The sequence below is a fragment of the Oncorhynchus mykiss genome, chromosome 9 (genome assembly GCF_013265735.2).
Source record: "Oncorhynchus mykiss isolate Arlee chromosome 9, USDA_OmykA_1.1, whole genome shotgun sequence".
In the NCBI taxonomy this organism is placed as follows: Eukaryota; Metazoa; Chordata; class Actinopteri; order Salmoniformes; family Salmonidae; genus Oncorhynchus; species Oncorhynchus mykiss.
Genome location: NC_048573.1, coordinates 14,673,434 through 14,817,612, shown reverse-complemented (window position 1 = coordinate 14,817,612; position 144,179 = coordinate 14,673,434). Strand labels below are relative to the sequence as shown.

General features: G+C 41.9%; 6 protein-coding genes across 9 annotated transcripts in view; 2 read left to right on the top strand and 4 right to left on the bottom strand.

The window, feature by feature from the left end:
• Window positions 1-1,318, bottom strand: part of LOC110531580 — an 8,950-nt gene extending 7,632 nt beyond the window's left edge. For all 3 annotated transcript variants that reach the window (XM_021614847.2, XM_021614848.2, XM_036987393.1), the window contains exon 1: window positions 1,082-1,318. In XM_021614847.2, coding sequence (XP_021470522.2) covers window positions 1,082-1,148 — 67 coding nt within the window. In that variant the 5' untranslated portion in view covers window positions 1,149-1,318. The remainder of the gene's footprint in view (window positions 1-1,081) is intronic.
• Window positions 1,319-14,400: 13,082 nt separating this feature from the next.
• On the top strand, window positions 14,401-24,937 carry LOC110531581 (asialoglycoprotein receptor 2). Its single transcript, XM_021614849.2, has 9 exons — window positions 14,401-14,635; window positions 16,475-16,561; window positions 17,119-17,265; window positions 18,051-18,119; window positions 18,387-18,449; window positions 20,199-20,282; window positions 20,601-20,767; window positions 21,962-22,095; window positions 23,076-24,937. Exons 1-9 carry the CDS (start codon window positions 14,548-14,550, stop codon window positions 23,254-23,256), a joined length of 1,020 nt encoding a protein of 339 aa, XP_021470524.2. The 5' UTR covers window positions 14,401-14,547; the 3' UTR covers window positions 23,257-24,937.
• Window positions 24,938-54,109: 29,172 nt separating this feature from the next.
• LOC110531582 lies at window positions 54,110-60,750 on the bottom strand. Its single transcript, XM_021614851.2, has 5 exons — window positions 60,593-60,750; window positions 60,155-60,451; window positions 58,294-58,554; window positions 57,918-58,075; window positions 54,110-54,653 (listed from the first exon to the last, which is right to left on the bottom strand). Exons 1-5 carry the CDS (start codon window positions 60,639-60,641, stop codon window positions 54,246-54,248), a joined length of 1,173 nt encoding a protein of 390 aa, XP_021470526.2. The 5' UTR covers window positions 60,642-60,750; the 3' UTR covers window positions 54,110-54,245.
• Window positions 60,751-77,167: 16,417 nt separating this feature from the next.
• LOC110532934 (ATP-sensitive inward rectifier potassium channel 10) lies at window positions 77,168-101,162 on the bottom strand. Its single transcript, XM_036987394.1, has 7 exons — window positions 100,564-101,162; window positions 93,681-93,938; window positions 93,306-93,533; window positions 92,477-92,688; window positions 90,279-90,410; window positions 89,912-90,089; window positions 77,168-79,161 (listed from the first exon to the last, which is right to left on the bottom strand). The coding sequence occupies exons 2-7, from the start codon at window positions 93,796-93,798 to the stop codon at window positions 78,737-78,739; spliced, it is 1,293 nt and encodes a 430-aa protein (XP_036843289.1). The 5' UTR covers window positions 93,799-93,938; window positions 100,564-101,162; the 3' UTR covers window positions 77,168-78,736.
• Window positions 101,163-125,245: 24,083 nt separating this feature from the next.
• LOC110531584 (purine nucleoside phosphorylase) lies at window positions 125,246-129,679 on the top strand. Its single transcript, XM_021614853.2, has 6 exons — window positions 125,246-125,573; window positions 127,071-127,240; window positions 127,448-127,551; window positions 127,916-128,091; window positions 128,199-128,389; window positions 128,539-129,679. The coding sequence occupies exons 1-6, from the start codon at window positions 125,551-125,553 to the stop codon at window positions 128,754-128,756; spliced, it is 882 nt and encodes a 293-aa protein (XP_021470528.2). The 5' UTR covers window positions 125,246-125,550; the 3' UTR covers window positions 128,757-129,679.
• Window positions 129,680-129,881: 202 nt separating this feature from the next.
• Window positions 129,882-144,179, bottom strand: part of LOC110531583 (calpain-1 catalytic subunit) — a 38,429-nt gene continuing 24,131 nt past the window's right edge. For both annotated transcript variants that reach the window (XM_036987391.1, XM_036987392.1), the window contains exons 9-22: window positions 137,889-137,963; window positions 137,526-137,686; window positions 137,039-137,199; window positions 136,870-136,881; window positions 135,716-135,927; window positions 135,552-135,591; window positions 134,388-134,453; window positions 134,243-134,300; window positions 133,902-133,966; window positions 133,638-133,706; window positions 133,390-133,468; window positions 131,619-131,735; window positions 131,346-131,404; window positions 129,882-131,016 (exon numbers count right to left, since the gene is read on the bottom strand). In XM_036987391.1, coding sequence (XP_036843286.1) covers window positions 130,990-131,016; window positions 131,346-131,404; window positions 131,619-131,735; window positions 133,390-133,468; window positions 133,638-133,706; window positions 133,902-133,966; window positions 134,243-134,300; window positions 134,388-134,453; window positions 135,552-135,591; window positions 135,716-135,927; window positions 136,870-136,881; window positions 137,039-137,199; window positions 137,526-137,686; window positions 137,889-137,963 — 1,201 coding nt within the window. In that variant the 3' untranslated portion in view covers window positions 129,882-130,989. The remainder of the gene's footprint in view (window positions 131,017-131,345; window positions 131,405-131,618; window positions 131,736-133,389; window positions 133,469-133,637; window positions 133,707-133,901; window positions 133,967-134,242; window positions 134,301-134,387; window positions 134,454-135,551; window positions 135,592-135,715; window positions 135,928-136,869; window positions 136,882-137,038; window positions 137,200-137,525; window positions 137,687-137,888; window positions 137,964-144,179) is intronic.

Sequence of the window (144,179 nt, the reverse complement as noted above, 5' to 3'; positions counted from 1 at the left end):
AAGGATGGACGCCACTGTGTTCTTGGGGACCTTCAATGCTGCAGATATGTTTTGGTACCCTTCCCCAGATCAGTGCCTCAACACACTCCTGTCTCGGAGGTATATAGACAATTCCTTCAACTTCATGGCTTGGTTTTTACTCTGACATGCACTGTCAACTGTGGGACCTTATATAGACAGGTGTGTGGTTTTCCAAAGCATGTCAAATCAATTGAATTTACCACAGGTGAACTCCAATCAAGTTGTAGAAATATCTCAAGGATGATCAATGGAAACAGGATGCACCTGAGTTCAATTTCAAGTCTCATAGCAAAGGGTCTGAAAACACATGTACATTAGGTATTTATGTTTTTTAGAATAAGGCTGTAATGTAACAACATTTGGAAAAAGTCAAGGGGTCTGAATACTTTCCCAATGCACTGTACACATGGGAAATGGGGATTATTACATGGCAGTCTACAACCATATACTGCATTATAAATTGTTATTAATAAGATGCAGAAGGTTTGATTGGCCTGCAGGGGGAAGTTTACAATCATATATTGTTAAACAAGAAATAACTCTGTCATGAAGTAAGAAATAAAATATCTGTACTTGTCCTTGTCTTATTATTTACCTATTTTTTTGTTGTTGTAAGTGACAACTTATAAACAATAATTGGATACAATCCAGTATCGCCTTTAATTAAACGAATCACATGCATCTAGCACAGGATCATAAGATCTTGCTTTCTGGAAGCACTGCAAGAGCTGCTGACCCAACCACACCAATGACACTCATCAAATATATGTGAGTGTGTTTCATTAAAAACATGCAGCATCAATATACGGTATCACACACCACGAAAAAACGAACAAGAAGTTAGAGAGAGCTAACGGTATTCCTAACTTTGTCATGCAAGTATCACTTTAACACACAATCACTGATGACTAGTCATACTACAGTACATTCAACACACCATGTAAAAACCAACAAAGAAGTTAATTGTTTAACTGTATTCCTGACATTATCATGCAAGCAAGCACATTTAATAGATACAAAACATGAGCAGGAGAAAGTAAATAATCCACACAAAACGTACCATGGTGGAGGATAGAGAGTAGGAGTATTCCCTGTTTGGAGAAGCAGGAGAGGGGACCACCAGACATCTCTGTTAGGAGTTGTAAGTCTGTTTTCTCTATGACTGACAAGTAGCTTGCTAGACTCACCAAAACACACAGAGAAGAGAGATTAGAGAAGATATTTATTTTGATGAGGCAGGTAGCTAGTAGAAGGGGGCCTTTGTCGTGTTAGTTGAAGGGCGGCTTTGTATGTTAGCTGAAAAGGAAGTCACACTCTATAGTCATTCTCTGAAAATCCCCTTTCACTCAGCTTGAGAGTTAGACCAAGAGGAGTGGGTGTGTTGTCGTGGTAATTTCCTGTATTACTAAACATTGAGAGAGCAAACCACACACAAGTCAGAGTTATATTATAAAGTCCATCTTTAATTATATGAGCTTCACCATAGCCCTGTGACTCTCAGATCAGTTCAGTGTCTATAAATGAATTATCTGAGAGTGTTTACAAAATGGCAACTGAGATCTTTTATAGCAAAGATCCACCCCCTAGTCGACATGACAAACCACAGATAATAGGAATTTCACAAAGTGCCTTTTACTTGAAAGAGGAGTATCCCATAGCCAGATAGCATTAGCTATAAATTATCGTTCCGTTTGGTCTCCTAAACTAAGTTCTTATCTCGTTCTTGGTACAACATACTACCAAACCATTACCTCATCCAATGGCATATATCAATTGTCAATTCTAGATACTCCCATCTCAAATACACCTCCTCCTGGACAAGATCAAAAATGACAGTGAGCCTCTTAGGTCATATACTAGGTCAAAATAAGGGCAACATCAGAGGGGACATACAATAGTTCCAGACACTGCCATAGTCTTCCACCAAATGGGAAAAGTAGGGAGTGACTAGCACACAGACATTGTGGAGCCAAGAGATAATTGATTCCCTCTCAAACATCCCTTCATGTGGTTTAAAAGATACATTCACATATGAAGACAAGCCTGACCTCTCCCCTCTCCGGGGCCCAAGTGACTTTTCCCACATAAGCATACTTATGAAAATTGATAAAACATCTTATTTATCAATGCTACCTAACTAATTCTGATTCAGCCACGACAGTGTTTGGGGTCTGTTACTGTGCTGATCAGGCTGATGGTATCAGAACTCTGTGTGTGTGAATTTGCATGTAGGTGTTGCATGCCTGCAGAAGAGTTTGCATGAGTTATCTTCGATGCTCATTGCTCAGTGTGGCTGAGGTACATGAAAAACCCGCCCACTTGTGCGTTTTCAGGAGGAAATGGGTCCTAACTTACTGACAAAGTCCCCCTTATTTTTAATACATTTGCAAACATTCTAAAAACCTAATTTTTCTTTGTCATAATGCGGTATTTTGTGAAGATTAATGAGGAAAAAAATATATTTAATCCATTTCAGAATAAGGCTGTAATTTAACAACGTGGAAAAGGGAATACCTTCCAAATCCACTGTATATATTTAGGCTATTAGAACAAGGCATATGCCATCATTGTAGGCCTTCTGCCTCTGCCCAGATGAATACTAGGCTTTGATGGCAATAGCTGTTAGAGCTCACTTTGCTGTGTATGAGCCCTGGTTAGAGCCCCTGTTGCAGCTTTAACTTTCTTCAGTTACATTGGTGGCAGCATTGGATCCACGTCCAGCTCACGTCTAGTTATGTGGTCTAGTGGTGGGAAGCATTATTTTGTTCCACTTTGAGTTGGGTGTAATTCCATTGATACTTCTAGTGAACAATGGATAAGCAACAATGAGCATGACAGACAGACTTAGTCACTCCAGCTGTGATCAAAGTTGCCTGAAGCTGAATGGAAAGTGCTAAGCGCTGACCAGTTATTCAGTAGAAAATCCTCTGTGACTGTCTAATTTAAATAAGTTGACTTACCAGTGTTGACCCAAAACAAACACATTCTACACATTTACAAACTACCTGTTTAAAGTGTTATTACAACCATGTTGTTAGCTTGTTACTGAAGCTTATATATCTGATAACCCGACAACATCCACATCATATGGATAGACAAATGATGGAAGTGTGTTATGAAGCAACAAACAAAAAAACTATCATTTTTTTGGATGCAAACCAGAATTATGAGTCACTGTTGATCCATCCTGTTCTGATTTGATGTGATGTAGGATTTTCTATGAACGAAATGGTGTAACATACATGAAAAAGTGGAGACTTGTACTCAATGCATGTAAGAAAATTGTGTAATGTAAGCTCCACGGAATATGAAATGCGTTATGAAGAAAATCGCGTAGGCCGAATGTTGACTACAAAAGAAGGGCCTTCCTTACTACAAGTGCACCAGAATCCCAAAGTTAAGTGAAAACAACCATAAAAAACAGTATTGGCATTAATAAAATAAAAAATAACGCAAGGATACTATTATATTACAATTATATCGGTGTGTTAACACGTTTGTTTTTGTGGGACACAAAAAAAAAGCAGTGTAGAACACCATTGCCCATCATGCATTGATCTAATAACTTTCAAAAGACTGTTCCGAAGTTTGCCCCCCAACAAAAGTTTTTTCCTACAAATGAATTTGCACGAAAATATGTGTCTTTTTCTACGAATTACAATACTACACAAAAACCTGACAAATACAGTTTTTTTTACTCCAATCTGGCAACCCTCATAAAATATTAAGCGAAAACAAGCATAGAAAACAGTATTGATATTAATAATGAAACATTTAAAAACATAAGTCTACTATTATAAGTATTTTGGTGACAACCTGGTTGATTAACAATATTGGGTTGTTAACACATTTGTTTTTTAATATAAATTAATATGGGACACAAAAAAAGGCAGTGTAGAACATAATTTTCCAAAATGCATTGCTCCCAAAACTTTCGAAAGACTGTTCCGAAGATTGTCCCACAAAAAAATGTATTTTTCTATGAATCAAGTCGCACAAAATTTATTTTCACACGAATTGCGCCACACAAAAATGCACAAAAACACATCTGCTGAAATACTTTTAGTACATATTTGCACTAATTTAGTGTGCGATTGTGTTGGATATAAACACAGACACAGAAATCCCCTAACAGGAACAGTGGCCTTACCAACGATGAAGGGACACTGTCATTAATCACGGTGACCTCGTCTGTAGGATGATGAGGCTATTAGCAAGACCTGGTCAGGTAATTTATACATGGAATGTAACACAATAATAATATTGATACTATTTCCATGTAGATACCACACCCAATCTTATGAGTCTGACCTTGCGTTTGTTGGTTCCACTTCTCTGGGCATCGTTATTTACTTAACAAATGAGGAATGTTCAAAATGTGCACTTATAAATCATAACAATTTTAATCAAAATACAGCTGTAGACAGAAGTCAAAGATCAAACATACAACTGATGTCTCTCCTGAGTTCTGCAAAATAGGAAAAGTCCAAGTTGCTTTTAATATGCTTGCAGTCAACCCCTAGTGATGTAACTGCCTACGTCAAAACATTCTACACATGAAACCAAGACCATGCACATACAGTTTTACAAACTTGCAGGAGAGACAATAGTTTGTGTTTTCTAAGGACTCAGCAATAATCTTCCATTCTCCTAGTTGCTTTATAGTGGTATGTCTGACTAGTATTTTATCTCTTTCACTCCCCTGCAGGGTTCTGTGTCTATGAATCTCTTTTAGCCTTGAGGCGCTTTCTCACCCTGTTTTGACTGCAATAACTCACATCTCTCAGACTGGTTCTTAAAAGACGCAAAGACTATAAATGAACTGGGGAACAATATTAAACCTTATAATGAATATGTATATTGCTAATCTGTAGTCCAGGACCCTAGAAATGTAGTAGGGGAGGGGTCAAATAGCCCTTCCCCTTCTATTAATATAACATAAGCATAATCAATTATTATAATACATCAAACATTTGGTGCAGCCCCTATCATGACCCCAAGTTGACCCCATCATGTTCTTGGAAGACCCCTTTGCAATCATAGGCGTGCATGTCCACATTTCAAAATTAAAAAACACAAGGCATTTGTGTGTGATGGTTTTTAGAACAACAGTAGTTTAATGTTAAAGTATAGTGTGAGGTCCTTTAATTGCCATGATGGCACCACTATAGCAGCCATGGATGATCGCGCCCATAATTTTTTATTTGTTTTATTTTTACATATAATCATATTTAGTTGTTTTTTAACGGTCCAATGTCACTGATTTTATCTTAATACCAAATAATTTATGGGTAACAATTAAGTACCTTATAGTTTCTTAGCAAAGAGTGATTTCCCAAGCAACAATGTTGGTAGGACTGACTGTTAGTCGTCTGAGTGGGGAGGGTGAAACTAAATTGGTGATGTCACCAGGTAGGCCATAACGTCATACCACCAAAACAGGCTCAAATATCAGGCAGTCCTTTCAAACATCTAACACTAAAAGGGTATTATCATTTTCACAATTTCACAGTATTAGTCCAACCTCATAGGGTGGATATACAGTAATAACACGTACTGTATATATAAATATCACAGGAAATCACGTTTTCGAGTGCGCTGGGCCTTCAAGTAATTTCGTATTGCAATTTTTCTATCAGTTTTTTGTTTTTTGATTGCTTTTTCAGAATCCGTGAATAATAATTTAATTTTAAGTTCGACTGTGCCAGTTTTTTGGCTTACTAGCTAGCTTGGAGACTTTTGAGTTGTATGGATTAGAAAGCCACAACACTGGTTTGGAGAGAAGCAGAAGAAGTGAGAGGACTGCATGAGGAGATGGCTGGGACTAGTGGATAAGCTACTCTGACTGCTAATGTTATTCTTCTAGTGCCTTTATGGCAGCAAAATAGCATCACCCAAGTGGGAGTTACATAGAGTTAGTGGAGAGGAGTGGCTAGTCAGCTAAGCTAACTAACACCAGCCCAGATCACGGAGGACATGAGGGGACAGCATGGTGCCCTGCTGAGGCTACAGACACTGACTGTCTTTCTATTCTGACCGGCTCCCTCCTCTGCTCATAGAATCATTAGACAATCAAATCTGCTTCCCTGATCATTCATCATCTCTTCCAGTTCCATTACTCTCACAATTTATAGATGTGTTGATGTTTTTTGTTTGTTTGTACTTTTGTAACTCAGTTTTTAGCTGCTATTTATTGCAATAAAATATATAAATGAATCTAGGGCAACAGCTAGCCTCGTGGTTAGGAGCAACCAAAATGTTGCTGGTTTGAATCCCCGAACTGAATAAGTGAAAAAATGTGTCTGTACCTCAAGGCATGTAACCCTAATTGCTCGTGTAAATCCCTCAGGATAAGAGCATCTGCTAAATTACTCAAATTTAAAAAGCAACAAACACTTTAAATAGGTACAGCATACTTTGATATCAGAGCATTAGTTCCATAAGTTTAATACAGGTGTAGGATCTTAATTTGATCACACTGTATTAAAGAGGATTCTAGAATTTTAGACTTGATTTTCCCTAACTACCAATGTAACAAGCCCTACAAAAATGTCCATTATACACATTATACATTACACACACAATAGTTCAGATTCCCTTTTGCTGCAGGATTACTTTCCTTCTGTGATCAAATTGGTCAAATTAAGATCCTACACATGCACAACTGTCAATAGCATATGGCTATTAGTCTTACAGGGGGCTGTGTGTGGCTTCACCTTAGAATAGACTGAATCTACCTCTGGTGGGGTTGTTGTTTCTGTAGTCGGATAAACATCAGCATAATATAGTAGTCATATCCAGAATAATATCCATGTCACGTTCGTCGTATTGATGAGACCAAGGTGATATGAATACATACTTCTTTTAATAAAGAAAGAACAAAACGACCGTGACGCTATATAAACCGATTGCTGACAGGCAATTACACAGAGACAATAACCCACAAAACCAAAATGGAAAATGGCAACCTAAATAGGATCCCAATCAGAGACAACGATAAACAGCTGTCTGATTGGGAACCAATTCAGGCCACCATAGACCTATAAACCTAGACTAACAAACACCCCTAGATATACAAAAACCCTAGACAGGAAAAAAAACACCTAGACAATATAAAAATAAACCAACCACCCTCGTCACACCCTGCCCTAACCAAAATAATAAAGAAATCAAAAGATAACTACGGTCAGGGTATGACAGTACCCCCCCACCCCCCCCCCCCCAAAAGGTGCGGATGCCTTTTATAGTTAAGAAAACAGTGCATGCTTAGTGGTGGGCTATGTTAAAAGATGGGAGAAGTGACATGCCTCAATGATAAGAACTCGCAGGAGGATGGTTAACTGGCGCTGCCTAGCAACCATCAAGGGGTTTACAGAAAGTAGTCATACCCCTTCACTTATTCCACATTTTGCTGTGTTATCTTCAAAATGGATTTTATTTATTTTTTCTCACCCATCTACACCCATCTCACCCATCTACAGTACCCCATAATGACAAAGTGAAAATATGTTTTTCGAAATGTTTACACAGTTAATGAAAAAGAAATACAGAAATATCTCATTTACATAAATATTCGCACCCTTGAGGCAATTTTTTTTTTGAATTACGTTTTACTTTCTAGGTAAATACCTAATAGTTTCCACACCTGGATTATGCACCTGGATTGTTGTTAGACAACCATTTGAAGGTCTTGCCATAGATTTCTAAGTAGATTTATGTAAAAACTGTTACTCGGCCACTCAGGAACATTCACTGTCTTCTTGGTAAGCAACTTAAGTGTAGATTAGCATTGTATTTTAGGTTATTGTCCTACTGAAAGGTGAATTAATCTCTGGAAAGCAGACTGAACCAGGTTTTTCTCTAGGATTTAGCCTGTGCTTAGCTCCATTCCGTTTCTTTTTTATCCTGAAAAACTCCCAGTCATTATTAACATGTTAAGGATACCCATAACATTTTTATTTTATTTTTTTATTTCACCTTTATTTAACCAGGTAGGCTAGTTGAGAACAAGTTTTCATTTACAACTGCGACCTAGCCAAGATAAAGCAAAGCAGTTCCACACATACAACAACACAGTTACACATGGAATAAACAAACATATAATCAATAATACAGTAGAAAAATCGATAATCAGCATGTGCTGTATAGGAGGTAGGAAAACATGATTCAGCCACCACTATGCTTGGAAATATGGAGAGTGGTACTCAGTAATGTGGACAAAAAGTCAATTGCTTTGCCACATGTTTTACAGTATTACTTTAGTGCCTTGTTGCAAATAGGATGCATGTTTTGGAATATTTTTTATTCCGTACAGGCTTTCTTCTTTTCACTTTGTCACTTAGGTTAGTATTGTGGAGTAACAACAATGTTGTTGATCCATCCTGAGTTTTCTCCTGTCACAGCCATTAAACTCTGTAACTGTTTTAAAGTCACCATTGGTCTCATGGTGAAATCCCTGAGCAGTTATCTTCCTGTATGGCAACTGAGACAGTAAGGAAGCTTGTGTCTTTGTAGTGACTGGGTGTATAGATACACCATCCAAAGTGTAATTAGTAGCTTCACCATGCTCAAAGGGATATTCAATGTCTGCTTTTTTTTACCCATCTACCAATAGGTACCCTTCTTTGCTAGGCATTGGAAAACCTCCCTTACAGATAATTGCATGTATCAGAACTCAGGATAAGACCGAGATGCAGACAGTTACAGTCACAGATGTTTATTGGCCATGAACAGGGGTTAGGCAAAAGACAGGTCAAAGGCAGGCAGAGGTCTGTAATCCAGGGCAGAATCAATAAGGTACAGAACAGCAGGCAGGCTCGGGGTCTGGACAGGCAGAGGTTGTTAAATGGGTTAGAGTCAGGCAGGTACAGAACAGCAGGCAGGCTCGGGGTCTGGACAGGCAGAGGTTGTTAAACGGGTCAGAGTCAGGCAGGTACAGAACGGCAGGCAGGCTCGTGGTCTGGACAGGCAGAGGTTGTTAAATGGGTCAGAGTCAGGCAGGTACAGAACGGCAGGCAGGCTCGGGGTCAGGGCAGGCAGAGGTTGTTAAATGGGTCAGAGTCAGGCAGGTACAGAACAGCAGGCAGGCTTGGGGTCTGGACAGGCAGAGGTTGTTAAATGGGTCAGAGTCAGGCAGGTACAGAACGGCAGGCAGGCTCGGGGTCTGGGCAGGCAGAATGGTCGTAACTGGGGAAACTAGGAAACAGAACTTGAGAAATCAGGTAGACGGGTAAACACGCTGGAAAGACCTGGCAAGTGAAGACGAACTGGCAACAGACAAACAGAGAAACATGGGGATAATGAGGAAGATGGGCAACACCTGGAGAGGGGTGGAGACAAGCACAAAGACAGGTGAAACAGATCAGGGCGTGACAGTATGTGTGGGTTACAGAGAGGAGGTAGACATTAAAAGTCATTGATAAGCACATTTACGCCATTGTTTATTTAGGCTTGCAATAAAAAAGGGGTTGAATACTTATTGGCATATATATAAGACACTTATAAGACATTTCAGATTTCATTTTTATTAATTTGTAAATCTTTAGAAAAACGTAATTTCACTTTGGCATTTTAAGGATTGTGTGTAGGCCAATGACAAAAAATACCAATTTAATCCATTTTAAATTCAGGCTGTAACACAACAAAATGTGGATAAAGTCAAGGGGTGTGAGCTGCTCTCATTTGTTGACTTCTGTAACCGTAAAAGCCTTAGTTTCATGTATGTTAACATTAGAAGCCTACCCCCTAAGTTTGTTTTACTCACTGCTTTAGCACACTCTGCTAACCCGGATGTCTTAGCCGTGTCTGAATCGTGGCTTAGGAAAACCACCAAAAACCTTGAAAACTCCATTGCTAACTATAACATTTTCCGCCAAGATAGAACTGCCAAATGGGGGAGGTGTTGCGATCTACTGCAAAGATAGCCTGCAGAGTTCTGTATTACTATCCAAGTCTGTACCCAAACAATTCTAGCTTCTACTTCTAAAAATGCACCTTTCCAGAAACAAGTCTCTCACTGTTGCCGCTTGCTATAGACGTACTTCTGCCCCCAGCTGTGCCCTCGATACCATATGTGAATTGATTGCCCCCATCTATCTTCTGAGCTCGTGCTACTAGGTGACCTAAACTGGGATATGCTTAACACCCCGGCCATCCTACAATCCAAGCTTGATGCCCTCAATCTCACACAAATTATCAATGAACCTACCAGGTACAACTCAAAATCTGTAAACATGGGCACCCTCAAAGATGTCATCCTAACTAACTTGCGCTCCAAATACACCTCTGCTGTTTTCAATCAAGATCTCAGTGATCACTGCCTCATTGCCTACATCTGTAATGGGTCTGCGACCAAACGACCATACCTCATCGCTGTCAAGCGCTCCCTAAAACACTTCTGCGAGCAGGCCTTTCTAATTGACCTGGCCGGTGTATCCTGGAATGACATTGACCTCATCCCTTCAGTAGATGATGCCTGGCTATTCTTTAAAAGTGCCTTCCTCACCATCGTAAATAAGCATGCCCCATTCAAAAAATGTAGAACTAGGAATAGATATAGTCCTTGGTTCACTCCAGACCTGTCTGCCCTTGACCAGCACAAAAACATCCTGTGGTGTTCTGCATTAGCATCGAATAGCCCCTGTGATATGCAACTTTTCAGGGAAGTTAGGAACAAATATACAAAGGCAGTTAGGATAGCTAAGGCTAGCTTTTTCAAACAGAAATTGGCATCCTATAGTACTAACTCAAAAAAGTTCTGGGACACTGTAAAGTCCATGGAGAATAAGAGCACCTCCTCCCAGCTGCCCACTGCTCCGAGACTAGGAAACACTGTCACCACCGATAAATCCACTATAATTGAGAATTTCAATAAGCATTTCTCTACGGCTGGCCATGCTTTCCACCTGGCTACTCCTACCCCGGTCAACTGCCCGGCACCCTCCACAGCAACCCGTCAAAGCCCCCACCATTTCTCCTTCACTCAAATCCAGATAGCTGATGTTCTGAAAGAGCTGCAAAATCTGGACCCCTACAAATCATCCGGGCTAGACAATCTGGACCCTCTCTTTCTAAAATTATCTGCCAAAATTCTTGCAGCCCCTATTACTAGCCTGTTCAACCTCTCTTTCGTATCGTCTGAGATTCCCAAAGATTGGAAAGCTGCCGCGGTCATCTTACTCTTCAAAGGGGGAGACACTCTAGACCCAAACTGCTACAGACCTATATCTACCCTAGCCTGTCTTTCTAAGGTCTTCGAAAGCCAAGTTAACAAACAGATTACCGACCATTTCGAATCCCACCGTACCTTCTCCACTATGCAATCTGGTTTCAGAGCTGGTCATGGGTGCACCTCAGCCACGCTCAAGGTCCTAAACGACATCATAACCGCCATCGATATGAGACATTACTGTGCAGCCATATTCATCGACCTGGCCAAGGCTTTCGACTCTGTCAATCATCACATTCTTATTGGCAGACTCGACAGCCTTGGTTTCTCAAATGATTGCCTTGCCTGGTTTACCAACTACTTCTCTGATAGAAATCAGTGTGTCAAATCGGAGGGCCTGTTGTCCGGACCTCTGGCAGTCTCTATGGGGGTGCCACAGGGTTCCATCCTCGGCCCGACTCTCTTCTCTGTATACATCAATGATATTGCTCTTGCTGCTGGTGAGTCTCTAGTCTCCTCTACGCAGACGACACCATTCTGTATACTTCTGTCCCTTCTTTGGAAACTGTGTTAACAACCCTCCAGACGAGCTTCAATGCCATACAACTCTCTTTCCTTGGCCTCCAACTGCTCTTAAATGCAGGGAAAACTAAATGCATGCTATTCAACCGATCCCTGCCCACACCTGCTAACCCGTCCAGCATCACTACTCTGGACGGTTTCTAACTTAGAATATGTGGACAACTACAAATACCTAGGTGTCTGGTTAGACTGTAAACTCTCCTTCCAGACTCACATTAAACATCTCCAATCCAAAAATAAATCTAGAATTGGCTTCCTATATCGCAACAAAGCATCCTTCACTCATGCTGCCATAACTCACAGTTCTATGTGAATGTGGTCGGGTTGCCCAAAAAGTTACATATTGCAGCTTTAAGGAGTGGCTCTCCCATAGACACGTGATCACCCGACATTGTATTTGCTCATGTTTATGTTCTATACGGTTTAAGAAAAGAGAAATTAAGTATTGATTTTCAGAAGTTTATATTGTATTGTTCTGTGCTTCAACTTCAAATAATATTTTTGCAGGAATCTCCTTGCGAATGATTTTGCCGAAGATTGTATCACCCCCGGGCTGGGCAACCTGAGCTTTTGCTATTGTTCAATGTGATTGCAGCTGGGTCTGATCTGATCTGTATATGAAGCACAAAAAAGGAGCGAGTGAGATATCTCGCTTGTTCTTAAGTTTCTGCTTCTAAATCAAATCAAATCAAATCAAATCAAATTTTTATTTGTCACATACACATGGTTAGCAGATGTTAATGCGAGTGTAGCGAAATGCTTGTGCTTCTAGTTCCGACAATGCAGTAATAACAAGTAATCTAACTAACAATTCCAAAACTACTGTCTTGTACACAGTGTAAGGGGATAAAGAATATGTACATAAGGATATATGAATGAGTGATGGTACAGAGCAGCATAGGCAAGATACAGTAGATGGTATCGAGTACAGTATGTACAAATGAGATGAGTATGTAAACAAAGTGGCATAGTTTAAAGTGGCTAGTGATACATGTATTACATAAGGATACAGTCGGTGATATAGAGTACAGTATATACGTATGCATATGAGATGAATAATGTAGGGTAAGTAACATTATATAAGGTAGCATTGTTTAAAGTGGCTAGTGATCTATTTACGTCATTTCCCATCAATTCCCATTATTAAAGTGGCTGGAGTTGAGTCAGTGTCAGTGTGTTGGCAGCAGCCACTCAGTGTTAGTGGTGGCTGTTTAACAGTCTGATGGCCTTGAGATAGAAGCTGTTTTTCAGTCTCTCGGTCCCAGCTTTGATGCACCTGTACTGACCACGCCTTCTGGATGATAGCGGGGTGAACAGGCAGTGGCTCGGGTGGTTGATGTCCTTGATGATCTTTATGGCCTTCCTGTGACATCGGGTGGTGTAGGTGTCCTGGAGGGCAGGTAGTTTGCCCCCGGTGATGCGTTGTGCAGACCTCACTACCCTCTGTTAGTGAGGTTCTACCACTGTTCTACCACTGTTGATGATGTACATAATTATTGTAAATAATGGGACTGATGAGACACCTAGTGGAATGTAGGGGATTGGATGTACACTACAGTATACACAGACAGTATCATATCAGTGTAATGTGGACAACTGATGACAGTATATTTTCAGTTAGATGGTTCTAGAGCTCAACATGTCTTCTCCATGTAACACATCACAGTTCTTTCATCTGACAACAGTAAGATGACATTGGTGCACTGACAGGCATCTCTCTTTTTGTTGAGTCATGCTAGAATAACACAGTGGGAAACAGTAATATTTGTAAAATATATTGTAGGACATGCTTGGTAGTAGTAGTAGTAGTGGTAGTGGTGGCGGTGGTGGTGGTATTGGTGGTAGTAGCAGTAGTAGTAGTAGAAGTAATTTCGTTTGTCAGACACATAGGTTCATAGTTGGTCATTTTAAAACCTTGAAAGAGGATCAAATGACATAATACCTCATCTGAATACACCTCACCACATCATTTACCTGCCTTGGACAACAGGCTGCAGAGACAGTATGTAAATATGAGAATAGTGTCACTGTCACCAGTTATACAAAAAGATTTACAGAAAACAACCGTTGTTTCCACAGCTGTCAGTATGGAGTTCCAAGAGAGCCCTCAAAAAGAGTCAAATTGAAAGGAGCTGTCATTATGAAATGATTATTGTAACACATAATTTGATGATATCTGATGTTCTATGATATATTAGGATTATAGAAATAATGTATTATCTGCTGGCTTTCTTTAACGATCTATCATGAATTAAACTTATCTGAAAGATGACATTTTATATCGCTATATACTTACAGCTAGCTAGAATCCTACCTACAGTAAATTCCACAGGCCATGTTTGTATGAGTATGACAAGCCAACTGTCTTGGAACTGCCATTAGAAATGATATCAGTAATACAGATCAATGACAGGGTTGCTAGTTTACAACATACTCAAATGACGTTCTAGTTTATCACATATTCAAATGAAGCCCAGCGGTAAATAGGAACTGAATATGAGTTTTTTACTGCACCTCCCTACCCCACTGCAGTTCCTCATCATTCCCCTGGGTCGTGTGAGTGTGTGTGCGGGCATTCGTGCGTACATGTTTGTGTGTGTGTGTCTGAATGTTATTTGCATAACATCCTGTGTATTCCATAACAGTTGTTGTTGTGCACTGCCAGTGTGTGTGTGGTTGAGTGTGTGAGTGTTTGTGGGATTTAAATGAGTGAGTGTGTGTGATGAGGGCCTTCTTCCTCTTCTGGTCCCCACTCTGAAAGAGAACTTAGAGCTGTGATGATGTCTGGTGAAATCATCTACTCCGATGTTACATTCACTCGGCATCAGAACCAAGATACTGGAGCAGAAAGTGCAGTTTCTAATGGTGAGTTCTCTCTCATTTATATCGCTTTATTCGTTTTCAACATTTCATCACATTGGGGGACGAGGGTGGAGATGTCATAATTCAACAAGGAGTTAGTAACAGAAGAAGGCTGTATAGACTTGTTAACTGGTTATAATTATAGTGATGATGATTTACTGTATGGTTGTGTCATGAACATTAACTGTGTAAACCCAGGGGCTATAGGTTGGGATCAACATGAACTTTTCTGAAGTGTTTTTGTAATTGTACTTATTAATATGAATTAGTACTATATGTTTAACATGTGGTAGTGTATGAGTCACTGGGCATCTATTTTAGAATGTACTATAGCATAGTTATATATAGTGCAATGTTTGTGTTTTATTTATGACTTTCAGACACGTTCATTTCCTTTTGAATACATTCCACACGGCCTCAACAATGGTTCTCCACAGACAATCCTATTTTGAAGGATATGTACAGTATTTGTGCAATATAAAGGGCATGAGAATATGACAGTTCCATCTAAATGAGTTTTCACACTCTGGACGTATCTGTTGGATTTCACACTGTCAACCATCTTCCAGACAGACAGACAGACAGACAGACAGACAGACAGACAGACAGACAGACAGACAGAGAGTATCAACCTGTAACATTTGGTAACATTTGGTTTATGGCCTAAAGTGTTTCCTCATTTCTCATAACAATATGTCAGCTTTTCTTCAGATATGTTGAATTAGAATATTAGAATATTAGACATTGTATAGTTTGGTTAGTGACCCTAACAGTTAATAAAGTGATTTGCATGTTGGGACTGTCAAGGGACTGTAACTTATTTCAAAGGAAATAATGCGGAGATAGTGGTTTGTTAAAGAAGAACTAGAGTGATATCTTTCTAATATAATGTTCTAATAGTGAATTGTAAGAGAGGTACTAGAATGGTATATTTCTAAAATAATATTGAGATAGCGGATTGTGAGAGCGGAATGAGTACGGTATAGAATAGAATGCTGAGATCGTTGATTGAGAGAGAACAGTGAACAGTGGTTAGAGTTGATTGTGAAAGGGGAACACTGCATTTCTAATAGAATGTTGAAATAGTAAATTGTGAGAGAGGAACTAGAATGGTACAATTCTAATAGAATGTTGAGATAGTGGATTGTGAGAGAGGAACTAGGTACAATTCTTTTTTTTTTTTTTTTTGAATTTTACCCCTTTTTCTCCCCAATTTCGTAGTATCCAATTGTGTAGTAGCTACTATCTTGTCTCATCGCTACAACTCCCGTACGGGCTCAGGAGAGACGAAGGTTGAAAGTCATGCGTCCTCCGATACACAACCAACCAAGCCGCTGCTTCTTTAACACAGCGCACATCCAACCCGGAAGCCAGCCGCACCAATGCGCCGGAGGAAACACCGTGCACCTGGCCACCTTGGCTAGCGTACACTGCGCCCAGCCCGCCACAAGAGTCGCTGGTGCGCGATGAGACAAGCCCTCCCTAACCCGGGCAACGCTAGGCCAATTGTGCTTCGCCCCACGGACCTCCCGGTCGCGGCCGGTTACGACAGAGCCTGGGCGCGAACCCAGGACTCTGATGGCACAGCAGTACAGCGCCCTTAACCACTGCGCCACCCGGGAGGCCCTAGAATGGTACAATTCTAATAGAATGTTGAGATAGTGAATTGTGAGAGAGGAACTAGAATGGTACAATTCTAATAGGTGGTAATCACCATGGGGTTGGTTTTAGGGAAACAATATAATCACGCATGGGGTGCAATATGTATAATATGTATGAGAATGTGTATAAAATAAGTGAAAAAAATGATCTCTTTCTTCATCTCTCTCTCTGTAACCATAGGAGTAGCCGAACGTGAAGAGGATATCACATACTCTGAGGTTAAAAGACCGGGAGGTAGAGCTAGTGAGCAGAAGGATCCTGGGAAAGGTGAGATGTATTTGTGTTACAGTTAGCTAAGGGTTACATTAAGTACCCCTTAATTAACTCTAATTTTCAGAGTAAATAACTCACAGACACCAGAGAAACTTTAACCAAGTTTAATTCTTCCCAAAGGGTCGTTACAGCTGTAATTCAGACAAGTCACACAAGTATATATACTCCACTTTGGACACTCCTCCTTCTCTCCAATCCTTACATCTTATGGTTCCACGGGAAGAGGGTACTAGGATAATAAACCCTTATTACTTCCTTCAGGGGATCTGACCTGACCTCCTGACCTCAACTCCTCCTTCGCCTAATACACAGATGTCCATCCGCTTCCCCTATAGCAATCCAGTGGTCTCCTCCCGTCCACCCAACACATTCCAAAGCCTTCTGTCTTTCTGCAGAGACCCACCACCTCCTGACATAAAACCCAGTCTCTTCCATTTCGTATTCACTATGCGTCTGATCTATCATGTCTTTAATGTCTCAATGTTCAATGTTTACCCCGAATATAACAAACCTTATGACCTTTTAATCTCTGACACCCACTCCTTTTACAGGAAGGGACCATGGCAATAGTGACCCCACTCCCCCAGTGGGGTCAAAGGCTACAATCCCTGAGGGAGGGTATGGGAGAGTTCCCGTGGTGACCCTGATGTGTCTCTGTGTTCTACTGCTGGGCCTGGCGATCACTCTGGGAATCCTCTGTGAGTATATAACCATTATACGGAACCCTGACCCTTTTACACTACTGAACCCTTTTACACTACTGAACCTTTTACACTGATGAACCCTTTTACACTACTGAACCCTTTTATTCTACTGAACCATTTTACACTACTGAACCCCTTTACACTACTGAACCCTTTCACACTTCTGAACCCTTGTACACTACTGAACCCTTTTACACTACTGAACCCTTTTACACTAGTGAACCCTTTTACACAACTGAACCCTTTTACACTAGTGAACCCTTTTACACTACTGAACCCTTTTACACTAGTGAACCCTTTTACACAACTGAACCCTTTTACACTAGTGAACCCTTTTACACTACCGAACCATTTTACACTTCTGAACCCTTTTACACTACTGAACCCTTTTACACTGCTGAACCCTTTAACATTACTGAACCCTTTTACACTACTGAGCCCTTTTACACAACTGAACCCTTTTACACTACTGAACCCTTTTACACTACTGAACCCTTTTACACTACTGAACCCTTTAACATTACTGAACCCTTTTACACAACGGAACCCTTTTACACTACTGAACCCTTTTACACAACTGAACCCTTTTACACTACTGAGCTGAGCTGGACTAGTTATGCATCCACCATAGTTGCTGGCCTGGAACTCTGCTGAAAATGACAATGTGCAAAGAAAATATCCAAGCCAACCCAGACCAGTACATTTCAGATTGGTAAGATAGTGACAAACACAAGAGAAAAACCACAACCCTCCATCGTGTCTTATTGTCTCTGTTCCAGATGCTTCCAACATGACTAGTCTTCAAGCTGAGGGGGCTCGCTTTGCCCAGATGAAAGAGAATCTAACAGGTGATTCCCATGATCAACCCCTTATATAAATGTTTGAGAGAATCCTTCATATGAATCATTAAGATGCAATTTGTCAATGGGGGACTGGCTCAGATTAAAATACCGCCATTTCACTGTAATATATAAAGAAAATATTGTTTCACTTGAATAGGTCTATTGTTAGATAATAGATCATTCTTGTTTGTACAAGGTTTACTTTCTTACTGTATGGTTAGATATGTAAATAAATTCATGTTATTCCTCCACATGATGTGCTTTTAATAACAGGGAAACTGCATGAACTGCAAGACAGCTATAAGAGACTACAGAATGAGACCCACAACGTAACAAGTAGGTAGTCTAGAACAGGACTCAACTGACCTGCCACAACACTCCTATTAATATCATATATTCATTCAGTATTCATGTGAAGTTTAAAAGTGGAAGTTGAACCCAATTTAACTCAAGCTTCTCATTTCAGTACAAAGTTCCATGTTATCAAGGTCAGGATTACATTTACAGCAGTATTGCTTCCCAAAAACATGTTATTTGAATATTGTATATGCTACCATTGTAATGTCTATTAGGAAGCAGAGGCCCTAATGGAAACCTAGTCATATAAGTGTGGTGAAGTGCTACCATTGTAATGTATATGAGGAAGCAGAGGCCCTAATGGAAACCTAGTCATATCAGTGTGGGGAAGTGTATTGGAAAGTCATTTTGTGTAAGGACCGACGCTGGAGACGAGAAGCAGGTACGGGGAGTTGACATTTAATTAGGAACAGACAAAGAGCAAGACAGAAACAGCAACAAATGACAATCAATGCAGCAGCGGGGGAACAGAGATGGGGAACTGACAAATATAGGGGAGGTAATAAACAGGTGATTGAGTCCAGGTGAGTCCAATAATACGTTGATGCGCGTAATGGGCAAAGGCAGGTGTGCGTACTGATGGTGGCAGGAGTGCGTAATGCTGGGGAGCCTGGCGCCTTCGAGCGCCAGGGTGGGGGAGCGGGAGCAGGCGTGACAATTTCGTACTTCAAATGTTTTGTTCGTCAAATATATACCTTTGTATTACGGCCTTATTTCAACAGTTGTTTTATAATGAAGGTAAATATGTGTAAAAAATACATGTATATATTTTGATTTGATTAACACTTTTTTGTTACGACATGATTTCATATGTGTTTTTTCATAGTTTTAATTTCTTTACTATTATTCTACAATGTAGAAAATTTTAAAAATGAAAGATAAACCCTTGAATGAGTAGGTGTGTCCAAACTTTTGACTGGTACTGTGCATATTTTAAATAATATATACACTACCGTTCAAACGTTTGGCGTTACTTAGAAAAAAATGTGTCTATTATTAACATAACCTCAAATTGATCAGAAATACAGTGTAGACATTGTTAATGTTGTAAATGACTATTGTAGCTGGAAACTACAGATTTTTTTATGGAATATCTACATTGGCGTACAGAGGCCCATTATCAGCAACCATCACTCCTGTGTTCCAATGGCACGTTGTGTTAGATAGTCCAAGTTTACAATTTAAAAGGATAATTGATCATTAGAAAACCCTTTTGCAATTATGTTAGCACAGATGAAAACTATTCAACTGGAGCATCGGCCTTTGTGGGTTCGATTACAGGCTCAAAATGGCCAGAAACAAAACCCTTTCCTCTGAAACTCGTCAGTCTATTCTTGTTCAGAGAAATGAAGGCCATGCGAGAAATTGCCAAGAAACGGAAGATCTCTTACAACGCTGTGTATTACTCCCTTCACAGAACAGCGCAAACTGATTCTAACCAGAATAGAAAGAGGAGTGGGAGGCCCCGGTGCCCAACTGAGCACGAGGACAAGTACATTAGAGTGTCTAGTTTGAGAAACAGACACCACACAAGTCCTCAACTGGCAGCTTCATTAAATAGTACCCTCAAACACCAGTCTCAAGGTCAACAGTGAAGAGGCGACTCCGGGATGCTGGCCTTCTAGGCAGAGTTGCAAAGAAAAAGCCATATCTCAGACTGGCCAATAAAAAGAAAAGATTAAGATAGGAAAAATCTTCTAATAAGATATCAATCTATTTTGTTCTCAGTCCAGAGAGACCTGTTATCCTCAGAGCTACAAGACTGTAATGCCAACCTTACTAGGGTCAAAGATCTCCTGGCAACCATCCAAGGTTAGTTCTATCCTCCTCCCATGCATGAGAGTACTAAAGTGGATGCCTCATGAACAGTTATAATATACTGCCATATATTGTAGTTCTGAATATTATACTGTATTATATTGTACTTATATTATTATGCTGTATTTACTGGATATACATATAAGTATAGGACATACTATAGTACTGAATATTATAGTGTATTATACTGTATATCCTGGATATACATATAAATATAGTATATACTGTAGTACTGTAAGTCATCAAATACAAATCGCATCTCATTGTCTCTTGTCTTCTTGTGTGTTCTTGTCTCTCCTCTCTCTTTTACAGGGAATCAGAAGAGATGTAATACCAGTCAGCTGTGTTCTCCTGGCTGGGAGTTCTACAATGGATCATGTTACTACTTCTCTAAAGAAAAAATGACCTGGGGACAGAGTCAGTACGCCTGCATCCACGATGGAGGACACCTGGTCATCATAGAGAGTCACCAGGAGCAGGTAAGATTGGAGGTGTAGTACACTATATATACAAAAGGACATGGACACCCCTTCAAGTCAGTCAATATGTCTATTTCAGCCACACCCGTTGCTGACAGGTGTATAAAATCGATTACACAGCCATGCAACCTCCATAGACAAACATTGGCAGTTGAATGGCCTTACTGAAGAGCTCAGACTTTCAACGTGGCACCTTCATAGGATGCCACCTTTCCAACAAGTCAGTTCCATTTTTGCCCTGCTAAGGCTGCCCTGGTCAACTGTGACTGCTGTTATTGTGAAGTGGAAATGTCTAGGAGCAACAGTGGCTCAGCCGCGAAGTGGTAGGTCACACAAGCTCACAGAACAGGACCGCAGAGTGTTGAAGCGCATAGCAGTCCGGACGAATATGCGAATTTGGTGGATGCCAGGAGATCGCTACCTGCCTCAATGCACGGTGCCAACTGTCAAATCTGGGGCTGTTTTTCATGGTTTGAGCTAGGCCCCTTAGTTCCAGTGAAGGGAAATCTTAAAGCTACAGAATACAATGACATTGTAAACCATTTTGTGCTTCCAACTTTGTGGCTACAGTTTGGGGAAGGCCCTTTCCTGTTTCAGTATGTCAATGCCCCCATGCACAAAGTGAGGTCCGTACAGAAATGGTTTGTCGAGATTGGTGTGGAAGAACTTGACAAGCCTGCTCAGAGCCCTAACCTCAACCCCATCGAACACCTTTGGGATGAATTGGAATGTCGACTGCAAGCCAGGCCTAATCGCCCAACATCAGTGCCTGACCTCATTAAGGCTCTTGTGGCTTAATGGAAGTAAGTCCCCACAGCAATGTTCCAACATCTAGTGGAAAGCCTTCCCAGAAGAGTGGAGGCTATTATAGAAGCAAAGGGAGGACCAAGTCCAAATTAATGCCCATGATTTTGGAATGAGATGTTTGACGAGCAGGTGTCCACATACTTTTGGTCATTTAGTATAATTAACTGCTACTTGACTCTCATATAAAGGGCAGACTTCAAGTTAGGATACGGCCTTCTTTAAGTGTCTCTCTGTGTTTTGCATGTCTGTCTCCATTGGTTGACTTGAGTGGAAAGCAGACAGGGTTCTTGCTCTTCAAGTTAAAAATATACTTTATATAGAATAGTATGAGAACATCAGGATGAGAACCTTTGGTCCATTGGTTGACTAACGTGGTTTTCTCCATAGGAGTTTATAAAACAGAGAGTGGTAGCACTGGGAATTGATCCTTATGAACACAGCCCCTGGATTGGACTGACAGATGAGAAGCAAGAGGGATTGTGGGTGTGGATGGACAGTACAACTCTTAATGAGAACATCAAGTAAGGATGTTTTTAAGGCATACATTCACACATCTACACACACACACACACACACACACACACACACACACACACACACGTACGCACACACAGCCTTTGAGCTTCATTTCCAGCGTACTACTATAGCTGACCCTGTATAACAACACATTTCACTACACCTATCCGGTGACAATTTAAAAAAATTGGGAGGGTATCGCCAATTAATTTTGGATGTGATTCAGATCTGGACTCATTGCTGGCCACTTTAGAACAGTCCAGCGTTTCTTCTTGAACCATTTCTGGGTGCTTTTGATGTGTGTTTGAGGCCGTAGTCCTGCTGGAAGACCCACAACCTTCAATGGAGACCCAGTTTTTGGACACACGGTTTAACATTGGACTTCAAAACTCCTTGATAATCTGCTGATTTCATGATGCCTTGCACATGTTCAAGGCCCCCAGGACGAGATGCAAACCTCCCCCATGTTTGATTGTAGGGAGGGTGTTATTTTCATTGAATGCTTAATTTGGTCATCGGTAAACACAGTGCTGATCTGTAACTCAAATGTAGTTTTGTTTGTTTGTGGCCAAAGAAGAGTCCAGATCTAAATCACATCCATAACCTATGGCGAGAGCAGAAAACAGCACTTGGTGGGGGGCACCCCTCAAATTGAAGAATTAGAGCAGTTTGTTGCTATATACTGGGCCAAATTGAAGAATTAGAGCAGTTTGTTGCTATATACTGGGCCAAATTGAAGAATTAGAGCAGTTTGTTGCTATATACTGGGCCAAATTGAAGAATTAGAGCAGTTTGTTGCTATATACTGGGCCAAATTGAAGAATTAGAGCAGTTTGTTGCTATATACTGGGCCAAATTGAAGAATTAGAGCAGTTTGTTGCTATATACTGGGCCAAATTGAAGAATTAGAGCAGTTTGTTGCTATATACTGGGCCAAATTGAAGAATACTGTATGGAGTAATAGGTTCTCTTCTCCCTTTTCTAGGTACTGGGACTTTGCCGAACCAAATAACTGTGGGCCTAAAGGTGAAAGTGAAAACTGTGTCCGAATTGGTCAAAATTGCCACAAACAAAAAAATTGTTGGTTTGACTTTCCATGTGTCGAACCATCTAAGAGAATCTGTGAGAGTCGTGCAGTCTGTGAAAGTCGGGCAGGCACTCTATAGTGAAGCCAAATGTAGTGTATTGAATGAGTAACCAGCACAAGGCACCGTATTGTTGGGAAGTATTTAGGGCCCATTTTCTAGACACAGACCAAACCTACACTCTTAGAAGAAAAGGTTCCAAAAGGGGTTTTCGGGTGTCCCCATAGGAGAACGATTTTTGACTCCAAGTAGAAGCCTTTTTGACTCCAGGTAGAACACTATTGGGTTCCGTGTAGATGAAGATCTCTGTTGAAAGGGTTCTACCTGGAACCAAAAGCACTACTTCAAATGGTTCTCCTATGGGGACAGACAATATATAGCCACTTTTTTTCTAAGAATGTATTGCTGGACTGAGCTTGTCATATGTCATTTTGATTAATGCAGAGTATTACCTTCATTTGAGCTTGTGTCCACACAACAAATACTTCTGCTTTTAGCTATAATTGAATGTCATACCTGTGTAGTTCCTCCACATAGCCAGCTGGATCTGACAGATCCTACTGATATGGATGTAACTTTTTTATTTATATTGGTAAATATGCTTTCCATTGTAAAATTTGATATTTTAGTCAATTAACAAACGGTCTTGTCCACAGTGACCTACAATTAGTGCATTTTAGTGAATAATTAGATATACAGATCAATGCAGTAGTATTAGAAAGCCTGCATGGTTTAGCCTGCATGGGTTAGCCTGTAAGGTTTAGACTGTCATCTCAACCTTCTATTCAGGAAAATGTATCTAGGTTGTATTTCTAACAATAGGATTACATTTTTTTATTCAGTTGATTTACAGATTTATTTGTAACAATGGGATTCATTAATTCAGCTGTTTTTACAGATTTATTTGTAACAATGGGATTCATTAATTCAGCTGTTTTTACAGATTTATTTGTAACAATGGGATTCATTAATTCAGTTGTTTTTACAGATGTATATGTAACAATGGGATTCATTAATTCAGCTGTTTTTACAGATTTATTTGTAACAATGGGATTCATTAATTCAGTTGTTTTTACAGATGTATATGTAACAATGGGATTCATTAATTCAGTTGTTTTTACAGATTTATTTGTAACAATGGGATTCATTAATTCAGCTGTTTTTACAGATTTATTTGTAACAATGGGATTCATTAATTCAGCTGTTTTTACAGATTTATTTGTAACACTGGGATTCATTAATTCAGTTGTTTTTACAGATTTATTTGTAACAATGGGATTCATTAATTCAGTTGTTTTTACAGATTTATTTGTAACAATGGGATTCATTAATTCAGCTGTTTTTACAGATTTATTTGTAACAATGGGTTTCATTAATTCAGTTGTTTTTACAGATTTATTTGTAACAATGGGATTCATTAATTCAGCTGTTTTTACAGATGTATTTGTAACAATGGGATTCATTAATTCAGCTGTTTTTACAGATTTATTTGTAACAATGGGTTTCATTAATTCAGTTGTTTTTACAGATCTATTTGTAACAATGGGATTCATTAATTCAGCTGTTTTTACAGATGTATTTGTAACAATGGGATTCATTAATTCAGTTGTTTTTACAGGTGTATTTGTAACAATGGTATTCATTAATTCAGCTGTTTTTACAGATTTATTTGTAACAATGGGATTCATTAATTCAGCTGTTTTTACAGATGTATTTGTAACAATGGGATTCATTCATTCAGCTGTTTTTATATATGTATTTCTATGTGCAGGTCTAATAGATGGAATTAGACATGAAGTAATACATAAATAAAAATTGAATGACCTAAATGTTAAAAATTTGCTGTGTTTGACGCAGACTCAGTCTCAACCTTTAAGTCTTTACTGGAGACTCATCTCTTCAGTAGGTCATATGATTGAGTGTAGTCTGGCCCAGGAGTGTGAAGGTGAACGGAAAGGCTCTGGAGCAACGAACCGCCCTTGCTGTCTTTGCCTGGCCGGTTCCCCTCTCTCCACTGGGATTCTCTGCCTCTAACCCTATTACAGGGGCTGAGTCACTGGCTTACTGGTGCTCTTCCACTGGTGCTCTTCCCTTCCATAGGAGGGGTGCGTCACTTGAGTGGGTTGAGTCACTGACGTGATCTTCCTGTCTTCCTGTAGCTGTATAAATAAATTTGATTTGATAATTGACTGTCTTACTTCTGTAGTTCTTCATACAACCAGCTGGATGTGACAGAAGTTAATAGATTTGTAAATATGTCTTCTCGTCTTATTAATAATTAGACATACAGTACAGTATATATCAGAACAATTGTTACAGAAAAAACATGATATACTCAGATGACTGATTGGTTGCTTAATTGGTTAATTGGTTACCTGATTGATTGATTGTGTGCTGTGATATTTTACCAATTTTTTTATTGCTATTGTATGGTTTAGCCTTAACATATTTTTTTCGTATTTTTCAGCTCTCTTCTTCACAATTTTCCCATGTGTAAATTTGTTTTAAAAAGTTGTATAATAAAATAACTATATACAGGGGGTACCGGTACCAAGTTGTGCAGGTTAGTCGAGGTAATTTCAGGCTGTATCACAACCGGCCGTGATAGGCCGACGCACAATTGGCCCAGCGTTGTCTGGGTTTGGCCGGTGTAGGCCATCATTGTAGGTAAGAATTTGTTCTTAACTGACCTTAGTTAAGTAAAGGTTAAATAAAATATATTAACAAAATTGGTAGTATGTACATTTAGGTAGGGGTAAAGTGACGATGCATAGATAATAAACAGTGAGTAGCAGCTGTGTAAAAATATATATGAATAAAATAAATTAAACATGGTTCAATATGCCGATAAATCAGCACAATCTACTTTTTCAAATTTCCAGCATCTTGAAGAAAAATTGGGATCATGTTTACTGTGCTAATCAACATACAGACAAATTGAGTTTGTTTGAGTCGCATGTTCCATTGGATGGTGCTCTTGTACCGCTGGTTGCTGGGGAGGACTGTGATTGAGTCTTCTATTTTGGTGAAGTGCTCACTTTGTCCACTAGGTGGTGGACTTCCCCTGCTGCTGCTGGTCTCCCAGCACTAACGTAGATAGATGTCACCTCAGATCCAGGGGTGTTCTGTGATTCTGGTCTTTCTGGTATAGTGCTCACTGGGTTGTCAACTTCTGGAACAACGACCTGTTCGGAGAATTATAATTATAATTTTTGACTCCAAGTAGAAGCCTTTTTATAATTATTTAAATTATAATTCTTTAAAAATGTATTTAAACAAAATAAGTGGTTGACAGAGACCTACCTGTAGTTGAAAATGTTACTGGAGAACAACATAACTGCAGTGATGTTAAAACACAGAAGGTGGAAGCTAGTAAATTAGACTTACATATGTCCTCCATGCGTTGTGAGCTGGTCTCTGCACCGAAGTGATTTCCCAGCTAGCAATGAGGAATTGGCCCAAAAGCGGCCCTCTTCTGGGGGGCCGGAACTGATTGAATCGGCCCGGAAGCGGGTGTCGGACTCGGCCCAGAATCAAAATGAAGGACTGCCCAGAATCGGCCCAAGTACATCAGGCCGTTTCCGTCTACCGGAATTTAGCAGGCCGCATCTTATCAGAATCCCCCCAGAAGCTGCCCGGTGCAAATGTAAATAAATGTATACAAAATTACCTGATTTGGTAATTTAAAATATGACTATTATACAAATTATACCCATCCACAAAAAAAATTACAATTGTTTTTATTTCTTACCCCCTTTTAGTCATATCCAATTGTCTTGTCCCATCGCTGCAACTCCTGTACGGCCTTGGGAGAGGCAAAGATCGATAGCCAACCATGCCGGCGTGCCTGCGCCTGGCATGCCACAGGAGTGGCGCAATGGGACAAGGACATCCCGGCCGGCCAAACCCTCCCCTAACCCAGACGACGCTGGGCCAACTGTGCACTGCCTCACATGGGTCTCCCGGTCACGGCTAGCAAAGGTATCAAACCAGCATCTGCAGCATCGCACATTGTCTTAGACCACTAAGACACCTAGAGGACCCATCCACCAAGTTTTTAATGATTATCAATTTGCACAAAGTATCAACATTCTAAATACTACTTAAACAGGACTCTGAAAGAATTGAATGTAAATGTTAATTACATTTTTTGATCACAGGAACAATGACAAAATATGGAAAAATAAATAATGAAATGTTAATTATATAAAGCATCCAGTGTAATCATCTGCCAGAGAGTAGTCCCAATCGACCCAAGCGCAAAGTAATACATTAGGAACAGATAACTCACAACGGAATCGGCCCGAGCTCAATCCTCACATCCTAGCCATAAGTACTACTGCCGACGTCAGCTGAGTCTGACTCTCAGCCGAGTTCCCCAACTCTCAGCCAGAATCGGCCCAGATCCACTGTACTAGCTGGGTTCTGCCACTGCCACTGGAGATGGTGATGTTGACTCTGGTGTGGACAGAGACTGCTGTGACAGTGTGCACTGACCTCCATCGCAGACAGACAACACCCACACACCTGTAGCTGTAACTGAACAGTTCACTGGGACGTCCAGCAGTAGAGTTGAGTAGAGAGACACCACCTCCATGACTGGTCTGGAAACAACTTCTATAAGAACCAGTGGAGTTGGGAAAGAATGTTGCATGACTTTAGACATTATGAGATATTACATGTAAGCAGGAACATGCAGCAGATTGTACCAGAAATAAAACTGCACAAAACTCACCCTGCACTGTTAATCTGTACATAATAGTTGACTCCTACCAATTTATCTCATAGGTGGCAATGTGTGGTTCACTGGATTATAATCCACCTTCTACTTGTATTTTGGAGAGATCTCTTTATCATCAACTGTTACAGTACTATTGACCTTCCATCTAAGTTCTTCAGGTGGTTCTGCTACAGTCAGACACACTGAACCTCCCTTCCACCCATTTTTTAAATTTAACTAGGCAAGTCAATTAAGAACAAATTCTTATTTTCAATGGCGGCCTAGAAACAGTGGGTTAACTGCCTTGTTCAGGGGCAGTACGACAGATTTTTACCATGTCAGTTCCGGATTCATTCTTGCAACCTTCCGGTTACTAGTCCAAAGCTCTAACCACTAGGCCACCTCCCACCCCATACTGGTCCTTTGGAGGGACTTCAGCCCAGGTATCTAAAGAGAGGAAGAGGTTGCACCTGTTTTTCAGCGAGGGATAAAACACCAAAAACAAACCAGGCTAAAACATGAAACCGTGTTCATTTACAATTTACTTTTTAAAGTATTTATCCTTTATGTTCCTGGCCACAGATTATCCCATCCCTATGCAGTGTACTCATGAGTACCACATTTTTGCCTTTCTTTAGCACATAGGACACTAGGGACGTGTCGGCCGTCAACACAAACTTAGAGGAATTGATAGGCCTGTTCCCTGTATTCACCAGCTGAGGAGAGAGCTCTGACTTTGTTTTTGTACTGTTCCCACCATCATCAGCTTCCTCCTGAGGAGCTCCTGTCCCAGCTTGTGAGAAGTAAAAATCATCAGAGTCCCTGTGTCATGTCCAGGATAACCTGTATTCCTTGGTTCTTCTCAGGGGCTCCTCCATCTGAATCCCCTGTACACACTTGCAAGTTCCACGCAAATGAGGATGTAGCATCACAGGCAGTCTAGATCTTGATTCCATATTTTAGGGGTTTTGACGGTATGTACTGCCTGAAGGGGCAGTGGACCCTTAATGGCATAAGCTGCTCATCAACAGTAGTGTTGGGCCCAGGGTTGTTGAACAGGGGAAGGCGGTCCACCCAGATGTCCCACACTGACCTGATTGCAGCTAGCTTGTCTCTCTGCCGGTCTGGTGTCTCAAAGTGGATAATCCTGAAAATAATGTGGAAGTTTTCCAGGGACATTGTTATTCTCTGCCAGCTTCTGCATCCCGCAGGGATTCTGTGGGTTCCCCATTGGATCTGAAAACACCAGCAAGGATAAGAAGCCCAAAGTATGCATGTCTCCAAAAACACACCTTCCCTACAAATTAGCGCAGTCCAGAGTGATTTTCTGGATGGTGTCTGGGATGAACAGTTCAAAAGAAGACTTTATGTCCTGAACATAAGTAACCGCCATCCGATCCTGGTTGCATCTTTATCACATTGGCAGCCATGCTGGGTGGCTCATTCCTTAGGCAAGAAGACCATTACATTTCACAATTTGTTGACATCCATATTTCTCCTCCTGCAGGCTGCTGATGAGCTGGTTTCTGACATGCTGGTCCTCAGGCTGGCTGCTGATGCGCTGGTCCTGGGGCTGGCTGAGGGTCAGTTTCATCCTCTTCTTCCAACTCAACATCAGACTCCGAAGACGCTCCATCCACACTATCTTTACTCTTATTTCTAAGGCCCTCTGAGCAGAGATTATGTTTGCAATTCTGATTGACTGTGGTAAGGAGCCACACATGCAAAGCTATTTATTTGTTGTGTTCCTCCCCCAATATGCACCTGGGTGGGGTAGAGTGTGGGAAAATGAGTCAATTGGAGGTGTACCTGTGGATGTATTTCAAGGCCTACCTTCAAACTCAGTGCCTCTTTGCTTGCCATCCTGGGAAAATCAAAAGAAATCAGCCAAGACCTCAGAAGTACAATTGTAAATCCAAGCATACTTCCAAAGTTGTGGCAAAATGGCTTAAAGACAACAAAGTCAAGGTTTTGGAGTGGCCATCACAAAGCCCTGACCTCAATCCTATAGAAAATGTGTTGGCAGAACTGAAAAAGCTTGTTCGAGCAAGGAGGCCTACCCACCTGACTCAGTTACACCAGCTCTGTCAGGAGGAATTGACCCAAATTATTGAGGCAAGCTTGTGGAAGGCTACCCAAAATGTTTGACCCAAATTAAACCATTTAAAGGCAAATACTACCAAATACTAATTGAGTGCATGTCAACTTCTGACCCACTGTGAATGTGATGAAAGAAAGAAAGTATATGTACAGCACATTCTCTCACTCTCATGGGGTGGCAGGTAGCCTAGTGGTTAGAGAGTTGGACTAGCAACCGAACGGTTGCCAAATCGAATCCCCGAGCTGACAAGGTAAAAATCTGTCGTTCTGCCCCTGAACAAGGCAGTTAAGGCACTGTTCTCAGGCTGTCATTGAAAATAAGAATTTGTAGTTTGTTCTTATATTTAATGACATTTTTATCTAGTTTGGAAAGGCTTATCCCACATTTCCAAACGTTTTAGGCGATCATGTCAACAACTTCCTTGTTCTGTTTTTATACTTTGAGATTACTCAGTCAATAAAAAATAGAAAATAGGAATTCTACTCTTTAAGATGTCCCCTTTTACTGATGACCTAAACAGATCAATTTTACCCCCATAAAAGAGCATCCATTGGATGTCTCAGTCAACCAAGAAAAGACCCAGACAGAAGCCCTGAAGACATCTAAAGAGACTCCTTGAATCCTTTCTTCCTCATGGAGCAAGGTGAGTTGAATTTCCAATATGAATAAGGCTTTTATATCGATGTCACATATCGATGTAAGCATCTTTATTTTTCGTGCTTATAACTTATCAAAAACCATTTTTATGACCAAATTCCCTTTCTTTAGTGTCGACAATAAAAAAAATTATGAGTGTTTGAGATTTGGCCCCTGATTGGTCAAAAACTCTTCAAATATAATTATGTTTGAAGCACAAAATATTTTGCAGGTAGGCCATCTCTCTCTTTCTCTCTCATCATGTCACAAGCTGACAGGCTCCCAGAGGCAGGGCCTCAAAAGTCCCTAGCTCACTCAACTGCCACTCCCCACTCCAACAGCCATCAGCCCAGAATGTCCTGAAGTCAGAACATCTAAAAGATCATCTGGGAATCCTTTCTTCCTCATGGAGCTTTTTGAAGATTAATTGGATATTCAAACATGATGTTTGGATATAGATATATATTATACAAGACATTTGTATTCATTGTTTTTGTTGACATGTATGTTTTTATTTTTATATGAAGGCTATTTATCTATTCAGCAGTAGCCGTTGTTTGTATTCATACTGTTTGTAGACAATAGCTTCTGCCCTCTTGGGTTCTATTTGACTCTCTTATCGTGTCAAAACTACTCTGACTAGAAACTATGATTGGAAACTATGATTAGAAACTATGACAAACTATGATCAAACGATGATAAGAAACTATGACCAACATTGAAGCTATGTCTGTGGGTGTGATGATCTATTATGTAATTGTGTAATACTACTGTCTCGCTCTCTCTTTCGACTACCTCCTTCAATGTATACCAAAGTAAAAAATAGACAATGACATCAAATTCATATAATGTGTTATATAGTGTGCATCTGCGATAACTTTATGTAATAGATTATCTCTCTCTCTCTCTCTGTCTCAATTAAATTCAATTCAATGGGCTTTATTGGCATGGGAAACATATGTTAACATTGCCTTAGCAAGTGAAGTAGATAATATACAAAAGTGAAAAAAAACTTCTCTCTCTCTCGCTGATAAAATACAAATTACAAGACATTAACTCCTGAGTGTTGAATTTTTTCCCACTCTATAGCCACCCTGGTTAATATCTGACCCTGCGGGTCATCTATTGGAACATCTTGAATAACAATAAGGGGCACATGTTCTCTTAAATGTGCACCCAGCACAGCTCTCGGAGCGTTGTTACCCTCTATGTTTAATCCTAGTTTATGACTTATAGGGAGTGTTTACTAGATGCTGTGCTTCAGCATATTCATTGATTAGTCTTAGGTTAGGTTAGGTTTTTAGGCTGGATATGGCTGGATATGGCTGGATATGTGTAAAACACTTTGTGACAAATGCCGATGCAAAAAAAGGGTTTTAAGAAACACATTTGGGTGATTGACAGATGTATTATTATAAAAATATAACATTATTCTTTTTATTATCATGATTATTATTATTTGTTACAGGTGAGACATACCCAGAAATGTCAAGGTTTCACAAACATAAAACAACCATCTAGTTCATGTTTCTCAGACTTACACACTTTTGAGTTTCCTATTTACTAAAGAACAATCATTAAGACAAAACACAAAACCTTGCAATATAATCGGTATACATGTCATTCTGTACTGAAAACAGGTACATTCTGAAAGATTTTTATTCACATCTCAATTTGGGATAATAGTGTTCATTTTTATTTTACTTCAATTCTATTATTTACGTTGTCTAATGCCATGCTAATACACTCCCAAGCAATGCAAGCAGATGTGGAATTAAACCCCAAACAGTCTTTTGGGATTTTTTAAAATCTTTATTTAACTAGGCAAGTCAGTTAAGAACAAATTCTTATTTTCAATGACGGCCTAGGAACAGTGGGTTAACTGCCTGTTCAGGGGCAGAACGAAGGATTTGTACGACAGATTTAAACATACATTTACAATTATTCAAAGTTTACTATGCAATAAAAAACTATTCAACTAAAGCGTTTTTTTTCTAAACCTTGATAGCAGGTGTATCTCACTGATCATCCCTAAAGCCAACACCTCATTTGGCCGCCTTTCGTTCCAGTTCTCTGCTGCCTGTGACTGGAACAAATTGCAAAAATCGCTGAAGTTGGAGACTTTTATCTCCCTCACCAACTTCAAACATCTGCTATCTGAGCAGCTTACCGATCGCTGCAGCTGTACATAGTCCATCGGTAAATAGCCCACCCATTTTTACCTACCTCATCCCCATACTGTTTATATTTATTTACTTTTCTGCTCTTTTGCACAACAGTATCTCTACCTGTACATGACCATCTGATCATTTATCACTCCAGTGTTAATCTGCTAAATTGTAATTATTCGCCTACCTCCTTATGCCTTTTGCACACAATGTATATAGACTCTCTTTTTTTCTACTGTGTTATTGACTTGTTAATTGTTTACTCCATGTGTAACTCTGTGTTGTTGTCTGTTCACACTGCTATGCTTTATCTTGGCCAGGTCGCAGTTGTAAATGAGAAATGGTTCTCAACTAGCCTACCTGGTTAAATAAAGGTGAAATAAATCAAATAAATAAATATAAATCCTACATATTATTATTACACAATACAACACTGTAATGCTCAATAAATGTTTATATGTGTAATTATTGTTTTTGTCCAGACAGAGGGACAATACAATTTTCTTTCAAACCTTTTATTTTCTTCAAAAACTTTACTGCATTAATTTAAGCATAGTATACAAATGATTAACGTTATACTATACAATATAAAATATTAAACTATAACACTGATGTTTATTGCTAAACCTTAATATGGATCAGAACTGTTATTGTTACACGTCACTACACAATACATGTTTTCTTTTGTTGTAAACACGTGAGAAAAATCTCCCATTTTTGGGCTGGAATAGGATGTTGAGGCAGCTGTGTGTGAAAATCTTCACCGTTGAATCGTCCGGTTGGAAAATGTAACCCATATGGCCCTCACTCATATCAATCCCACCATTAAAACAAACATGAAGGACACAATTCACCTAGAATAGGTCTAGCAGACATTTTTCTGTAGTTTTCTGTGGTTTATCTCTCATGAGGTTTCTTCTCGCTCGTAGTGTTCACAGGACAAGTCTAAGACATGCTAATACTCAGGCAGACCTACCCGGAAATTACTTTTTTTCAAACACATTTTCTTTAAGTTCAACAAGGTCACTACGTGACACATCAATCACCAGGCCATCACTTATTATTTCAAACATGTGCTTCACTTCAAAGAAACAGCTGCACTATCAAGTTACATAAGCACACACTCAATATTGTGAGAACATTAACAAGTCAAACACAGGAGACAGAAAAAAAAATTAAATCACTTTTTGACATCAACCATCTACTATATTCTCTCTAATGTGTCTTTGGAGTTTTGTACTAAGCACATACTTGTGAAAATTGAAGACACACACTTGTTTTTTTTTATCCTTGTGGGGAACTAACATTAACCTTAAACCCTAAACCTAACCCTTCATCCTAATTGTAACCCTAAACTTAACCCCTAAACCTAACCCTTCATCCTAATTGTAACCTTAATCTTAAATTGTCTTTTCCCTTGTGGGGATGTGGGAAATGTCCCCACGAGGGAGAGTTGTCCTTGTTTTACTATCCTTGTGGGGACTTTTGGGGATTGCATGACTCCACGAGGATAGATGAACAAAAACCACACAGACAACAAACTGTCAGAACACTTGAAAACTTTGCAATTATCTGTAATGTGAACCTCAGCCTGAAGAGAAGGAGAAGGAGGTAAAAACCACACAATGTTCAATTTAGAAGTGTGGGAGATTAAATCTGGTATCTTACCCTGATCTGACAACTTTGAATGACTCAAATACTAAATAAACAACGGTAGCATTTACTCACCTCACTACTTCCTCCGTCCTCTTTGAAGTTGTTTATGACTCAATGGGGGACTTCTGTGTTGTGCAAAGTTGACTTCCTTATGACACACTTTGCTGAAGTAAAGTGTCAAATTAATTGATAATGCCAGATAATAATGAGGTTGACAGTATTTTTTCACAGATCTGTGCTCTACAGTCTTGTTGCTGGTGCTGAGCAATGAGTGCTTTTTGAGATCTGTTCGGGTTTTGGTTCGATTGTTAAAAAATAATCACGGATTTCAGTTGTGATTATTTGGGTTGAACACTGTAAAAATAAAAATACAATTAATAAATAAATAAACAATTAATATAGGTCCCATGATGGTAGTGGCTGTCCATTACTGCTTATCATTTATTCACATGACTTAACTTTAATAATATGTCAGTTGTTTTGTGTAAATGACGTTTTTTATTTGATTGCTTTATTACTTCATTCCATTTCATCTAATCTCTATAGCTGCTGCCTATGCTGTCTGACTAAATTGCTATTTTGTAGTTCTTTAATAGGGCATACTTTTATGATCATGTATTTTCAGGTACAGACAGCTCGCAAAGCATCAGCTGCTCTCTATGTCCCCTCACGGTCATGCATTCTTCTGTCTCTTCTGTAGCAGGCATAAAAGAAACACAACTGGACAAGTAGATGCGCAATGGATTATGGTCACTGTAGTTAATTGCCACGTTTTATGCACTAAACTATGTAGAATTTTGTCCTGTTGGAAACTACAACTTCCTACTTCATCGCACAGTTCAGGCTGTCTCTGATTTATCTATAGAGAAACTTGCAGAAAAAAACAGAACAAAATGGAATTCAGATAAATTAACAAACATCAGTCAATTAGTTGTTTAAAAAATGGAACCCCCACTCTCAGCACCAATTTTTGCTATCGTAAACGTAGAAATATCCAACATCTTAAAGCTACTTCCAGAATATGTATTTATGGTGCTTCAGCAGCCACAGCTGTAGGAAGTAGAGGTGCTGAGGGTGAAGCAGCAGCCACAGCTGTAGGAAGTAGAGGTGCTGAGGGTGCTGCAGCAGCCACAGCTGTAGGAAGTAGAGGTGATGAGGGTGCTGCAGCAGCCACAGCTGTAGGAAGTAGAGGTGCTGAGGGTGAAGCAGCAGCCACAGCTGTAGGAAGTAGAGGTGATGAGGGTGCTGCAGCAGCCACAGCTGTAGGAAGTAGAGGTGCTGAGGGTGAAGCAGCAGCCACAGCTGTAGGAAGTAGAGGTGCTGAGGGTGAAGCAGCAGCCACAGCTGTAGGAAGTAGAGGTGATGAGGGTGCTGCAGCAGCCACAGCTGTAGGAAGTAGAGGTGCTGAGGGTGAAGCAGCAGCCACAGCTGTAGGAAGTAGAGGTGCTGAGGGTGCTGCAGCAGCCACAGCTGTAGGAAGTAGAGGTGATGAGGGTGCTGCAGCAGCCACAGCTGTAGGAAGTAGAGGTGCTGAGGGTGAAGCAGCAGCCACAGCTGTAGGAAGTAGAGGTGCTGAGGGTGAAGCAGCAGCCACAGCTGTAGGAAGTAGAGGTGCTGAGGGTGAAGCAGCAGCCACAGCTGTAGGAAGTAGAGGTGCTGAGGGTGAAGCAGCAGCCACAGCGGTAGGAAGTAGAGGTGCTGAGGGTGCTGCAGCAGCCACAGCTGTAGGAAGTAGAGGTGCTGAGGGTGAAGCAGCAGCCACAGCTGTAGGAAGTAGAGGTGCTGAGGGTGAAGCAGCAGCCACAGCTGTAGGAAGTAGAGGTGATGAGGGTGAAGCAGCAGCCACAGCTGTAGGAAGTAGAGGTGATGAGGGGGCTGCAGCAGCCACAGCTGTAGGAAGTAGAGGTGCTGAGGGTGAAGCAGCAGCCACAGCTGTAGGAAGTAGAGGTGATGAGGGTGCTGCAGCAGCCACAGCTGTAGGAAGTAGAGGTGCTGAGGGTGCTGCAGCAGCCACAGCTGTAGGAAGTAGAAGTGCTGAGGGTGAAGCAGCAGCCACAGCTGTAGGAAGTAGAGGTGCTGAGGGTGCTGCAGCAGCCACAGCTGTAGGAAGTAGAGGTGCTGAGGGTGCTGCAGCAGCCACAGCTGTAGGAAGTAGAGGTGATGAGGGTGCTGCAGCAGCCACAGCTGTAGGAAGTAGAGGTGCTGAGGGTGCTGCAGCAGCCACAGCTGTAGGAAGTAGAGGTGCTGAGGGTGAAGCAGCAGCCACAGCTGTAGGAAGTAGAGGTGATGAGGGTGCAGCAGCCACAGCTGTAGGAAGTAGAGGTGATGAGGGTGCTGCAGCAGCCACAGCTGTAGGAAGTAGAGGTGCTGAGGGTGCTGCAGCACCCTCTGAAAAATCTGAATAAAAATATATATACAGTACCAGTCAAATGTTTGGACAAACCTACTAATTCCAGGGTTTTTCTTTATTTTTACTATTTTCTTGCAAAAGTTTGTATTATCTTTTACCAGATCTAATGTGTTATATTCTCCTACATTAATTTCCCATTTACACAAACTTCAAAGTGTTTCTTTGAAATGGTATCAAGTGTCACGGCTTTCTTCCTTGGAAGGAGAGGCAGACCAAAACGCAGCGTGGTTATAGTTCATTGTTTTTTAATAAGAAAACTCAAAACATGAACAAACTACAAAAACAATAAACGTGAAAACCGCAACAGTCCTAACTGGTGCATAAAACACAAAGATAGGAAACAATCACCCACAAAATACCCAAAGAATATGGCTGTCTAAATATGGTTCCCAATCAGAGACAACAATAAACACCTGCCTCTGTTTGAGAACCACTCTAGGCAAACATAGACTTACCTAGACAACTAAACTGAACACAACCCCATTAATCTACTAAAACCCCTAGACAAGACGAACACAATAAATCACCCATGTCACACCCTGGCCTAACCAAAATAATAAAGAAAAAAAAGATAACTAAGGCCAGGGCGTGACAGTCTCACATCTGGTTTGCGCTTAGTAGGACTATCATTTGTTTTTCAATAGGACAATGACCCAACACACCTCCAGGCTGTGTACGTGCTATTTGACCAAGAAGGAGAGTGATGGAGTGCTGCATCAGATGACCTGGCCTCCAAAATCACAGGACCTCAACCCAAATGAGAAGGTTTGGGATGAGCTGGACCACAGAGTGAAGGAAAAGCAGCCAACAAGTGCTCAGCATATTTGGCAACTCCTTCAACTTGTTGGAGGAAAAGCATTCCAGGTGAAGCTGGTTGAGAGAATGCCAAGAGTATGCAAAAATGTAATCAAGGCAAAGCGTGGCTACTTTTAAGAATTGAACATCTAAAATATATTTAGATTGTTTAAAACCTTTTTGGTTACTACATGATTCCATATGTGTTATTGCATAGTTCTGATGTCTTCACTATTATTCTATAATGTAGAAAATGCTAAAAATAAAGAAAAACCCTTGAATGAGTTGTTGTGTCCAAACTTTGACTGGTAGTGTACATTGAGTTGCTTAAATTAGCTATTCCTACCAACATTAATAAGAATTTCAATGACAGTGTGAAAAACTATCTTTGCCTGTCTATAGGTATAAGGCTATTCTCATGAGCCATAATCTAGCTCAGCTTTAAATGTCTGACTTTGTTATGGGAATGAGATATTGCCTATTTCTAACACATTTTGTAAGTGCTGAAATTAGACACAATGACTAAACATTATAGACAGGTGTGTCTAAACAGTTTTTCATGACTTTGAGAGGTAAACATATATGGTTAGGGTCAGGGGGTGTAGCTCCCTTTTAAAGTGTGAGTGACTGTGACAAGAAACTGAAAACCACTTCCTGTTGACTGGGTTCTGTGCTGAGAAGAGCTGTTTAAAGTTCTCAGGTGTGAAGGTGCTCTGTTGAAGTTCTCTGTGTGTGAATCACTGTATTTCCATGCCAAGAAATAATCAACTTTATCAGGCCCACATTTCATATAACAACATGGAAATGGAACTGAATCACTTCCTGGGTCCTATTGATTCATGCAGTTAAAGTCGGAAGTTTACATACACTTACATACACTCGTTGTTCAACCATTCCACAAATTTCTTGTTAACAAACTATAGTTTTGGCATTTTTTTGTGCATGACACAAGTAATTTTTCCAACAATTGTTTACAGACAGATTATTTCACTTATAATTCACTGTATCACAATTCTAGTGGGACAGAAGTTTATATACACTAAGTTGATAGTCCCCTTAAACAGCTTGTAAAATGTCAGGAAATTATGTCATGGCTTTAGAAGGTTCTGATAGGCTAATTGACATAATTTGAGTCAACTGAAGGTGTACCTGTGGATGTATTCCAAGGCCTACCTTCAAACTCAGTGCCTCTTTGCTTGACATCATGGGAAAATCAAATGAAATCAGCCAAGACCTCAGAAAAAAATTGTAGACCTCCACAAGTCTGGTTCAACCTTGGGAGCAATTTCCAAATGCCTGAAGGTACCACGTTAATCTGTGCAAACAATAGAACGCAAGTATAAACACCATTGGACCAAGCAGCCATCAAACGGCTGTTCTGTCTCTTAGAGATGAACGTACTTTGGTGCGAAAAGTGCCAATCAATCCCTTAACAACAGCAAAGGACCTTGTAAAGATGCTGGAGGAAACGGTACAAAAGTATCTATATCCACAGTAAAACGAGTCCTTTATCGACAACCTGAAAGGCCGCTCAGAAAGAAAGAAGCCACTGCTCCAAAACCGCCATAAAAAATCCAGACTACGCTTTGCAACTGCACATGGGGACAAAGGTCGTACGATTTTGAGAAATATCCTCTGGTCTGATGAAACAAAAATAGAACTGTTTGGCCATAATGACCATTGTTATGTTTGGAGGAAAAAGGGAGGCTTGCAGGCCGAAGAACACCATCCCAACCGTGAAGCACGGGGGTGGCAGCGTCATGTTGTGGGGGTGCTTTGCTGCAGGAGGTATGGTCCACTTCACAAAATAGATGTCATCATGAGAAGCTAAATTATGTGGATATATTGAAGCAACATCTCAAGACATCAGTCAGGAAGTTAAAGCTTGGTCACAAATGGGTCTTCCAAATGGACAATGACTTCATACATACTTCCAAAGTTGTGGCAAAATGGCTTAAAGACAACAAAGTCAAGGTATTGGAGTGGCCATCACAAAGCCCTGACCTCAATCCCATCGAAAATGTGTGGGCAGAACTGAAAAAGCTTGTGCGAGCAAGGAGGCCTACAAACCTGACTCAGTTACACCAGCTCTGTCAGGAGGAATGGGCCAAAATTTACCCAACTTATTGTGGGAAGCTTGTAGAAGGCTACTCCAAAAGTTTTACCAAAGTTAAACAATTTAAAGGCAATGCTACCAAATACTAACAGAGTGTATGTAAACGCCAGTCCCACTGGGAAAGTGATGAAAGAAATAAAAGATGAAATAAATCATTCTCTCTATTATTATTCTGACATGTCACATTCTTAAAATAAAGTGGTGATCCTAACTGACCGAAGACAGGGACTTTTTACTAGGATTAAATGTCAGGAATTGTTAAAAACTTTGTTTAAATGTATTTGGCTAAGGTGTAAGTCAAGTTATTTCCGGTCACAACTTGCAGACTTGTTTACGAGTTGCTGTGCGTTTTGTTGCCAACCTATTTTTCTACCTGACAACTTTACGGTTTTTACTTTTTAATTACCGTTTATATTTTTGTTTTTTTCCCTCAACTTTTTCACTCCGGGCGCTTTATCTGGACACGGTTCGTCAGGACCTCCAACAGCCGAAGCTAAGTAGTAACATTAACATGATGCCTTCTAATTGCAGTCGCTGTACTCATAATATACAGGAGAACGATCGCCTTACGGCGAGGATAGCTGTGCTACAAGCCCAGCTTCAGACGCAATCGTTAGGCAAGGGTAATTTCAGTGTAGGAAAGGATGAAACAGCGTCTGTGCCACCAGTAAGTACAGATAGTAGTATAAATCCCCTGGCACAGTCGCCGCAGCCGGACAACTTTCTCACGGTTTCTGGAAGGAAATGCTGTAGGAACGCTCAACCGGACAGCAGAGTCTCACAACTCAATCGCTGGTTGAAAACTGTTTTCTGCCCCTCCCAAAAGATAATTGGCCCTCTTTCTGGGACTCACCCACAAACAGGACCAAGCCTGACCTGCTGAGGAGTGACGGACTCCATCCTAGCTGGAAGGGTGCTCTCGTCTTATCTACCAACACAGACAGGGCTCTGACTCCTCTAGCTCCACAATGAAATAGGGTGCAGGCCAGGCAGCAGGCTGTTAGCCAGTCTGCCAGCATAGTGGAGTCTGCCACTAGCAAAGTCAGTGTAGTCAGCTCAGCTATCACCATTGAGACCGTGTCTGTGCCTCGACCTAGGTTGGGCAAAACTAAACATGGCGGTGTTCGCCTTAGCAATCTCACTAGGATAAAGACCACCTCCATTCCTGTCATTATTGAAAGAGATCATGATACCTCACATCTCAAAATAGGGCTACTTATTGTTAGATCCCTTACTTCAAAGGCAATTATAGTCAATGAACTAATCACTGATCATAATCTTGATGTGATTGGCCTGACTGAAACATGGCTTAAGACTGATGAATTTACGGTGTTAAATGGGGCCTCACCTCCTGGCTACACTAGTGACCATATCCCCCGTGCATCCCGGAAAGGCGGAGGTGTTGCTAACATTTACGATAGCAAATTTCAATTTACAAAAAATAAAAAATTAAGTTTTCGTCTTTTGAGCTTCTATTCATGAAATCTATGCAGCCTACTCAATCACTTTTTATAGCTACTGTTTACAGGCCTCCTGGGCCATATACAGAGTTCCTCATTGAGTTCCCTGAATTCCTATCGGACCTTGTAGTCATAGCAGATAATATTCTTATCTTTGGTGACTTTAATATTCACATGGAAAAGTCCACAGACCCACTCCAAAAGGCTTTCGGAGCCATCATCGACTCAGTGGGTTTTGTCCAACATGTCTCTGGACCCACTCACTGTCACAGTCATACTCTGGACCTAGTTTTGTCCCATGGAATAAATGTTGTGGATCTTAATGTTTTTCCTCATAATCCTGGACTATCGGACCACCATTTTATTACGTTTGCAATTGCAACAAATAATCTGCTCAGACCCCAACCAAGGAAAATCAAAAGTCGTGCTATAAATTCACAGACAACACAAAGATTCCTTGATGTCCTTCCAGATTCCCTCTGTCTACCCAAGGACGCCAGAGGACAAAAATCAGTTAACCACCTAACTGAGGAACTCAATTTAACCTTGCGCAATGCCCTAGATGCAGTTGCACCCCTAAAAACTAAAAACATTTCTCATAAGAAACTAGCTCCCTGGTACACAGAAAATACCCGAGCTCTGAAGCAAGCTTCCAGAAAATTGGAACGGATGGCGCCACACCAAACTGGAAGTCTTCCGACTAGCTTGGAAAGACAGTACCGTGCAGTACCGGAGAGCCCTTACTGCTGCTCAATCATCCTATTTTTCTAACTTAATTGAGGAAAATAAGAACAATCCGAAATTCCTTTTTGATACTGTCGCAAAGCTAACTAAAAAGCAGTATTCCCCAAGAGAGGATGACTTTCACTTTAGCAGTGATAAATTCATGAACTTCTTTGAGGAAAAGATTATGATTATTAGAAAGCAAATTACGGACTCCTCTTTAAATCTGCGTATTCCTTCAAAGCTCAGTTGTCCTGAGTCTGCACAACTCTGCCAGGACCTAGGATCAAGAGAGACGCTCAAGTGTTTTAGTACTTTATCTCTTGACACAATGATGAAAAAAGTCATGGCCTCTATAAACCATCAAGCTGCATACTGGACCCTATTCCAACTAAACTACTGAAAGAGCTGCTTCCTGTGCTTGGCCCTCCTATGTTGAATACAATAAACAGCTCTCTATCCACCGAATGTGTACCAAACTCACTAAAAGTGGCAGTAATAAAGCCTCTCTTGAAAAAGCCAAACCTTGACCCAGAAAATATCAAAAACTATCGGCCTATATCGAATCTTCCATTCCTCTCAAACATTTTTGAAAAGGCTGTTGCGCAGCAACTCACTGCCTTCCTGAAGACAAACAATGTATACGAAATGCTTCAGTCTGGTTTTAGACCCCATCATAGCACTGAGACTGCACTTGGGAAGGTGGTAAATTACATTTTAATGGCATCGGACCGAGGCTCTGCATCTGTCCTGGTGCTCCTAGACCTTAGTGCTGCTTTTGATACCATCGATCACCACATTATTTTGGAGTGATTGGAAACCCAAATTGGTCTACACAGACAAGTTCTGGCCTGGTTTAGATCTTATCTGTCGGAAAGATATTAGTTTTTCTCTGTGAATGGTTTGTCCTCTGACAAATCAACTGTAAATTTCGGTGTTCCTCAAGGTTCCGTTTTAGGACCACTATTGTTTTCACTATATATTTTACCTCTTGGGGATGTTATTCGAAAACATAATGTTAACTTTCACTGCTATGCGGATGACACACAGCTGTACATTTCAATGAAACATGGTGAAGCCCCAAAATTGCCCTTGCTAGAAGCATGTGTTTCAGGCATAAGGAAGTGGTACTCCCTGTATATAGGCTCACATTGTACTGGTACTCCCTGTATATAGCCTCACATTGATCTGGTACTGGTACTCCCTGTATATAGCCTCACATTGATCTGGTACTGGTACTCCCTGTATATAGCTCCATTCTTGGGTATTTTATTTTAGTCCTCTTGTGTAGTTACTATTAATTTATTATTATCATTTTTTAACACTGCATAGTTGAGATAGGTTAGTGAGAAAGCATTTCACTGTAAAGTCTACACCCATTGTATTTGGCGCATGTAATCAATACAATTTTATTTTATTTATTCTTTACTTAAAAAAAAAAAACCTTTCCCCATCTCAAGAGATTAAAAAAAACAATTACTATTGTAAGTGCCTATTAAGTGACAAGGTTGACTGTAACAGGGTTGACGATTTCATCATACAGTTTTTTTCAATTGCTTTGTTGCTATTTTCACAAGTATATGGTGAATTTTTTAAATTCTTAGTACAAAACTCCAAACTAGTAAAACTTGTAACGCAGCAAGTGGTATATTCAAAACCTGCTGATCGCGCACTATGTCTGTGAGTTTGTAAAGTGTTGGCTAGGTCAGGGCACATCTCTAATACTGGAACCTCATCATGCTTATAGCTAATATACTATGAAGTGTTCGCTTTAATAAATGTGAAGATTTACAACACTCACGCCAGACTTGACCATCAGTCCAGTGGCGTCCTCCAGTCCGGGGTTGGCGGTGAGGGTTCCCGCTCTACATGCATTACCGAAGTGGGCCGAGTCAGAAGTGGAGCGGGATAATGCCACCGCGGAATAATGCCCACCCAGACCCTTCCATATAGGTTCAGGTTTTGCGGCCACCTTTGGGGGGGGGGGGGGGGGGGGGGGGGGGGGTACTGTCACACCCTGACCGTAGATTGCTTTGTATGTTTCTATTGTTTGGTCAGGGTGTGATTTGGGAGGGCCTTGTATGTTTGTATGTCTAAGTTTTTGTATTTTTATGTTTCACCCGGGTATGCTTCTCAATCAGGGACAGCTGTCAATCGTTGTCTCTGATTGGGAATCATACTTAGGTAGCCTGTTTTTCCACCTTTGGTTGTGGGTAGTTGTATTTCTGTTTAGTGTTTGTTTCACCTTGCAGGACTGTTTCGGGTTTTCCTTTTGTTATTTTTGTATTCAGTGTTCAGTCAGTTAAAATAAAGAGGAACACGTACAACGCTGCACCTTGGTCCTCCACTCCTTACAACAGCCGTTACAGTTGGCCCAGGTAATATTTAAAACTTCTCTGGGATATGTGGGACGCTAGCGTCCTACCTCGCCAACAGCCAGTGAAATTGCAGGGCGCCAAATTCAAAACAACAGAAATCCCATGAATTAAAATTCCTCAAACATACAAGTATTACACACCATTTTAAAGAGAAAGGTCTTGTAAATCCAGACACAGTGGCCGATTTCAAATAGGCTTTACGGCGAAAACACACCAAAAGATTATGTTAGGTCAGCACCTAGTCACAGGAAACCAGCCAAGGAGAGGGCTCACAAATGTCAGAAATAGCGATTAAATTAATCACTAACCTTTGATGATCTTCATCAGATGGCACTCACAGGACTTCATGTTACACAATAAATGTTTGTTTTGTTCGATAAAGTTAATCTTTATGTCTAAAAAATCTCATTTGAAATTGTGTGTTATGTTCAGAAATCCATTGTCTCAAACAAACATCCGGTGAAAGTGCAGAGAGCCACATCAAATTACAGAAATACTCATAATAAACATTGATAAAAGATACAAGTGTTATGCATGGAATTATAGATAAACTTCTCCTTAATGCAACCGCTGTGTCAGATATCAAAAGGGCTTTACGGCAAAAGCACACCTTGCGATTATGTTAGGTCAGCACCTAGCCATAGAAAAACATACAGCCATTTTCCAAAGAAAGAGAGGTGTCACAAAAGTCAGAAATAGCGTTATAAATATTCACTTACCTTTGATGATCTTGATCGGAATGCACTCCCAGGTATCCCAGTTCCACAATAAATGTTTGTTTTGTTCGATAAAGTCAATTTATGTCCAACTACCTGCTTTTTGTTCACGCGTTTAGCCAGTAATCCAAATGCTCAATGCGCAATCACTTAGTTCAGACGAAAAGTCAAAAAAGTTATATTATAGTTCGTAGAAACATGTCAAACGATGTATAGAATCAATCTTTAGGATGTTTTTATCATAAATCTTCAATAATGTTTCAACCGGACAATTCCTTTGCCTTTAGAAATGAAAAGGAACGCAGCTACCTCTCACGACCATGCGCATGATTTAGCTCATGGCATTCTGCCAGACCCCTGACTCAAACAGCTCTCATTCGCTCCCCCTTCACAGTAGAAGCCCGAAACAAGGTTCTAAAGACTGTTGACATCTAGTGGAAGCCTTAGGAAGTGCAATCTGACCCCATAGACACTGTGTATTCGATAGGCAATAACTTGAAAAACTACAAACCTCAGATTTCCCACTTCCTGGTTGGATTTTTTTCTCAGGTTTTTGCCTGCCATATGCGTTCTGATATACTCACAGACATCATTCAAACAGTTTTAGAAACTTCAGAGTGTTTTCTATCCAAATCTACTAATGATATGCATATTCTACCTTTTGGGCCTGAGTAGCAGGTAATTTACTCTGGGCACCTTATTATCCAAGCTACTCAATACTGAATCCCAGTCCCAAAGAAGTTTTAAGAGTGCCTGGCCCAGTTCTCCAGTGGCCTTGAGAGATGTGGAGGGTTAACACCTTTAGTTGGCTTTCCCTGTTTGGTTTCTAGAAATGTCTTCCATGTTTTTTTTGTTTTGCTCAACTTATTGGTTTGTTTCCTGTCTTTAAGTTTGCTATGGGTTTTTCTTTTGTATGTCTCTTAGCGGGAAATTTGTGTGGGCGCTCATGGTGGGTGTCTTTTAGGTCCCAGTTGTTGTTGCTAGTCAACTTTCAGTGGACACCATGGGTGTCTTTCAGATACCCTCCTAAAACCACACCTGTTTCCTTTTGGTTGTCAGTGACTCATTGTTAGTTCGACCTACAATTTTTGGTATTGTTGATGGGGAACGTAACAGTGTGGGTGTAAGTGTGTGACGTCGGTCATGTTGGTTTGAGAAAACAATCATATCAAAGGTAATGTGAGCATTGCATTGTGAAAAGCTATTACTTTATATGCAATGTGAAACAAGTATTTCTAGATGAAATACTGACTTAACTTGGTGGAAAAAGTGGCTGGATTATTGTGTGCTGTACTTAGTCAATTGAAATGTTTTGAAACTGACTTTATTTTCTCTTTAGTGTTTTGTAATAAACACATACTTGTGCAAATTGAAGACACACACTTGTTTTTCTATCCTTGTGGGGACCTGAATTCAATTCAAAATCCTATTTTCCCTAACCTTAACCCCTATACCAAACCCTTAATCGTAAAATAGTCTTTGTCCTTGTGGGAAATGTATTGTATTTGTTTTACTTGTATTTTTTTTTATTTGTGGGGACTTTAGCTGATTTCAGCTCCCCACAAAGATAAAAGAACAAAACCACAAACACATTAAACCTTTCCAACTATCTTAAAGGAAACTGTAAAGTGAACCTCAGCCAGACAAGAAGGAGAAGGAGGTAGAAACCACAGAATGTTCATTTTAGAAGTGAGAGATGAAGTCTGGTATACTTCTGATCTGTCGACTCTGAGTGACTCAAAGACTAAATAAAACAACAGTAGCATTTTCTCACCTCACTACTTCCTCCGTCCTCTTTAAGGTTGATCATAACTCAATGGGGGACCTCTGTGTGGTGCAACGTTGATCTCCTTATGACACACTTTGTTGAAGTAAAGCATCAAATTAAGTCATAAAGCCAGATAATGAACACTGTAACACAGAAAAAAAACAATTAATAAAAGTCCCATGATGGTAATGACTGTCCATTACTGCTTATCACTTATTAATGTCACGTCTATAGTCGTGGCCAAAAGTTTTGAGAATGACACAAATATTAATTTTCACAAAGTCTGCTGCCTGTTTGTATGATGGCAATTTGCATATACTCCAGAATGTTATGAAGAGTGATCCGATAAATTGCAATTCATTGCAAGTCCCTCTTTGCCATGCAAATGAACTGAATCCCCAAAAAACATTTCCACTGCATTACAGCCCTGCCACAAAAGGACCAGCTGACATCATGTCAGTGATTCTCTCGTTAACACAGGTGTGAGTGTTGACGAGGACAAGGCTGGAGATCACTCTGTCATGCTGATTGAGTTCGAATAACAGACTGGAAGCTTCAAAAGGAGGGTGGTGCTTGGAATCATTGTTCTTCCACTGTCAAACATGGTTACCTGCAAGGAAACACATGCCATCATCATTGCTTTGCACAGAAAGTGCTTCACAGGCAAGGATATTGCTGCCATTATGATTGCACCTAAATCAACCATTTATCAGATCATCAAGAACTTCAAGGAGAGCGGTTCAATTGTTGTGAAGAAGGCTTCAGGGCGCCCAATAAAGTCCAGCAAGCGCCAGGACCGTCTCCTAAAGTTGATTCAGCTGCGGGATGGGGGCACCACCAGTAAAAGGCTTGCTCAGGAATGGCAGCAGGCAGGTGTGAGTGCATCTGCACGCACAGTGAGGCAAAGACATTTGGAGGATGGCCTGGTGTCAAGAAGGGCAGCAAAGAAGCCACTTCTCTCCAGGAAAAACATCAGGGACAGACTGATGTTCTGCAAAAGGTACAGGGATTAGACTGCTGAGGACTGGGTAAAGTCATTTTCTCTGATGAATGCCCTTTCTGAATGTTTGGGGCACCCGGAGAAGACCGGAGAAGACAAGGTGAGCGCTACCATCAGTCCTGTGTCATGCCAACACTAAAGCATCCTGAGACCATTCATGTGTGGGGTTGCTTCTCAGCCAAGGGTGTGGGCTCACTCACAATTTTACCTAAGAACACAGCCATGAAAAAAGAATGATACCAACACATCCTCCGAGAGCAACTTCTCCCACCATCCAGGAACAGTTTGGTGACAAACAATGGGGCAGCAGGGTAGCCTACAATTTGACCTAAGAACACAGCCATGAAAAAATAATGGTGCCAACACATCCTCCGAGAGCAACTTCTCCCAACCATCCAGGAACAGTTTGGTGACAAACAATGGGGCGGCAGGGTAGCCTAGTGGTTAGAGCGTTGGACTAGTAACTGGAAGGTTGCAAGTTCAAACCCCCGAGCAAACCCCCGAGGTATAAATCTGTCATTCTGCCCTTGAACAGAACACCCACTGTTCCTAGGCTGTCATTGAAAATAAGAATTTGTTCTTAACTGACTTGCCTAGTTAAATAAAGGTTGATGTTTTGGGTCCATGGCCAGGAAACTACCCAGACCTTAATCCCATTAAGAATTTGTGGTCAATCCTCAAGAGGCGGGTGGACAAACAAAAACCCACAAATTATGTTCAACTCTAAGCATTGATTATGCAACAATGGGGTGCCATCAGTCAGGATGTGGCCCAGAAGTTAATTTACAGCATGCCAGGGTGGGTTGCAGAGGTCTTGATGCAAATATTGACTCTTTGCCTCAACTTCATGTAATTGTCAATAAAAGCCTTTGACACAAATTAAATGCTTGTAATTATACTTCAGTTTTCCATAGTAACATCTGACAAAAATATCTAAAGACACTGAAGCAGCAAACTTTGTGGAAATTAATATTTGTGTCATTCTCAAAACTTTTGGCCATACACCCTCACACATACACCCTCTTTGGTTTTCGACCTTGCTGGTTTACTAATTACTGGCTCTGACAACCATCATTACGCACCACTAGCACCGTCGTTACGCACACCTGCGCCTCATCAAAAGACACACATGGACTCCATCATTTCACTGATGCCCTCCTCTATATCTGTCACTACCTTAGTTTCATTCCCCAGGCAATATTGGTTATGTGTTTCCTGTCCAGATGCTATTCTTGTTCCGTGGTTCTTGCATTTTTAAACTCACCTCCTGCTTCTCGATTCCCAGCGTCTTCTTTACAGAATACTGCCTCAACAAATGGAAACGACAGGGAATCAGGACATGTCCCAGACGTTCGATGAACAAGGATACCTACAGTACTTCGTCAGCACCATGACTGTCACGAATCCCGTTTCCTGAGTCTGTTTTTTGCCTGTGTTCTGTCCTGGAGTGTTTTTTCCGGCGTCCTGGAACGCACACCAGTTTGTGGGCTCAACAAGGTGATGTATAGATTACAGCTCCCCAGTGACTACCGTATCTCACCTTCCTTTCATGTCGCCCTTCTCAGGCCGGTGGTTCCTGGTCCCCTGACTGAGGCTGTCCCCCAGACACCCCTCCATCTCCACTGGATGTCGAGGGAGGTCCCGACTATGCCATCAGATCCCTACTGGACTCCCGACATCATGGGGGTCAGCTCCAGTACCTGGTGGACTAGGAGGGGTACGGCCCAGAGGAGCGGTGTTGGGTTCTGTTGGAGGACATTCTGGATCCCAACATCATCTGTGATTTCCACCTTTGCCGACCTGCCTGCTCCTCACCCTCGAAGTCATCCCCCTGGCCAGCATCGTCCTGTGGCTGGAGCCGTGCGTCGGGGGGGGGGGGGGTACTGTCACGTCTACTCCCGCTCCCCCTCTCCAGCGTTCGACGTCGCCGGTTTACTAATCACTGGCTCAGACAACCATCATTACACTCACCTGACACCATCTTTACTAACACCTACGCCTCATGAGACACACCTGGAGACACATTTCACTGATTAACTCCCATATATGTCACTCCCTTAGTTCCATTCCCCAGGAGGCATTGGTTATGCACCTGCTTCTCGACTCCCAGGGTCTCCATTACAATTAACCATCTATTCACACTACTTTACTTGAATCAAAAAATTATTTCAGCATCTCAGCTTTTGTAAAAAATGGAAGTTGTATAATTAAGAACAGTATCTTGGAGGATTCAGTAGTTGGAATTTTAAGAGTTGTTGCCCTGTTCCTTTCTCTGCAATCATCATTCTTATGGAATCCAAAAAGAACAAAACCCTGTCCTCAAACATTTACAAAGTGCAGTTATGGGCAAAGACCCAAAACATCCACATCAAATTAAATATTTTTCTTGATCAAATAATATAGAAAACCACTTTTTGTGCAGTTTTCATTTACCATCCTTACAAACCACTTAATGTAAATGTGCATTAGTGTATTGTATATAGGCTGGTCATCTAGGTTAGAACCTGTGGACTTTCCATCACCATGAAGAAAAACAATGTTCAATACAGTAACTGAGTACATTGAGACATCAAGTGGTTTGTGATGATGTGGCTCAGTTGGTAGAGCATTGTGCTTGGAACACCAGGGTTGTGGGTTCAATTCCCACAGGGGACCAGTACAAAAAAGTATGAAAATATATGCACTCACTGCTGTGTCTACTAAAAAGAATGAATAGACCATTTCAGTTTTCACATAGAAATAACTTGCATTTGCAAAGTATTTCAAGAAACTGGAAATCAAAACTGTATCAAGAAAGTTTTTTTTTATTCCGCAAATATGAACAGATTAACTGTTTTGCACAGATAATTATTAGACTCAAGTTACAAATGCTGCTAGACACTGAAAAATGTAGTTGACATTTTTACTTAAAATGCACTGGGCCTTTACTAGTCCTCTATTAGCATACCTATATAAGTGTCTTCAGTGTGGCCAATTTTGTATTTATTTTTTGCATTAAATTACATTTCACAACAGATTTCTCATTACATTAAGGCCACTACTCTACTACCAGATGTGTACAACACAAAATACATGTGTACGTGTATTTTGTACATTGTACATACGTGTACATTGTTAACAGCTGTCTAAATAGTTAGCAAGACGTTTAAATGAGACGTTAACATCTATGGTTAGAGTGGGGGTGTGTAGCTCCCTTTCAAAGGTGTGAGAGACCACGACAAGAAACTGAAAACCACTTCCTGTTGACTGGGTTCTGTGCTGAGAAGAGCTGTTTAAAGTTCTCAGGTGTGAAGGTGCTCTGAGTCTGATTCACTGTATTTCCATGGCAAGAAAGAATCAACTTGATCAGACCCACATTTCATACAACAACATGGACCTGAATTTTTTTCCTGGCTGCCATTGACTCAGATTCTTAATTTAAAATAAGATATTTCCAATATCAAAATAAAAAATGTAAACCCCCTGCAAGTTCCCTTCATGGACGTGGGGCATCGACAGAGATGTGTGGGCTTTGTTAGAATTGTAGAGTTTTGTAGGGACTTCATTTGATAGAGATGGACCAAAAGAGAGCTGTTGGAAATCTTCCTATTTATTAAAACAGACATTTCAGAGTATATTAGCCGTTAGCATAATGAGGTTCCAGTATTACAGATGGGCCCTGACCTTTCCTATCACATTATAAACATTATCACAGACATGGGGCGCGATCAGCAGGACACAATGTTCACAAATCTTCAGTTAGAAATGTACTATGTAGAACAAACAGGCATCTCTTACATGTAGAATGAGAAATCAGTCATTTGTGGCATTCCTGTCTACAACTTTCCTACGTTTGGCTACTGAACGTGGCCCTGATGAAACCTCTGACCTACACAGCTCTGACAGGCATTACAAAATACATTTACTGGCACGATAGAAAAGGACTGGCCTTGGTACCAGTCTGTTTGTGCCACCATGCCACCCCTTGTCATGCCAAACAGTCGGTGGAATGATAGCACAAACAGATGTTGGACCAGGCTAGAAAATGATTTGTTTGATAATGACACCTAACATAGTAGAGAGGAGTTATTTACAGTAAAAATATGACTGGCACATCAAAAGGCACAGTTTAGTGGCACGTTTTAGAATGACCACAGGAGTGATCAGGTATTGAAGTACAGGAGGAATAACAAGTACATGCATATGAACATGAACATGCATATGTTAAAACACACATACAGTGCATTTGGAAAGTATTCAGACCCCTTGACTTTTTCCAAATTGTATTACGTTACAGCCTTATTCTAAAACAGATTAAAGTCATTTTTTTCCTCATGAATCTACCAAAAACGATTTAATCATTTTAGAATAAGGCTGAAATATAACAAAATGTTTGAGTTTGAGTTTATTTTATTTTTACAGGGACACATTAATCAACGTTTCAGGAAAAAGTGCCGGTTTTAGCCAGCCGGCTAATTTTCAACCTCAGTCCCTGGGCGGGTTATTAAAAACAATTATAATATAGACAATCATTGAGCAGTGAGCACACGCAGAGCAACATAGGACAAGCAAGACATTGCATACAGACAGAGCAACATAGGACAAGCGAGACGTAGCATACAGACAGAGCAACATAGAACAAAAAGCAGCAAGACAAAATTCATAAAAGCAACAAAGTGTTTCCACACCTCACAAGCTACAGACAACATGGAAAGTAGCAACACACAGCGAGGTGATTATGTTCACATATCTGATTGACCTTTAGCCATGTATTCATACATTTTGTGAAAGTGTGATAGTTATGTGTGTCTGAAGGCAGTGGGGAATGAACCACCCCCCCAACCCCTCTTTTTACACTGCTGTTACTCTCTGTTTATCATATATGCATAGTCACTTTAACTATACATTCATGTACATACTACCTCAATTGGGCCGACCAACCAGTGCTCCCGCACATTGGCTAAATGGGCTATCTGCATTGTGTCCCGCCACCCGCCAACCCATCTTTTACGGTACTGCTACTCTCTGTTCATCATATATGCATAGTCACTTTAACCATATCTACATGTACATTCTACCTCAATCAGCCTGACTAACTGGTGTCTGTCTGTATGTAGCCTTGCTACTTTTATAGCCTTGATACTGTATATAGTCTCTCTACTGTATATAGCCTGTCTACTGGGCAACGTAGGCATCGGAGTGGGCAGCAGCTACGTAGGCAACGGAGTGGGCAGCAGCTACGTAGGCAGCGGAGTGGGCAGCAGCTACGTAGGCATCGGAGTGGGCAGCAGCTACGTAGGCATCGGAGTGGGCAGCAGCTACGTAGGCAGCGGAGTGGGCAGCAGCTACATAAAAAAAGTTATCAATTGGAAATCTCTATCTTAGCCACGGCAAATCAGGATCCAGAAAATCTGGAACCACAGCCACTCCGATATTTCAGATTGTGTTCACAGGACAAATTCTTCCGCTTTTAGCCATAATTGACTGCCATACCTCTGTAGTTCCTTCCCATAACCAGCTGGATGTGACAGCTACTGAAATGGATAGATGGATACCTTTTATAGTTATGTGTAAATGTGATCTCAGAATATGAACAATTAGAATACCGTCATGCTGCCACCTTTTTGAGGTTAACAGCATAGTGATGGGGCTGGAGAAATGTAACCACTTAAATTCATAGATGAGGCTATGGATGCTATGGACTGACCATTCACGACATCAAAATGATATTTGTAACTATGTTTTGAAGCTATACAGTGTCTGTTTAGAATTACATTGTTTACAAACAAGCATAAGTTATATTAATCAATAGTTATATATAATTAATTTAAAAGTCTCCAAAATCGTTGTAGCAATCACAGATTGCCAATTTAAATATGGTTAAAATTAGACATAAACGGGGCCTCCCGGGTGGCGCAGTGGTTAATCAGAGTGCCATCAGAGTCCCTGGGTTCGCGCCCAGGCTCTGCTGCGACTGGGAGGTCCGTGGGGCGACGCACAATTGGCCTAGCGTCGCCCGGGTTAGGGAGGGCTTGGTCGGTAGGGGTGTCCTTGTCTCATCGCGCACCAGCGACTCCTGTGGCGGGCTGGGCGCAGTGTACGCTAACCAAGGTGGCCAGGTGCACGGTGTTTCCTCTGGCGCATTGGTGCGGCTGGCTTCCGGGTTGGATGTGCGCTGTGTTAAAGAAGCAGCGGCTTGGTTGGTTGTGTATCGGAGGACGCATGACTTTCAACCTTCGTCTCTCCCGAGCCCGTACGGGAGTTGTAGCGATGAGACAAGATAGTACTACAACAATTGGATACTATGAAATTGGGGGGTAAAAGGGGTAAAAATGTTTAAAAATTAGACAATATTAAAAAAATAAGTTATTCTCTTTGTAACTTCCCTGTGTTTTTCTTCGGTTTCTAAGTCTATGGGTCAAGTCAGGGGAATGGAGGGGTAGTTTAGTAAGGTAATTTGTCTAGTTTGTTGACATTATTCCCATATTTGTCCATTTGTCCACTGGGTGGCGCTGGGCTAAAGCTGGCTGTGCTGTAGATTGATGTAGGATCTGCATCAGAAGGGCTATGTGGTCCTGGCCTCAGTCTTTTTGGACAGCCCACTTTGTTCACTAGGTGGCGCTCTTCTGCCGCTGGTTGCTGCACAGTGCTGTAGAGTGCCTCTGCCGGTGGTTCTGTACTTTCTTCTGGTAAAGTGTACCCTTTGTCCACTGGGTGGTGTTCTTCTAATGCTGATGCTGGTACTGCTCCTGGTCTGCCTGCAGTGACATAGATAGATGTCACCTCAGAACCAGGGGTGTTTGGTAGTTCTGGTCTTCCTGGTATAGTGTTGTCAACTTCTGTAATAACGACCTGTTAGAAGAAGAGAAATGTGAGAAACAACACAGAGTCGCTGATGTGGCCCTGACCGCTCACCAGAATTGAGTGCTCCTGATATCTCTGGCCGACCTGAGTAAGACCCTTGCAAGGCTGCCGGCTCAGACGGCATCCCAAGCTGAGTCCTCAGAGCATGTGCAGACCAGCTGGCTGGAGTGTTTACGGACATATTCAATCTCTCCCTTTCCTAGTCTGTTGTCCCCACTTGCTTCAATTTGTCCACCATTGTTCCTGTACTCAAGAAAGCAAAGGTAACAACTAAATGACTATCGCCCCGTAACACTCATTATGAAGTGCTTTGAAGGGCTAGTTGAGGATCAAATCACCTCCACCTTACCCGACACTCGAGACACACTACAATGTGCATACCACCCCAACAGGTCCACAGATGACGCAATTGCCATAGCACTGCACACTGCCCTTTCCCACCTGGACAAAAGGAAAACCTATGTGAGAATGCTGTTTATCGACTACAGCTCAGCATTCAACACAACAGTGCCCTCCAAGCTCAACACTAAGCTCAGGGCCCTGGGCCTGAACCCCTCCCTGTGCAAATGTGTCCTAGACTTCCTGATGGGCCAACCCCAAGTGGTGAAGGTAAGCAACAACACATACGCCACGCTGATCCTCATCACGGGGGCCCCACAGGGGTGTGCACTCAACCCACTCCTGTACTCCCTGTTCACCCATGACTGCGTGACTACGAACATCTCCAACTCAATCATCAAGGTTTGCTGATGACACAACAGGCCTGATTACCAACAATGATGAGACAGCCTACAGGGAGGAGGTGAAAGCCTTGGCGGAGTGGTGCCAGGAAAATAACTTCTCCCTCAACGTCAACAAAACGAAGCAGCTGAACGTGGACTGATGCAGATGCACCATCGCAAGCATTCTGTATGGCTGTATCACCTCCTGGTACGGCAACTGAACCTCCCGCAACCACAGCACCTGGAGTAACAGGAAGACCAAGAAGGTCAAAGACCTCAGCAACCTAGTCACGGCCTGTTCACCCAGCTACCATCTAGAAGGCAGAGACAGTACAGGTGCATCAATGCTGGGCCCGAAAGACTGAAAAACAGCTTCTATCTCCAGGCCATCAGACTGTTAAACAGTCATCACTAGCCGGCCTACGCCTGGTACCCTGCCCTGAACCTTAGACACTGTCACTAGCCGGCTACCACCCGGTACTCTACCCTGCATCTTAGAGACTGCTGCCCTATGCAAATAGTAATTTGGTCAATTTAATTATGTTTATATACTGTTTTACCCACTCTACATGTAAATGCTGTATTCTACCCTTACCTAAAAACCACATGAATTTCACCTGATCGAATGTGAAGTTAATGTGATAACATGTGACAACATGTAAAAGCAACATGTGATAACATGAAACTATATATATAAAAACATGGGGATGCAAAACATTTTTTTAACTACACCTGATAACATTTGAATGTTTTTCACATGTATACATACGTGTTTTACATGTGAAACTGCAAATTCCACCTGTGAATCTGCAATTCATGTGAGCTGATAACATGTCATTCATGTGAGCTGATAACATGTCATTCATGTGAGCTGATAACATGTCATTCATGTGAGCTGATAACATGTCATTCATGTGAGCTGATAACATGTCATTCATGTGAGCTGATAACATGTCATTCATGTGAGCTGATAACATGTCATTCATGTGAGCTGATAACATGTCATTCATGTGAGCTGATAACATGTCATTCATGTGAGCTGATAACATGTCATTCATGTGAGCTGCTAACATGAAAAGGTGGTGTTACAGGGTTTCACATGTGAACTGACCTCCCATGTGTCTCTTGTTTTCACATGTGAAAATATCAGCTCAAATGTCATGATTTATTTTCATAAGGGAAGTAATTAAACGGCATGTGGCTTTAAGTAGTACGCTATTCAGCTAAAATAGTGTAAAAATCTTGTCTCTTAAACTCTGACGCTCTCTGGTGGCATTTTCTAAATCACATAATATTGTATACTACCCTAATAAAGTACATTTCCGTTTCAAAACTATAGCTCCTATGCACGCTTATTACTGTTAGAAAGGTAAGAAATGTGTGATTCTGATGACGATGTGACTACTGCAGAGCCTACAGATACAGCAGGCCCAAAAAAACTGACATGTACCATTTTTTTTGTTTTTTTTCTTAGAGGAAAAATGATCCAAGCAATCAGGCCTTTAAAGTTCTCGAGTTTGTTTTTTGGATGGTGGCGGGGTGGTGTGATTCTTAGGACAAGGCCAGCAGTAAGATTTGAGTTAAACTTCCAAAAAGACATGAGCTGTAGCTATCCTCAGAAAATCTGAACAGGGCCCAAAACAACTGCTCAAAGTTGAACAAAAATACGATTACGTTTGACATGATTACTTAATACTGACTTTTCAATATGACCCCATCTGGGATTTAATCTCACAACCTCTGGTTTTGGGATACGCTGATCTTTCTGCTGCGCCACAAAGACTGTAGCATTCTCAGAAGTCCCCTAAGGGCCAGGGTTTCTACTAAGCTGACATATTGAATTGTTTTAAGATGGTCACACCGTGGATCATTTAGCAATTACATTTTGAATTTTAGGACCCCTTTATGTATCAAAAAATTATTTAAAAAAAATATTCTATGAAATTTGGTGTTACTGCTATTAGCCCTCAGAAATGCGTTGAATAACACATTCATACATGGCGAAACAGATCTGAGAGATAAAAGAATGTACTCCCCTTTTTTAAGGGCACAAAAATATTTCCATAGATTTTTTTAAATTGGTACTGGGTTACCTTTATATGAGTCTTTTGAGGCTTGTTGGGGTCTAGAGCAATCCGAAGAACACCATCGTGTTCTTGAGAGTGATCTTTCCAGAGGGGTGATAGTAGTGTGTAGCCCAAACTTTTTGGACGCTTTGGACGCTTTCATGAGAAGACCAATTTTTAGGTTGTGTCCTGCTCTGACAAACATTGCTGTAGCTCTGCCACCTTCCACCGCAGCTGCGGAAGGCCGACATCGGCAGATGTTGTGGATTGAGACGCAGGGGTGTAATCATTAGCCAAACAGAAAACGTTTCTGTTGGACAAATTCAGGTAGATGCCACCTGTTTCATTGCGTTTGCTACTGCGTAATGAATACGCCCCAGATATATATAGCTTAAACATACGGGTTTTGATGGGGGCATAGACATCGACTTTAGGAGGTTAAACATGATTGACAGAGCGGGTACCTGCATTGACTGCTGATTTTTAGAGGATTGCCGTCTTCTGGTTAATATGATGTATCCTACACCAAATAACACACCAACAAAGAAGACAAGAGCAGTAACACTGCCCATAATGGTCCCAACTGGTAATGTTGAAGCTCTCCCCTTCTTCTCACCTTTACCTGAGAGGTTACATATACACACACACACACACACACACACACACACACACACACACACACACACACACACACACACACACATTTTGTTATTCTGTTTTTTTATGGGAAATAATATAACTGTAATATAATTATAATTACTGCAATGATATTAAAACGTTCTTGATAAACAAATGTACAATGGTATGCACAGAAGGTGGAAGCTAGTAAATTAGACTTACACATGTCCTCCATGCGTTGTGAGTTGGTCTCTGCACTGAAGTTATTTTTGCCAGTGCACTGGATAGTCCCGTTGTCATTGGAGATGATGATGTTGACTCTGGTGTGTGAAAGAGACTGCTGTGACAGTGTGCACTGACCTCCATCACAGACAGACAACACCCACACACCTGTAACTGAACAGTTCACTGTGACGTCACACATTCCATCACTATAGTTGGAGGAGAGCGACACCACCTCCATGACTGGTATGGAAACAGCTTCTAAAATAAGTGATAATATCAGGGGTTTACAAAAATGTCAAGATGTCCTAAAAGATCATTCATCAAACCAAGCAGGTGACAGTAGGCATGTTTGCATTGATTCAGGTTTATTCGACAAAAGCAATAGAAAAACATTGCCACATGTGTAATGGAAAGGCAGCTACGAGATAAACATTCTAAAGATCGACAGAAATTGTATCCTTTCGAAAGAGATGGATATTTATTTTTTGCAACAAATGATGACGGAAACGGTGTTTTCATATAAATCATCATTGCCGAATAATTTTGAAGGCAAGCGGGCAAGTGATGTCATTAGTATGTGTTTATGTAATGTTTATTTAACTAGGCAAGTCAGTTTAAGAACAAATTATTATTTACAATGACGGCCTACACCGGCCAAACCCGAAAGACTCTAGGCCAATCACCGCCGGTTGTGATTCAGCCTGTTATGTAATACAGTCATCACTTAACATTTAATTCTAAATGTCTACTGCTTGCTTTTAAACTATAAAATAATGTTTCTTTGCAGGAAAAGGATTGTCTTGACTTTTGAAGAATGCCTGAATTGCTTAACCTTGCTTTCCTGGTTGGCTGGATGCAAGTTTAACCACTACATTTTTTCAGATCTACAGGAGTGTAAGTTTCCCCATGGCAGGGACAGTGGAGATACGTTGGCACATGATAATTATTAGAATATGGCAAATATGAGTAAATTCTTGCATCCTATCCATGCTGGCTTTTGCAGGCTACCTGAGACATGAACCAGATAGGTGGTAAGGAATACAGGCTGTCGCCAATGTATTCATGCGCAATTTGTCTAAATGGATATTGGAAACACTGCAGCCACTTCATTTTTATTCCACACTAGGTTTTTGCGTAGAATTTATATTTGTTCAGGTGTGATGTCATCGACAGTTCAATGAAAATGCACGGTAGCAGGCAGTGGTGGGAAAAGTACCCAATTGTCATACTTGAGTAAAAGTAAAAATACCTTCATAGAAAATGACTCATGTAAAAGTCACGCAGTAAAATCCTACTTGAGTAAAAGTCTAAAAGTATTTGGTTTTAAATAAGTATCAAAAGTCAATCTAATTGCTAAAATATTCTTAAGTACAAAGTAAAAGTATTAATTATTCCAAATTCCTTATATTAAGCAAACCAGACAGCACAATTTTAGCCAGGGACACACGCCAACACTAAGACATAATTTACAAACGAAGCCTGTGTGTTTAGTGAGTCCGCCAGATCAGAGGCAGTAGGGATGACCAGGGATGTTCTCTTGATAAGTGCGTGACAATTTTCTTGTCATGCTAAGCATTCAAAATGTAACGAATGCTTTTGGGTGTCAGGAAAAATATATGGAGTAAAAAGTAAATTATTTTCTTCAGGAATTTAGTGAAGTAAAAATTATCAAAAATGTAAATAGTAAATATTAACTTGTACTTTAAAGTAGTTTTACTTAAGTACTTTACACCACTGGTAGCAGGCAATTGTCTATTTTATATGCGAACTTTCTAAATGTTGACAACCAAAATTAAAGGACACATTTATGGAAACGTAGCTAATGAGTGGAATGTAAAAAAGCCTTGACAAAACTTACCTTGGACCATCAAATTGTATTTGACCATTTGTGTCTCCTTCCATATCTCAACATTATATGCAATGTAGATTCCAGTATCTGTTTGTTCCAGTTTCCTGAGACAAAGAGAGTGGTCTGTGGAGTTATAATCGACCCTCTCCTTGTATCGAGGAGAAACTTTTTCCTTCACAGCTATTACATTGCTATCAGTCATCCATTTCATCGCCATCTCTTGAAGAGGGTTTTCTCTGACTGTCAAACACACTGCACCGCCCTTCAACCCATATTTGTCTATTGGATGGACATCTGCCCTGGTCCCTAAAGACAAAGGAACAGCAGGATCACATTTTGAAAGTTTATTTATTTATTTGGTATACCAATAATGGGATATACTGTACTTTATACCTACACATAATATAATTCATATTATTTTAAAAATCATAGAGTAGAATTCTGTACCTGTGATGGTACCCAGCAAAATGATTAGTAGTGAACCCAGAAAATCCATAATGTTTGAGAGATCAAAAGCCTGACTTCTTGGCTTCTGTCAAAGTGATATTTAATTAAACCCTCTAGTATTTAACACCTGTTGCAGTTCCCCGCAACGGTGAGAAAAAACACCCCACAACTTCCCCCACATGCGTATGACTCTCACGTCACTTTTACCACTCTAGAAAGAAACTATGGGGGTTTCAACAGTATGTCCCAAGTTATATAAATATATGATCTACTCTACATAATTGTTGCATGAACAGATGTCGGCAATGTTCTGTTATTATCTGGAACAGCATGGTCTCCGTTAGTCTGAAATCAAATCAAACTTTGGCATACACCAAGACCTTACCGTGAAATGCTTACTTACAAGCCCTTAACCAGCAGTGCAGTTCAAGAACAGTTAAGAAAATGTTTACCAAATAAACGAAAGAAAAAAATAATAAAAATTAACACAATAAATAACAATAACGAGGCGATATACAGGGGATACCGGTACCGAGTTAGTGTGCGGCAATTTGTACATGTAGTAAAGTGACTGCATATATAGTAAACAGCGAGTAGCAGCAGTGTACATAACAAATGGAGGGAGGGGGGGGGGGGGGGGTTCAATGTAAATAGTCTGGTGGCCATTTCATTAATCCAGAACTGTTTTGTGCTAACATTCCACCCCTTATATTTGTCATATGACACGAAGTACAAGAGTGGCATATTAGCACAAACAGACTGGCATCCAGGCTGTATATTATCGTATATGCATCTGAGAACACTTATTTGCATATTGAGATGCATTTGGTTTCTTGGTTCCTCTTTTGGGATCATCTGACAATGAGAAGTACAGTTCTTATCAGAACGATATGTATTATTGTAACTACGAGGCCGCAGTTCAAAACCAGCTAGGTTCCTGTTGACAAGTTCTCTACCGAGAAGAGTTGTTTCAGTATATTTCCTACTTAGGTTCTCTGTGTGTGTCAGGGCACTACTGAATTTCCATGGGATGTCCATGTTTATAACAGCCACCGAAAGTTTACAGTATGACACAATTGGGGGAAAACTGAAACATTCCAACCATGCACCATACCCATCTCCCTAACTTAATGAATTGATCAGTAACCAGGTTTCCATCCAACCTGTTTATGCGAGGAAAGTAAGTTACATGTCGAATAAAAATGTTTATTACAGTCCTGATGGAAACATACACGTTTTCGGTAAACTTTACAAATGTCGACAAAACAAAATAAGCTAGACAAGGAAGTATGTTTCTGTCTGTAAAATTAACTAAGGGAGAAATGTCGGTGGAAATGACCTTGTGAACAAATATTGATATAATAACCATCACATAAGTAAACTTGAGTCACGCGATGACATGTGTGAAGGGTGACCACATATCCCGGATTGTTCGGGACAGTCCCGCATTTTGTCCCTTTGTCCAGTGTCCAGCAACCAAACAATAGAAGGAAAAAAATATTTTTTAAAAAATAGAAAAAAACATAGATGTATAACGTATTTCAGTCAGACATTCCAACCTGTCTTGGAGTCACTTTGAGATTATGAAAATATATATAGGCTATCATAAAAATGTGGTAGCCTAAGCCATGGGGATGTTAAACACTTCTCCAATCTTATATTCTGCGCAGCGCAAGCCAATCGTTTCTGCATCATCAAATTGTGTGCTCGTTCAGCACAGCGGATTGCAGGGGTCTACTGCTGTCAGAGCACACCCGAGCGTCGCTCAAGCCACTTCTCACTAGTAAAGTTAGATAACAGCTGAATCAATGTCTTGGGAGATCACATAATGATTCGTGAATGAGTAATTCTAAATAATAGAAAATAATACAACAGCATAGTATAACGTTACTATTTCACCAAAACACCACCTAATTTGTCATGAGATTTTAGGAGGGTTAGTTGAATTGTCCTAAAAAAAGCATAATGCGGCCAGAACTCAACAGCGCGCGTCACACGGCGGAATGTGCGTTGAATGAAACAAAATACAAGAAGGCTATATATATTAACACCATCTGCTCAGATGTTTCATGAAACAGTAACTCAAGAAGATCTCAATGCAAATTTCCATGAATCTTATTGAGATCAAATGGTTGGAATGCAGACACGGTTTGAACATTTCACTGGCAAAACGTGAAGAATTATCATCCAAGATCGACAGTTATGATGCCATGCCCTATTTTGAAATGAGGTATTTTAGGGTATTTGAGGGTATTAAAAATGTGTCTGCAATTTTACGCATATTCTATAGTGATATTCAATAACGGTACAAATTTAGAAAAAATATGACGTCATTTGCCATATTATTGCTCTCCAGACCGTTTTTATTCAAACCTTTTTATTAATGTAGACTACATTGTCCCGCAAAACCATGCTGTTGTCTCGCATTTATGTATTTTAAATGTGGTCACTCTAGTTGTGTAGACCTCACACTACCACTCGTCGGGAAAGCATGCAGTTTATCAGGCTACGGATGAAATCATTTATGATGAACTTCAAAGCGTGGTGAAAGTGCAAGGTGATGAGCTTGATGCTCCTTTCCAATAAATATCGAGGGTATTATTCTGGAAAAATGATTATCGATACTTGGCTGCCGTTTTACAAATAAAAATAAATAACCGTCTTTTGTCCATAATAATAATGATCTCATGATGTTGTAGGCTATACGTTCGCTCTAGCCAACAGTAGAGCGCACGAGCCAATTTCAGATTACATATGGCCACATTTTTTGTGAGAAAACCCTCAGTAGAGATGAAAATGAGATGGCAACCCATTTAACTTATATGTTTTATTCGGTACATGTGAGTTTAACCGCAAAATGTAATTTTTATTTGCACTACGTGCACAGCCTTTTTATCTGCGACGAGTCAATTTGAAGGATTTTAGAATATTAGCATGAAAATATGTCTCTAATTGGATTGAAACCTAGCTAGTGATGGTCTGAATTACACCTACTTGGTCTCGCAGGTCTAAAGCAAAAAAGGTGACGAAAAAACAATTGAAGTGGTAGGAGAGAGTCGGGGATAACTCCGTCGGTTGAGACACGGTGATTCGAGCGCTAATTTTAAAAAACACTCCGTAAACCACGCCACAGTGGGCAGAGCTAGGCATGTTGCACTGGGAAACGTTTTAATACAAAAAAAACATATAATTTTACTACGGGCCTGCTGTGGTTCCGTGTAGACTGGTTATGCTAATATTTTTGAATCCAGTATATTGCAGTTATATCGTGTACAATATCGTGAACAGAGAAACGAGTCCCAGATAGTTCGCAATAGAACATTCCAAAACAGGGCATGGTTTATTAGGCTACCTACATTATTTGGGTCATCTGGTTACAACCAGTGTTTAGAATATATTGAGTTCGTTGACAAAACTGAGAAATGGGACGCCTTTTCACACTGAGATGTATTTGTCAAAGGTAAGGACATCTATTAATGTAATGCTATAGTATTTCTAAGTAGCAGATATATCTGCCAGGGAAACTAATTGTTTTCACTTTTCTGCCTGACTGGCGCTCTTTACCCGAATTGTAAGGATTTTATTCTTGTGATCGCAACAAAACGACTTATTTTCAGTGGCATGTATTCATGGATGCCAAGCAAGAATTTTAGCTAGGTAGTCTATGACAACAACATTTGTAAGTGTACTGTATTACAGAGCCATACATTGCCAACATGAAAGATAGGAGGATGACATTGGCATTCAGCTAGTCTAAAAGTAGAGTGAGTCCACATTTGTAGTTTTACTTGGAATATCAGTACCATGGAGCAGTGGATGCTCCTCAGAGGAGGAAGTGGAGGACCATCCTCCACAGTGAATTTCAGAAAAATAAAAACAGTGAAACATTTTTAGATAAAACTATACTAAATGTTTTCAAGTCACCAAATAATTGATTAAAACTCACTGTTTGGAAAAGGTCTACTGTAGCACTCTTTAGGGTAGCACCATAGTGTAGCCAGAGGAAAGCTAGATTTTGTCCTCTTCTGGATACATTGACTTCAATACAAAACCTAGGAGGCTCATGGATCTCTCCCCCTTCCAGAGACGTATACAGTAATTATGACAACTTCCGGAGGACGTTCTTCAACCTATCAGAGCTCTTGCAGCGTGAAATGGCATGTTGTCCACCCAATCACAGGATCAGAGAAGGAATTTAGCACTGAAAGCATAGCCTACAGCTAGCTAGCACTGCAGTGCATACAATGTGGTAAGTAGTTGACTCAAAGAGAGAGAAAGACAATAGTTTAACAGTTTTCAACAAATTTATTTCTTCCAAAATTAAGGAGATGAGAGAGAGAGAGAGAGAGAGATAGCTATATTTGGTTGTATTTCTTTTTAAACTTTCACTTAGCAAGCAAATATAGCTACCTAGTTTATCCTACTCAAGCACCCGGCTTAAACAGAGAAGGATGCTATGTTAGCTAGCTGGCTCTGGCTATCCAACACCGGAACTCTTCCAAGTCAAGGTAAGCTTTAGGATTTATTAATTTATTGCCACCGGTGCCCGCCAGTGTAACTGCTAACCTGTTTTCGGACTGTACACTGTATGGCATAATTGTAGAGGGTTACTAACGCATTAGTTCTAGTATGTTCACTATAACGTGACAATGATGTAGGCTGTATGAAGTGCTTAGGGGTCAGGATATGAAGGTTTGGCTTGGAAAGGTTTTTTCACCTGGTCACAGACCGCTGATGTGTTTTTCACTGAATTCCACAAGTGAGGTGAAACGGTAAGAGGAGGAGAGCACGTAGAAACACCAAACAAAAATATAAACGCAACATCTAAAGTGTTGTTTGCGTGTTTCATGAGCTGAAGTAAAAGATCCCCAAAATTATCCATACGCACAAAAAGCTTATTTCACTCAAATTTGGGGAACAAATGTGTTTACATCCCTGTTAGTGAGCATTTTATCCTTTGTCAAGATAATCTACCCACCTGACCGGTGTGGCATATTAAGAAGCTGATTAGACAGCATGATCATTACACAGGTGCACCTTGTGCTGGGGACAATAATAGGCCACTCTAAAATGTGCAGCTTTGTCACACAATACAATGCCACAGATGTCTCAAGTATTGAGGGAGCGTGCAATTGGCATGCTGACTAAACATATGTATCTTTTTGTTGTCACAGCCTTATTGTATTTGACGGTGGCGTATGAGCGATTGGGTTATAGAGCAAACAACGCAATATTCGAAAAAAAATTGTAATATGGCTTGTTTACTGACTTGGTATGGCTTCCTCAGTGATTTTACGCACACGCTACTTATTCTACTGTTTATTCTGCTCAAACAGAGATATAATTCAACTGTGTTTTCTTGGAAAAAATGGGTCTGTCTGAGAATATAACATTCCGTTTACTGCCTGAGTGTGGCACTGTTCACCACCATTTTCTGGATTATTTTCTAACCAGAACTAAACTACTTATTTTACTGAACTAGAGATTGAAATAAATGGTGTTTCTTTAAAAAGATTGGGCTGGCTGACATGGACGGTTTTCTCACCTTATTGTTGTTGGTTATTTACCAGGTAACAAGAAGTGAAAACTAAAGAAGGACTGAAGTAATAGACCCCTTATTACACTGAACTGATGACCTGCAATAAAGTCAAGTTTAAGAACGGGCCATTTGTCTCCTCTAGTTCATATTGCTTTTATAATGTTAGCAAAATATCAACAGGTGACTGAATGTTTGAACATTACATGTGACGTTAGAATCATGCCTTAATCAATTGACGTCTGCTTCTTTTAGGTCAGTGGTTAAACATATGTATATTTATGATTCTGGGGGTCAATTACCTTATGTCAAGCCATGGTTAGTTTAGTATGATTAGTTTGCTGTTTGTGAAGACAATAAAGATGTTTATTCTATCAGGACATGAGCAGCTCAAATGATAAGGACAGCTGGAGCACACCTGATTGGTAGAGCTAAGCATGAATAGTCATTCAAATAATGAAAACGTCTCCTACTACATTTCCATTCAAGTGAGATGAGAAAAGTATGGTTAATATAGCCATTATCTGTTTTAGTCCGATTAATATTGCAAGGCAAAATATTGTGTTTGCTCAACCTTGAGATGTTGAGGGATGGTTCATTTTCATGGAACATATAGCATTAATTATTCAAATCGACACAAACATGAAATGATGGCTGATAGTACATTTGTTCAAAGGAGCATTACAAACCAGAAACATGGAAATAAGACAGATATTGTGCACTTCTCGCCAGCTGTTACTTCTGTCCCAAGACTGTAAAAGTAACGTTCCGGTAGTTCTGTTCTCAGCCTATTTCATTTATACTAATTTACCCTAGAAATGAAATTAGTTGCTAACGTTAGAGGACATGATATAAGATATAAGTGGTTTGTCATAAATATATACCAGTAGCTCGCAGACCACCTTCAGTGCCTTGCGAAAGTATTCGGCCCCCTTGAACTTTGCGACCTTTTGCCACATTTCAGGCTTCAAACATAAATATATAAAACTGTATTTTTTTGTGAAGAATCAACAACAAGTGGGACACAATCATGAAGTGGAACGACATTTATTGGATATTTCAAACTTTTTTAACAAATCACTGAAAAATTGGGCGTGCAAAATTATTCAGCCCCCTTAAGTTAATACTTTGTAGCGCCACCTTTTGCTGCGATTACAGCTGTAAGTCGCTTGGGGTATGTCTCTATCAGTTTTGCACATCGAGAGACTGACATTTTTTCCCATTCCTCCTTGCAAAACAGCTCGAGCTCAGTGAGGTTGGATGGAGAGCATTTGTGAACAGCAGTTTTCAGTTCTTTCCACAGATTCTCAATTGGATTCAGGTCTGGACTTTGACTTGGCCATTCTAACACCTGGATATGTTTATTTTTGAACCATTCCATTTTAGATTTTGCTTTATGTTTTGGATCATTGTCTTGTTGGAAGACAAATCTCCGTCCCAGTCTCAGGTCTTTTGCAGACTCCATCAGGTTTTCTTCCAGAATGGTCCTGTATTTGGCTCCATCCATCTTCCCATCAATTTTAACCATCTTCCCTGTCCCTGCTGAAGACAAGCAGGCCCAAACCATGATGCTGCCACCACCATGTTTGACAGTGGGGATGGTGTGTTCATGGTGATGAGCTGTGTTGCTTTTACGCCAAACATAACGTTTTGCATTGTTGCCAAAAAGTTCAATTTTGGTTTCATCTGACCAGAGCACCTTCTTCCACATGTTTGGTGTGTCTCCCAGGTGGCTTGTGGCAAACTTTAAACAACACTTTTTATGGATATCTTTAAGAAATGGCTTTCTTCTTGCCACTCTTCCATAAAGGCCAGATTTGTGCAATATACGACTGATTGTTGTCCTATGGACAGAGTCTCCCACCTCAGCTGTAGATCTCTGCAGTTCATCCAGAGTGATCATGGGCCTCTTGGCTGCATCTCTGATCAGTCTTCTCCTTGTATGAGCTGAAAGTTTAGAGGGACGGCCAGGTCTTGGTAGATTTGCAGTGGTCTGATACTCCTTCCATTTCAATATTATCGCTTGCACAGTGCTCCTTGGGATGTTTAAAGCTTGGGAAATCTTTTTGTATCCAAATCCGGCTTTAAACTTCTTCACAACAGTATCTCGGACCTGCCTGGTGTGTTCCTTGTTCTTCATGATGCTCTCTGCGCTTTTAACGGACCTCTGAGACTATCACAGTGCAGGTGCATTTATACGGAGACTTGATTACACACAGGTGGATTGTATTTATCATCATTAGTCATTTAGGTCAACATTGGATCATTCAGAGATCCTCACTGAACTTCTGGAGAGAGTTTGCTGCACTGAAAGTAAAGGGGCTGAATAATTTTGCATGCCCAATATTTCAGTTTTTGATTTGTTAAAAAAGTTTGAAATATCCAATAAATGTTGTTCCACTTCATGATTGTGTCCCACTTGCTGTTGATTCTTCACAAAAAAATACAGTTTTATATCTTTATGTTTGAAGCCTGAAATGTGGCAAAAGGTCGCAAAGTTCAAGAGGGCCGAATACTTTCGCAAGGCACTGTATGTATATACTGTACTCGATACCATCTACTGCATCTTGCCTATGCCGTTCTGTACCATCACTCATTCATATATCTTTATGTACATATTCTTTATCCCTTTACACTTGTGTGTATAAGGTAGTAGTTTTGGAATTGTTAGGTTAGATTACTTGTTGGTTATTACTGCATTGTCGGAACTAGAAGCACAAGTATTTATCTACACTGGCATTAACATCTGCTAACCATGTGTATGTGACAAATACATTTGATTTAATTTTGATTTGATTTGAGTGCTACACGTCTGTAGTCATTTAGGCAGGTTGCCTTTGTGTTCTTGGGCACAGGGACTATGGTGGTCTGCTTGAAACATGTTGGTATTACAGACTTAATCGGGGACATGTTGAAAATGTTAGTGAAGACACCTGCCAGTTGGTCAGCACAGGCCCGAGCACACGTCCTGGTAATCCATCTGACCCCGCAGCCTTGTGTATGTTGACCTGTTTAAAGGTCTTACTCACATCGGCTACGGAACGCGTGATCACACAGTCGTCCGGAACAGCTGATGCTCTCATGCATGCCTCAGTGTTGCTTGCCTCGAAGCAAGCATAGAAGTGATTTAGCTCGTCTGGTAGGCTTGTGTCACTGGGCAGCTCCCTTTGTAGTCTGTAATAGTTTGCAAGCTCTGCCACATAAGACGAGCGAGGGAGCCGGTGTAGTATGACTCAATCTCAGCCCTGTATTGACGCTTTGCCTGTTTGATGGTTCATTGCAGGGCATAGCAGGCTTTCTTGTAAGCTTCCGGGTTAGAGTTCCGCACCTTGAAAGCGGCAGCTCTACCCTTTAGCTCAGTGCGAATGTTGCCTGTAATCCATGGCTTCTGGTTGGGGTATTTATGTACAGTCACTGTGGGGACGACGTCCTCGATGCACAATGCCATCGGAAGAATCCCGGAACATGTTCCAGTCTGTGATAGCAAAACAGTCCTGTAGTTTAGCATCTGCTTCATCTGAGAACTTTTTTATAGACCGAGTCACTGGTGCGTCCTGCTTTAATTTTTGCTTCTAAGCAGGAATCAGGAGGATAGAGTTGTGGTCGGATTTACCAAATGGAGGGCGAGGGAGAGCTTTGTACGCGTCTCTGTGTGTGGAGTACAGGTGATCTATAATTAGCCGCCAGTCAGCCAGAATCCGCCAGAGCCGCCAGTCAGCCAGGATCCGCCAGAGCCGCCAGTCAGCCAGGATCCGCCAGAGCCGCCAGTCAGCCAGGATCCGCCAGTCAGCCAGGATCCGCCAGAGCCGCCAGTCAGCCAAGATCCGCCAGAGCCACCATTCAGCCAGGATCCGCCAAAGCCGCCATTCAGCCAGGATCTGCCAGAGCCATCAGTCAGCCAGAAGCTGCCTGAGCCGTCAACCAGCCTGAGTTATCTCTCAGTCCTGAGCTACCCCTCGGTCCTGAGCTACCTCTCAGTCCTGAGCTACCCCTCAGTCCTGAGCTACCCCTCAGTCCGGAGGCAGTTATTTAGTCCAGTGGGGCCCTTTAGTAGGGTTGCCAATCCTAGGTCGGCGGCGAGGGCCGCCGTTCCTAGGAAGAGACTAAAGCGGACAAAGACTATTTTGGAGTGGGGTCCACGTCCCGCGCCAGAACCGCCACCGTGGACAGACGCCCACCCAGACCCTCCCCTATGGATTTAGGTGTGCGGCCGCGAGTCCGCACATTTGGGGGACGGGGGGGGGGGGGGGGCGGGGGTACTGTCACTCCCTGGCCTTAGTTATCTTTGTTTTCTTTATTATTTTGGTTAGGTCAGGGTGTGACAGGGGGGATTTATGTGTTTGGTCTGGTCTAGGGTTTTTTGTATGTTTATGAGGCTGTTTCCTTTCTAGGTAGTTTGAATGTCTATGGGGCCTAGATTGGTTCTCAATTAGAAGGAGCTGTCTATCGTTGTCTCTGATTGGGAACCATATTTAGGCAGCCATATTCTATGGGTACTTGGTGGGTGGTTGTCTTCTGTCTTTGTGTCATTGCACCAGATAGGACTGTTTCGGTTTTCACATTTGTTGTTTTGTATTTTGTAGTGTTCTCGTGTATGGTCTTGATTAATTATGCTGAACTCTAACCACGCTGCATTTTGGTTCTCCTCTCCTTCAACGGAAGAAAACCGTAACACTGACGAACTGAATTCATTCTGACGCACGGAATTCATTCTGACGCACTGAATTCATTCTGACGCATTGAATTCATTCTGATGCACTGTTTCCATTCTGATGCACTGTTTTCATTCTGATGCACTGATTTCATCCTGATGCACTGACTTCATTCTGTTGCGGCTGTGATGCACTGTTTTCACTGTGATGGGTGCCTCGGTACATACAGTTGAAGTCTGACATACACTTAGGTTGGAGTCATTAAAACTTGTTTTTCAACCACTCCAGAAATTTCTTGTTAACAAACTATAGTTTTGGATAGTCGGTTAGGACATCTACTTTGTGCATGACACAAGTAATTTTTCCAACAATTGTTTACAGACAGATTATTTCACTCATAATTCACTGTATCACAATCCCAGTGGGTCAGAAGTTTACATGCACTACGTTGACAGCTTTGAAAATTCCAGAAAAGGGTGGCTTCTCGTTTGGGTCAATTGGAGGTGTACCCGTGGATGTATTTCAAGGCCTACCTTCAAACTCAGTGCCTCTTTCCTTGACATCATGGGAAAATATAAAGAAATCAGCCAAGACCTCAGAAAAAACATTGGAGATCTCCACAAGTCCGGTTCATCATTGGGAGCAAATTCCAAACGCCTGAAGGTACCATGTTCATCTGTACAAACAATAGTACGCTAGTATAAACACCATGGGACCACGCAGACGTCATAGCGCTCAGGAAGGAGACGCGTTCTGTCTCCTAGAGATGAATGTACTTTGGTGCGAAAAGTACAAATCAATCCCAGAACAACAGCAAAGGACCTTGTGAAGATGCTGGAGGAAACAGGTACAAAGGTATCTATATCCACAGTAAAACGAGTCCTATATCGACAAAACCTGAAAGGCCGCTCAGCAAGGAAGAAGCCACTGCTCCAAAACTGGCATAAAAAAGCCAGACTACGGTTTAGAAATGCACATGGGGACAAAGATCTTCCTTTTTGGAGAAATATCCTTTGGACTGATGAAACAAAATAGAACTGTTTGGCCATAATGACCATTGTTATGTATGGAGAGGAAAAGGGGGAGGGTTGCAAGCCGAAGAACACCGTCCCACCCGCGAAGCACGGGGGTGGCAACATCAGTTGTGGGGATGCTTTGCTGCAGGAGAGACTGGTGCACTTCACAAAATAGATAGCATCATGAGGGAGGAAAATCATGTGGATACATTGAAACAATATCTCAAGACATCAGTCAAGAAGTTAAACCTTGGTTGCAAATGGGTCTTCCAAATGGACAATGACCCCAAGCATACTTCCAAAGTTGTGGCAAAATGGCTTAAGGACAACAAAGTCAAGGTATTGGAGTGGCCATCACAAAGCCCTGACCTGAATCCTATAGAAAATTTGTGGGAGAACTGAAAAAGTGTGTGCGAGCAAGAAGGCCTAGAAAACCTGACTCAGTTACACCAGCTCTGTCAGGAGGAATGGGACAAAATTCACCAAATTATTGTGGGAAGCTTGTGGAAGGCTAACAGAAACATTTGACCCAAGTTAAACAATGTAAAGGCAATGCTACCAAATACTAATTGAGTGTATGTAAACTTCTGACCCACTGGGAATGTGATGAAAGAAATAAAAGCTGAAATAAATTATTCTCTCTACTATCATTCTGACATTTCACATTCTTTAAATAAAGTGGTGATCCTAACTGACCTAAGACAGGGAAGTTTTACTTGGATTAAATGTCAGGAATTGTGAAAAACTGAGTTTAAATGTATTTGGCTAAGGTGTATGTAAACTTTGACTTCAACTGTATGTGACGCACTGTTTTCATTCTGATGTACCTGTGATGCAGTGATTTAATTGAACGTGCCTGTGATGCACATTTTTCATTTTAATAGGCATGTGATGCACTGTTTCACTTTGGCCTAAATAAATGAAACAAAGCAGAGTTTCTACTCTTGTAAGGAATCCTGTATTGCTCCTGTTTAAGTCACCTACAACCTGCAGGCTTGATTTATGAGTATGAGAGAACCAGACAAAACAAAATTCCTAGTGTGAATATTAAGCACTTCCTGGTGTCATATAGGATGCATTCTCTAGAGTTGAGAAATGTGTTGCTTCTTAATACTGAGGGTGTTGAAAAAACACTCCCAAGTGTTTCAATATGAACACTACCAAAAGTGTTAACACTGAGTGGCCCAATATAAACACTGAATGAGTGTTGAAACAACACTCCCGTGGGTAATTTTATCAACACCTGAAGTGTTGTATCTTGACACTCAGAGACTGTTTCAATATTACCACTACAAAAAGTGTTAAATTAACACTGAGAGTGGACCTATATAAACACTGGACAAGTGTTAAAATGAACATGCCTGGTGTTAAATTAACACTTTCAAATTTGCTCTGTAGAGTCACATTAGAAATTGCTGTTCAAGAAGGTTCAAGGTCATTGGCCACAGATAAAATAAAGTCAAATCACGTTATATCTACAGTAGCTTTGATTGGACTAATCAAGTCAACAATCTACTGGCAAATCTTTTTCAATTCTTGTCATTTGAAAGAAAATTAGGGATAAAACGTCTCGGTGCTAATCGGTCATTGGACATACACATTACACAACAAGTCGGAAATCGCAAATTCAACAATGATTGTTTTGATAGGAAGCAGTGGCCAATCACTATTTTGCTTCCCCTGCCTGCTATTCAGTGGAGAGGGTGTGTGGTCCAAGTCTGGATTTAAGGATTTAAAACATCTGTCTGAAAGTGTCTCAAAACATGAGAATTGTGCGTCACTTATAGACAACGCTGTTAAACTGGGATTACTGGCTCGGCTAGGCGTATAGACAAGCCATCGACCTTCACAACCAACAAATGGAGGAGAATAGGTACGTGCTTGACACAATAATAGCACACATTAAATTGTGTGGCAGTGGCCAATCACTATTTGAGACAGCACTGCAGGGCCATAAGGGGTTGGCCGACTCCTTGAACCCAGGCATTTTCAGGTGTTTTTTTAAACCATGCGTGAAGGAGATTACAGGCTACAAAGGCATTATGACGACCAACCAAATTTTAAGTGTACATCAAGCACGATCCAAAACAAACTTTTGGATTGTATGGAAGCGAGGCTTATGACCTTGTCCATGAAACTCAAGGATCCCACATTTCTGCAACTGCTCGAGTTCTTTTCCTTGGTCATGCCAGAGGTGGATGTTTTGTACAACATAATGCAGAAACGAACCATTGATGCAGCAGGAATCGCTGGAGCAATCAGCAACTTCAAGGTGAACATTAAAACATTTGCGAGCAAACTAATGCACTGGCCATTAGTGATGCACTGGCTATTAGTGATGCACTGGCTATTAGTGATGCAATGGCCATTAGTGATGCACTGGCTATTAGTGATGCACTGGATATTAGTGATGCAATGGCCATTAGTGATGCACTGGCTATTAGTGATGCACTGGATATTAGTGATGCAATGGCCATTAGGGATGCACTGGCTATTAGTGATGCAATGGCCATTATGGATGCACTGGCTATTAGTGATGCAATGGCTATTAGTGATGCACTGGCTATTAGTGATGCAATGGCCATTAGGGATGCACTGGCTATTAGTGATGCAATGGCCATTAGGGATGCACTGGCTATTAGTGATGCAATGGCCATTAGGGATGCACTGGCTATTAGTGATGCAATGGCTATTAGTGATGCACTGGCTATTAGTGATGCAATGGCCATTAGGGATGCACTGGCTATTAGTGATGCAATGGCCATTAGGGATGCACTGGCTATTAGTGATGCAATGGCCATTAGGGATGCACTGGCTATTAGTGATGCAATGGCCATTAGGGATGCACTGGCTATTAGTGATGCACTGGCTATTAGTGATGCAATGGCCATTAGGGATGCACTGGCTATTAGTGATGCAATGGCCATTAGGGATGCACTGGCTATTAGTGATGCACTGGCTATTAGTGATGCAATGGCCATTAGGGATGCCACTGAACCAAGGTGGAGAAAACCTAACACTGCACCCGTGATGAAGGAGGCTCGCTGCTCATGTGCAACAAAGGTTTTCAGGAAGGGACCACTTAATTGCAGCAAAGTTGATGGACATCTCATTTTTCCCGACTTATGTACCTTATTTTCCCACCGCAGACCTCCAATGTGCTACCAGGCTATGGCCTGTGGGCAACCAGGAGAAGTGGAAAACAGAGCTGTCCACTCTCTACCGGCATCCTGAGCTGCAAAGAAAGACAGCACTTTCTTTATTGAAATCACTCTACAAGAACAACCTGCAGGATCACTTATCTGATACGGTCTCTCTTCTTAAAATCAAACCACTCCGATGACAACCGCAGAGTCAGAGAGAAAGGTTTCCACCGTGGGCCAGAAAAGGTTAAATGCATTGTCCATTCTGTCAATCCAGCCTGACTTCACACAGAGAATGCCAGACTTTGATGACAAAGTAATTGAGAAGTTTGCCCACGAGAAGGACTGCCGTGCCAAATTCCTGTTCAAGTGAGCACATCACAACAATGGCGAGTCCATAAATATGTCTAGTATGCTGCTGCATAAATGATGTAATATACCAGGGAGATATGTATACTGTAGCTAAGAAAGTAATACTAAGTGTATGTTGTGTAGTAAGCTGTTAGTAGCCCATGTTTCTCATCCTGAGAATGTGGTCCCTTTCTCCCTTAGAACTTAGCCTACTGTTCTGACTTGGTGGGGCACATGTAGCCTATTGCCTGTTTTAGAGAAATCTCATCTTAGAATGTTTTAACAGCTTTAATAGTCTACTTACGTGCCCCCATTGTAAGAGCTTTCATTGTCTGCTTATGTGCCTACATCCGTCTCAGCTTGCTCATGTCTTAATCGAAATTACGGCTTGCCTCTTAACAGCTTATCGTCATATATATTGTTCAACAAAAAGTGTAGTGTTAGACCCATGTAATTACAGTCCATATTGCGAGGGTTGTTGTTTTTTTTGCTCAATGCGCTGTCAGTGCGTCTGTTTATTGTCTATAAAAGTTGATCCTCGTGATTGTATTGTTCTACCTTTTTAGACCACATAGACCTAATGAAATATTTAAAATGGTAGGCTAACCGCTGGTCGCTCTCTCGCTCTCTCTCTGTGGTGACTTAAAGAATAATAATGTTGAGGCCGAATTGCTGAATTTATCTGAACTAACATCTGAATTTCTGTCGCTATCCATTTCGAAATAGCTGAACAAATGAGCCTACCTCATCGCAGCTCGTTTGCGTGCACTTGCTTATACTTAGAGCTAAGTGTTAATTATATAAGAAGAAACATTGTGAATTTACTGAACATGAATGTAATAATGTTTGTGTATGGTTCAAAGTCAAAACTCATGTCGACGATCATTATTATTGAAGGAGAATGATGTTCTTAACCCAGTTACACAAATCACCAAGGTGTAAAATTGCCACTGTAATGTGATAACCATCTTGTGGGCTGACAGAAATACTTTCCCAAAACCTTCTCAATTAAACTTTAACTGCAAAGCCTGCTTACCTGGCAGAAGTAAGCATATCATTTGTATATATTATTTGTTAGTAGCAAACTTTGCCTTTAAATGAGCAGCAGCAGTACAAAACCATATCAAGACCTGCACATTAGATGGCACACTAGATGGCACACTAGATGGCACACTAGATGACACACTAGATGGCACACTAGATGGCACACTATATGGCACACTAGATGGCACACTAGATGGCGCAATTAACGACCCAGATGGGAATTACACTCCAAATGTTTTCGTTTTCTTACAGGCCTAAAAAATGTATCTTCTGATGTGATTTAAGCATTGACTTGGACTCAGAACATCCAATTCCGTTGTTTCTCTATGAACAATTGTATTTTTGAGAGTGAAAAAAATATATATTCTAAAACCAGGAGAACTACTACTGTGGAAACTAAATTTGGGAAAGAAATCACAGATTTTACAGGACCCCCATTAGAGTTGTTTATTAACCATTATTTACCAGGTATATTGACAGAAAACATAGTGCACTACTTTCTCTTGTACACTAAGGACACAGGGAAGAGTTGCAGGGGAGAAGAGAAGAGGAGACTGTGCCTATTTGAAAGCTAGAATAAAATGAGTAGCTCTCATGCTAAAACGTTGAGAGCTCTAGCTCCATCGTTCTCTATGGGGAAAAAACTACAATTTTTACTTTCGTCCCAGTTCTCCCCTACCTGCGGCACTCTGGGATTAAGAGTGCATTGTGCAAGTGTACAGCAACAAAAACCATGTGGTATATCTTTAGTGCATGTTTCCTTCAGTGCTGGTTTCACGGAAACCGACACAGGTGTGGCGGTTTCGTTTGACAGAGATGGGCCAATACAGAGCTGTTGTAAATCTGCACTTTTATTAAAAACAGACATTTCATTGTATATTATCTGTTCCAGTATTACAGATGGGACCTGGTCTGGGCAACACTTCATAGTATATTATCTGTTAGGGTGATGAGGTTGCAGTATTACAGATGGGACCTGGCCTGGCCAACACATTATAACCAATCACAGGCAATGGTAGCATTCTTGCCTGACTTCATTGCAGACGCCTGCCAGATCTCACAACGGGTGGATAGGTGTTTAACATATCAGCTAACCACACCATATGATATTGAAATCTGATGCTCGACTGCACAGACACTGGCACATCAAAAGGCACAGTTTAGTGGCACGTTTTAGAATGACCACAGGAGTGATCAGGTATTGAAGTACAGGAGGAATAACAAGTACATGCATATGAACATGCATATGTTAAAACACACATACATGCAGTCTCGCACGCACATTGACTGAAACATATAAATATGCTTGTGTACACAAACACCATCAAGTTAAAGTGCTTTTAGTATTGTTAACATACATATTTTCCAGTGAAAAAAAATAATAAAATAACAGAAACACTGAACATCAGGGTTGGAATGAATTACATTTCAATTCTAGTCAATTCAGGAAGTACACTGAAATTCCAATTCCAATTTCATTTCTCTTCGGTGCTTTTCAATGAGTGACAATGAACATTTGGAATTGGAATTTGGTTTACTTTCTGAATTTACCGGAATTTAAATGGAATGGACCCCAACCCTGCTAAGCATATACTCAGATGAATAAGTACTGCTGGATATCGCATCGTTAGGGACAGATGCATACAGTATACATACGATATCATATATTCAATCAAAATCCTTAAAAAAAAATGTTTTTTTAAATGATCCAGTATTTCCACTCTCATGTTCTGCAGACAGAGTACCTTTCTGTGTTAAAAACAGTAACAGTACAATGAATGCACAGGAGGATGGTGGTACCTTAATTGGGGAGGATGGGCTTGTGATAATGGTTGGAGTGGAATAAGTGGAATGTTATCGAATGGTTTCCATGTGTTTGATGCCAATCCATTTACTCTGTTCCAGACATTATTATGAGCCGTCCTCCCCTCAGCAGCCTCCACTGCATGGTTCCTTTGATTATGTCCTCGTGAACCATGTTTTGTCCTGGTAAACCAGTCAACCTTGACCTTTCCAGTCACACAAAGTCTTCTTATAAAAAATACAGACAAATTAAGTTGAAAAAGCTTTCTTGTTCCATCTTTGATTACAGGACAGTAGACACAAATGGGGTGCATTTTGTTCCTTTGAATCCTTACAAGGGGCGATACAAACGCATAAAGTCCAAAAAAGGAGCGTGTGTTCACATTTCCCAACAGAGGAGCAGCTCATCTCTCATTCCTTCAACTTTTTATTCTCACTTGATAATTTTTCAATCTCCATACAGTCTCCTCTCCTTTCTCCTTTCTCGTAACTCTCTCATTCCATCTCATTCATGCTCTCTCTCTCTCTCTCTCTCTCTCTCTCTCTCTATCTCTCTCTCTCTCTCTCTCTCTATCTCTCTCTCCCTCCATCCTCTCTCTCTATACATTACTGATACGGACACTGAGGGGGCTACTGTCTCTCCCCCTCCCCCTGCCCCTCCCCCTGCCCCTCCCCCTCTCCTCCCCTCGATAGCTCTCCTCTAGTTTCATCTTCTCTGGGTCCGCCCCTTCCTCTGCGCCCCCTCTGCTGCTGCGGGACGAGTGCATGGCCGGGCTTGGGGGGGGGGCCTGTTTGAAGAGGGGCGGGGTTTTCGTTTTGTCCACCTTGTCGAAGAAGGTGAAGTCCGCCACATACTTCCCAGACGGGGACAGGGAGACCACGGGGGGGAACTCATACCCCCACAGGATCTCATCAGGCAGGTAGGAGGTGCGCACCTGGCAGGTGGCGGAGGTGGGCTCCACCGTGGCACTCATGATCACCAGCAGCTCAAAGTCTGCCAGATCCGGATCCGTCCATCCCCCTCCTAGAACACAGGTAGAGTGAATGAAAGATACAAATTTAGCACTAGAGATCCATAAAAAAAAACATTTGGATATATCAATAAAAGGCTATTTCTAAAGATACCGTCTGATTTCTCTACTGAATCCAGATCACAAAACAGATTTATTCTAAATTCCACGGTCACTTCCAAGCACAGACAGGATGAAACAGATATATATCCATTATCACTAAAAGCAAGAATGGGATAATAGCAATAAAATGATCATCTTTACTTTCCAACATAGACCGATTTCGCTACTAAATCCAGCCTTTTACCACATACATGGACTCTCTCGCAAACACAAAACACACCCCACACACTTACTGTACGCACAAATAGCTGCACCACAAAGGCCTATATAGGCTGCACAACTGCCTTCATTTTGCCTGACCCCAGGAAGAGTCGCTGCTGCCTTGAGTTACACCCCCTTTTTCCCTCAGAACAGCCTCAATATGTCAGGACATGGACTCTACAAGGTGTCGAACGTGTTCCATTCACACTCAGAATGGCACACATACACGATCCCATATCCGCAGGAAGTAGGGGTGCTGAGGGTGCTGCACCCTCTTAAAAATCTGAATTTAAAAAATAAATTATAGCAAAAATATTATTTTCAAACATATATATTTGTTCACAAAGTAGTGCACTGGGCCTTTACAGGATGTATTAGCTGCCCAATAAAACCATTTCAGCTCTGTTTTGGCAACAACAAAAAAGGTAGTTGTATAATTAATAACAATATCTTGCAGGATTCAATAGTTGGAATTGTAAGCGTTGTTGCCCTGTTGCTTTCTCTGCAATCATCATTCTAATGGATTTTTTTTTATTTGATTTTATTTAACCAGGTAAGCAAGTTGAGAACAAGTTCTCATTTACAACTGCGACCTGGCAAAGATAAAGCAAAGCAGTTCGACACATACAACAACACAGATGGAATAAACAAACATACAGTCAATAATACAGTAGAAAAAGTCTATATACAGTGTGTGCAACTGAGGTAGGATAAGGGAGGTAAAGGCAATAAACAGGCCATGGTGGAGTAAGTAATTACAATATAGCAATTAAACACTGGAATGGTATATGTGCAGAAGATTAATGTGCAAGTAGAGATACTGGGGTGCAAAGGAGCAAGATAAATACATACAGTATGGAGATGAGGTAGTTGGATGGGCTATTTACAGATGGGCTATGTACAGGTGCAGTGATCTGTAAGCTGCTCTGACAGCTGGTGCTTAAAGCTAGTGAGGGAGATACCTGGTCTCCAGCTTCAGTGATTTTTGCAGTTCGTTCCAGTCAGTGGTAGCAGAGAACTGTAAGGAAAGGCAGCCAAAGTAAGAATTGGCTTTGGGGGTGACCAGTGAGATGTACCTGCTGGAGCGAGTGCTACAGTTGGGTGCTGCTATGGTGACCAGTGAGCTGAGATAAGGTGGGGCTTTACCTAGCAGGGACTTGTAGATGACCGGGAGCCAGTGGGTTTGGCGGCGAGTATGAAGCGAGGGCCAGCCAACGAGAGTGTACAGGTCGCTTTGGTGACAAAACAGATGGCACGGTGATAGACTGCATCCAATTTGTTGAGTAGAGTATTGGAGGCTATTTTGTAAATTATATTGCCAAAGTTGAGGATTGGTAGGATGGTCAGTTTTACGAGGGTATGTTTGGCAGCATGATTGAAGGATGCTTTGTTGCGAAATAGGAAGCCAATTCTAGATATAATTTCGGATTGGAGATGCTTAATGTGAGTCTGGAAGGAGAGTTTACAGTCTAAACAGACACCTAGGTATTTGTAGTTGTCCACATATTCTAAGTCTTAACAGTCCAGAGTAGCGATGCTGGACGGGTGGGCAGGTGTGGGCAGCGATCGGTTGAATAGCATGCATTTAGTTTTACTTGCATTTAAGAGCAGTTCGAGGCCAAGGAAGGAGAGTTGAATGGCATTGAAGCTCGTCTGGAGGTTAGTTAACACAGTGTCTAACGAAGGGCCAGAGGTATACATAATGGTGTCGTCGCTTAGAGGTGGATCAAAGAATCACCAGCAGCAAGAGCAACATCATTGATGTATACAGAGAAAAGGGTCGGCCCGGGAATTGAACCCTGTGGTACCCCCACAGAGACTGCCAGAGGTCCGGACAACAGGCCCTTGGATTTGACACACTGAACTCTATCAGAGACGTAGTTGGTAAACCAGGCAAGGCAATCATTTGAGAAACCAAGGCTGTCGAGTCTGCCGATAAGAATGTGGTAACTGACAGAGTCAAAAGCCTTGGCCAGGTCGATGAATACGGCTGCACAGTAATGTCTCTTATCGATGGCTGTTATATAATTTAGGACCTTGAGCATGGCTGAGGTGTACCCATGACCAGCTCTGAAACCAGATTGCATAGCTGATTGTTAACTTGGCTTTCGAAGACCTTAGAAAGGCAGGGCAGGATAGATATAGGTCTGTAGCAGTTTGGATCTAGTTAGTCTCCCCCTTTGAAGAGGGGGATGACCGCGGCAGCTTTCCAATCTTTGGATTCTCAGACGATACGAAAGAGAGGTTGAACAGGCTAGTAATAGGGGTTGCAACAATTTCGGCAGATCATTTTAGAAAGAGAGGGTCCAGATTGTCTAGCCTGGCTGATTTGTAGGGGTCCAGATTTTGCAGCTCTTTCAGAACATCAGCTATCTGGATTTGGGTGAAGGAGAAATGGGGAGGCTTTGGCGAGTTGCTGTCGGGGGTGGTGGAGGGCTGTTGACCAGGGTAGGGTTAGCCCGGTGGAAAGCATGGCCAGCCGTAGAGAAATGCTTATTGAAACTCTCAATTATTGTGGATTTATCCGTTGTGACAGTGTTTCCTAGCCTCAGTGCAGTGGCCAGCTGGGAGGAGGTGCTCTTATTCTCCATGGACAGTTTCCCAGAACTTTTTGGAGTTTGTGCTACAGGATGAACATTTCTGCTTGAAAAAGCTAGCCTTAGCTTTCCTAACTGCCTGTGTATATTGGCTCCTAACATCCCTGAATCCAGAAAGAACAAAACCCTGTCCTCAAACATTTACATCAAAAGTTGCAAAGTTATGGGCAAAGACCCAAAACATCCACATCAAATGAATATTTGTCTTGATGAAATAACATGGAAAACAACCACTTTCTGTGCAGTTTTCATTTACCATCCTTACAAACCACTTAATGAAAACGTGCATTACTGTATTGTATATAGGCTGGTCATCTAGGTTAGAACCTGTAGACTTTCCATCACCATGAAGAAAAACAATGTTCAATACAGTAACTGAGTACATTGAGACATCAAGTGGTTTGTGATGATGTGGCTCAGTTGGTAGAGCATTGTGCTTGGAACACCAGGGTTGTGGGTTCAATTCCCACGGGGGATCAGTACAAAAAATAATGAAAATATATGCACTCACTACTGTGTCTACTAAAAAGAATGAATAGACCGTTTCAGTTTTCACATAGAAATAACTTGCATTTGCAAAGTATTTCAAGAAACTGGAAAACATATATCAAGCAAGTATTTGTATGTTTTTATGAGATTAACTGTTTTGTAGAGATAATTATCCGACTCAAGTTACAAATGCTGGTAAACACTCAAATACATTTAATTAAAACATTTTGGCACCTTCCATGTCTCAATTGTCTCAGGGCTTAAAATCCTTCTTTTACCCGTCTCCTCCCCTTCATCTACACTGATTGAAGTGGACTTAACAAGTGACATCAATAAGGGATCATAGCTTTCACCTGGAATTCACCTGGTCAGTCTATGTCATCTGTGAAAACAGTCCTTAACTCTAACCTGGACCCAGTACTGCTCTCACTTCATAACACACGCACACACATACAAACGCTCACGCACAAATATCACACACACACACGTATGCACACAGACAAGCACACATAATGCATGATATGGTAGACTGTCTAGTCTATTCAGTCTCTAATGTTGTTATTGACTACTGGTTTGAGCAGTTCTGACTGTGCTCTTCTGAACAGCCTTTACAACCTCTCGGCTCCTCTCTTCTCACTCCTGTTAAAAACTACAGTGTACTGAGGGGATTCACGTTAGTGCACTCATTGTAACCCCTTACTGAAACTCCTGACAGTGTCCCACCGTATTTGGCAAAATCCCCAACTCCCCGTCCGTGTGCCCCCAAAGAGCTGCAGATATTTCCACAGAAATGCATCATGAGAATTTGAGAGCTGCCGTGAGAGGAGGCCAGATTAGAAGACAGATTCATAGATAGTGCAGGGGCTATTGTCGTAGCATTATGTACTGTTAGTAGTTTGAGAGAGAGAGGGAGGAGAGAGAGAGAGAGAGAGAGAGGGGAGAGAGAGAGAGAGAGAGAGGCGAGAAAGAGAGAGAAAGAGAGAGAGAGAGAGAGAGAGAGAGGAAAGAGAGAGAGAGAGGAGAGAGAGAGAGGAGAGAGAGAGAGAGAGAGAGAGAGGGGAGAGAGAGAGAGAGAGGCGAGAGAGAGAGAGAGAGAGAGAGAGAGGAGAGAGAGAGAGAGAGAGGAGAGAGAGAGAGAGAGAGAGAGAGAGAGAGGAGAGAGAGAGAGAGGAGAGAGAGAGAGAGAGGAGAGAGAGAGGAGAGAGAGAGAGAGAGAGGCGAGCGAGAGAGAGAGAGAGAGATAGAGGGAGAGAGAGAGAGAGAGAGAGGAGAGAGAGAGCAGTAAAGGAGTAGAGAGGTAGATCAGGGATCAGTATGGGTCAGTAATAGCTCTGTGGTTAGTGGTGATGAGAGGCCTGCCCTCCTGTAAGAGGATCCCCCCCAGCTGTGTGTCAGCACCCCTCACTGTATCAGACTGTACCCCATTGTCTTTTAATGAGAAACCCTGGCACCCACTCACACACATTCCACTGACATACACACAGAGATGGAGAGAGAGAGACCCCTCTCCCGGTGTCATCCCCCAGACCCCAAAAATGTGACTACAATGGAGTGAACTAATAGGTATTTCACTCTACACTGGAGTGGACTATAATTAAATGGTGCATGGTGTAAAGTCTCATTTGCATTTTTCCCAGGGTGTCTTTTCTTTTTGAGTGAATTGTCGAGTTTACCACCCATGACTGTATTTGTTAGTGACACAGACATGGTTGGTGAATTATTTCCTTTTTTTAAGGCCTGTGGGTTTCACCTAGTAAGTTCCAAGGCGAATGTTATAATTAAAATTAAAATTTATTTAACCAGGTAAGCAAGTTGAGAACAAGTTCTCATTTACAACTGCGACCTGGCAAAGATAAAGCAAAGCAGTTCGACACATACAACAACACAGATGGAATAAACAAACATACAGTCAATAATACAGTAGAAAAAGTCTATATACAGTGTGTGCAACTGAGGTAGGATAAGGGAGGTAAAGGCAATAAACAGGCCATGGTGGAGTAAGTAATTACAATATAGCAATTAAACACTGGAATGGTATATGTGCAGAAGATTAATGTGCAAGTAGAGATACTGGGGTGCAAAGGAGCAAGATAAATACATACAGTATGGAGATGAGGTAGTTGGATGGGCTATTTACAGATGGGCTATGTACAGGTGCAGTGATCTGTAAGCTGCTCTGACAGCTGGTGCTTAAAGCTAGTGAGGGAGATACCTGGTCTCCAGCTTCAGTGATTTTTGCAGTTCGTTCCAGTCAGTGGTAGCAGAGAACTGTAAGGAAAGGCAGCCAAAGTAAGAATTGGCTTTGGGGGTGACCAGTGAGATGTACCTGCTGGAGCGAGTGCTACAGTTGGGTGCTGCTATGGTGACCAGTGAGCTGAGATAAGGTGGGGCTTTACCTAGCAGGGACTTGTAGATGACCGGGAGCCAGTGGGTTTGGCGGCGAGTATGAAGCGAGGGCCAGCCAACGAGAGTGTACAGGTCGCTTTGGTGACAAAACAGATGGCACGGTGATAGACTGCATCCAATTTGTTGAGTAGAGTATTGGAGGCTATTTTGTAAATTATATTGCCAAAGTTGAGGATTGGTAGGATGGTCAGTTTTACGAGGGTATGTTTGGCAGCATGATTGAAGGATGCTTTGTTGCGAAATAGGAAGCCAATTCTAGATATAATTTCGGATTGGAGATGCTTAATGTGAGTCTGGAAGGAGAGTTTACAGTCTAAACAGACACCTAGGTATTTGTAGTTGTCCACATATTCTAAGTCTTAACAGTCCAGAGTAGCGATGCTGGACGGGTGGGCAGGTGTGGGCAGCGATCGGTTGAATAGCATGCATTTAGTTTTACTTGCATTTAAGAGCAGTTCGAGGCCAAGGAAGGAGAGTTGAATGGCATTGAAGCTCGTCTGGAGGTTAGTTAACACAGTGTCTAACGAAGGGCCAGAGGTATACATAATGGTGTCGTCGCTTAGAGGTGGATCAAAGAATCACCAGCAGCAAGAGCAACATCATTGATGTATACAGAGAAAAGGGTCGGCCCGGGAATTGAACCCTGTGGTACCCCCACAGAGACTGCCAGAGGTCCGGACAACAGGCCCTTCGATTTGACACACTGAACTCTATCAGAGACGTAGTTGGTAAACCAGGCAAGGCAATCATTTGAGAAACCAAGGCTGTCGAGTCTGCCGATAAGAATGTGGTAACTGACAGAGTCAAAAGCCTTGGCCAGGTCGATGAATACGGCTGCACAGTAATGTCTCTTATCGATGGCTGTTATATAATTTAGGACCTTGAGCATGGCTGAGGTGTACCCATGACCAGCTCTGAAACCAGATTGCATAGCTGATTGTTAACTTGGCTTTCGAAGACCTTAGAAAGGCAGGGCAGGATAGATATAGGTCTGTAGCAGTTTGGATCTAGTTAGTCTCCCCCTTTGAAGAGGGGGATGACCGCGGCAGCTTTCCAATCTTTGGATTCTCAGACGATACGAAAGAGAGGTTGAACAGGCTAGTAATAGGGGTTGCAACAATTTCGGCAGATCATTTTAGAAAGAGAGGGTCCAGATTGTCTAGCCTGGCTGATTTGTAGGGGTCCAGATTTTGCAGCTCTTTCAGAACATCAGCTATCTGGATTTGGGTGAAGGAGAAATGGGGAGGCTTTGGCGAGTTGCTGTCGGGGGTGGTGGAGGGCTGTTGACCAGGGTAGGGTTAGCCCGGTGGAAAGCATGGCCAGCCGTAGAGAAATGCTTATTGAAACTCTCAATTATTGTGGATTTATCCGTTGTGACAGTGTTTCCTAGCCTCAGTGCAGTGGCCAGCTGGGAGGAGGTGCTCTTATTCTCCATGGACAGTTTCCCAGAACTTTTTGGAGTTTGTGCTACAGGATGAACATTTCTGCTTGAAAAAGCTAGCCTTAGCTTTCCTAACTGCCTGTGTATATTGGCTCCTAACATCCCTGAATCCAGAAAGAACAAAACCCTGTCCTCAAACATTTACATCAAAAGTTGCAAAGTTATGGGCAAAGACCCAAAACATCCACATCAAATTAATATTTGTCTTGATGAAATAACATGGAAAACAACCACTTTCTGTGCAGTTTTCATTTACCATCCTTACAAACCACTTAATGAAAACGTGCATTACTGTATTGTATATAGGCTGGTCATCTAGGTTAGAACCTGTAGACTTTCCATCACCATGAAGAAAAACAATGTTCAATACAGTAACTGAGTACATTGAGACATCAAGTGGTTTGTGATGATGTGGCTCAGTTGGTAGAGCATTGTGCTTGGAACACCAGGGTTGTGGGTTCAATTCCCACGGGGGATCAGTACAAAAAATAATGAAAATATATGCACTCACTACTGTGTCTACTAAAAAGAATGAATAGACCGTTTCAGTTTTCACATAGAAATAACTTGCATTTGCAAAGTATTTCAAGAAACTGGAAAACATATATCAAGCAAGTATTTGTATGTTTTTATGAGATTAACTGTTTTGTAGAGATAATTATCCGACTCAAGTTACAAATGCTGGTAAACACTCAAATACATTTAATTAAAACATTTTGGCACCTTCCATGTCTCAATTGTCTCAGGGCTTAAAATCCTTCTTTTACCCGTCTCCTCCCCTTCATCTACACTGATTGAAGTGGACTTAACAAGTGACATCAATAAGGGATCATAGCTTTCACCTGGAATTCACCTGGTCAGTCTATGTCATCTGTGAAAACAGTCCTTAACTCTAACCTGGACCCAGTACTGCTCTCACTTCATAACACACGCACACACATACAAACGCTCACGCACAAATATCACACACACACACGTATGCACACAGACAAGCACACATAATGCATGATATGGTAGACTGTCTAGTCTATTCAGTCTCTAATGTTGTTATTGACTACTGGTTTGAGCAGTTCTGACTGTGCTCTTCTGAACAGCCTTTACAACCTCTCGGCTCCTCTCTTCTCACTCCTGTTAAAAACTACAGTGTACTGAGGGGATTCACGTTAGTGCACTCATTGTAACCCCTTACTGAAACTCCTGACAGTGTCCCACCGTATTTGGCAAAATCCCCAACTCCCCGTCCGTGTGCCCCCAAAGAGCTGCAGATATTTCCACAGAAATGCATCATGAGAATTTGAGAGCTGCCGTGAGAGGAGGCCAGATTAGAAGACAGATTCATAGATAGTGCAGGGGCTATTGTCGTAGCATTATGTACTGTTAGTAGTTTGAGAGAGAGAGAGAGGAGAGAGAGAGAGAGAGAGAGAGGGGAGAGAGAGAGAGAGAGAGAGGCGAGAAAGAGAGAGAGAGAGAGAGAGAGAGAGAGAGAGAGAGAGGAAAGAGAGAGAGAGAGGAGAGAGAGAGAGGAGAGAGAGAGAGAGAGAGAGAGAGGGGAGAGAGAGAGAGAGAGGCGAGAGAGAGAGAGAGAGAGAGAGAGAGGAGAGAGAGAGAGAGAGAGAGGAGAGAGAGAGAGAGAGAGAGAGAGAGAGGAGAGAGAGAGAGAGAGAGAGGAGAGAGAGAGAGAGAGGAGAGAGAGAGGAGAGAGAGAGAGAGAGAGGCGAGCGAGAGAGAGAGAGAGAGATAGAGGGAGAGAGAGAGAGAGAGAGAGGAGAGAGAGAGCAGTAAAGGAGTAGAGAGGTAGATCAGGGATCAGTATGGGTCAGTAATAGCTCTGTGGTTAGTGGTGATGAGAGGCCTGCCCTCCTGTAAGAGGATCCCCCCCAGCTGTGTGTCAGCACCCCTCACTGTATCAGACTGTACCCCATTGTCTTTTAATGAGAAACCCTGGCACCCACTCACACACATTCCACTGACATACACACAGAGATGGAGAGAGAGAGACCCCTCTCCCGGTGTCATCCCCCAGACCCCAAAAATGTGACTACAATGGAGTGAACTAATAGGTATTTCACTCTACACTGGAGTGGACTATAATTAAATGGTGCATGGTGTAAAGTCTCATTTGCATTTTTCCCAGGGTGTCTTTTCTTTTTGAGTGAATTGTCGAGTTTACCACCCATGACTGTATTTGTTAGTGACACAGACATGGTTGGTGAATTATTTCCTTTTTTTAAGGCCTGTGGGTTTCACCTAGTAAGTTCCAAGGCGAATGTTATAATTAAAATTCAACTTTGGCAATATGTAGTACTTACATATATCATAAGGCCTTGCTTTGATTGCTTAGTTTTACCCTAGCACAGTGGTGTTAGGAAACTCCTGGTTTACAGGCCACATCAGGCCTGCAAGTCACATTATGCTGGCTTGCAAAGTGATGAATGTGTAATTCCTACAGGAATCCAGACAGAGCTAGGATATCCAACAGTTGGAATCTTTATTCACCCTCAACCCTCATTCAGAAAGACTGTCGGGATAATGGAAATTGATAAAGGAGACTACCTAAACCATTTAAACTGGAACAGCCATTTCAATAACAGGTGCAATAAATCTAATTAACTAATTGAATTAGTTTAGAAAAATATATGTTATCTTTGTGAAGCATAACATCATTCAATCAGTCAATGTACATGCAAAAACACAGTAGTGCATTCTGGGAAATCTGATAATGATGGGTGTGGTTTTGATTGGACTGTTTTACTCTCCACAGTGTAAAACAATAACTCTGACTATTAACATCAACACTGGGGGTTCTTTTACACCGCTGAGTTCTAATTACACTCTTACAGAGTGATTTTAACTTCTGAATCGACACTGGCCGATTTGCTGTATATGCATTCACATATACAGTATGCACGCACGTACGCAAACACTAAAAGGTTATTTTCAAATACAATCACTTTTTTGGCATAACTGTGGTCAATTTGCAGTGTACAAATTACTAGAATGATGTTCCCTACCATCCGCCCTACACTCCCCCCCCCCCCCCATCCCTCTACTGTCCTGGCTCTGTTCCAAATGCCCTCTATCCATCACAGCAGTGACCTTTAATCTCCTAAATTCACCCTTCTCTTTCTCTCCACACGGATGGCTTTCCGTTCCCACAACCCGGGTGGCCCTCTCGTCCTACTGGTGATTAAGACATGGGACATGGTCAACTATAGCAACAACTTCACCTCCTTTACACAGACTGTAAGGTACTGTAGTTCACTACACCACTACTACAGCAGAACACTGAACCTGCCTGTCTATTTTACTTCCATGTCTTAGGTCACTTACAGTAATATCAAATTGGACCAATAGGACAAGAACACTGGACCGTAACTACACTACACCTGCCTATGGAACTGGTAACCTTCAAGTTTTAGGTCATGAAATAGGACCAATTGAAGGAGAACACACAACACAAATAACTGAAAATGTGAACATTAAGCTACTGTATGTAATCATTCCTACCCTTGGCAGCCCAGGCTCTGAGCGGGCTGCTGTCGTCTATGATGTGGTAGAAGGTGAGGGGGAGGATGAGGAAGGGGCTGTCGCTGGACGTGTCCACCTGGAAGGGAACGTTCCTCTGGTCCAGACGCATCGTCTCCCCCTCCTTGGTCTGGGACGTCTGGAGCAACTTCCCCGTCACCTAGGAGCCAAATTGAGTCATTTGATTAGGGGACATGTGTAAGGATTCTGAAAAGAGGAGCGTCGATGGAAAATGACAACTGCGTCATTCTCACAGACAGACAGACACACAGAGACACACACACACACACACACACACACACACACACACACACACACACACACACACACACACACACTGTGTCTCTACCGAGCAGCCCAGCAGCAGGCTCTTGCGCATGTTAGCCACACGGATCATGAGGCAGGGTCGGCCCTCGTGATTGGACACCACAGCGTACTGACTGAACTTCACTGTCTCTCCTCTCTTCTTGGGCCGCGCCACCTGGGGACAATGGGGAAGAGTGTGTCAGAGCCACACAGTGTAGCATGATGAACTCCACTACCCACAATGCTCTCTGGAACATATCCGGTTTGAGTAAATATTATTGTGCTGCACAGCCTGCTGTAAGTCTCCTTATCAATACACACAGGGCATGAACTTCCTATGATCTTAACCTCCGCCCCCAACACGCACACAGAAACACACACACACAGACACACATATAGATAACTCTGACCCTGAGTGAGAGATAGAGAGGGCAGCAGATAATTCATGTTATAGAGGGTTAGAATGATAAGAGGGAAGAGGAGAAAGGGAGCGGGGGAGCGAGAGGGGGGAGAGGGGGAGAGAGAGAGAGAGAGAGGGGAAGAGAGATAGAGGGGGGAGAAAGGGGGAGAGAGAAATGGGGATAGGGGGGAGAGAGAGAGAGAGAGAGGGGGGGGAGAGAGAGAGGGGTGGAGAGCAAGAGAGAGGGGGAGAAAGAGAGAGGGGGGGGGGGAGCTGGATAGTAAACACTGATGTATGTATTGACTATGGATGGATGCAGTGCACATGTGACCCGATTTAGGAAACTAGTCACGACTTCACAGCAGAGCCATTTGAATATAAATCTTCTTTTTTTTAATCAAAATGCGTTTTTTTTTGCAGAAATGCTTTCTCGAACATGTGAACTTTCATAACAAACTTGTATGCCATCTGTAAATACAAATACAATTGTTAAATTACGAGCCTTGTTGGTTAAGCCACAAAAAAGTGAGCAACCTTCCCACTAGCCAGGATTGGCTGAGATAATGAGCGGGCTGGACATGCCAAGATAGGAGAGAGGATTGGTCTGCCATATAGAGGGCTTCTGTTTATTTGAGCTCGTCAGTCTGTGTTGGTAATCCTGTCGAACACGCCTTTTTAAAAATGTACTATGTAGTGGAGCTGCATAAGTGTTGCTCTCCATTTTCTGGAGGATTAAGTTTTGAAATCATGTATACAAGTAAGATAGTCTAGTGTTAGCTAGTAGCTACGTTTTCAGATATTATATGTTTCTAATTTTGACAAAGTGGTTTCGTTTCAAGCTAAAGTGTACTGTTAGCTAACTGTTAGCTAACGTTAGGTGGCTGGCTCCCTAGCTGATGTTATTATTTGTTTCCCAGAGCAGTTGTTGCCACTTTGTTAATTGTTGCTTATCTAGCTAACCTTAGCTGGCTGGCTCGTTAGCGAACGTTATGCGATGTGTGTGATCTTAAACGTTGTTTACCTAGCTAGGTTCATTGTTTACCCAGCTAGCTATATGTCTTAAGCTAAAGTCTACTGTTAGCTAGCTAACGTTAACTGCTCCCTAGAGGACGTTATTATTCATTTCCCAGAGCTGTTTGCTTTTGTAGTTAGAGCCTAATGTTAGGTATTGCTGGCACTTTGTTCATTGTTGTTTTAACTAGCTAACGTTAGCTGGCTGGCTCATTAGCTGACGTTACGTGACATGTGTACTGTACAACACTCGTTGAATATGGCCGGTGTCAGTAAAAGACTGCAAAAAAGCGTAATGAAATTGTTGCCAGCAGAGCTGGTTAGGCTGTTTTCATGTTATCCAGAGGTAAACAAATCATCGGCCAGAGCGTCAAGTGTGCGCTTCGAGAGCGAAACAAGATGGGTGGGGCTAAAGCTTAAGAGGGTGTGAACGATGCTGAATGGGTGTAGACAACGAACAGCTCTTCACTTGACACCAAAATATTCAAAGGCGATTTTCTCAAAAGTGAATTTACAAGTTGATCAACTTTCAAAGAATAATTGCTTTCCCATTGTTCCTTAAATGCCATGTATGATATACCATTTTGTAGCTCAGAGTCTCTACTTTTATCCAATGTAAAAAACACCTTTTCACATTTTGCTACATAAGACCGAATCCAGGTGGTCAGTCACATATTATGGCACTGAAAATTTGACGTGATGTGTAGATCCAGATTTTTCAGTGAAATACTGTATATCCATACTGTTTAGTGGTGGTTTACTTTATCAATGAATGTGATGTATGGTAAAGTGAACATCTTATCGTTCTGCCCAGGGGAAGGGTGAGGTACCTTGGCGAGGAAGGTTCCAGTGATGAAGATCTCAAGCACCATGGTGATGACCAGCTGGAGGATGAGGAGGATGATGGCGGCGGGACATTCCTCTGTGATGCAACGGAAACCGTAGCCAATTGTGGTCTGCGACTCCAGTGAGAAGAGGAACGCCCCCGTCAGAGTCTGCACCTGCATCACACACGGGGTGTGGTTGGACGGAGGGTCAAACTCTGGAGGGAGGGGTGGAGAAGGGAGGCACAGGGAGGCAAGGTTGTGAGATTGATATGGAAAGCAAAAGGTACAAAGATTATAGGGGAGGTACAACTGATTGTATTGGTATTTTGAGGTATTATTGTTCTCAAATGCCTTAGAATTCTGTCTCTCCCTCTCTTTCCCTTCCCTCCATCCATCCTCACATAGCAGTGCCACCAGGTACCACAGAACCCCTCCCCTCCCACCTTCTCTCCCCCCATCCCTCTCTCCCTCTCTCTCCTCTTCCTCCATCCTCACCTAGCAGGTCTCCATGCACCAGCGCCACCAGGTACCACAGAACCCCTCCCCTCCCACCTTCTCCCCCCCATCCCTCTCTCCCTCTCCCTCTCTCTCTCCTTCCTCCATCCTCACCTAGCAGGTCTCCATGCACCAGCGCCACCAGGTACCACAGAACCCCTAACCTCCTACCTTCTCCCCCCCATCCCTCTCTTCCTCTCCCTCTCTCTCCCCTTCCTCCATCCTCACCTAGCAGGTCTCCGTGCATCAGCGCCACCAGGTACCACAGAACCCCTCCCCTCCCACCTTCTCTCCCCCCATCCCTCTCTCCCTCTCTCTCCCCTTCCTCCATCCTCACCTAGCAGGTCTCCATGCACCAGCGCCACCAGGTACCACAGAACCCCGAACAGGAACCAGGTCCCGGCGAAGGTGGCCGAGAACAGGAAGAGCTTGTAGCGCCACTGCATGTCCAGGAAGGTTGTCCAGATGTCACGCAGGTACATCGCCCCACGCCCGCTCACATGCTCGATGTGCACGTTGCTGTGCCCGTCCTTGGAGAGAACGCGCCGTCTCCGTCGGAGTGCGCAGACCGCCGTCGCTGCCCCCCCTGCCGTTGCTGCCCCCCCTGCCGTTGCTGCCCCCCCTGCCGTTGCTGCCCCCGCTGCCGTCGCTGCCCCCCCTGCCGTCGCTGCCCCCCCTGCAGTCGCTGCCCCCCCTGCCACAGTTGCCACCCCCACCCCTTCCGCCCCCCCTGCCCCCAGCAGCGGCTTCAGAACCTCAGTCTGTGTCATGGAGTGACACACCTTCTGGGGGGAGGAGCCGCGCGAGGAGGGGGGAGTGGCCGACGTCATGGCTGCAGCTTTATCAGGGGAAGAAGGGAGGGAGGGTGGGAGGGGGAGTTGATGATGGAGGAGTGAGGTAGGGGGTGAAGGGGGATAGAATTGATAAATGGGAAAGGACTTGACAGTGGAAATTAGAGTGAGGGAGAGAGCTGAAGAGGGAGAGAGGTGAGAGGGAGAGGAGTGAGGGTGAGGGGTGAGGAGGGAGAGGGGTGAGGAGGGAGAGGGGTGTGGGGGGAGAGGAGGGAGGAGGGAGATGAGTAAAACGGGAGAGAGATGAAGAGAAAGAGGAGTGAAACTGGAGAAAGATGAAGAGGGAGAGGAGTGAGTGGTGGGGAGAAGGAGGGGTGAAGAGGGAGAGGAGTGACGGGTGGGGAGAAGGAGGGGTGAAGAGGGAGAGGAGTGAGGGGTGGGGAGAAGGAGGGGTGAAGAGGGAGAGGAAGAGATAAATATTGTGCAAAGTCAAAGTTGATGAAAAACAAGTTCAAAAGATTTTGTGAGAAAGGAGAGAAGAGGAAAGGAAGAGAGAGGTTGTTAACGGGAGGAATGGAAGAGGTGACAGGAGTGTAACATTCGGGGTGTGGGGGGAGGAAGACATGAAGAAAGGGATAGAAAGAGAGGGACATTATAAATGGGACACACTTTTTCAAGTGGACAGATGCAGGCCTGTGGCTGTCAATGTGCTCCAAACTCTCTGTCACTCTCTCTCTCTTCATCCTTTTCTTTTCAGACAGAGCAGCAGCTGCCTTTTCAAAGTAAAAGCCCCCTTTCAGTGCAAAGTCACAGCTGTCTTTTCCTTTTAAAAGCCCCTCTATAATGCTAAGGCGCTCAGATGTGTCTGCAGCGTATCACGCTGGCTGGATCAAGAGGGACCAAACAAGGCTTACGTATTCCCCTTCCGAAACCAGGAACAGAAAAGCCACATGTAGCCTAGTATCTGGAGCACAGGAGGATGGTGGCAACTTAATTGGGGACGGGCTCGTGGTAATGGTTGGAGCGGAATCGGTGGAATGGTATCAAATACATCAAACACATGGTTTCCACATGGTTTCCACCTGGTTTCCACATGGTTTCCACATGGTTTCCACCTGGTTTCCACATGGTTTCCACATGGTTTCCACCTGGTTTCCACATGGTTTCCACATGGTTTCCATATGGTTTCCACATGGTTTCCACATGGTTTCCACCTGGTTTCCACATGGTTTCCACATGGTTTCCACATGGTTTCCACCTGGTTTCCACATGGTTTCCACATGGTTTCCATATAGTTTCCACCTGGTTTCCACATGGTTTCCACATGGTTTCCACCTGGTTTCCACATGGTTTCCACATGGTTTCCACATGGTTTCCACCTGGTTTCCAGATGGTTTCCCTGTGTTTGATGCCATTCCATTTACTCCATTCCAGACATTATTGTGAGCCGTCCTCCCCTCTGCAGCCTCCACTGGTCTGGATCAACCATGTATGAATGGGCTTTGATCCCTGACACAATCTACTTCTCTTTCATTATCCCTTTTTCCCTAATGAAATAAAAATGAACGTTTCAATCGTCTTACTGCCTTACACATAGTGGTACTGCTTTACACTTAGAGTTCAAACTATGTCCTCACCACGTTGATGATTAGCCCCATACTGCCCCTGTCTACTACCATGTGCAGCTCCAACATGATCTCATTTTCACCGTCCAATAAATGCTTATCTGTGTCAGAGAATTACGCGGTGTGGTTTGTGGACGCAGTACAGCAGGAGAAAAGAGCCTGTCCAAATCAAAAGAAATGTTATTTGTCACGTGATGAATACAACGGGTGTAGACTTCACAGTGAAATGACTTACTTACAAGCCCTTAACCAACAACGCAGCTTTAAGAACATAAGGGTTAAGAAAATATTGACTAAATATACTAAAGTTAAAAAAGTAACATAATAAAATAACAGTAGCGAGGCTATATACAGGGAGGCCCGGTACCGAGTCAATGTGGAGGCTATATACAGGGAGGCCCGGTACCGAGTCAATGTGGAGGCTATATACAGGGAGGCCCGGTACCGAGTCAATGTGCGGGGTACAGGTTAGTCCAGGTAATTGAGGTAATATTTAGGGTAAAGTGACTATGCATAGATAATAAACAGCTAAAAGCAGAAGTATAAAAAATCCAAATAGTCCAGGGAGCCATTTGATTCATTGTTCAGAACTCTTATGTCTTGGGGGTAGAAGCTGTTAAGGAGCTGGAGTCTTTGACCATTTTTAGGGCCTTCCTGACACAGTCTGGTACAGAGGTCCTGGGTAGCAGGAAGCTTGGCCCCAGTGATGTACTGGGACGTACGCACTACCCTCTGTTTGCTCTCTATCAGGGCCAAGATGCCTCTTTTTCTCCTTGGGGATATGGAGACTTGCTGTTTGTGTGTGACTTTGGCCCGAGCATCCTTCTAGACTTTGTTCTGTATCCTCATCTGGACTTTCTCTATCTCGCTCTCTAACTCTCTATCTCTCTATCTATCTCTATATATATCTTTATTTCTCCATCTCTCTCTCTATCTCTCTCTATCTCTCTATCTATCTCTCTATCTCGCTCTCTCTATCTATCTCTCCATCTCTCTCTCCCCCTCTCTCTCTCTCTATCTCTCTCTCTCTCCCTCTCTCCCTCTCTCTCCTTGGCTAAATGGTCCTTTTGTCTCTGCCTGCCTCTGCTTTCCAGACCAATAAAAAAATAACCAACTAAAACAAAAGGCAGAGAACTAGGCGATCTGATACGCTCTCTACTTTCTGACCTTTCTCTCTGTGTCCCCACTCGCTTACTCTATTCTCTCTCCCCCTCTTTCCTCCCCCCTTCCTCCCTCTCTCCCTTCATCTCTCTGGTGCTGAAGCTCACACTGTGAGTATGAATAGGGATCTGTGTAGATTTCTGTGCTCAGAATACTAAATGGGGGGCGGGGGGTTGAGGAGGCGGGGCTTCGGATAGGCGAGTGTGATAGGCCGAGTACATTCACAGCTGCCCTCTGAACCCTATTGAGGCCTCGCCCACACATACAGTAAACACACATTCACATGTACAGCGACATACACAACACGGCCGTCTCAATATATCAATGTTGATCTTTCCCAAACAACACTTACTATTATTATTATTATTATTTTCCCTTCGTTTAGTATTCCTTTTAACACTTCTGTGTCTTCCTCTCCGCTATATTCTCTCTCCTTTTGAATCAAAGTATGCACTGTAACAAAAGATTTGTTGACTCAATTTACATAGGTTTGTTACCATCCTGCCTTAAAATGTCATGTGGTGATTAAGAGGGGTTGGGTTAAATGCGGAAGACACTTTTCAGTTGAATGCATTCAGTTGTACAACTGACTAGGTGTCCCCCTTTCCCTTCCCTTCCCTCCCTTTCTCCCTCTCGCCATCTCTCTCTCACTCTGTCCTGTGTGCACAAGAATTCTTTGTTTAGAGAGATGAAAGGGACAAAAGCCACCATTGAAAAATACGACTGAGTGAGAGAGAGGGAGAAAGTGTGTGTGTGTGAGCGCGCATTGGCTTGTGTGACCGAGTGATCCTATGTGAGTATGTGTTCAAGTGTGTGAGGGGGCAGAGAAGGGGAAAGAGGACTTGGATTAAGAGGAGAGAGAGAGAGAGAGAGAGAGAGAGAGAGAGAGAGAGAGAGAGAGAGAGAGACAGAGAGAGAGAGAGAGAGAGGAGAGACAGAGAGAGAGAGAGAGACAGAGAGAGAGAGAGAGAGAGAGAGAGAGAGAGGGTATATAGAGACAGATTGATGACAAAAGATACTCATTAGTATTCCTGAGCAGTGTGATCCACCGTACTCCTTCCTGTCTCTCTGTGTGCACCCTTCCAATTCCCCAAACAACCCCTGCACAACACTCCAACCACCTCCGAGCTACCCATGAAAACACTCCAAAAATTGCCCCACAACACTAAAAGGACCCTGCAAACAGAAAAACGACTTTTCAACCAAAATGAATCAACATTGATGTACCCAGCCAGGTGTGAAGTGGAGAAACTTTGCTGCTGCCCTGTGCTCCAGTTAGGGTGATGTGAATGAGTTTGAGAGTCTCGTGTACCCTACATATTCACTCAACCACCCCTCTAACGGACAGATTCAAGCAACAATCAAGTCTTGTATATTACACATGAACAGTATAAGGTGTACCAATCCCCACACAGCCTCTGCAACCAAGCACTGGCACAACTTCTTCATTAACCAAACTATTTGTGTTCCTGGTACTCAAACTACCCACAAATTGACACTTGAGAAGCACGTTTTAGCAGGCGCTCTTATCCAGAGCGTTAAGTGCCTTGCTCAAGGTCGGATTGACAGATTGTTCACCTAGTCGGCTGGGTGATTCGAACCAGCAACCTTTCGGTTACTAGCTCTTAACCGCTAGGCCACCTAGGCCTCACTACTTACACACGCTGTGTGTTCCCTACATTCGAGATACATTGAATCGTTTTAGTAGACCCTTGCCAGCCTTTCAACAACAAGAGCAACCACAGAGGGAGAAAACAAAACAGCTTAACAGTATCTAACTCGTTTAATGCATCCCAACTTCAATTTTGACATCTCTTTAGGGTCCATTTTACACATTGTAGACTTGACTTGTAAACCGCAGCCAGGGAGTGTTCAGGAATGTCCAATTTAAACCCTAATCATTGTGCCAGAGAGGAGATTGATGTTATAGTGCCAGAGTTGGTGCCAGAGGTCATTTTGTCGGCACCCTCCCAGTATCCATGGTGATCGTCCTCAATGTGTCCCGGGTCAGGTTGCCTTCCTACAGGTGTGAGTTAGAACCCTTATCAACACGAATACAGTCTACAGCAACGTGTTTTTATGCCTTCATTCTTCTGCAGTTTTAGACCGAGACGAACTGAGGTCCCACTTTAAACTTGAAATCATTGGCCACTTTAATAATGTTTACATATGTTGCATTACTCATCTCATATGTTTATACTGTATTTTATACCATCTATTGCATCTTGTCTATGCCGCTCTGTCGTTGCTCACCCATATATTTATATGTATATATTTGTATTCCTTTACTTCGATTTTTGTGTATTGGGTAGTTGTTAGATTACATGTTCGGTAAATTGTTAGATTAGATGTTAGATATTGCTGCATTGTCGGAACTAGAAGCACAAGCATTTCACTACACTCGCATTAACATCTGCTAACCATGTGTGTGTGACCAATAAAATGCCTTTTGATTTAAACAAAGTACAGATTATCAAGCGCTTATACAGCATTCACTGTAAAAATACGTTTATATGTTTTTATGGGAGCTTAGTTGCAGCCAGCTACCTGTACATTACCGTAATGAAGGTACTGTACGTTACCGTCATTTCCAAAGAGACCGTAAAAGTACATTTACGGTAACATACTGTACTTATTTTTACAGTAAGTTACAGGTGCCAGTAAGTTAACAAAAAAACAACAGGATTTTTTTTTTACAGTGGACATACAGGCTTCGTAAACACTACATAAATGCTTCACAAATCATCTATAAGTTTATGTCATACTCTATAAAGGGTGTATAAACATGCATAATGCCTTATGTCTTTGGCAATTCAGCCTAGAGTGGGAATGGTTATGTCACCCTTTATACACCATTTATAGAGTTTGACATGTGCTTATAGATGATATGTGTAGCATTTATGTAGTGCTTATGAAGCCTTTTGCAATTTTATAGCCTTTATAATTTGTACTTCATATAAAGTGAAACCGGAAGAGAATGAATAATCAATGTGACAATTAAATCAAAATTATACAATTCTAATCAAGTACTGTTACTAAATACTTACATTTTTATTGATTGAAAATGCAGAGTATGTTGAAAACGTAATAACGGTCACAAGAAAACTTCCCTTGAGATGATGTCCCAATATTATTTTACAAGGTGTGATGGGGGGGGGGAAACATGATTCCAGCATCTCTAATCTAAACGGTCATTTTAGTCACATACAGGTGTCCACAAACTCCAGCTCCACTTATAAGTGCCACACGCACAGTGGGCACCAACCAGTACCGTAAAAGCACTGATAAGCCAAATAGCATTCTCATCCTGTTCTCTGTGTGTGGGGGGCACCTGTGCTCTCTGCCCATGTCCTTTTTGCGTACTAAGCCAAATAGCATTCTCATCCTGTTCTCTGTGTGTGGGGGCACCTGTGCTCTCTGCCCATGTCCTTTTTGCGTACTGAGCCAAATAGCATTCTCATCCTGTTCTCTGTGTGTGGGGGGCACCTGTGCTCTCTGCCCATGTCCTTTTTGCGTACTAAGCCAAATAGCATTCTCATCCTGTTCTCTGTGTGTGGGGGGCACCTGTGCTCTCTGCCCATGTCCTTTTTGCGTACTAAGCCAAATAGCATTCTCATCCTGTTCTCTGTGTGTGGGGGGCACCTGTGCTCTCTGCCCATGTCCCCTTTTACGTACTAAGCTAAATAGCGTTCTCATCCTGTTCTCTGTGTGTGGGGGGCACCTGTGCTCTCTGCCCATGTCCTCTTTACGTACTAAGCTAAATAGTGTTCTCATCCTGTTCTCTTTTGTAACTTAATAGGTGTAACTTTTAATCAAGCTCGGGCCTTTTTATACTCCACCAGATCGATGTAACTCCCTGCCGTCTCTCAGGTGAACAATCCCCAATTAGCTTTGCTGCTAACAACTTATACGTATTCTGTAAGATAACAATAATCAAACCATTGTTGATGATCTAGTAAGCTAATGAAAGCAAACTGAATGTAGGCACATGAATTAGAATGTGTGTGTCATCACTTACCTTTTGTTGCAATTGTTGAATGCAATTTTGAGACTTTTAAAAGTGTTTGTATCCCCCAAAACACATTTACAAAATGTATGTTATGACCAATTTGCCTATTTGTTGACTTTTTACTCAGTGCGACGTCATGGATTGGAGGAATGCGCACTTGTTGACAGTTCTCTCACACGCATGAGCACGAGACACCCAACTTTCATTGTCTACAGATTTCCATCCTGATTGTGGTTTGAGATATTGCCATTATAATTCTAATATGCCTGACAATAAAACCATTTTTACCAACCGTTAAAATCAACAAGTTTCTGTAGCCTACGAATCTAATCCCGAATTTACCAAAGACAAATCAATGGTTTCTCTAAGACTGAAGTGTCAGTCGGTACCGGTTCCGGTTGAACGTTACAGAGTTATTATGTAATAAAATAGTTGCAATGTCCCCCGTTGCATCTCGAAGTGTGATGGTTCGCGGGTTCATGTAGAAGTTGAATTGTCCTCTTCTCTCAAGTTTTCACTTGTCTCTCCTTATAAATGAAAAAGTATTCAGTCACTCAACTGGACTCAGGACATTTTAATTCATTAATTCAACTCTCCTCCCAGCTTCTCCTCCCACCCTTTCTCTCTCTCTCTCTCTCTCTTCTCTCTCTCTCTCACCCTTTCTCTCTCTCTCTCTCTCTCTGTCTCTCTCTCTCTCTCTCTCTCTCTCTCTCTCTCTCACCCTGTTCACTGTAAATGGGTCCCTTGTTAAGGGTTCCCCGACTGTTCAGCCATTGTCAACTTTCTCATGTAAATGTCTGATGGTTAAGATACACGCCTGGAAGTTATTTCACTGTTAGAACGCGTGGAGGTAGCCTATTTACAAATCAGAATGAACAACAGACACTTTATTCTGGACTTGGCTCCTCGCAATTTTGCGTCGGCAAAGTTGGCCAACAGTTTGACTGAATAATGTCGGCTTCGCTCTGTGAGGCCATGCCATGTCCGCCTGCAAGGAGAGAAACGCTACACGTGCTCCCGCCGCGACGGACATCACAGGAACTGTCCTGAATAATGATTGAAGAAGAAAAACAAGATCACTGGACAGTTAGGTCTACCCAGAACAATGAAAACGCTAGAACCTCCATGTCTTGTTACAGTTAATATCAATGCCTATAACTTATCTTATAGAATCAGGTTAATTGGAAAAAATGAAAGGACAACTTGATGAAAGACCCCATGTGAAGTTTGTTTTGGCGGGAGCTGGATTTACAGCGCGCCCCAGCTGAGCGACCATGGTGGGAGGCAGATGCATGAATAAACCTGAGTTGCACGATATTTGCTGGACCTTTTTCACACGAGCATCAATCTCACGGACCCACCCACCCGCCAGCGCGTGTTGTTCCATCCTGTAGTCTCCGGTCCCGCTGAGAGTTGTTTCCTCATCTGTGCACGGGCACCTAAAGGTGTGTGTGTGTGTGTGTGTGCGCGCACGAGTGTGTGTGTGTGTGTGTCCAGGGGAGAGTCCTTGTCCAAGGTTACAGCCTGGTGGGGATGGTGCATAACGACAAATATACACTGCCTTCAGAAATGATTCAAACCCCTTGACTTTTTCCACATTTTGTTGTGTTACAGCCTGAATTTAAAATGGTTTAAATTTAGATTTTAATGTCAAAGTGGAATTATGTGCAATATTATATTTTTTCGAAATGTTTACAAATGATTAAAAAAGAAAAAGCTGCAATGTCTTTAGTCAATGAGTATTCAAGCCCTTAGTCACATAGTAAGTTGCATGGGTAGTTGCAATAATAGTGTTTAACATGATTTTTGAATGATACCTCATCTCTGTACCCCACACATACAAATGATCTGTAAGGTCCCTCAGTCGAGCAGTGAATTTCAAGCACAGATTTAACTACAAAGACCTGGGAGGTTCTCCAATGTCTCGCAAAGAAGGGCACCTATTGGTAGATAGGCACTGAAAAATGGGCACTGAATAGCCCTTTGATCGTAGTGAAGTTATTAATTACACTTTGGATGGTGTATCAATACACCCAGTCACTACAAAGATACAAGCGTCCTTTCTAACTCAATTGCATCCTGTTTGCAACAAGGTACGAAAGTAATATTGAAAAGCAATTAAGTTTTTGTCCTGAATATGTTATGTTTGGGGCAAATGAGTACCACTCTCCATATTTTCAAGCATAGTGGTGGCTGCAGCATGTTATGTGTATGCTTGTAATCATTAAGGACTGGATGGGGAGTTTTTCAGGATAATAAAGAAACGGAATAGAGCTAACCACTGGGAAAATCCTAGAGGAAAACCGTGTTCAGTCTGTTTTCCACCAGGCACTGGGAGAACAATTCACCTTCCAGCAGGACAATAACCTAAAACACAAGGCCAAATCTACACCAGAGTTGCTTACCAAGAAGAGAGTGAATGTTTCTGAGTGGCCGAGTTACAGTTTTGACTTAAATCTGAATGTTCCCTTTCTCCGGAGTGCGAGATTTTTAGAATGCTTAGCGCACGTGTCTCTGTTTTAAGAAGATTATGTTATAGGGGTCAGCAATTGACGGCAAGAACAGGAGAGAATATGGAGAGACCAGGAGAGAACAGTAGAGAATAGGGAGAGGACAGGGAGAGGACAGGAGATAATATGGAGAGAACAGGAGAGAATAGGGAGAGGACAGGGATAGAACAGTAGAGAATAGGGAGAGAACAGGAGAGGACAGGGAGAGGACAGGGAGAGAACAGTAGAGAATAGGGAGAGTACAGGGAGAGAACAGTAGAGAATAGAGAAGGACAGGGAGAGATCAGGAGAGAACAGGAGAGAACAGGAGAGAATAAGGAAAGATCAGGAGAGAACAGGAGAGGACAGGAGAGGACAGGGAGAGATCAGGAGAGAACAGGAGAGAATAGGGAGAGGACAGGGAGAGAACAGGAGAGAATAGGGAGAGGACAGGGAGAGATCAGGAGAGAATAGGGAGAGGACAGGGAGAGAACAGGAGAGAATAGGGAGAGAACAGGAGAGAATAGGGAGAGGACAGGAGAATAGGAGAGAATAGGGAGAGGACAGGGAGAAAACAGGAGAGAATAGGGAGAGAACAGGGAGAGAACAGGAGAGAATAGGGAGAGGACAGGGAGAGAACAGGAGATAATAGGGAGAGAACAGGAGAGAATAGGGAGAGGACAGGAGAGAATAGGGAGAGGACAGGAGAGAATAGGGAGAGGACAGGAGAGAATAGGGAGAGGACAGGAGAGAATAGGGAGAGGACAGGAGAGAATAGGGAGAGGACAGGAGAGAATAGGGAGAGGACAGGAGAGAATAGGGAGAGAACAGGAGAGGACAGGGAGAGAACAGGAGAGAACAGGGAGAGAACAGGAGAGGACAGGGAGAGAACAGGAGAGGACAGGGAGAGAACAGGAGAGGACAGGGAGAGAACAGGAGAGGACAGGGAGAGAACAGGAGAGGACAGGGAGAGAACAGGAGAGGACAAGGAGAGAACAGGAGAGAATAGGGAGAGAACAGGAGAGAATAGGGAGAGGACAGGGAGAGAACAGGAGAGAATAGGGAGAGGACAGGGAGAGAACAGGAGAGAATAGGGAGAGGACAAGGAGAGGACAGGAGAGAATAGGGAGAGAATAGGGAGAGAACAGGAGAGAATAGGGAGAGGACAGGGAGAGAACAGGAGAGAATAGGGAGAGAATAGGGAGAGGACAGGAGAGAACAGGAGAGAATAGGGAGAGGACAGGAGAGAATAGGGAGAGAACAGGAGAGAACAGTAGAGAATAGGGAGAGGACAGGGAGAGAACAGGAGAGAATAGGGAGAGGACAGGGAGAGAACAGGAGAGAATAGGGAGAGAACAGGAGAGAATAGGGAGAGAACAGGGAGAGAACAGTAGAGAATAGGGAGAGGACAGGGAGAGGACAGGGAGAGAACAGGAGAGAGAACAGTAGAGAATAGGGAGAGGACAGGGAGAGGACAGGGAGAGAACAGTAGAGAATAGGGAGAGGACATGGAGAGGACAGGGAGAGAACAGGAGAGAATAGGGAGAGAACAGGGAGAGGACAGGGAGAGGACAGGGAGAGGACAGGGAGAGAACAGTAGAGAATAGGGAGAGAACAGGGAGAGAACAGGAGAGAATAGGGAGAGGACAGGGAGAGGACAGGAGAGAATAGGGAGAGAATAGGGAGAGAACAGGAGAGAACAGGAGAGAATAGGGAGAGGACAGGAGAGAATAGGGAGAGAACAGGAGAGAATAGGGAGAGGACGGGGCGAGGACAGGGAGAGAACAGTAGAGAATAGGGAGAGAACAGGGAGAGGACAGGAGAGAATATGGAGAGAACAGGAGAGAATAGGGAGAGGACAGGAGAGAATAGGGAGAGAACAGGAGAGAATAGGGAGAGAACAGGAGAGAATAGGGAGAGGACAGGGACAGGACAGGGAGAGAACAGTAGAGAATATGGAGAGAACAGGGAGAGGACAGGGGGAGAACAGGAGAGAGTAGGGAGAGAATAGGGAGAGAACAGGGAGAGGACAGGAGAGAACAGGGAGAGAACAGGGAGAGAACAGGAGAGAATAGGGAGAGGACAGGGAGAGGACATGGAGAGAACAGTAGAGAATAGGGAGAGGACAGGGAGAGGACAGGAGAGAATAGGGAGAGAATATGGAGAGAACAGGAGAGAACAGGAGAGAATAGGGAGAGAATAGGGAGAGAACAGGAGAGAATAGGGAGAGGACAGGGAGAGGACAGGAGGGAATAGGGAGAGAACAGGAGAGAACAGGAGAGAATAGGGAGAGGACAGGGAGAGCACATGAGAGAATAGGGAGAGAACAGGAGAGAATAGGGAGAGAACAGGAGAGAATAGGGAGAGGACAGGGAGAGAACAGGAGAGGACAGGGAGAGAACAGGAGAGGACAGGGAGAGATCAGGAGAGAACAGGAGGGAACAGGAGAGAATAGGGAGAGGACAGGGAGAGAACAGGAGAGAATAGGGAGAGGACAGGGAGAGAACATGAGAGAATAGGGAGAGGACAGGGAGAGAACAGTGGAGAATAGGGAGAGACCAGGAGAGAACAGGAGAGAATAGGGAGAGGACAGGAGAGAATAGGGAGAGACCAGGAGAGAACAGGAGAGAATAGGGAGAGAACAGGAGAGGACAGGGAGAGAACAGGAGAGAATAGGGAGAGACCAGGAGAGAACAGGAGAGAATAGGGAGAGAACAGGAGAGGACATGAGAGGACAGGGAGAGGACAGGAGAGAATAGGGAGAGGACAGGGAGAGAACAGGAGAGGACAGGGAGAGAACAGGAGAGGACAGGGAGAAAACAGGTGAGGACAGGGAGAGAACAGGAGAGGACAGGGAGAGAACAGGAGAGAATAGGGAGAGAACAGGAGAGAATAGGGAGAGAACAGGAGAGAACAGGAGAGAATAGGGAGAGGACAGGGAGAGGACAGGAGAGAATAGGGAGAGGACAGGGAGAGAACAGGAGAGAATAGGGAGAGGACAGGGAGAGAACAGGAGAGAATAGGGAGAGGACAGGGAGAGAACAGGAGAGAACAGGAGAGAATAGGGAGAGGACTCTCTCTCCCTATCTCTCTCTCTCTCTCTCCCTATATCTCTCTCTCTCTCTCTCTCTCTCTCTCTCCCTCTGTACTGCTCTCTCCCTCTCTCTCCCTCTCTCTGTCTCTCCCTCTCTCTCCCTCTGTACTGCTCTCTCTCTCTCCCTCTGTACTGCTCTCTCCCTCTCTCTCCCTCTCTCTGTCTCTCCCTCTCTCTCCCTCTGTACTGCTCTCTCTCTCTCTCCCTCTCTCTCCCTCTCTCTGTCTCTCTCTCTCCCTCTCTCTGTCTCTCTCTCTTTCTCCCTCTCTCTCTGTCTCTCTCTCTCTCTCTCTCTCTCTCTCTCTTTCTCTCTCTCCCTCTCTCTCTATCTCTCTCTCTCTCTCTCTCTCTCTCTCTCTCTCTCTCTCTCTCTCTCTCTCTCTCTCTCCCTCTGTACTGCTCTCTGTCTCTCTCTCTCCACTTCCTTCTGACTACTTTTTCTTTACCAGCTCTTTCTGAGCTGTTGGTTTAGATTCAATGGTAAAGCCCCTTGTTTCTAACCCACACTCTCACACACACACCCTCTTTCTCTCTCTTTCTCATTCTTATTCTCTCTCTCTTTCTCTCATCCAGCTCTCCTTTCTTCTTCAACAGGGTTCTCTGCTCACCGGATTATAGAGTGAAAATATAGATAACTAGAAATAGTAGTCTGTCGTTTTTTTGTGACCTCATAAAAATATATATATATATATCACACACACACACACACACACACACACACAAATCCAACTCTATAAATTCTAATGGAACACATAGATGATCAAACACACCAGTCTTATAACAACACTGTAGTCTTCCAGATATGGTAGACTAGACTAGAGTTACAGGAGAGAACGGTCACTACAGTGACTTTGCTACAAGATGATACTTACATATTTACGTCATTACTAGCCTTGAAACGTCTACCCCAGGCAACAACTAAGCTCCATCGCCATCTACTGGTCACCATTAGTAAACCTCCACAGTGGCAGACCAACCAGGTTGAATTTCATGTTCAGAGATCAGCGCACTGTGCTCAAGGCAAGCGGAGATGTTTAGAGTTGGCTTTGAGCATTCAGTTCTACCAGGAGGGGGCCACAGAGGTTTGCTTACAGCATAATAAACGTTATCAACACCTTCCTAATATTGAGTTGCAGTTGATGAAGCATTTATACGTTATATTCTTCAAGAATCAGTGGGTATATATCATTCATTTAAAAGTCCCAAAAATGTATATGGCCATCACAGATTGCATTGGGGTTGCAGGTTGTAGGTTGGAATTGGGGAAGGACAACTGATCCTGGAGCTGTGCTTGAGGACATTTTCTACCCAAATATGTCTATGCTACACTGTAACGGAAAACTATAAAGTATACAGTCATTTATTAAATGATCAACAGCAAAATACTCTGAAAAGTTTTAATGTGGCATACTTTAAATGATGGTGCATTGTGGGAAAAGATTCTGAGCGGGGAAATATTTGCTGTATTTTTGGAGTGCCGTAAACCTTTTGACCACTAGTTGGTGCATGGTATTGTTTTTTTCTTGTTCACTAACATATTTTGATGCGTGCCTTGTAAGAGGCTATATTTGTTGCACCCTTCAGTGAGAATGCTGAACCAATTTGACTCCCACATATGCAGGATCTTAATTTCTTCACTTTTTTGTTGATGAGCAGGAAATGCACACTTGGAATGTATTCGCGGTTCAAAAAGGCTTCTAAAGTTTGTGATTTCAACTTAAAATGTCAGACTTGACTTGCTCTAACAAAGAATGGATCTATGCCTACAACAAAAATTCATTTTGCAATGCAATTCATTGTAATCCACATAATCCTTTACATTTCCTGTTGCTGCAGGATTATTTTCCTGCTGTAGCAAACTGGCTCAAATGAAGATCCTACATCTGTGGTTATATGCCCCATCAGTTTTAAATGTTTACAGGACAGATTGGAGTGGCAGCAAGTCTTAAATGGGCTCCAGAGTGGCGCAGTGATCTAATGCATCTCAGTGCTAGAGGTGTCACTACATACCCTGGTTCAGTGATCTAATGCATCTCAGTGCTAGAGGTGTCACTACATACCCTGGTTCAGTGATCTAATGCATCTCAGTGCTAGAGGTGTCACTACATACCCTGGTTCAGTGATCTAATGCATCTCAGTGCTAGAGGTGTCACTACATACCCTGGTTCAGTGGTCTAATGCATCTCAGTGCTAGAGGTGTCACTACATACCCTGGTTCAGTGATCTAATGCATCTCAGTGCTAGAGGTGTCACTACATACCCTGGTTCAGTGATCTAATGCATCTCAGTGCTAGAGGTGTCACTACATACCCTGGTTCAGTGATCTAATGCATCTCAGTGCTAGAGGTGTCACTACATACCCTGGTTCAGTGGTCTAATGCATCTCAGTGCTAGAGGTGTCACTACATACCCTGGTTCAGTGGTCTAATGCATCTCAGTGCTAGAGGTGTCACTACATACCCTGGTTCAGTGGTCTAATGCATCTCAGTGCTAGAGGTGTCAATACATACCCTGGTTCAGTGATCTAATGCATCTCAGTGCTAGAGGTGTCACTACATACCCTGGTTTGATTCCAGGCTGTATCACAACCAGCCGTGATTGGGAGTCCCATGGGGTGGTGCACAGTTGGCCCAGTGTCATCCGGGTTAGGGTTTGGCCGGGGTAGGCTGTTATTATAAATAAGAATTTGTTCTTAACTGACTTGCCTGGTTAAATGAAATCATGGTCTGTTTTGCACTGTAGTCACTGCCAGTTTGGAAGCCTTTGTTAAGGCCTCTAGAAGTGCAAGTGGTATAAAACACAAAATATTAATTAATACCCTGTAATGTTTGTAAACACTTTACCTAGCAGCCAACCTGCTTGTACCCTTGTAATTACAGTAAAAGTGTCACGCCCTGACCGTAGAGAGCGTTTTATGTCTCTTTTGGTTTAGTCAGGGTGTGATTTGGGTGGGCAGTCTATGTTCTATGTTCTATGATTTTCTATTTCTATGTGTTTGGCCGGGTGTGGTTCTCAATCAGAGGCAGCTGTCGATCGTTGTCTCTGATTGAGAACCATACTTAGGTAGCCTTTTCCCACCTGTGTTTTGTGGGTCATTATTTTTCCGTGTGTGTTTGTGTGCACCTCGGTTGTGTCACGTTCTTTGCTGTTTACCTGTTTGTTTTTTGGTTGTTTCGGTTTCACTTTTATTAAAAGATGTGGAACTACATGCACGCTGCGCCTTGGTCGATTTATGACCGAGTTTGAGGATAGCGAGCGTGACAAAAATACTGTGAAATACAAACCCCTCCCCTCAACAAATTCCATGAATCTATTCATTCACTCTGATTACGTTAGCGTTTCTTTCTTTACAGTATTATACAACACATTTTACGATAGTGTACTGTTTCATTACACACTACTTGCTTTGATATTGTAGTATGAAATACAGAATTTTACTTGCCACCAAGCTCCCTGTCAAATTCACGGCAACCCCTTTACAGTGTATGTAATATGTTAATCCAAATAGTTATAAGAGGGTTTTAGGGATCATTCCTGAAAGTACTGTTTTAGTCTGGTGGAACCAGCCTGATAGAACGCCACCATTAAATCACATTTTATTTGTCACATGCTTCATAAACAACAGTAGACCAACAGTGAAATTCTTATTCAAGGACCCGTCCCAACAGTGCAGAGGAAAAAGGGAACAATAAATACACGAGTAACGATAACTTAGCTCTATACACGGGGTACCAGTACAGAGTCGAGGTGCAGGTAATGGAGGTAGATATGTACGTGTGACTAGGCAACAGGATCGATAATAAACAGTAGCAGTTTATGTGATGAGTCAGGCTGTGTTTGGCGATTACACAAACTAGCTAATATCTACACTCCTTATGTCCAATAGTCTCTCTCTCTCCTTTCCTTTCCTTGCTCCCTCTTTCTCTCTTTCTGTCTCACCGTATCACACACATTCCTCCTGCAATAGGTTTCACCTAATGCGTGGCAGCAGGTCCTTGGAGCCTCCTGGGAATAGATCATCTAATTTTCCTGTTCTACAAGATCTACGACCTCTAACAACGAGACCAATGAATCTGATGTTCACATCTAGACATCGCCACGTGATTCCTGTCTGACTCAAAGGCCTCGTCTGCCCTCTGGTCTAGCAGCTGAGCTACGGTCCAAATGGCACCCTATTCCCTACTCACACCATATGGGCTCTGGTCAAAAGTAGTGCACTGTGTAGGGAATAGGGTGCCGTTTGGGACGCATCCCCTGGTCTTACTACCCTCTTCCTGTAGAAAAACACTGTGTTGTTTTAGGTAGAACCTTTTCACCCAACAAAGAACCCTTTCTTCCTTGGAAGGTTCCTGAAAAAGGTTAGAAGAACCCTTGTCTTCATTGAAAAACATTTTTGAAACCCTTTTTCATAAGAGTGTAGACTGCGTGGTCATTGTTGACTCGTGTGCCCTGGTTTGCTAAACTTGAATGGTGGCCATTGACAAATCTTATTGTCATATGGTACACAGCACAGTTTGTTTCAACGTATCTCACAGAATCCAAAGGGTAGTCATTATGGAATTATTATGTCATTACTAATAATGTTGTTTTAATGTAAAAAAAATACCAGGTAAGTAGGGAACTTGTGTGTGCGGGCACGTGCTGGCGTGTGTGTGTGTGCCTGTGCATGTTTGTATATACACTATCTGTATACAGTTATGTGTTTAATATGTGTGTGTGTGTGTGTGTGTGTGTGTGTATGTGTGTGTGTGTGTGTGTGTGTGTGTGTGTGTGTGTATGTGTGTGTGTGTGTGTGTGTGTGTGTGTGTGTGTGTGTGTGTGTGTGTGTGTGTGTGTGTGTGTGTGTGTGTGTGTGTGTGGCAGCAGGTCAGTGCAAGATGACTTGCAGAAAGAACAGGCAAGCAGGGCACTGTGACATTACATGGTATAACAGGAGACAATCTGGAGTTTGATAACCTGACAAGCTGGCTGAGGGGGAGAGGTGTCCTCAAGTCATATTCTAGTTCCCATGTGGCTGTGAGAAGTGGGAGGAAGTACGGTATGTCTTGGATCAGAGAACACTGTGTAAGGACAAGGTCTACAACAATGTAAGACCACCCCCCCCCCTTCTTTCTCTCACTCTCTCAATTCAATTTCAATTTAAGGGGCCTTATTGGCATGGGAAACATGTTGACATTGCCAAAGCAAGTGGAAAAGATAATGAACAAAAGTGAAACAAACAATAAAAAATTATCAAAAGTTCCAAAGAATAAAGACACCTCTAATGTCATATGATGTATATATACTGTGTTGTAATGATGTGCAGATAGTTGAAGTACAAAAGGGAAAATAAATAAACATAAATTAGGGTTGTATTTACAGTGGTGTTTGTTCTTCACTGGTTGCCCTTTTCTTGTGGCAACAGGTCACAGATCTTGCTGCTGTGATGCCACACTGGTATTTCCCCCAGTAGATATGGGAGTTTATCAAAACTGGATTTGTTTTCAAATTCTTTGTAGGTCTGTGTAATCTGAGGGAAATATGTGTCTCTAATATACATTTGGCAGGAGGTTAGGAAGTGCAGCTCAATTTCCACCTCATTTAGTGGGCAGGTATTCTGCTACTGTGTTTAGGGACAAATAGCATTCTAGATTGCTCTGTTTTTTTATTCATTCTTTTCAATGTGTAATTATCTTTGTGAACAGAGCACAAGGAACTCTCTCTCTCTTTTTCTTTCTCTCTCACCCCCTCTCTCTCTCTCTCACTCCCTGATTCTTTCTCTCTATCTCCCCCATATCTCTCGTCCCATCTCTATCTCACCCCGTCTCTCTCTGTCTCTCTCCCCTCCCTCTCTCTCTCTCTCTCTCTCTCTCTCACCCCATCTCTCTCTGTCTCTCTCTCCTTATCACTCTTTCACCCGCTCTCTCTCTTTCTCTCCCCACCTTCTCTCTCTCACCCCGCCTCTCTCTCTCTCTCTCTCTCTCTCTCACCCCCTGATTCTTTCTCTCTATCTCCCCCATCTCTCTCGTCCCATCTCTATCTCACCCCGTCTCTCTCTCCTCCCTCCCTCCCTCCCTCCCTCTCTCTCTCTCTCTCTCTCTCTCTCTCTCTCTCTCACCCCATCTCTCTCTCTCACACCCCATCTCTCTCTCTCTCTCTCTCACCCCATCTCTCTCTGTTTCTCTCTCCTTATCACTCTTTCACCCGCTCTCTCTCCTTCTCTCCCCACCTTCTCTCTCTCACACCGCCTCTCTCTCTCTCTCTCCCTCTCCTTCTCTCTCTTTCTCCCCACTCTCTTTCCTCTTCTCTCTCTGTTCCTGACAGCTCCCCCCTTCTCTTTCTCTCTGTCTGTCTCTCTGTCTGTCTCTCTCCTCTCTAACCAAACTGACACAGGGAATCAGGACCTTGGCCTAAATTCTGGCAGGACAAACCTGAAACTTGGTTACATTGAACCACTAAATGTCCCATCTCTATGACCCTGCCCCCATCCTGCTCCCTACAGCCAGGGCACATTTTTCTTAAAATACTGCTCTCTCTCTCCTTCTGTCACATGTTCTCTGCGTGCTGGCTTAAAGGACATTCCCTATGTACAGTGGGGCAAAAAAGTATTTAGTCAGCCACCAATTGTGCAAGTTCTCCCACTTAAAAAGATGAGAGAGGCCTGTAATTTTCAATAAACAAATCCAGAAAATCACATTGTAGGATTTTTTATGAATTTATTTGCAAATTATGATGGAAAATAAGTATTTGGTCAATAACAAAAGTTTATCTCAATACTTTGTTATATACCCTTTGTTGGCAATGACAGAGGTCAAACGTTTTCTGTAAGTCTTCACAAGGTTTTCACACACTGTTGCTGGTATTTTGGCCCATTCTTCCATGCAGATCTCCTCTAGAGCAGTGATGTTTTGGGGCTGTTGCTGGGCAACACGGACTTTCAACTCCCTCCAAAGATTTTCTATGGGGTTGAGATCTGGAGACTGGCTAGGCCACTCCAAGACCTTGAAATGCTTTGTTATATACCCTTTGTTGTCTGTGTGGATGTACTGTATGTCTGTATGGAGGTACTGTATGTCTGTGTGGGTGTACTGTATGTCTGTATGGAGGTACTGTATGTCTGTGTGGGTGTACTGTATGTCTGTGTGGATGTACTGTATGTCTGTGTGGATGTACTGTATGTCTGTGTGGATGTACTGTATGTCTGTGTGGGTGTACTGTATGTCTGTGTGGATGTACTGTATGTCTGTGTGGATGTACTGTATGTCTGTATGGATGTACTGTATGTCTGTGTGGAGGTACTGTATGTCTGTATGGATGTACTGTATGTCTGTGTGGATGTACTGTATGTCTGTGTGGATGTACTGTATGTCTGTGTGGATGTACTGTATGTCTGTGTGGATGTACTGTATGTCTGTATGGATGTACTGTATGTCTGTATGGATGTCTGTGTGGATGTACTGTATGTTTGTATGGATGTACTGTATGTCTGTATGGATGTCTGTGTGGATGTACTGTATGTCTGTATGGATGTACTGTATGTCTGTATGGATGTCTGTGTGGATGTACTGTATGTTTGTATGGATGTACTGTATGTCTGTATGGATGTCTGTGTGGATGTACTGTATGTCTGTATGGATGTACTGTATGTCTGTATGGATGTCTGTGTGGATGTACTGTATGTCTGTATGGATGTACTGTATGTCTGTATGGATGTCTGTGTGGATGTACTGTATGTTTGTATGGATGTACTGTATGTCTGTATGGATGTCTGTGTGGATGTACTGTATGTCTGTATGGATGTACTGTATGTCTGTATGGATGTCTGTGTGGATGTACTGTATGTCTGTATGCTCTCTTGGTCAGTAGATAACAGATCTTTGGGTTACATAAACCTCTCTCCCCTTCTCTCTAACTCCCTCTAGACAGTTCCCTCCTATGTTAGGTTGTTTTTAACAGCTAGGTTCTGGCCGGATTAGACTAATAATGGCTTGTCAATGTCATGTGACTCTATTCTGTTGGACTATCCAGAGACAGACAGGAATGCCTCTGTTCCTATAAAGACCCTGCTCACGTACCCACTGTTTAGCCTTGGATGTACATGGCACGGCCATAACTGTCTGTACAGCACAGCATGTACCTCAGGTACTCGCAGTATGTTCTGTACAAGCAGTGTTTTGTAGGACTGGCACAGTGAAAAGGTGCTGTCAACCCAACTCAATCTATATGATCCAGATGTAATACACAATATTGACATGGAAAACGTGTTCGTAGCATCATGAGGAACCCCTTGAACTTCATGGAAAGAATGTCTTTGAAGGAGTGTGTCATGTGGTGGCCTTCACAGGGCAGTGAGGTAGGTGAGTGTGTGTGTGGAGGCCTTCACAGGGCAGTGAGGTAGGTGAGTGTGTGTGTGGAGGCCTTCACAGGGCAGTGAGGTAGGTGAGTGTGTGTGTGGAGGCCTTCACAGGGCAGTGAGGTAGGTGAGTGTGTGTGTGGTGGCCTTCACAGGGCAGTGAGGTAGGTGAGTGTGTGTGTGGAGGCCTTCACAGGGCAGTGAGGTAGGTGAGTGTGTGTGTGGAGGCCTTCACAGGGCAGTGAGGTAGGTGAGTGTGTGTGTGCAAGTAGTAACTGGAATAATAGCGTACATCCTGCTCTGCTTTCGGTGGCCTGATTGGAGCTCATTTTGAGTGCTGATCATAATGGTGATCTCGTGTCACAATGAGCCCTTCATGTGACTCGTGTTTATGCGTGTTACCACAGCAATAAGTGTAAAAAAAAACAAAAAACGAATGACATCAAAGCAGGAGGGCTAGGTTATCGGGGTAGAGGCCTTTGGAGGGTTAAGGGAAATTGTTCATATTTATTCATATGATAGCTCATCATGTTTGAGACCCATGTCCCTGAGATAACTCTGGACCCCCCCCCCCCTCTCCCTCTCTCTCTCTCTCTCTCTCTCTCTCTCTCTCTCTCTCTCTCTCACATCCTCTCTCCCTCTCCCTCTCTCTCTCTCTCTCACATCCTCTCTCTCTCTCTCTCTCTCTCCCTCTTACTCTCACCCCCCTCTCACATCCTCTCTCTCTCTCTCTCTCTCTCTCTCTCGCTCTCTCTCTCTCTCTCCCTCTTACTCTCACCCCCCTCTCACCTCCCTCTCTCTCACTTCCTCTCTCACTCCCAAATCCACTATATAGGGCACTACCTTGGCACCCTAGGGCTCTGGTCAAATCTACTATATAGGGCACTACCTTGGCACCCTAGGGCTCTGGTCAAATCCACTATATAGGGGAAAGAGTGCCATTTCGGACACAGCTAGCCTCTCTCTCTCGGCTCTCAGCCTTGTCAATCAGCACACATTACTGAGACAGTAGCTATTCCCACAGCCACTGGTTACATAACGTTACACTGCCCTGTCTGTCCACCACACCACTGCATGGCTGACTATCTGTCCTACACATCGATAGCTAACAAACTGACCACCAGATTCTCTGTCTAATCTATCGCCCACCTCTCCCTCTGACACTCCCACATACTGTACACACACACACACACATGCACGCACGCACGCACGCACGCACACACACACACACACACTCTCTCACACATACACACACTCACACACATACACACAAACTCACACAAATACACACACACTCACACACATACACACATATAAGGAAAAGCGGGGACTGTGAAGCAACACAAACATAGGCACAGACGCATGCATACACACAAGATAACATAGGCACTATGCACACACATACACATGGATTTAGTACTGTAGATATGAGGTAGTGGTGGAGTAGGTGCCTGAGGGCACACAGTGTGTTGTGATTGTATTGTAATGTTTTTAAAATTGTATAAACTGCCTTAATTTTGCTGGACCCCAGGAAGAGTAGTTGCTGCCTTGGCGACAGCTAATGGAGATCCATAATAAATACAAATACAAACATTCACACACTCACACACACACACACACAGACATACACACACTCACACACACACACACACACAGACATACACACACTCACACACACACACACAGACATACTCACACACACTCACACACACACAGACATACACACACTCACACACACACACACACACAGACATACACACACTCACACACACACACACAGACATACACACACTCACACACACACACTCACAGACATACTCACACACACTCACACACACACAGACATACACACACTCACACACACACACACACAGACATACACACACTCACACACACACACACACAGACATACACACACTCACACACACACACAGACATACACACACTCTCACACACACACAGACATACACACACTCACACATAGACACACAGACATACACACACTCACACATACACAGATCTTCCTCAATGTCTCACAAACAAAAATGTCCTCAATCATTTACATCCAGGGGCAAAAACAAACATACCCCAACCTTGACCCATTTTTGGAAAGATGTGTCATCTTTATTTAACCAGGTAGGCTAGTTGAGAACAAGTTCTCCTTTACAACTGTGACCTGGCCAAGATAATGCAAAGCAGTGCGACACAAACAACAACACAAAGTTACACATGGAATAAACAAACATGCAGTCAATAACAGAATAGAAAAAGTCTATATATAGTGTGTGCAAATGAGGTAAGATTAGGGAGGTAAGGCAATAAATAGGCCATAGTGGCGAAATAATTACAATTTAGCGATTAAACACTGGAGTGATAGATGTGCAGAAGATTAATGTGCAAGTAGAGATACTGGGGTGAGAAAAGAGAAACAGAGAAAAGGGTCGGCCCGAGAATTGAACCCTGTGGCACCGCCATAGAGACTGCCAGAGGTCCGGACAACAGGCCCTCCGATTTGACACACTGAACTCTATCTGAGAAGTCGTTGGTGAACCAGGCGAGGCAGTAATTTGAGAAACCAAGGCTGTTGAGTCTGCCGATAAGAATGTGGTGATTGACAGAGTAGAAAGCCTTGGCCAGGTCGATGAATACAGCTGCACAGTATTGTCTCTTATTGATGGCGGTTGTGATATCATTTAGGACCTTGAGCATAACTGAGGTACACCCATGACCAGCTCGGAAACCAGATTGCATAGCGGAGAAGGTACGGTGGGATTCGAAATGGTCAGTGATCTGTTTGTTAACTTGGCTTTCGAAGACCTTAGAAAGGCAGGGCAGGATAGATATAGGTCTGTAGCAGTTGGGGTCTAGAGTATCTCCCCCTTTGAAGAGGGGGATGACCGCGGCAGCTTTTCAATCTTTGGGGATCTCAGATGATAAGAAAGAGAGGTTGAACAGGCTAGTAATAGGGGATGCAACAATTGCGGCAGATAATTTTAGAAAGAGAGGGTCCAGATTGTCTAGCCCAGCTGATTTGTACGGGTCCAGATTTTGCAGCTCTTTCAGAACATCAGCTATCTGGATTTGGTTGAAGGAGAAATGGGGAGGCTTGGGCAAGTTGCTGTGGGGGGTGCAGGACTTTTGACCGGGGTAGGGGTACCCAGGTGGAAAGCATTGCCAGCCGTAGAGAAATGCTTTTGAAATTCTCAACTATTGTGGATTTATCGGTGGTGACATTGTTTCCTAGCCTCAGTGCAGTGGGCAGCTGGGAGGAGATGCTCTTATTCTCCATGGACTTTTCAGTGTCCCAGAATTTTTGGGAGTTTGTGCTACAGGATGCAAATTTTTGTTTGATAAAACTACCCCTCACTTTCCTAACTGCCTGTGTATATTGGTTCCTGACTTCCCTGAAAAGTTGCATATCGCGGGGGCTATTCGATGCTAATGCAGTACGCCACAGGATGTTTTTGTGCTGGTCAAGGCCAGTCAGGTGTGGAGTGAACCAAGGCCTATATCTGCACTGTTTATGCTGTACAACCATAAACAATACAGCACAGCACGAGAGTAGACGTCTGGCTCTGAACAGATTAGATACGGTTAATCCCAGGTTAGCTACAGGCCTATCATGCAGATACTGTGGTGTCATTGAGTCAGTACGTCTACATTTGTGTTAGCAGGGTACTCGTGACGAGGCATGTGATTTTATCAGATGATAGACCTGCTTGAAGAAATCAGCTTGGCACCGTGTGGGATTTAACAGTGCGGTGTACGCAGGAATAACTCTGTTTCACACACAGCACGGTGCATATAATCAGAAACGAGAATAACGTTGTTTTTATATTCACATGGTGGGCCTGCACTCAGGTTACAACCAGTATGTATTGTAAACAAATACCCTTATGGAACAGTGGGGACTGTGAAGCAACACAAACATTGACACAGACAAATGCATAAACACACACGCACACACCCAATAACATACACACTATAAATACACATGGATTCAGTACTGTAGATATGTGGTTGTGGTGGAGTAGGGGCCTGAGGGCACACAGTGTGTTGTGAAATCTGTGAATGTATTGTAATGTTTTAAAATTGTATAAACTGCCTTAATTTAGCTGGACCCCAGGAAGAGTAGCTGCTGCTTTGGCAGGAACTAATGGGTATCCATAATAAATACAAATACTGCAGAAACATGTACAAGGAACCTTGTTTATACAGACAGACACAGACAGAGAGAGAGAGACCAGACAGACACAGACAGAGAGAGACCAGACAGACACAGACAGAGAGAGAGAGACCAGACAGACACAGACAGAGAGAGACCAGACAGACACAGACAGAGAGAGAGAGACCAGACAGACACAGACAGAGAGAGACCAGACAGACACAGACAGAGAGAGACCAGACAGAGAGACCAGACCGACAAGCAAGCCATCAAGAAAGCAATCAGACAGAAAAGCAGACAGACAAGCAAGCAAGCAATCAGAAAGACAGACAAACAGACAAACAGACACGATGACAGTTGACCCATTGTGTTAACTGTGTTGTTGGCTAGCTCATCTGAACAACAGTGTCCTGACAAGAGAGCACATGTTCTATGCCAGTCGAAATCACCCATCATTAGCTCATTGTTATGGACGTATCCAAATAAATGTCACTAGAAAACAGCTTTAACAAACGCAAATGCAGTTAGTTTGCTGTTAATAGTTGACCCGGGATGAGGTTTGTCCCATATATGAGATGTGTGTCGTCAGTAGTTGTATTCCTCTGCTGGATAATGGTGTGATGTGATCGTTAGCGAAGCGAGAGGGAGAACTGGGCTTATAATTAGTCTTCTCCAGCAGGTGCCGTTTTTAATTTGATTTCGATCACCAAGAGAGGAATTTTTGATATGGAGGTCTTTGGGAGAGTGTCGAATTTGGATAACAACATTTTTTATGGTTTATTTACTACGTGTGGCATATTTGATACAATATACGTTTCATAATGACTAGGTTGTTACAAGTGTACTGATATAAGTAGGACACATGACATCCGAGCAACTTTGAGATAAAACACATTATTTTCGAGTTGTGCCTGGTCACCACTAGTTACTGCAGCCACAAAGCCACCACAAAGCCACAAAGTCCTGCTATGTCTACAATGTATCTTCTAAACATGTGATTTTAACCCTTAACCACGCTGCTAACCTTATGCCCAACCCTTACTTTGTGGCTGTGGTAACTAGTGGAAACCGTTGTGCCTTTAGTTCACACGCGTATTTCCCCTCTCATTGGCTAGAATGGTCCAACCTCTGATCTTGCCTCCTCCCGACTGCCTTCCATTTTTGAAGACGTATTTTTATTGTTAGAGAGGCCAGTGGAGTATCTGGTCAATATAATGGATAATCTGTGACTGCATCACCGGTTCATTGTAAAATTCCTGCTGTGTCTGTGTGTCTACTAGTATATTACCAGGCATTAGGCATCTAGGGATCTAAACGTCCTCTCACTGTCAACTGCGTTTATTTTCAGCAAACTTAACATGTGTAAATATTTGCATGAACATAACAAGATTCAACAAGAGACATAAACTGAACAAGTTCCACAGACATGTGACTAACAGAAATTGGATAATGTGTCCCTGAACAAAGGGGATAAAATCAAAAGTAACAGTCAGTATCTGGTGTGGCCACCAGCTGCATTAAGTACTGCAGTGCATCTCTTCCTCATGGACAGCACCAGATTTGCCAGTTCTTGCTGTGACATTTTACCCTTTCTCATCCAACAAGGCACATGCCAACAGGTCCCAGTGTAACGTTCATTTCCTTGACGATAAATGTGAATCTGACCATCACTCCTGGTGAGACAAAACTGTGACTCTTCAGTGAAGAGCACTTTTTGCCAGTCCTGTCTGGTCCAGCGACGGTGGGTTTGTGCCCATAGGCGACGTTGTTGCCGGTGATGTCTGGTGAGGACCTGCCTTACAACAGGCCTACAAGCCCTCAGTCCAGCCTCTCTCAGCCTATTGCGGATAGTCTGAGCACTGATGGAGGGGTTGTGTATTCCTGGTGTAACTCGGGCAGTTGTTGTTGCCATCCTGTACTTGTTCCGTAGGTGTGATGTTCGGATGTACCGATCCTGTGCAGGTGTTGTTTACACGTGGTCTGCCACTGCGAGGATGATCAGCTGTCTGTCCTGTCTCCCTGTAGCGCTGTCTTAGGCGTCTCACAGTACGGACATTGCAATTTATTGCCCTGGCGACATCTGCAGTCCTCATGCCTCCTTGCAGCATGCCTAAGGCACGTTCACGCAGATGAGTAGGGACCCTGGGCATCTTTCTTTTGGTGTTTTCCCCGAGTCAATCAATCAATCAAATGTATTTATAAAGCCCTTCTTACATCAGCTGATGTCACAAAGTGCTGTACAGAAACCCAGCCTAAAACCCCAAACAGCAAGCAATGCAGATGTAGAAGCACGGTGGTTAGGAAAAACTCCCTAGAAGGGCCAGAACATAGGAAGAAACCTAGAGAGGAACCAGTCCTCTTCTGGCTGTACCGGGTGGAGATTATAACAGAACATGGCCAAGATGTTCAAATGTTCATAGATGACCAGCAGGGTCAAATAATAATAATCACAGTGGTTGTCGAGGGTGCAACAGGTCAGCACCTCAGGAGTAAATGTCAGTCGGCTTTTCATAGCCGCTCATTCAGAGTATCTCTACCGCTCCTGCTGTCTCTAGAGAGTTGAAAACAGCAGGTCTGGGACAGGTAGCACTTCAGGTGAACAGGTCAGGGTTCCATAACCGCAGGCAGAACAGTTGAAACTGGAGCAGCAGCATGGCCAGGTGGACTGGGGACAGCAAGGAGTCATCAGGCCAGGTAGTCCTGAGGCATGGTCCTAGGGCTCAGGTCCTCAGAGAGAGAGAGAGAGAGGAAAAAAGGCCTCTTTAGTGTCCTAAGTGTTCATAACTGCGACCTTAATTGCCTACCGTCTGTAAGCTGTTAGTGTCTTACCGACTGTTCCACAATGTGCCTGTTAATTAATTGTTTATGGTTCATTGAACATGAATGGGAAACAGTGTTTAAACCCTTTACAATGAAGATCTGTGAAGTTATTGGGATTTTTACAAATTATCTTTGAAAGACTGGGTCCTGAAAAAGGGACGTTTCTTTTTTTGCTGAGTTTATGTATCTGTAGTAGAAAGGTAGGAAAACATATTATATAGTTTGTGCATGCTCAGGCGATGATATCACACTACAACCACATTCACTAGTTTCTGTTTCTCCCTTATGTTGGTGGGGCATATTATTCTGTTTTAATATTACTCCTGAATAACTATGATAAATAGAAAAGGTTTTAATGTTACTCCTGAATCACTATGATAAATATAATAGTTTTCTTGAGTATGTTTTTAACAACTTCAGATTTACTTTGAACTCCAATGTGTAGGAATACTGTTGAAATCAGTTATGGACACTGACATGGTGGAGTAGCAGGAAGATCAGAATGCCCTGAACCAAGAGGTTGTGAGTTCAAATCCCAGGTAAAGACATGTTACTTAATAAATACAAGTAATAATGTGTGTCAAATATTTAAGTTGAAAACACTGTGACCTTCTGGGGACATCCTAACAACTCATTTTTGTGTGCAAGGCATCACTTGTGAAATCTCATGTAAAAAAAAAAGTATCATCACGTGAAATGTTCCCCAACAACATGGTTTCACATGATTTGAAATAAAATGGTACATATATGTAAAACATGTTATCTTGAAATCATGTGTTTTTTCCCTTAAAGGCTCATCTATGACCCACCTCCCCCTGCCTGCAACACACACACACACACACACACACACACACACACACACACACGTGTGCATACACATACACACACGCACATAGACAAACAAACATGCACGGGGGCACACACACACCACTGCCGTCAGCTGGTCAGGTAGTCATCTAAATATTGTGCTGTTTTTTTCCATCTGAGATGTGATGCAACAAGGGAAGAGAATAGGACCACAGTGACAGGTGCTTTAGAAGGCTCCAGAACATTTATATTGATCTGTATTGGCCTGTAAACACAGGCAAACAGGCAACTGGTTGTTTTGACTGGGACTGTACAAAAATATTGAGCAACCTCCTTGAAGCTTGCCACTAACTTTGAATGCCAAATCATACAAAAAGAGAGACCAGATATATATATATATACATTTTTGGATTATCATCGTGATCACATGTTGTATAAAGTCAAAGGTCTATTGAGGCCTAGGTAGGTAGGCTTTGTGTAACAGTGTTGGTTTAAAGATAGGCTTTAGTTTGAGAGGCTTGGTTGAAGACTTTACATGTATAAGGTACATGTATAATAATCAAGTAATGTGATAATACACCAGTAATACAACAGTAATAGTTCTAATAATAGTCAAGAATAAAGAGAATCTCATGACCTATGGAACTTTAACAGTCTATCTGTAACCTGGCACTGAGCATTACTGACGGTGTTGTATCACCTAGTAGGTCATTGTCCTCCTTCATGTTGACTATAGTGGAGCCAGGAACAGTTGTGTCATACAATTTAAAAAAAACACCAGGAGGAATGTTTAATTTGTAACTCACAAGATAACCTTCCTACCCGTCTAGTGATAACCCAGCTCCATATCAAAGGGTGTAAAGTGGGTTTATAGTCTATAGGCCTAGAAGGGAAGTTAGAATCTTACTATATGACACACTATCTCACCAAGAGTGCTTATCTCACAATTACAGTGTGTCAAGTAACACTTTATATTGCCTTCCTTTACTGTATGTACAAGGTGGTAGCCTACACTACAAACAGGGGAAAGAGGGAAGTGGCATCCGTCACACACGGATCCTTTCACATGTTTTCGAGTTGATTTCCTATATTTGGAAGTACTTGTAGATCCTAAGATTTAAAGAGTGTTGAGCTACTTCTCTCTGCCTTTGCTCATTTCTGGTATTGTATTTGTTGTATTTATTATGGATCCCCATCAGCTGTTGCCAAGGCAGCAGCTACTCTTCCTGGGGTCTGCAAAATGAAGGCAGTTATACAATTTACAAAACATTACAATACAATCATTACAGAAGTCACAACACACTAAGTCTGTGTCCTCAGGCCCACACAACACTACCACATATCTACAATGCAGAAATCCATGTGTGTGTATAGTGCGTATGTCATTGTGTGTATGTGTGTGTGTGTATGCATGTGTATTGTGCGTATGTTATCATGTGTGTGTGTGTGTCTGTGTCTATGTTTGTGTTACTTCACAGTCTCCGCTGTTCCATAAGGTGTATTTTTATCTGTTTATTAAATCTGATTCTACTGCTTACATCAGTTTCTTGATGTGGAATAGAGTTCCATGTAGTCATGGCTCTATGTAGTGCTGTATGCCTCCCGTAGTCTGTTCTGGACTTGGGGACTTTGAAGAGACCTCTGGTGGCATGTCTTGTGGGGTGTGCATGGGTGTCCGAGCTGTGTGCTCGTATTTTAAACAGACAGCACAGTACCTTCAGCTTGTCAACACCTTTTACAAAAACAAGTAATGATGAAGACAATCTCTCTTCCACTTTGAGCCATGAGAGATTGACATGCAAATATTTAGAACTAACTTTTTCCTTGCTACCCATTCCGAAACTAATTGCAACTCATTGTTAAGTGTTGCAGTCATTTCAGTCACTGTAGTAGCTGGCGTGTACAATGTTGAGTCCTCCGCATACATAGACACATAGGCTTTACTCAAAGCCAGTGACATGTCGTTAGTAAAGATTGAAAAAAGCAAGGATCCTAATCAGCTATCCTGGGGAATTTCTGCTTCTACCTGGATTATGTTTGAGAGGCTTCCATTATAGAACACCCTCTGTGTTCTGTTAGACAAGTAGCTCTTTATCCACATTATAACAGGGGGTGCAAAGCCATAGCACATACGTTTTTTCCAGCTGCAGACTATGATCGATAACGTCAAAAGCTGCACTGAAGTCACACAAATGACTGGTGATTGGCTGAGAGAAATTGATGTAAAAATTATTGTGGGGGCTGTCTTGTTAAAAGTGCTGTGCTTGCTGAAAGTCAATTCTGGTAAAGTTCAGGTTGCAACATTTTTGCTCATGTTTTCTTTGAGCCAATCGGTGCCTAACCCAAATAATGCAATAATAATCGGTGGGGTGTGATGAGACAAGTAAATGGAGTCACATGTGAGTTATGATATTCCTGTCCAGGCTGCTGAGTCACTTCCTTATGGGTCTGTGCTTTCCTGGATCCTTGTAACCTCCCTACCCCATTGAAGTTGAAATGTAAAGTGGTTAAGGTAAAGGTTAAGGTCAGGGTAAGATTAGCCGGGTTAAGGTTAGGGTTTAGGTTATGGACGTCCCAAGGATTCTGGATAGCACTAACCCTTCCTTATGGGAATCCCCATCATCGTATCTAAAAATCTATGAAAGTGCTGAAAAATAAACAAGATATTAGGATACGATTTGTTACTGTCCCTTTTGTGAATGATCAACAGCAGACTACTCGTTTGACACATTCCATAGCCTATAGGCATTAGCCTAGGCTACACCCCTTGGTTTCCAAATATTTATTTGAACATTCTGACTATTCTGAAGGGGTGTGTCAGGTTTTGGGTGAGAATAAATTAACTCAAACAGACATGGAACATATTTCTATCAGACACCGTGCATTCCTCCTGTCCAGAATTGCGTAGTTTTAACGTGTGCGGTATGGTCCAATCCAAACGTCCGGATGTATTTGCGTCACCCAGGAGGAGGGGTAACAGAGAAGGGCTCGGGCTATAATTGCACAGTTGCATTTGCAAAGCTGACCAGATACAAGAGCATCTACTATAAAACTGTTAGTTAGAAGACTACTATACAGCTCAACGGTTTTCAAATGAATGATTTGACCATTTAGATCATCTAACATTATTTAAAATACCACTTTAATTTATTTATTTGAAATTTTTGTTTTTTTAAGGATTTTTTTCCGCAGAGGTTTTGCCGCCAGTCAAGTCTATCTGCTGCTGTTACATTGAGCCAATTGATACGTCGCTGCTTTTGAGAGGATTCCAGTCGCATTACTTTTCAGAATGTTTCCAGAGTCAAGTACCGGGTGAGTAGCCTAGGTTATTATTTCATTCATTCCATTCATGTTCTAGACGCGTTCTTTACATCTTGTTCCGCGGGCAAGTGCGTAGGGGGACATTGCATCATTCTATCGTTGTATTTTACCTGCCAGTACTTACCCGCTACTTTTATTCACACGTGGTGCTACTGTAGGACTAGTATAGCATATGGTCAAGTGTGCACGTGGACTATATAGTAGTGTTTATTTTTAGATGAGACCCCCGAAATGGGTTTGTGTAGCTCTGGCGATTCGGCGTTAACGTTACATGCGCAATGGGCAGCAGATGGGACAAGCGGGGGGGGGGGGGGGGGGGGGGGGTCAGTTTGGTCTTTTCATCGAGATTATACGATAGACTTTCAATCATATTTCAATCATATTTCGAATATTTAAAAACAATTATGCTCAGGGTTCTGGCAGGGGGAGATTTTCGGCACAACACCTGACAGGATTTTGTATGGGCTACGAAATGAAGTGGGTTTTTAGGTCCTGTCGCGTTCTTGAATGGGATAGGGGAAGTGAGGTACGCGCGGGTTACATCATTACTGAAAAGGAATAACCAGATGTACTGCTGTTTTTAAAAACCAAAATTATTGAGAAAAATCTAAATAGTCATTATATTTCAACATAATATTTGATTAAATCATTTCGGTATTATATACTGAACCGAAATATTTATAAATACTCATCAAATGTAATTCACACTTCCTATCCTGAAGGCATATTTCAATATTTGCGCTATTCAGAAATGGCTTCGCCATTTCCTGGTTTCTCAAATTCGCCCAATTTCTGTTTATGTGACAAACAGAGTAGAGGACCATTGTACCGTCTAAACTGCTGTGAAATATATTTTCCAAAACCCAAAATATTGTTATTTCAGCTTTTTGAAGCCGATGTATAAAACCGAAAGTATAAGATGCGAAAACGAAACCTGAGATCAGAAAGCATAGCAATAGCGCACATAATGCACATTTCAATGAGAACGACAGATTTATAACACACATTTCTATGTGTATTTGGTTGGGTCAACCCAAAAAGGTATGTATTATCGCGTTAATTAACTATTTACTAACTGAAAGGTTGCTGGATTGAATCCCTGAGCTGACCATGTATAAATCAGTCGTTCTGCCCCTGAACAGGCAGTTAACCCACAGTTCCTAGGCTGTCATTCAAAATAAGAATGTGTTCTTAAAATAAGAATTTGTTCTTAACTGACTTGCCTAGTTAAATAAAGGTTAAATAAAAAATAAGAGGAGGACTCAGGCTGAGGCAGCGTGACTCTGAATGAATGTGTGTGTGTGCGCACATGCACGTGTTTCAATGGGCACACACACACTTCAACTTCCCATAGACACTCTGACACACCCCAGGGCATATCAGCTATGTGTCATGATAGCATCGACCATCACATCTGTTATTTTAGAAAGTAATAGTAGAAGTAGGTATTTTATTCTAACCTACAGTATATCTCCCTCTGTGTTTCAGGATCAGCTATGAGGACTGCAAGGGCACAGCAGACTGGCTGTTGGCCGAGACCTCCGTTCGCCCCCTGGTGGGCATTGTGTGTGGTTCAGGAATGGGAGGACTGGCTGACATGCTTAAAGACCAGGTGGCCTTCAACTACAAGGACATCCCCAACTTCCCCCAGAGCACAGGTGTAATATTATGCCTGTCAACTTGTTTTCTTTTGTGGTGAATCGGCATTGCAGATGTGTAGGTCCAAGATTATCTTGGTCGTGTCTAAGGAAAACCAGGAAAAACTGAAGTTATAGCCTATGGAAAAACACATGGTTCCATAAGATGTTTTCTGATTGGTTGCCGTGTGTCGTCGGTGCATTCTAATTGGTGGTTGTGTGTTACAGTGGATGGACATGCTGGTCGCCTGGTGTTCGGGATGCTGAAGGGAAGGCCATGTGTGTGCATGCAGGGTCGCTTCCACCTCTACGAGGGATACGCCATCCAGAAGGTACGTCTATCATGTCTGTTTACTACCTAGTGACTGTGGCAGGCAGACATCCGCTGCTCTTTCCATTACTTCACATGATATGTAGAGAAGATATCTTCTTTGTTTTTCCTTTATCAGGGGCAATGTGCTTTACAACACCAGTTGAATACAGGTCACATATGACCACGTTGTGTTTTTGACGCTCTTGTGTGTCATGTATGAATTGTTTTACTGAAAAAATTATTCAATGTTATTTATAGAAGTTTTGAGAATACAAACTTAGCATATCAAATCAGGAATCCTGCAATAGAGTATTCATGTATTAGCTGTACATTGTGTTGTGTTCTACCGTTTGTGATGAATTGACCATGTGTTTGTGTTCTAGATCACCCTGCCCATGCGTATCTTCAGCTTGCTGGGTGTTGAGACAGTAATCCTGACCAACGCTGCTGGCGGTCTCAACCAGGACTTCAAGGTGGGAGACATCATGATCATGAAAGACCACATCAACATGCCTGGGTTCGCTGGCAACAACCCACTGTCTGGACCTAACGACGACAGGTAGGCTTGGCAAGCTTGTGTGTTGTGTGTGACAGAGAGAATTTTGTTGAACTTGTTTGCACGTGCAATAGTTGTGGCATTGAGGTGTAACCCTCCCTCTCTCCTAGGTTTGGCGTGCGGTTCCCCTGTATGTCTGATGCGTACGACAGAGAGCTGCAGCAGCTGGCTGTGGATGTGGGACAGGAGCTGGGCTACGGTAACTTCCTGCGTGAAGGTGTGTACTGTGTCCTGGGCGGGCCCTCGTTCGAGACCATTGCGGAGTGTCGCATGCTGCACAAACTGGGAGCTGACGCTGTCGGTACGTCTCCTCTCTCCCTGCCTCCCTGCAATAGTTTAATCAACACCTTCACAATGCATTGGGAATATTGAACTCAAATTGTTCTCTTATATTGAGTAAAAATATAATTGATGCAGCTCTCTCTCTCTCTTTCTCCCCCCCTCCCTCAGGCATGAGTACAGTTCATGAGGTGATTGTAGCGCGTCACTGCGGCATGCGAGTGTTTGCCCTGTCCCTGATCACCAACAAGGCTGTGATGGACTATGACAGTGAGGAGAAGGCCAACCACAAGGAAGTCCTGGAGACAGGCCAGCACCGCTCCATCCAGCTGCAGAAACTGGTCTCTACCATGGTCACTCGCATGGAGTACAACAACACCAACGCCTAAATGAACGAATGGAACCAACCACCAATCTTATAGAAATATATTTCCTACAGTGGGCATCCCCATTCAAGTCAGTGGGTAGCTGACGGGTTGGCTGGTGGCCATTTTGAGTGTACCAATGAAGGGTGCAGTCAAATTGCTGTGATCTGAGGGGCAATTTCCCTTCTAGGAATTATATTTCTATTGTGAAACTGGCCCTGAATCAGTAGAAACCGACCGCCTTGAAGCTATGAAACCCAATGACCTGCGTTTGATTTTAAAGTGCCTGATCTGAGAGCTGTGTGAAACAGCCACTTACTGGCTGACGCCTCACCCTCAGTTGTTGAGTCCCTCTCACTTTTTAAAACATTCTTCCTATTTTTTTAAGCTAGTGTACATTCCTGCCGTGAGCAGCTCTACGGGCGGATTCTATTTTAGTTGTTGTTTTTGTTATTGTTGCTATTATTATTGTCTATTAGAAGATGGTGTTAATTTAATATTGATCTGCAGATGTAAATGTCTCGATTTAACGTAACAGTGAGAATGCGATGAATCTGCTGTACATGTCTTAATGTGTGTGTCCTGTGTATATTTAACGTAACAGTGGGAACGTGATGAATCTGCTGTACATGTCTTAATGTGTGTGTCCTGTCTATATTTAACGTAACAGTGAGAATGCGATGAATCTGCTGTACATGTCTTAATGTGTGTATCCTGTCTATATTTAACGTAACAGTGGGAACGTGATGAATCTGCTGTACATGTCTTAATGTGTGTATCCTGTCTATATTTAACGTAACAGTGAGAACGTGATGAATCTGCTGTACATGTCTTAATGTGTGTATCCTGTCTATAGATGTACATTAGCCATCGTGAAGTATTTATCTCTGCTCTTGTCCTTTTTTTAAAATATGAATGTGGCTACTAAAGTTTATTTATTCATGTGATCAAGTCTTCTGTTTTAATTGGGGGCAATTGGCCAATTTATTGGTCGATGACACTCCCGTGTAAAATGTTGTCCAGAAAAGATTGAGGAAGCAACATGAGAATTATTCACGGGTTGATATTAACAATGGGACTCATTCCATGAGTCTGATATTCATTTTTAGCCTCGCTCAAAACCCCAATAATGACATATCCACATTAATATAATTGTGTACAGAAAGTTTTTTATTAAAGTTTTGAAAAGATAGATATAGAGAAGTTAGATCATTCCATGATAGATGGCATAACAAGTCCAGAGTGTACATGGTAAACAACAGTCGTGTGATTGTATTTAAGACATTTTGGCATTCATCCACACAGGAAATGTCAGCTATAGTGTAATGGTAATATGAGTGTCATACTGCTTCTGCTCTCCTCAATATCAGTCTATTTGGCAAGATGGGAAAATGTCTCAATCGATACTTTCAAAGGCTTGTTTATTTCTCTTTCCGCCAAGATACGTGCATTTTTCTCTACCTTCATAGAGGTTATATAGCTCCCCTACATCAATACATCTGACATCACATGCATCAGCTTCAGGCCTGCTATTCCAATCAAATCAGTCATCCCTTACAACCAACATTCAAATACAAAAATAACAATCAAATGATTTATGTTCCCCTTGAACACTGAAAAATGAGATAAAATAAAGGCATATCCTTGAAGTGTCTGTGGCACCCCCCCCCCCCCCCCCCCCAAAAAAAAAGGATATCAAGGTGAGTATGCAGCATTACAATGATATTGTTTGTTTTTCCATTGAAAAGTATTGATATATCCGACTATGATAAAACTGTCATGCGGGTGATTCGATTCTCTAGGGTTGATCAAGTACTTCCGAAAAACAACAGCGCTTTGCCCCCTCTCTGCAGAGGAAATCATTTGACCCAGCAAACTCCATACTAACACCACACCCTTCACCTATTACTGACAAACACTGGCTGCTGAAAGGAAGCCGCCATGTTGAAAATATGACACAAGGCATCAATGAAATTTGGCATAAGATGTAAACAAACAGTTTAGGCAGTTTCCTTCCTATCCAATAGGAATCAGTATAAAAATCTCCCACCAACTTTTATGTTGCGGCCCCCTCTGTTTCTAAGGTAACAGGCAAGGCTCTAGCACACGATGACCCGCATACTAAATGTTGTAAACATTCCAAGAGTTTTTAAAATCCATGGACCTCTGCAGCGTGGAGAGGAGGGACCAGGGAAAGGCACTTCTGAAAGGACATGAGTGCAGCCTGGTGCCGTAACATCAGAGGGTCAGTCCATCTCTAGGCAAACATGGTCAGGCTGATCCACTGCAGAGAGAAGGTGGAGAGGGAAAGGAGGTAAACAATCTGACCACTGCAAAAATAAATCCCAACTTCCCTCCACTCTACAGAGGGGATAGAAAAACAAATCTCTCCCTTTTCCTGTCGGTGGAGGCTGCTGAGGGGAGGACGGCTCATAATAATGGTTGGAATGGAGTCAATGGAATGGTATCACACGTGGTTTCCATTGGTTGATACCATTCCATTGACTCCATTCAAGCCATTACTATGGGCCGTCCTCCCCATAGCAGCCTCCACTGGTTCCTGTATACACCTGGTAAACAGATGAGATTGATAGAAATGTGAGATCTTCAGACCTGGAAGAAGTTGAGTTGTATGACTCCATCAGCATCTGTGTCCAACGTCTTGAAGGTCTCTGTAAAGTAGTGGAGAGAGAATTGTAAGAAATCGCTATCCTGTTTTCAAGCGCTCATAAATGTACAGTACGTCATATAATCATGCAAATACATATTATTATTCTCAACAGTCAAGACTATGACAAGTATTGTTTGATGGCCAATTTGAAGTGAGTTTATTAATACAAGGACTTAATGGGGAAAAAGGTATGGAAATATGACAAAATGACTCACTGAACATGGTCTCCAGCCTAACCAGGCAGGTAACAAAGTTGTCAAAGTCAACTGCCAGGTCGGCCTCAGTGTAACGCAGTATGATCAGCTGGAACAGGTGGTTTGTCAGCTTGAACCCTGGGGAAATAACACACAGACCAAAGGTGGGAACCATTTCAATGCTAGATATGCTTTCATAAAGATCCCGTGGGTCAGACTGCAGGTGTCCGGTGTAGTCAGGTGTCCGGTGTAGTCAGGTGTCCGGTGTAGTCAGGTGTCCGGTGTAGTCAGGTGTCCGGTGTAGTCAGGTGTCCGGTGTAGTCAGGTGTCCGGTGTAGTCAGGTGTCAGGTATAGTCAGGTGTAGTCAGGTGTCCGGTGTAGTCAGGTGTCAGGTATAGTCAGGTGTAGTCAGGTGTCCGGTGTAGTCAGGTGTCAGGTATAGTCAGGTGTAGTCAGGTGTCCGGTGTAGTCAGGTGTCAGGTGTAGTCAGGTGTCCGGTGTAGTCAGTTGTCCGGTGTAGTCAGGTGTCCGGTGTAGTCAGGTGTCCGGTGTAGTCAGGTGTCCGGTGTAGTCAGGTGTCAGGTATAGTCAGGTGTCAGGTATAGTCAGGTGTCCGATGTAGTCAGGTGTCCGGTGTAGTCAGGTGTCCGGTGTAGTCAGGTGTCCGGTGTAGTCAGGTGTCCGGTGTAGTCAGGTGTCCGGTGTAGTCAGGTGTCCGGTGTAGTCAGGTGTCAGGTATAGTCAGGTGTAGTCAGGTGTCCGGTGTAGTCAGGTGTCAGGTATAGTCAGGTGTAGTCAGGTGTCCGGTGTAGTCAGGTGTCAGGTATAGTCAGGTGTAGTCAGGTGTCCGGTGTAGTCAGGTGTCAGGTGTAGTCAGGTGTCCGGTGTAGTCAGTTGTCCGGTGTAGTCAGGTGTCCGGTGTAGTCAGGTGTCAGGTGTAGTCAGGTGTCAGGTATAGTCAGGTGTAGTCAGGTGTCCGGTGTAGTCAGGTGTCAGGTGTAGTCAGGTGTCCGGTGTAGTCAGATGTCCGGTGTAGTCAGGTGTCCGGTGTAGTCAGGTGTCTGGTGTAGTCAGGTGTCCGGGTGTAGTCAGGTGTCCGGTGTAGTCAGGTGTCCGGTGTAGTCAGGTGTCCGGGTGTAGTCAGGTGTCCGGTGTAGTCAGGTGTCCGGTGTAGTCAGGTGTCCGGTGTAGTCAGGTGTCCGGTGTAGTCAGGTGTCCGGGTGTAGTCAGGTGTCCGGTGTAGTCAGATGTCCGGTGTAGTCAGGTGTCCGGTGTAGTCAGGTGTCCGGTGTAGTCAGGTGTCCGGTGTAGTCAGGTGTCCGGGTGTAGTCAGGTGTCCGGTGTAGTCAGGTGTCCGGGTGTAGTCAGGTGTCCGGTGTAGTCAGGTGTCCGGTGTAGTCAGGTGTCCGGTGTAGTCAGGTGTCCGGGTGTAGTCAGGTGTCCGGTGTAGTCAGATGTCCGGTGTAGTCAGGTGTCCGGTGTAGTCAGGTGTCCGGTGTAGTCAGGTGTCCGGTGTAGTCAGGTGTCCGGGTGTAGTCAGGTGTCCGGTGTAGTCAGGTGTCCGGGTGTAGTCAGGTGTCCGGTGTAGTCAGGTGTCAGGTGTAGTCAGGTGTCCGGTGTAGTCAGGTGTCCGGTGTAGTCAGGTGTCCGGTGTAGTCAGGTGTCCGGTGTAGTCAGGTGTCCGGGTGTAGTCAGGTGTCCTGGTTTGTATGATTGAATACAAAGAGTGATGATTCACTACAAAGGAAGTGGGTCGTGGTTTAAGGAAAGGAGGGACTGGGCTGTACTTACCTGCTGCCTCCAGAGCCATCCTCATCTCATAGGAACTCATGGTGCCTGACTTGTCCAGATCAAACTGACGGAATATAGTCTGGAGAGAGAGAAAGAGAGAGGAAGAAGACAAAGATAAAGAAACTAGTGGAATGGCTCTACCAAGACTAGACAAGGAACACCAACAAGGAACTCATGAAGAGAGAGAAGGCTCAGCTTCACAGAATGACTCAGGTGAATAGCAGAACAGATGTTTAAGCTAATCTCACCAGGTATCGTTTGATCTTCTCCCACAGCACATGGAACTCTGTCAATCCCAGTTTACCACTACCATCAGTCTGAAGGACACGGTCAAGGAACCTTGTTTAAAGAGCTATAGACAGTCAGACAGAGGCAGAGAGACCAGACAGACAGACAGACAGACAGACAGACAGGCAGACCAGACCAGACCAGACCAGACAGACAGACAGAGGCAGAGAGACAGACAGAGAGGAGTAATACTGTATAAAAATGCCTCAATACACCAAGGATACGTCCATCAGGTTGATCATAGTCCGACAGGAATCTGGTCCAAATCCATCTGTTTTCAGATCTTTGTCTGTATCGGAGAGCGAGAGAGAGAGCGAGAAAGAGAGAGGAAGAGAGAGATAGGGGAAGATGGAGAAAGAATGAGAAAAGTGGAAAAACACGTTTTTGCGTTTTCGAACTGCACCTGTAATATCTAAATCCAAATATTTACATATTTCCACTGTAAAGTTTCTGCATGGAAGGACCGACAGTTTAGGTCTCTGCTGAAGGCATGTGGCTGGGTTTTAGTCACACATACAGATACAGAGTAGAATGCTGTGTACTTATTCTATTCCTGTGGACTCACGCTTGGTCATGATCCTGTTCAAAATAGTCTGCAGCTCTGTGGCACTGATCTCCATGTCCTGTAGGTCGAACAGAGAGACCATGAGAAAAGACTATGTCAGACCCTTCACTCTGCTCTACCCTCATTGCCCAACACGACTCCTCACCTCTCCAGCCAGTTGTCTAAACAGACTCTTGAAGCCAGCGTCGATCTGGCTCTCGTCCAGCTCGGTCTGAAACAGACAGAGGAATGTAAACTCACAGAAGAATGTAAACTCACAGAGGAATGTAAACTCCCAGAGGAATGTAAACTCACAGAGGAATGTAAACTCACAGAGGAATGTAAACTCACAGAGGAATGTAAACTCACAGAAGAATGTAAACTCACAGAGGAATGTAAACTCCCAGAGGAATGTAAACTCGCAGAGGAATGTCAACTCACAGAGGAATGTAAACTCACAGAGGAATGTCAACTCACAGAGGAATGTAAACTCACAGAGGAATGTAAACTCACAGAGGAATGTAAACTCACAGAGGAATGTAAACTCACAGAAGAATGTAAACTCACAGAGGAATGTAAACTCCCAGAGGAATGTAAACTCGCAGAGGAATGTCAACTCACAGAGGAATGTAAACTCACAGAGGAATGTCAACTCACAGAGGAATGTAAACTCACAGAGGAATGTAAACTCACACAGGAATGTAAACTCACAGAGGAATGTAAACTCACAGAGGAATGTAAACTCACAGAGGAATGTAAACTCACACAGGAATGTAAACTCACAGAGGAATGTAAACTCACACAGGAATGTAAACTCACAGAGGAATGTAAACTCACAGAGGAATGTAAACTCACAGAGGAATGTAAACTCACAGAGGAATGTAAACTCACACAGGAATGTAGACTCACAGAGGAATGTAAACTCACAGAGGAATGTAAACTCACAGAGGAATGTAAACTCACAGAGGAATGTAAACTCACAGAAGAATGTAAACTCACAGAGGAATGTAAACTCCCAGAGGAATGTAAACTCCCAGAGGAATGTAAACTCGCAGAGGAATGTAAACTCACACAGGAATGTAAACTCACAGAGGAATGTAAACTCACAGAGGAATGTAAACTCACACAGGAATGTAAACTCACACAGGAATGTAAACTCACAGAGGAATGTAAACTCTTCACTTTGATTAGTTTAGGAATAGTGTATAAAAAATGGACTCCCTAATACCTATATAGTGCACTACTTTCAACCAATGCCCTAATCAAAAGCACCACACTATTTAGCGAATTAGGTGACATTTGGGACACAACCCATGTCTCCTCCACTCACCTCTGCTGGTAGTTCAGCTGTGACATCATCATCCAGCTCCCTAACAGACAGAAAATAACACAAGTATCAATATCCTTCAATCAAATGCATCACCTTATACCATCCACAATTTCCATATCAACCTATCATATTTCCTGTCCACTTCTCACTTCTCCATCACTCACTCATAGTTGGCAGGTTTCTCAGAGAAGACCCTGAGGACGAAGTCTCCCTCCTTCTTGGGTTCAAAGGTGGAGGGGACAATGATGTACTCCCCGGCAGGCAGCTGGAAGCGAGAGCTCACCTCTCTCAGGTTGATGAAGAGCTCAGAGCGGGCACTGGAACCGTGCGTCAGGAAGAAGTCTCTCTTCAGGTGGACGCCTGATTTACCCATGTACTAAGAGGACAGAGAGAGTAGTGGGAAAATGCTGTGAGGGAGGTGAACTCACTAACCCCTGACCTCTAACCTCTAACCCTTAACCCCTGATCTGCCCACATACTAAGGGCAGGGGAAAGCAGTATGAGTGAGTTAGTTAAACTAGGTGAACCTAACCCATGTACTAAGAGGATGGAGAGGAGGGAAAGCTGTGTGAGTGAACTCTAACCCTTGACCTCTAACCCTTGATCTGCCCACATACTGAAAAGAAAGCACTGTGGGCAAGTTAGTTCACTTCAGAGAAGTTGAGTTCATTGCACCCCCTTCTAGGTGAACCTAACCCCAACTGTGAGGGGAGTAAATATCTAAACCCTTGACCTCTGAGCTTTGACCTTAAAGAGGCAATCAGCAGTTGAAACAATAACAAAGGGTTTTCCCCATCCCCATTTCAGTAAAACGCTGCGGGACGGTGCTGGAGAAATGTAAATACTCACAATTTTTGACTATGGATGCAAGGAAAGACCATCCATGATATAGAAATGATAGTTTCAACTATGTTTAAAGGCTATTTGGTGTTTGTTTAAATTGACTTTGTTCACAAACATTGAAGTAAAACAAGCTGATATGTTGGGTTCTGATGGGGTGACAGTTGAACTAAGCTCATGATTCATTTCTAAGTTCTATTCTTCAAGGCCGGCCTACATACCATAATGCCTACATACCATAATAGTCAAAAAATGGATGCAGCAACTGCAGATCTCCCCTTTAAGACCACATTGTTGCCACAGCATGAGGAGAATTCCACTTCTTCAGTTATGACACACTGTCCAAAAGGTTTTAAAGCACTCTAAATATCTAGCAAATGGACCAACAGGATCATAGTTATGCTGGACTCTTAGAGCTTATCACAAGATTAACTTACAACCTAACGTCAAAGAATACTGGCCAGCAGAATATACATACCTCATTAGGAACCTGAAGAGAGACACAGAAAAGATAGGAGTTAGATAGAAACATCCAGTCAATTCTACTCGTTCAAAAACAGTTTCTTGGACAAACTGTCGTACTCCCTTGCTTACACTTTAAAACTCAATGAAAAAAGTTTAACCAGCTACAAAGATCAGTTTCTTGCCTCGTAGATGGCGAAACCGATGGTCTCCATGTCTTTGCCCTCCTTGCGTTTCTTTCTCCGGTCCTTCTGCATGAGCGCCACCAGGAAGCTGCAATCTGATTGGCCGGCTGTGTCGGGGTGCTGCAGGGCAACCTTGAATTGCGGGTTGATCCAGAATGTGGCTAGGGATTGTGGGAGAAACAGTTATTAGAAGAATCTAGAGAAGGAAACATTTGAATCAACTGTTTATTAGACACCATTTCTTTATCCTCACGCATCCAGTAGAAGTTGCTTTTAGGTACATATCTAGCTTCAGCCTACCCTCCCACATCGTAATCTTAACCATGGGAGAAAAACAACTCCTTTACTCAGCGACTAGGAGTAACTGTCTTTATCCTTCTCTCTTTGCTACAGCCTGCCTGGGCCACTTCCCTCTCTCCTCTGCTTCCTTCTCTGCCTGCTTCTCTGCCTCCTTCCCTGCCTCTTTTTTTCCATCCTCCCTCCTCACCAGGGAAGTTCCTGCAGCCCCCAGCCGTGCTGCCTGACCTCCACTCCCCCTGGTAGACGGCTGAGCTCCACTTCTTCTGCTGGGTGGCCTCCAGAGCGTCTGCTGTCAGGTTGCAGATCTCCAGACGTGTGAACTCAAGCAGGAAGTCACTGAACGACATCCTGATAGAAGGGAGGGAGGGAGGGAGGGAGGGAGGGAGGGAGGGAGGGAGGGAGGGAGGGAGGGAGGGAGGGAGGGAGATGGAGAGTCGGTCAGGTATACGATGCATTAGCGCACACATACTCTCAAGTATCATACCGATCGGCCAATAAGACATCCGACTTGGTGTCACACATACATACACATAAACACACACACACTCACCAGAACTCTCCGTCCTCACTGCAGTTCTGGAGTCGCCCTCTGACTGAGCGGTCAACACCCTCCCACTCTCTGGAGCTGAAACATCCACAATGAAAACACATCACAGACTGTATTTCAACAACAAATAGTAGTTATATGATATGACAGCTATAAACTCACTAGATATGCTATATTATATGACAGCTATAAACTCACTAGATATGCTATATGATATGACAGCTATAAACTCACTAGATATGCTATATGATATGACAGCTATAAACTCACTAGTTATATTATATGACAGCTATAAACTCACTAGATATGCTATATGATATGACAACTATAAACTCACTAGATATGCTATATGATATGACAACTATAAACTCACTAGATATGCTATATGATATGACAGCTATAAACTCACTAGATATGCTATATGATATGACAACTATAAACTCACTAGATATGCTATATGATATGACAGCTATAAACTCACTAGATATGCTATATGATATGACAGCTATAAACTCACTAGATATGCTATATGATATGACAGCCATAAACTCACTAGTTTTATGACATATGACAACTATAAACTCACTAGTTATATGATATGACAGCTATAAACTCACTAGATATGCTATATGATATGACAAACATAAACTCACTAGTTATATGCTATATGATATGACAACTATAAACTCACTAGTTATATGCTATATGATATGACAACTATAAACTCACTAGTTATATGATATATGATATGACAGTTATAAACTCACTAGTTATATGATATATGATATGACAGTTATAAACTCACTAGTTATATGATATATGATATGACAGTTATAAACTCACTAGTTTTATGATATATGATATGACAGTTATAAACTCACTAGTTATATGATATATGATATGACAGTTATAAACTCACTAGTTATATGATATGACAGTTATAAACTCACTAGTTATATGATATGACAGCTATAAACTCACTAGTTATATGATATATGATATGACAGTTATAAACTCACTAGTTTTATGTTATATGATATGACAGTTATAAACTCACTAGTTATATGATATATGATATGACAGTTATAAATACACTAGTTTTATGATATATGATATGACAGTTATAAACTCACTAGTTTTATGATATATGATATGACAGTTATAAACTCACTAGTTATATGATATATGATATGACAGTTATAAACTCACTAGTTATATGATATATGATATGACAGTTATAAACTCACTAGTTATATGATATGACAGTTATAAACTCACTAGTTATATGATATGACAGCTATAAACTCACTAGTTATATGATATATGATATGACAGTTATAAACTCACTAGTTTTATGTTATATGATATGACAGTTATAAACTCACTAGTTATATGATATATGATATGACAGTTATAAATACACTAGTTTTATGATATATGATATGACAGTTATAAACGCACTAGTTATATGATATATGATATGACAACTATAAACTCACTAGTTATATGATATATGATATGACAGTTATAAACTCACTAGTTATATGATATATGATATGACAGTTATAAATACACTAGTTTTATGATATATGATATGACAGTTATAAACGCACTAGTTATATGATATGACAGTTATAAACTCACTAGTTATATGATATATGATATGACAGTTATAAACTCACTAGTTTTATGTTATATGATATGACAGTTATAAACTCACTAGTTATATGATATGACAGTTATAAACTCACTAGTTATATGATATGACAGCTATAAACTCACTAGATATATGATATGACAGTTATAAACTCACTAGTTATATGATATATGATATGACAGCTATAAACTCACTAGTTTTATGTTATATGATATGACAGTTATAAACTCACTAGATATATGATATGACAGTTATAAACTCACTAGATATATGATATGACAGTTATAAACTCACTAGTTATATGATATATGATATGACAGCTATAAACTCACTAGTTATATGATATATGATATGACAGTTATAAACTCACTAGTTATATGATATGACAGCTATAAACTCACTAGTTTTATGATGTATGATATGACAGTTATAAACTCACTAGTTATATGATATATAATATGACAGTTATAAACTCACTAGTTATATGATATGACAGCTATAAACTCACTAGATATGCTATATGATATGACAAACATAAACTCACTAGTTATATGCTATATGATATGACAACTATAAACTCACTAGTTATATGCTATATGATATGACAACTATAAACTCACTAGTTATATGATATATGATATGACAGTTATAAACTCACTAGTTATATGATATATGATATGACAGTTATAAACTCACTAGTTATATGATATATGATATGACAGTTATAAACTCACTAGTTTTATGATATATGATATGACAGTTATAAACTCACTAGTTATATGATATATGATATGACAGTTATAAACTCACTAGTTATATGATATATGATATGACAGTTATAAACTCACTAGTTATATGATATGACAGTTATAAACTCACTAGTTATATGATATGACAGCTATAAACTCACTAGTTATATGATATATGATATGACAGTTATAAACTCACTAGTTTTATGTTATATGATATGACAGTTATAAACTCACTAGTTATATGATATATGATATGACAGTTATAAATACACTAGTTTTATGATATATGATATGACAGTTATAAACGCACTAGTTATATGATATATGATATGACAACTATAAACTCACTAGTTATATGATATATGATATGACAGTTATAAACTCACTAGTTATATGATATATGATATGACAGTTATAAATACACTAGTTTTATGATATATGATATGACAGTTATAAACGCACTAGTTATATGATATGACAGTTATAAACTCACTAGTTATATGATATATGATATGACAGTTATAAACTCACTAGTTTTATGTTATATGATATGACAGTTATAAACTCACTAGTTATATGATATGACAGTTATAAACTCACTAGTTATATGATATGACAGCTATAAACTCACTAGATATATGATATGACAGTTATAAACTCACTAGTTATATGATATATGATATGACAGCTATAAACTCACTAGTTTTATGTTATATGATATGACAGTTATAAACTCACTAGATATATGATATGACAGTTATAAACTCACTAGATATATGATATGACAGTTATAAACTCACTAGTTATATGATATATGATATGACAGCTATAAACTCACTAGTTTTATGTTATATGATATGACAGTTATAAACTCACTAGTTATATGATATATGATATGACAGTTATAAACTCACTAGTTATATGATATGACAGCTATAAACTCACTAGTTTTATGATGTATGATATGACAGTTATAAACTCACTAGTTATATGATATGACAGTTATAAACTCACTAGTTATATGATATGACAGCTATAAACTCACTAGATATATGATATGACAGTTATAAACTCACTAGTTATATGATATATGATATGACAGCTATAAACTCACTAGTTTTATGTTATATGATATGACAGTTATAAACTCACTAGATATATGATATGACAGTTATAAACTCACTAGATATATGATATGACAGTTATAAACTCACTAGTTATATGATATATGATATGACAGCTATAAACTCACTAGTTATATGATATATGATATGACAGTTATAAACTCACTAGTTATATGATATGACAGCTATAAACTCACTAGTTTTATGATGTATGATATGACAGTTATAAACTCACTAGTTATATGATATATAATATGACAGTTATAAACTCACTAGTTATATGATATGACAGCTATAAACTCACTAGATATGCTATATGATATGACAAACATAAACTCACTAGTTATATGCTATATGATATGACAACTATAAACTCACTAGTTATATGCTATATGATATGACAACTATAAACTCACTAGTTATATGATATATGATATGACAGTTATAAACTCACTAGTTATATGATATATGATATGACAGTTATAAACTCACTAGTTATATGATATATGATATGACAGTTATAAACTCACTAGTTTTATGATATATGATATGACAGTTATAAACTCACTAGTTATATGATATATGATATGACAGTTATAAACTCACTAGTTATATGATATATGATATGACAGTTATAAACTCACTAGTTATATGATATGACAGTTATAAACTCACTAGTTATATGATATGACAGCTATAAACTCACTAGTTATATGATATATGATATGACAGTTATAAACTCACTAGTTTTATGTTATATGATATGACAGTTATAAACTCACTAGTTATATGATATATGATATGACAGTTATAAATACACTAGTTTTATGATATATGATATGACAGTTATAAACGCACTAGTTATATGATATATGATATGACAACTATAAACTCACTAGTTATATGATATATGATATGACAGTTATAAACTCACTAGTTATATGATATATGATATGACAGTTATAAATACACTAGTTTTATGATATATGATATGACAGTTATAAACGCACTAGTTATATGATATGACAGTTATAAACTCACTAGTTATATGATATATGATATGACAGTTATAAACTCACTAGTTTTATGTTATATGATATGACAGTTATAAACTCACTAGTTATATGATATGACAGTTATAAACTCACTAGTTATATGATATGACAGCTATAAACTCACTAGATATATGATATGACAGTTATAAACTCACTAGTTATATGATATATGATATGACAGCTATAAACTCACTAGTTTTATGTTATATGATATGACAGTTATAAACTCACTAGATATATGATATGACAGTTATAAACTCACTAGATATATGATATGACAGTTATAAACTCACTAGTTATATGATATATGATATGACAGCTATAAACTCACTAGTTTTATGTTATATGATATGACAGTTATAAACTCACTAGTTATATGATATATGATATGACAGTTATAAACTCACTAGTTATATGATATGACAGCTATAAACTCACTAGTTTTATGATGTATGATATGACAGTTATAAACTCACTAGTTATATGATATATAATATGACAGTTATAAACTCACTAGTTATATGATATATGATATGACAGCTATAAATACACTAGTTTTATGATATATGATATGACAGTTATAAACTCACTAGTTATATGATATATGATATGACAGCTATAAATACACTAGTTTTATGATATATGATATGACAGTTATAAACGCACTAGTTATATGATATATGATATGACAGTTATAAACTCACTAGTTATATGATATATGATATGACAGTTATAAACTCACTAGATATATGATATGACAGTTATAAACTCACTAGATATATGATATGACAGTTATAAACTCACTAGATATATGATATGACAGTTATAAACTCACTAGATATATGATATGACAGTTATAAACTCACTAGTTATATGATATATGATATGACAGTTATAAACTCACTAGTTATATGATATATGATATGACAGTTATAAACTCACTAGTTATATGATATATGATATGACAGTTATAAACTCACTAGTTTTATGATATATGATATGACAGTTATAAACTCACTAGTTATATGATATATGATATGACAGTTATAAACTCAGTATTCATTCCCCTTCCACATTTTGTTACATTACAGCCTTATTCTAAAATGGATTCAATAAAAACAATTCCTCATCAATCTACACACAATACCACATAATGACAAAGTAAAAACAGGTTTTTAGACATTTTTGCTCATTTATAAAAGATAAATTACATTTACACAAGTATTCATACCCTTTACCCAACACTTTGTTGAAGCAATTTTGGCAGCGTTTACAGCCTCGAGTCTTCTTGGGTATGATGCTACAAGCTTGGCACAACTGTATTTGGGGAGTTTTTCCCATTCTTCTCTGCAGATCCTCTCAAGCTCTGTCAGGTTGGATGGGGAGTGTTGCTGCACAGCTATTTTCAGTCTCTCTAGAGATGTTCGATCGGGTTCAAGTCCGGGCTCTGGCTGGGCCACTCAAGGACATTCAGAGATTTGTCCTGAAGCCACTCCTACATTGTCTTGGCTGTGTGCTTAGGGTCGTTGTCCTGTTGGAAGGTGATCCTTCACCACAGTCTGAGGTCCTGAGCGCTCTGGAGCAGGTTTTCATCAAGGATCTCTCTGTTCTTTGCTCCATTCATCTTTGCCTCGATCCTGACTAGTCTCCTAGTCCCTGCTGCTGAAAAACATCTCCACAGCATGATGCTGTCACCACCATGCTTC

What these genes read in the sequence shown, in the direction of transcription:
- LOC110531581 (XM_021614849.2), top strand. Translation starts at nt 14,548, where the DNA reads ATGATGTCTGGTGAAATCATCTACTCCGATGTTACATTCACTCGGCAT. An exon ending in GATGAAAGAGAATCTAACAG is followed by an intron (nt 18,120 to 18,386) that starts GTGATTCCCATG and finishes TTTTAATAACAG; the next exon opens with GGAAACTGCATGAACTGCAA. An exon ending in TCTCCTGGCAACCATCCAAG is followed by an intron (nt 20,283 to 20,600) that starts GTTAGTTCTATC and finishes TCTCTTTTACAG; the next exon opens with GGAATCAGAAGAGATGTAAT.
- LOC110531582 (XM_021614851.2), bottom strand. Translation starts at nt 60,641, where the DNA reads ATGGATTTTCTGGGTTCACTACTAATCATTTTGCTGGGTACCATCACA. An exon ending in ATACAATTTGATGGTCCAAG is followed by an intron (nt 58,555 to 60,154) that starts GTAAGTTTTGTC and finishes CACTTATTTTAG; the next exon opens with AAGCTGTTTCCATACCAGTC. An exon ending in ACAACGCATGGAGGACATGT is followed by an intron (nt 58,076 to 58,293) that starts GTAAGTCTAATT and finishes GTAACCTCTCAG; the next exon opens with GTAAAGGTGAGAAGAAGGGG.
- LOC110532934 (XM_036987394.1), bottom strand. Translation starts at nt 93,798, where the DNA reads ATGACGTCGGCCACTCCCCCCTCCTCGCGCGGCTCCTCCCCCCAGAAG. An exon ending in GGTGCATGGAGACCTGCTAG is followed by an intron (nt 92,689 to 93,305) that starts GTGAGGATGGAG and finishes CCCTCCCTCCAG; the next exon opens with AGTTTGACCCTCCGTCCAAC. An exon ending in GCCTGCTGCTGGGCTGCTCG is followed by an intron (nt 90,090 to 90,278) that starts GTAGAGACACAG and finishes TTTGGCTCCTAG; the next exon opens with GTGACGGGGAAGTTGCTCCA.
- LOC110531584 (XM_021614853.2), top strand. Translation starts at nt 125,551, where the DNA reads ATGTTTCCAGAGTCAAGTACCGG. An exon ending in TCTGGACCTAACGACGACAG is followed by an intron (nt 128,092 to 128,198) that starts GTAGGCTTGGCA and finishes CCTCTCTCCTAG; the next exon opens with GTTTGGCGTGCGGTTCCCCT. An exon ending in ACTGGGAGCTGACGCTGTCG is followed by an intron (nt 128,390 to 128,538) that starts GTACGTCTCCTC and finishes CCCCTCCCTCAG; the next exon opens with GCATGAGTACAGTTCATGAG.